This window comes from Lissotriton vulgaris, chromosome 5 (assembly GCF_964263255.1).
Source record: "Lissotriton vulgaris chromosome 5, aLisVul1.2, whole genome shotgun sequence".
Lineage (NCBI taxonomy): Eukaryota > Metazoa > Chordata > Amphibia > Caudata > Salamandridae > Lissotriton > Lissotriton vulgaris.
Window position 1 is genome coordinate 1,720,561,975 of NC_141693.1, and position 144,179 is coordinate 1,720,706,153.

Below are 144,179 nucleotides of genomic sequence, written 5' to 3' on the forward strand. Positions count from 1 at the left end.
GTGCCTCTTACCTGAGGACTTGGAGCCCGACGAGTTTTGTCGACTCGCCGAGCTGTGATGACTGTGGCCCACGACCGGTCCCTCGACCTACTCCTGGACCGGGACCGTGAACGGCGCGTGCCGACTGCCGGAGCTCGAGGCGCTTATGGGACCGCTCCCGCCTAGCCTTCGATGTCAAGGCCCGGCAGTCGGGGAACGACTTGTCATCGTGGTCGGCCCCAAGGCAATAGAGGCACCCACGGTAGGGGTCGGTAACCTACATCAGGCGGTTATAGTCGGCACAGTTTTTGAACCCGGGCATCCCTATCGGCACCGAGAGTCGTACCGACTCAAAAAAGGATCCAAAAGAGATCAAAAAAGTTAGTAAAAAAGTGACTAAGAAGTACTGCTTTTTCCAGATCTGCGCTTGCTGGCGCGGAAAAAAAGAACTGACGTCAGCGCGCGAGGGCGGCGTCGAAGTACTCTGACGACGTCATCCCGCCGCTAGCGACGCCGACGACGGACACGGAGCCGCAGACGACACCTACCGACGCGCAGGGGTACTGCTACGCAAAACTTTCTGGATCTAGTCTGACGCCTGGGGATATTCTAAGGTAAGGAATCTAACACTAACCTGTTTCTTTCAGATATATTAATCTGGACAAAGAGTTCGGCCCAACCCAGAGGCCCTCCAGAGGTTGTTGGAAACCAGAGAACTGTACAATGCAACCCTAGAGCGCCTCATATGCCACAACTATGAAGAGTACTTTAGCTGTGCTCACAAAGAGGAGGGGAGCCCGGGAAGGGACCTGGCCTGGCTCATTCGCCCTGGGGACAGAGAAACCCCTATCACCTTCTTGCTTTCCCCGAGGGGAGACACACTCTACTCCCCCAATTACAGCAATTCCACTTTCTAGTACTACTATTCCTCCCTCTACTAGCTACTTAAAGCTGAGCTTTCTGGGACTCATAGAGCCCTTTTGGACTGACTGGCCCTTCGAAGCCTATCTGAGGGAGGTGTGGAGGGTCTGGGGAGCACGATAAACGGCCCAGGGAATACGAAGTGCCATGAATGCCATGGTGAGTGGTAAGTCCCCGGGCCCAGGGCACAGGAGTACTGGCTCAGAGGCTAGAGGCACTGTACGAGCAGGCACTCACTGCCGGGCGACTCCCGGCCACGACCAGGGAGGCATTGGTTGTTCTGTTGCCCAAATCCAATTCCACAGTGGCTGCGGTCACAGACTTCTGACCACTTTCCATGTTCAATACAGACTTTAAGATTCTTAGAAAAGTGCTGTCCACCAGGTTGCTGCCGCATATACAGGATCTGATTTATACAGATCAGAATGAGCTCATCACTGCACGTAATCCCTCATCCCTTTCTCAATCACTGCTGGCTGTACAACATTATTAGGCTGTCTGGTTTTAGGTTTAAACCTATAATAACCTACAAAAACACAATCTAAATGTCATTCAAAAAAAGGAAAAGGAGAGTGAAAAACTAATTTTTATTTCTTCCTGAAGGGGTCAGTACAATATAATTTTGTTATATAAGGTAGCAGTAAGAAATACTGGGCTAACATTATTCTGCTTGAGTTTTGTTGTTTAGGGATGTCACTAAAATATTGTTTCTTGTTCCATTTTTCAGTTTTGTGGTCTCTGGTCTAAATATGCAGGGGTAAGAAGCATGTTTCAGGTGTTGTTTATTTTATAAACTTTAGAGAATCAGGAAATATCAAAATCATATTTGATTTTTTGGCTACGTTTGAGTCTTTCACTGAAAGGAAAAATTTAGGTTTCATAAGAATCTTTCCCAATATGTACCCTTACATTTACCCACAGAGAATGGGTAAAACCCCCTGATACATCAGACCCCTTTTCTAGTGAGTCAGTATTGATTGTAGGTGAATTGCCAAACACCCCAGGCTTTAAACATTCAATGCAAGGTGTAGTGACAGGTATACATGATAAGAGTGCAGTCACAAAGCATCTGGGGTACTGGGGGAAACATTACACAAGACTTTTAGAAAACATGGAACACAGTGTCACTTAGAAGGCTGCTGCGAAAAGTTCTAACCAAGTTCAACAAAGATTGGAGTTGTAGTGTAGTTCCTAATAGGCTCTGCGCATTGGAATAACATAAACAATAGTTTAGACGTAGGACTGAGGTCGACTAGGTCTCTATTGAATATGTTAGACTTAATTTAGGTTTGCCAGCTAGCTCAGAGGTCACTAGAAACTTTCTTGAATGAACAGGGAGGAGTGAACTTCCCTGATTTAGACAAGAAGGGATTCAGCTTCTGACAACCGCATAAACATGACAACTTTGCTCCCCCAGAATAAGGAGTATATCTCCAGAGTCGTGTGAAAACAATAGATAGCTTTTTCACTCAGTCAGTTGTGCATACTTAGTTTTACCAGAGTGCAGAGAAATAGAGAGACGGGCGTTTTCAATAAAAAGGTGTTATTTATTGAACAGTCTTCTTTCTCATGCAAGAGAAATGAATTGCTATGATTGCAATACTTGTTATAAAGTATAGTGCGTACAGTAAAAGGAGTATTACGAAATAATACTGTAAAAGCATTGATATGGTTTCTGAGCCATATGATACTTAAAAGGTATAAAATATATACAGTTACATACAATGATAAAAGTTTAACTAAACGTACTCAACTGGTGCTTCTAAGATACGCCTACCCGGTGTACCTAACCTAAGCCTAGTACGTGGGAAGGAGTAAATGAGTTGCAGTTTAAGTTAAGTTCGTTTTTGCCAAGAGTCTGACTCAAGAATTCTCTAGGGATCTAATCAGCTCTGTACCTTGGTTTTAGCACGGGGAGGTCTTCTATCTCGCTCTCAGGACTCGATCTCCCAGTATCCTGCGAGGGTGACTGGGAACACCGGAGCTGGATTTTCTCTGCAGGAGAAAAAGACAGCGTCTTTCTCACTGCGTCAAGTGGGAGGGATTGCTTCCTTCTGCACTTGCATCTGCTGGGCTTCGAATAAGTAGATAGCCGCTCTGCTCCACACCACCGTGTGTTGCTTAAGGCAAATGCTGGTATATTTATACCTGGAAGGTGCCGTGTTTGACGTAAGGTTGGACATAGGACGTCAATTAAAGATGTCACTAAGAACTGACCGTTCTTTCAGTGCTTGCAGGAGTTCTAAGACAAATCAAAACAAAAGCACGGGGAATTCCCAGGTTGCTGGAGGTTTGGTATGTTGTAAGAACTCGTTGTGCTTTCTAGGAGTCTAAGGAAGTAGCCTTGCCGCATTTGGTTTGCATTGGCTATTTACTAAATATGAAATATTTAATTAGGGTCCTAGATAAAACACAACAGAGTGATATTGTTTGTATTGCAATGATTTAGCTAGGTATATAAAAAAGTTGTGTGATGACCTGTCAAAATGGATTCTAGAGCTGAAGTGCTTCCCTGTAAGAGATCGTTACCGCTTGTTAGATGGTATGCTGAAAGCATCTTTACAATCTACAGAGTTAATGTAGAATGCTATTGACTTTTTAGTCCATTTTGGTACACTATTATGTTATGCGCAGAAACTAAAACACAAATATTTCTCATTTTATGCTTTGTGTGGCATCAAAGAAAGAGTCATCCCGACTGTGTCACTTAGCTGGTGGTTTTCAGTCCTAGAAGCCATGAATGCAATACAAAACGTTTGCTGAGTGATGCTGCCAAAGAATAGAAATGGAAGGATCTTTGGTCACATATTGATTGCGATTAGAAAAAAAGGACACTCTACTGCATTCTTAGATTTTTACAGGAAAGCATGACTGCTGTAGTAGACATAATAAAAAGACTAGAGTCTGAAAACACCCTTGTCTACCAAGTGTTCCGCATAATTGGTGTACATGTGAAACATCTCCTTAAGAGTACGCTGGGTGACACTTTTAGTGATTTTGGCACTGCAACATGTTCCATGTTAGAGTGCTTGGCACTTGGTAAGTAAAGAAATGTTGAGGAGCAATTCAGGAACTTTTATTTTACGACGTATGAGAAATAGCACCACAGCAAATATGGCATTTGAAGTCAATGAAGCCTCACTGTGGCACTCTGCACAAGTTATAGATCCCTTCCATAAAGGGAAGTTTTCTCTGGAGTTTCATAAGTGCTGCCTCATTTTTGACCGCTTCAATATTTCTGAGGGCATATGCGGCCAGTTCAACGCATATGTCGCAGAACCTGTCACAGAGAATCACAATCTTCAGGTGCACCAGTATTGGCATGGAAAGCTATGTCTGTGGCCAGAGTTAGCAAATTGTGTACTGGCTATTTTGGCATTGCCTATCTCAAGTGCCAATGTTGAGATGGCCTTTTCACAGATAAAAGTTTACATGGGAAGGAAAGTGCGAGTGTGCATGACCAAAGACTCATTGAAGAAGTATTGTATGGTGTACTATGATAAGTTTGATTTGTAAAAATGGATTTGGACCTCATATACACTGTCTATATACCATGCACTATCAGTGCAAAAAGCAAGCATTAATAAAAGCAAAAAGTTCCGTAAACACTGGAAAAGCACCTTTTTCTGTTGTTTTTAATGGCACAAAAATGTTTAACCACTGATAACCACTGTTTTGTTAAGGTACTGAAATCACTTGAAAACACTGAAAACCCCCCACCAGAATTTACCAAAAATAGAAACTGAAAACAGGAAATCCTAAACATCATTTACAGCTGGGAGGTGACAGCCAACGTACAAGTACTGGTTATGTCGCTCTATGCATGAAAGGAGGAGAACATGGCGGCAGACGGCTGAGCTGCCGTGGTGCTCCGTGAAGCGGACCCCCGCTGTGTCCTATCCAATGATTTGACTCGACCTGACCCGGCAAAAAATGAACGTAATTAAAGCCTTTATATCGGAGCCTGCTGTCCGCTCTCAAAGAAATTGATTTTTGCAGCGATTAGAGGATTTTGCATATCATTTCTGTGTCCAAGCATCTCCCCCGGTGGGGAGTCTTTCCACTCTTTCTATGCCAGGTTGTTGTGACCGCGTAACAGCGGCGTTTCTCGGCATTTCGGTCTCTGATCCTGGCTGTAGAGCGGAGGTGCTGCACAAATCACCGAGCCACAAGATTTACCCATTGGTTTTGCGGCAGTGGTCTTCAGCCGCCCTGGAGCTGAGGAGGGGCAGGAGAGCACGCAATCTGGTTCGCGTGTCGAGCGGTGTCTCAACAAGGAGTTGTGTGGCTATGGCTAATCTAAAAATATTTTCCTGGAATATAAATGGCCTGCGGACTAAACCCAGAGCTAGAAAATTGTTTCAGTATCTGCGAGATATAGATGCACAGGTCATCCTGCTCCAGAAAACTCACTTGACTCAGTCTGAGATAGATATAGTGGTAAAGAAAAATAGGTGGATTGACTTTGCGGTCTCCACCTCCCAATCCACGAATACTAGGGGAGTGTCCTTGATCTTTAAAAAACAACTAAATGCTAGATTGATAACCTCCATGGCGGACCCAGGTGGCAGATGGGTTATTGCCTTAGTAAATATTGTAGGGGCCCAATTAACGCTTGTGGGGTATTACGGCCCGAATCAAGATGACCCCTCAGTATTAGAGACTATCTTTTTTCATCTTCTATCTTTTCCCGAACCAGTAATATTTGCGGGAGATTTCAACATTGTACTCGATCCAATTCTAGACAAGTCGCAAAATAACCGTTCCCGTATCCCTTCAAAATCCAGGACTTTTTTGCCTAATTCGATGAAGCAGTTCGGGTACGTGGATATCTGGAGGGAGAAGTCTGGGACTCAGCAGGGAGTTTCGTTTAAAAACTACAAATAGGGGGGCGTGGCCAAGATGGCGGCGTGAGCAGACGTGCTTTGTCGGAGCTCCCGCCGCCGGCCGTTATCCACAGCGTCTCTTTTAGCGGAAAGCCCGGACCCGAGCACTTCCCCGGCGGGCTGAGGCCGGCATTGCTGCGGGGGACTGCTGGACAGCTGTGTGGGCGATTCCCGGCACAGAACCCCGGCTGGGCCCGGCCCGGTGGTCTGGCGGCACTGACGGCCTGAGGAGAGCGCGGAACGACAGCGAGGCCGCGAGGGGCGGAGCCTGCGGGCCGAGTCGCGGGCGTCTGTGCCCGGCAGCTGCTGCACTGGTGAGCCCGGCCCGCGCGTCCGAGCGCGAGGCCCCCGTGACCATCTGCCGGGGGCTTCTGCGGGCTCGCCACGCGGACCTGCTGCTACCCGGAGTGCCTGGCTGGTAGCGACTGACGGCGGACTCGGCCTGGGTCGAGTGGAAGACCCTGATCACGGAGGTGAGGAGAGGCGGTGAGGGAGGCCCCCACCCCCCAGCCCAGCAGACCCCCTTCCACGTGGGATCACCGGGAGTCGGCAGGGACCGGCAGACACCCCCACGGTCCCGTCCACTGGCAGCGGGACACGACAGCAGGCCGGGACAATAGTGAGCACACTCGGCTGACGCGGGGTCTGTTGGCAAGGCCCCCAGCCGTCGCCCATCCCTGCCTGCGGCACTGCCCGGTCCCTAGCTACATCTGCGCACCTGGGCATTCGTCGGGGGGGTGGTGGCCGGTCGGTGCGGGGGGTGCGGAGAGGAGCCATAGGAGCCGCGCACGTGGTGGGACAGCGCGAGGGCCCTCTTCCTGAGCGGACACTGAAGACGCCCACACGAGCAGCCGAGCCCCCCCCGACCACGACCCCCACGGAGGTGAGCGGACCCCCCTCACCGCGAGGAGGCCTCAACGACCACTCTGGGCTCTCGCCCCCAGGACAGTACACCGTGGTGTGCCGCGGGCGCCATCTTGGGCGACCTCCCGCCCGGCCCGTCCGGCGCTCCTCCTCGCCCTGCCCTCCACAGCCGGCGCTCCTGCACCCGTCACGCGGCCCCCCCTGAACCCGGCTACAGACTTGGGGAGCGTCACACGGCCCCCCCTGAACCCGGCTACAGACTTGTGGGGAGGCCACGTCGCACTGCTCCCCCGGAGTGGAGGAAGACTGAGAGGATCACGGGGGAGCCACTCACGCTGCGCTGGTTGTCCCGGGGCCGGAGCGGTGCCCACCAAGATTGAAGACCGGTCGGCGGCCGGCTGAAGGTGATACCGGCGGACGCGGCTGGGGTCTCAGAGACGGTATGTCCGGCGGAAGGCCCAGGAAGGATCGCACCATCAAGGATCTCTTCACCCCCCCCACCGTGGGGAAGCGGAATGGCCCCGGGGGGTCAAACCCCCGAGGAGACACGGACAAGCAGACGGTGGACCCATCACCCCCTGGGGGAGCGGATCCCGAGGCTCCAGTCACGCGGTCCTTCCTGGAGTCCCTGTTCACGGGGCTGAGGGAAGACATCCACGCCCTAAAGAAGGAGCTCCAGGACGAGATCAAGGAGGTCCGCCGCGACACCGACGCCATAGGGGAGAGAGTGGCAGACCTGGAAACGAAGAGCGACACCCGGGACGCCGAAATAGAGGCCCTAAGGCAGGAGTTGGCCCGCATCCATGACCAGCAGGTGGATCTCCAGACTCATGCCGAAGATTTGGAGAACCGCTCCCGGCGGCATAATATCAGGATCCGAGGAGTGAAAATGGCCCCGGACACGGAGGACCTCTTTCGGTTCACGCACGGCCTCTTCAACCACATCTTGGGCCGACAGGCGGATGCCCCCCTGCAACTGGACAGAGCCCACCGAACGGGCCCGCCGAGAGCCGATGCAACGCACCCCCCAGACATCTTGGTGTGCGTGCAGGACTTCAGGACGAAAGAGGAGATCCTAAACAAGGCACGCCGCATGGAGAGGATCATCTTCGGCGACCATGCACTGGCGCTCTACCAGGACCTGGCTGCACTTACCCTCGAGAAACGGCGCATCTTTCGGCCAGTGACGGCGGAACTGAGACTGCGCAACATTTCCTACAGCTGGGGGCACCCCTTCCGCTTGGTTTTTCGGCTCGGCAATGTCCTTCATCAGCCACGCACCCTCAGGGACGCTTGCCGCGTGCTGGGCCTGGAGGAGCCGGTGGTCGACGATGGGTCGCCGGGAGAAAAGTCTTCTACTGAGACTGGCCCGGGCCGCTGGCAGCAGCAACGACGCAGACGCAGGCCGAAACGCCCCGCGGCAACCGAGATAGAAGAGGGCCAGAGGGCTGCGGTGGAGACAGTGGCGCAGGGCCTGGCGCCGACGAACAATAACTGAGCGCTGGGAGAGCGACGCACTGGTTCCACAAGCCATGATGGGTTCGGGCTAAACTAGTCCGGCGGCGGGGGCGCGCACAGAGCGCTCCTAGGTCTTCCCTGATGGTGACTCTGTCTTTTCGTCTGTGGCGGAGTGCTTCGAGCAGGCCGACCTGCTTGCGACGCCGCCACGGCCCCCATTCTACGGACTTACCTTACCACGGGTCCAGTGGCCATGAGTCTGGACCTGGGACAATATTGGACCATATTTCTTTGCCAGTTGGGGAGGTGGATGGGGTAGGGGGGTGGGCACGGGGAGTTGGATGGGGAATGTTTGCACTAAGTGAGGGGGGGTTCCAGGTGGGGGGGTTGCTCCAATTGCTCCGGTTGAGCGGGGACCTGGGGGGACAGCTTGGGTTGGGGGGGTCTTGGGGAGTGAGGGGGGAGGGGTGGGAGGGTTCTCCTTGTCCAGAAGGTTCGGTCGCCGAGGGATGCCCTACCGCGGCCCCTAGCGCAGCGTCTTCCATGACCCGCGGGCCCAACACTCACGGCCACCGGGCAGGCTTGGCTTTCCTCGTACGACCCCAGATATGCCACGACACCTCATAGTGCTTACGCTTAACGTGCGGGGTCTCAACAGCCCGAACAAACGCAGGGCGATCTTATCCTATCTCGAGCGCTCTAAGGCGGACATCTGCCTCCTCCAGGAAACACACCTTGTGCGCAGCGACCAGCATAGACTCAAATCCCGCGCGTTCCCGTGGCAGTTCTTTTCCTCTTCCCCGAAGAAGTCTGCAGGGGTGGCGATCCTAGTGGCTAAGTCCTTTGAGGGGAAAGTCCTCCAAAAAGAAGCCGAAGTTAGAGGGCGGCTCCTACTCTATAGCTTCCAACTCGCGGGTCACACCTTGCTTGTGGGCTCAGTTTATGGTCCGAATGAGGGCCAAGAAAAGTTCCTGCACACAGCCCTGGAGACCGTCACAGCCACCACTCACACTCACTTGCTGCTAGGGGGGGACCTCAACATAGTCTTTCATAACACGGCGGATCGCTCGGGTCAGAGATCAGGACAAGTAGGGGCGCTCACAGCGGCGGGTCACGCACACCTGGCGGACCTGGGCCTCATCGACCTCTGGCGGCACACGCACCCCCAGACCACCGCCTACACGTACTACTCGGCTGCTCATAAGACATATGCGAGGCTAGACTATTTCCTGGGCTCTTCGCAGCTAGCGCTACATGTAGAGAGCGTGGAGATACTACCGGCCTCGCTCTCAGACCACTCCCCAGTGGCGGCGACGCTTCGGGTGGGTGCCATGCCAGCACCACAACGGCACTGGAGACTGCGGGACGGTCTCTTACAGCTGCCTGACACCCAGTCCCGGCTCACGTTGGCGATCGACCGCTTTCTGGAGCACAACGCCAATGACGACACCACCAAGGCGACCCAGTGGGCGGCCCTTAAAGCGGTCCTGCGCGGGGAAATTATTTCCATTGCCACGGCCAACAACAAGGAGAGGGAGCTGAAACGAGCCGAGCTCTCCCAACGCGTGGCGGAATTAGAACAGATGCACCAGCGCACGGGGGCGTCCAGAGCATGGCGTCAACTGTGCACCGAGCGGAAAATGCTAGCGGCCTTGGACCAAGATGTGGCGGAATACGCCGCGATGCGCCTCAAACACGTTTACTATACCGGTGGCGACCGTTGCGGGAGACTGCTGGCGAGTAGACTTCGGGCGCAGACTCAGAGGCAACAAGTGAGCTCTCTCCGGTTGCCCAGTGGCGACCTGGTCACAGAGGACGCAGCGATTGCGACGGCGTTTGGCGATTTCTATGCGGCGCTCTACGACGCGGATCACCTGGACCCTGACGCCGGTCCAGCCTATTTGCGAGGCGCGGACCTCCCCGCCCTTACCCAAGCCCAGGCGGACTTCCTGGAGCGGCCCATAGGCTTGGAAGAGGTCATTTCGGCCATTGCCCGCCTAAAAGTCGGGAAATCCCCGGGACCCGACGGCTATACTGCGGCGTTCTACAAGACCTTTTGCCAGCAACTTGCCCCCCTCCTGCGCGACCTATTCAATACATTTGACACACCTGGCGCCATACATCCGGATCTGCTGGAGGCGTCTATCTCTGTTATTCCCAAACCGGGTCGTGACCCGGCAGTCTGCGGCTCTTACAGACCCATATCGCTACTGAACGTAGACCTGAAGCTCTACACTGGCATACTCGCGAGCCGCATCGCCCCCTATCTGCAACAACTGATAGACCCCGACCAAGCGGGCTTTATCCCCCAACGGCAGACCAGCGACAACACTAAGCGGGTACTACACCTCATTGAGGCCGGATCACGCACTAAACCCGGCTGCATGCTGCTCACCATCGATGCGGAGAAGGCCTTCGACAGAGTACACTGGCCGTACCTTGATCAGGCCCTCCGCCGCTTCGGGTTTGGGGAGAAACTTCGCCACCGCATCTTCAACTGCTATCGCCGGCCCAACGCCGCGGTACGAGTGAACGGTCATACCTCCCCGAGGTTCGACATTGGCAGAGGCACGCGCCAGGGCTGCCCGCTGTCACCACTCCTATTCGCATTGTACATGGAGCCGATGGCTCAGAGGGTGCGGCAACATGCTCTCATTTCCGGTATTAAATTTGGGGCCGACACGCACAAGATCAGCCTGTACGCCGATGACGTCCTGCTGTCCCTCACTGACCCGATGCGATCCCTGCGCGCTCTCTTTGTGGAGCTACACACCTTCGCCCTGGCCTCGGGCTTCAAAATCAACGAAGCCAAATCTGAGGCCCTGAACATCTCACTAAGCCCGGAGGTGGTGGACGAGATTAAATCGGAATTCCAATTCCAATGGTCGGACGCTACCGTCCCATATCTGGGCGTTCGCCTAGCTCCTACTGTCCGTGGCACCGCGCGAGCCAATTATGAGGCCCTCACCCGCAAACTCCGGGAGCAACTCCGGCGTTGGAAGCCACTTACGCTGTCGTGGTTGGGCAGAATTGCCGCAGTCAAAATGACACTGCTACCGCAGATTCTGTACCTGTTCCAGACGCTTCCTCTGAACCCCCCGGCGGGTTGGCTCCAACAAACTCAGTCGGAACTGTCACGGTTCATCTGGAACGGCCGGCGACCCAGATTCAAGCATACTCTCGCCACCCTACCCCCCGCGAACGGGGGCGTCGGCGTGCCTGACCTTACTTTGTACTTCCAGGCGGCACAGCTACGCACCTTTGTGGAGTGGTTCCAGCTGGAGTCCGGTAAGCACTGGCTCTTCCTGGACCAGGCAGTGGCCGGCCGCACCCTCCAAGGCGTGCCCTTCATTCCGCGTCGACACCGTCCCCCTAACCTGTACGCCTCTGAAATCACCGGCACCGCCCTGCGAGTGTGGGATAGGGTAGCCGTGGCTAAGGGGCTGACCACCTTCCCCTCGCCCATGACTCCCATCTTCGAGAACCCAGACTTCACACCGGGCTTGGACACCGGCGCGTTCACGACGTGGCGGACGACACCCTGTCGCGCGGCAGGACACATGTTCGACACCAAGGGCATTCTGCCGTTCCGGCAGGTCAAGGCAGATTACGGTGTGGCCGAATCGGAACGCTTGCAGTACCTGCAGGTGCGCCACTGGGTGCTCCACCCCTCGATCCAACCCGGAGCCCAACGGCCCCTCACACCTTACGAACGGTGGCTGCTGACGCGCACCTCGGATAAGAAGTTGATATCGGACCTCTATCAGCAGCTGCTCCTCACGCAAGCACACACCTACAATGCGGGCCAAGTCCGGTGGGAGAGGGACCTGGGGAGGCAGCTCACTAGGAAGGAATGGGAGGGGGTGTACCATAGAGCCAGACACTCGGCGCACCACACCGGCCTTACCGAGACTTTAACTAAGGTAGCAACATACTGGTACCACACCCCTGAGAGACTACACCACTGGGATGCCCGGATCAGTGACAGATGCTGGAGGGGATGTGGGGAACTAGGGACGCTGGAACACCTGCTATGGAGCTGTAAGGCGCTGCGCCCCTACTGGGACCCTATCCTGGATCTTATAGATGCTCATCTAGACACACAACTGCCGCGCTTCCCAGCGTACATCCTACTAGGCCTCCCAAACGCACTCATGTATCCTCTGAAATCCTGGCGCGGGCGCCTGATTGCACTTGCGCTTGGGGCTGCGGTCCAAAACATTGTGGCACACTGGAGGGCGACCCAAGCTCCGCAACAACTGGGGTGGCTTCACAGACTGTGGGCGATCCTGGGAATGGAGAAACTATCGCTGGCAGCGTCAGGGAGGGGGGCGGACTTTGCGGAACTCTGGCGACCATTCCTCGCCTTGCTCACCGGGGAGTTTCGGGAGGTGAGCTGCCCGCGCTACCTGCGTCTGCTACGCTTAGCCGACACACCTCTCCCGGATCCCAAAACACATACCCGTAAGCGCACGGACCCCACGCGAGTGGCGTCCACTGACTGTTGAGAGTGGCTTGCGACCTAGAGCTGGATTCCGGACATGGACAAGGAGAAGGGAGGGCTGGGGTGGGGTGGGTGGTGGGGTTGTTTACAGTTCTTTGTTTCTCGTGTTTTCTCACAATGCACTAGCACTGACCAGCTTGCACCGTTGTAGCACCTCTTAAGACGCGGCCGGCCCATTGGGTTGTAGGCGGCTTGCTGTGTTAATAAGATGAAGTACCCGCTGGCCCTAAGATGGGTATCCGCGGGGTCGCTGACCCCGGCCTCCCTAGAACGGTGGCGGCCCTTACAGAAGTACCTGAGGTGCATTTTTTGCCTATGCTCAATAAAATATTTAATACATAAAAACTACAAATACCATCATCAATCTCGGATTGACTTTGTATTGATTAGTTATAGTTTAGTTGATGATGTTAAGAATATTCATTATCTTCCCATACATCTATCCGATCATGCGGCCGTAGTTTTGGAGCTCTTGGTAGCTTTCAATGCTTCAACTAGGAGCTGGACATTTGATCGTTCCCTGCTTTCCCACCCCGATGACGTTTTATTCCTTAAAACGGAGGTCCAGCATTTTCTTAATGAAAACGTTGAGTGAGCTGATAATGGTGTCGTCTGGGATTCCCTAAAGGCATTTTTACAAGGCCTTATCACCGCCAAGGTGTCTTATAGAAGGAAGGAATATAGGGAGGTGGTGGCCTCAGTCGAAACAAACATAGCTAAAGTCCAGCAAGACATTGATATCAACTTGGCTTCCTCTGCAACTCCCTTGTCGGGCCTCCATGATAAGCTACTCTCTCTAAAGGGCCAACTTACTTCAATCTTAAACCAGCATATTCAAGAAAGATGGGAAGCTAGTAAGATCGTCCATTTTGAATACGTGAGGGCGCAGGGAAGTTACTGGCCTGGAAATCCAAAACTGATCAAATTCGTAATAACATAGATTTGATCATGGTCAATGACCCTCCACGGTCCTCAGACCTGGATATAAGACAGGCTTTTAGAGAATTTTTCCAGGATATATATCATGAAGATAAAACTGCTGAACCTGATCAAATTAGGGAATGGTTGAATCAAATCGCCCTTCTGGCCCTATCAAGAGAACAGAGCGAGTCCTTGGATAGTATAATTTCAGAGGGAGAAGTTGGAAAAGCCATTCAAAATGCAAAAAATGGGAAGGCGGCAGGACCGGACGGCCTACCAGCCAAAATTTATAGAGTATTAGAGCAAGAACTAGCCCCCTTCTTGACAATTTTATTTAACCAAATCTTACAGGACGGCATTTGTCCTCCACCATCCTGGGATAGTGCTTCTATAACTCTAATTCTAAAGCCCGGAAAGCCACCTACATCATGTGGGTCGTATAGACCCATATCAATTTTAAATGTGGATTATAAAATCTTTACCACAATACTTGCTAAGAGATTTGCAACTGTGGCTCCTGAAATCCTTCATTCAGATCAGAAGGGATTCGTGAAGGGACAACAGTTATATGAGTTAGCTTATGATTTAATAGGGGCAATAGATATGGCCTCACTGGAGTCCCTTCCCTTAGCAGTCCTCACGTTGGACGCAACCAAGGCCTTCGAAGGGTGAACTGGGTTTACCTGTCGGAGGCCTTGGCCAAGTTCAACGTGGGTGGAAAAACGCGGCGGGCAATTGATCTTTTATATCAGAACCCCAATGCCCGTATTTTGGTAAATGGCATCCTGTCTGAGCCACTGAACATCTCGAGAGTAAGCATGAGCGAATTTTGCGGATCTCGCGTTCGCGAATTTTGCGGATTTGCGGATTCGCAATCCGCAAAATCCGCGAATTTGCGGATTTTTTTTTTTTGTGTTCGCCCGTGTTTCTGCCAGTTCGCGAGGGTTTTTACAATTTCGCAATTTGCGAACTTACCTGTCGGGTCGCAAGTTTTGCGAACTTGTTGTTTCTACGTGTCCAGCCTGTTTGGGACACTCTTCTTCATCACTGCCACTCTCTGTCACCACTGCCACTCTCTGACTACTCATGCCACCCTCTGGCCCACCCATGCCACCCTCTGTTTCATCACCACACCCTCTGGTTGTCCAGTGTACATTATTTTCGGCAAAGCAAAGCACACCTTCCCTGCCTCAAGTGACCTGAATTAATTTGGGGCTGATTAATGTGTCACAGAATATTTTTTTAGCTGACACCTGCTTCCTTAGTGCGCCCTGATTAGTGATCTTTTGCACTTGCTAAGTGCTTTCATTGTTGCAAAATTAGTTACAACACCTGCCCTGCCCCAACTGACAATAATGAATTAGGGGCTGATTAATGGATTTTAACTTCCAGCCTGGCTCCAGCTTGTCTCCCTTAGCTGTAATTCAGGACCTTTGTGGCATATGTGTAACTATTCTGAGGTTCAGAGCAGGGTCACATAATAGTTTCAACTGGCAACTGAACTCTGGAGGGGCCCCTCAGGAAGCACTACAGGAAATGGCTACTAATGATGAGCCTGAACTTTTGAACCTGGTAAGTAGTTACTTTCAGTTTTGCTAAGATCGTATTTCTGCAATTTTGCACTTATTCGCGGGGCGCGAACTCACGCGAACAGTGCGAGCAGTGCGAGCAAAATCCGCTGCTCGCGGATTTGCGGATTTTGCGGGAGATTCGCGAATCTCGCGGATTGCGAATTTCCCGAAAATCCGCAAAATCCGCGAGCGGAACGGATTTTCCGCCCATGCCTACTCGAGAGGTACAAGGCAGGGCTGCACTCTCTCCCCGCTCCTGTTCGACCTATACATTGAACCATTCGCCCAGTGCTTAAGAGAGAATGTTAACATCAGATCGTTCATGTATAAGGGGTGGGAGAGAAAGGTGGGCCTATACGCCGATGATATTCTGGTGTACACATCAGAGGTACACACTGCACTCCCTGCAGTTCTAAAGGTGGCCTCTGAGTTTGGTGAAATCTCCGGGTATGAGATCAATCCTGATAAGACGGAGATGATGATATGGAATGTTGATCAGGTCCCAGCAAATATTACAGTACGCCCTGGAAATAAGTTGAGATATCTGGGCATCAACATTGTTAAGGATATCAATCAGATCGCCAAAATAAACTTTGTAGCTGTAGCTAAGGAATGCCGAAAATTGTTACAGTCATGGGCACTACTTCCTTTATCATTTCTAGGAAGAGTCAATTTAATTAAAATGTCTATTTTACCTAAAATTTCTTTTCTTTTTAACACAATTCCGTTATACTTTGATCCCTCATTAATAAATAAATTACAGTCTGATATCAATTCTTTCATTTGGAATAAGCGCCTCTCGAGGATTTCCTGGAAAAAGTTGAGGAGGCGTAGAGAAAAGGGTGGAATCGCTACCCCAGACTTTCAGACATATGCATGGGCATTCCAACTGTCTCATGTCAGAGTGCTTTTAAAAAATCCATCTGAGCATGGGGCAGGCTCTTTGTATTTCACCCTTCTTACAGGAGAAGGTGTTAGCCAATCAGGGTTTCTGTTCAAATTTGGGGACCCCAAGTTTAAAAAAAAAAATAAGCTGAAGATTTTGCAAGGAATGGCTAAAATGTGGACACAGCTAACTAAAACTATTAAGGTAGGGTATTACAATAGTAGGACTCCGCTCTGGGATCTCCCCGGGAGTCCGGCTTGGTTGAGTGACAGCCTTGCAACCCCGATTAAGGAAGCCGGGCTGACTGTTTGGGGTGACTTATTCACGGAGGGGGAATTGCTCCTGTGGGAGTGCCTTAGAAACACCATTGGCCCCAACTTTGTTAGGTTCAAGCATATGCAAATATCTAGCTGGTCCCGCGCATATGTTTCTCGGACAACCCGTGGAAATAAATTTCCCCTAGGTGGTCACAGCCAGTTAATATCTCTCTTGGTTGATAAACCACTTGCCAAAAAGGAAATTTCATCCTGGTATTAATTGATTATGGAAGAAATGGATGGTGCTTTTTCACTACCGGAAGAGCTTTGGTCGTCTTCTATAATGGACTGTAATCTGCAAGAGCTCTGGAGCCTATCCTGTGGAATGTTGTGAGATGTAGTGAAACCATCTTGGCTCCGTAGAAATCACATCTTCACCATCCATAGAGCCTACTATTCTCCATTAAGGATTTCGAAGTTTACTCAGGGGAGCCTGGTGGCATGCCCTAAGTGCGGTATGGTAGCCGCTTCAGACTGCCACATGTTTTTTGAATGCCCCATTTTGTCAACATTTTGGGAGGCCATAAAAAGAACTTTGTCATTATCCTTGAATTTGAATATAGTCTTCGATCTTCCACTGGTCATCTTTGGTATTTTGGATGGCGTCCAAAGTTCAGAGAAGAAGCTAGTTTTCTATTCTATCTTGCTTGCCAGAAGGGAGATATGCAGAAAATGGAAAGACCGTTTGCCCCCTACAATCGAAGATTGGTACACCTCCACATTAATGGTCTCCAGATTAGACCTGGGTAGGTCTGGTAATTCAAACAAAAGGGCGTTCTGGCAACTATTAAATTGGGCGCACTGAGTGTCCGGGTTTTTTTTTTTTTTTCCCCGGGTCCAATGATTAAGCCACTTAGACCAAACCCAGGCGTGACATTATTGTGGAAAAACTATCCACTCTTTTCTTGATTGGTTTTTTGTCTGGTGATTACAGTTGTATGAGACGGAGGAGCTGAGGGTCAAGTATAGAGGGATAAGTTGGGCCCTACCAGTTATTCACTAGCTGAGACAGCTTCCCGCTCGTATACCACTGGACTTCACCATTGAAACAAAACCAATGTGGCAAATAGAGGACACAAAAAACAAAAACAAAAAAAAAGTACTGGTTATGTCAGTGGATCTGGAGAAGGCCTTTGACCCTGTGAGGTAGGACTTCTTGGAAGCGGCCATGTTCCATAAGAGGCTTGGAGAATGATGGGTGGGGTGGATACGGCTGCTGTATGTGAACCCCATAGTGAGGGTCAAGACTGGGCGCACAGTTTCAGACTCATATCACATATTTTGGGGTGCAAGACCGTGTGCCATCGCAATTGAGCCGTTAGCTGAGTGGTTCCACACGGAATGAATGGGCAAGAGACTTAATGTGGAGGGGAGGGAACATGTTATATCCCTCTATGCAGAGATCCGCTAATTTACCTCCAGAAGAGTGAAGAGTACATGCCCTATGGACTACGGCTCCTTGAGGAGCTTGGCTCCTAGTCGGGTCTATAAGTAAACCATACACTTGAGCCATAACCTGATGCAGCCAACATGTAATTACATTTTGGAATCCCCCTCACCCACTGTGCAAATGTCTAGGGAATCATGTTTAATTCCCTAAAGAAGACGTACGGATTTGAATTAGAAGAAGACTGGAGTAAATCCCAGTATATCATTTTTCTTGTTGTTTCTCCTCTGCTTTATCTGTGAATAACATTTTTTTCACCTACCAGAAAAAAATATTTACTAATTAATAAAGAAACTGAAATAAACTAAAGTAGGAGTTTGAAACAACCAAAGGACCAATTACAATGTGCACAGAATGCAAAATATGAAAGACATTGATATGTCCGCATATGTCTAATTAAAAAAGGCAAGAACAGTGTTTTGCTATTAGAACAAAGTAAGGAGTCTAGTTAACCCCAATAAGGAGTTATGAAATAACAGAAATAACAACGTAACTTACATTTTATCAAACTCATACCACCCCATCACTCAGTTTGCCAACTCAAATTGAGAACTTTCATTGTAAAATTCATGCAAACCTAGACACAAATACACATCCAAAGACAGTTCCTACTGATCAGGCACAACTGAACCCAGAAATCCTACAAACTTATGCCTTTAGACTATTGCTTCTCAACAATACTCAGTTTTGATTTTAAGACAAGACAATAAGGTAGCATACTATGCAGACACTCATGTATTACTATCTTTCACCAGAATCAAAATAAACAACATAAGACATCACATTGTAATCTACAGCTCCTTGACAACAACCTCTTTATTGCTGCCATTCATTAGGAGCACATAGAGAAGATTACTTCGCCTTATTTTGCCTGATACCTTTTTGGTCCGATCTATATATTCCCTGTTGTTTTTTTATCACATCTTTTCCCAATTGAATTTATCATTACCTTGCTCTACCTTGTAATAGTGCTTCTTTGCCCCCTTTGTTGTTTTCCACTCATATAAAAAAACGTTTTTTTCTACCTTGTGGTATTGTATCCCATTCCCTATTTTCTTGTGCCAATTTCTTGGATACCATTGTTTTTTTTTAGAAACTGTTAGCCCATGTTCCTATTTGGAGAGCATAGCAAATACTTCACAATGCTATTTTAACTTTAATAACAGCCAAAAAACATAATCTATACACATCAAGAAAGAATGCTTTGACCATCTTTGATACAACATAAAGGTAAATTATACAAATGACATCAACAGTAGGGAGCTGGGGCTTGCTAGCCAAAAAAGGAGATGCTACATATAGGGTCATCATGTCTCCATACAATGCAGAGATAAGCAGGGATCTTTTACGGGGTCTGGAATATATCAACATGAAAATGTTTTTTGTATCTAAGATCATAGTTATGGAATTATTGATCATGCCAATGGCTCACATATTTTTGATCATGACAATAATTCATGGATTTTAGACTATGACAATGAGTCTTTGATCTTTGACAGTGACAATCGTTCTGTGATCTTTAACCAGGACTATTGTTCTGAAATCTTTATAATGACAATAGTTCTGGAATCTTATATTATGACAATAATTCTTGGATCATTCACAATGAATATACTTGTAAGATCTTTGCTCATGAAAGATTTTTGCATCTTTGATCTTTACAATCATTTTAGGCTCGTTGGGGCCGATTCTCAGAACTAACTTAAGACAAAATCCTAAACTTACTACTTTTGGTATTCACAGAAGTTAGGATTTTGTCTTAAGTCTGTCTTAAGACAAACTTAAGACAGACTTAAGACAAAATCCTAACTTACGTTTGTCTTAAGTCTGTCTTAAGACAAACTTAAGACAAAATCCTAACTTCTGTGAATACCAAAAGTAGTAAGTTTAGGATTTTGTCTTAAGTTAGTTCTGTGAATCCCGTAGAATGCAGCACACTTAAAAAGAGGAAAAAACTGAGAGAAATAAAGATATTTCTCCTAGTTGTGCCTCTTCTGGGAAGGTGTAGCATTTTGACACATTCCCAGTTTTACTAGAATTAGTACATCTGTGAATGCACCAAAAACCATGGGTGGATGTTTGGCAATACCTACTCTCCACCAATGTAACGCTTTCCCGGTTCAGAGTAACACGAGGCAGCGACATATGCTGCCTTGTGTTACTCTAGGTTGACTAATCTATGCAGTTGGCTTTGCAAATCTCGCTGAAGCCCTTGAGCTTTGTGTGATGCAATGGCAATGAAAGGGCTTTGTAAATATGGCCCTCAATGTCAGATTCTGAAAGAGCTGGCTTACCTCTTCATCCTTTCAAGGTGTACAAAAATGAGCACTGAATGACTTGGGTTATTGACCAACTGTTTAATAATGATGATACGCTACTAAAAGATAAATAAAAAACTTTCATGTTTAGAACAGTCAAAAATATTGTTTTATTATTTAAGCTTTTTTTTTACAGCCAACTAGATAAATGACTCCTTTCTGAATATATATGTCATAGTGGGGGTATGAGTATGCCTGTGACAATCTTTTTAGTTGCAATCACAGAGAACATTTGAAGACGAAGGGCCCGATAGCGAGTGGGTTAATTAAAATCGACTGAGAAGCTGTAATTGTGTGGAGTCCACAAAGTAGCACATGCACAATTTGTACTCTTTATAATCCAGCGCACCACAGAATGGAGAATATCTTGTCAACAGCTCTTGTTATTTCCCCTTTCTAATATGCCAAAGCAGCTGGTGTGTGATAATTATTCTTGCTATTTGCACATGATTTCACCAACCACAAATGGCAGCAGCAATGAACGGTGATGCACGTACCAGGCATAATAACATTTCGAGTTCACGCAGGAGTTTGTCCTTAAAACAGGATTAGTGAGTTACTGCCAGATTCATCAAAGACCCGTTTTGCGAGTCTGTAATAGCGATTCATAAGGAATCGCTATTACAGACTCGCAAAACGGGATTCATGTAGGAATCGCAAAATAAATTGCGATTCCTACACAGTCCTTATTTGCGATTAGCAATTTGCTAATCGCAAATAAGGATGCGATTTCAAGGGTGCTAGGGGTGTCCAAAGGACACCCTGTAGCACCCCTGAAAGGTAATCTACATTAGTGTTGCGCACACTTATGTCTTAAGGACATGTGTGTGTGCAACATGCAACTTAGAAAAATGCTTTTAAAAGCATTTTTCTAAGTTTTCGCTATTTACCACGAGGTTTGACCTCGCAGTAAATAGCGGGCCGAAATTGCAATTTTGCAATTTAAAAATGGATGATGAATTGCATTTAAGGAATCTCAAATAGAGATTCCTTAAATGTAATTCCTCGCAAAATAGCGAAATCGCTATTACCGATTTTTGCATTTGGAATGATGAATCCCAAATGCAATAATTGCGCTCGCAAAGGGCCAGATTCTGAGAATCTGGTCCTTTGCGAGCGCAATTCAGCTTCATGAATCTGGCCGTTAATCATGATATGAGCCATTGTGACACTCTGCAAAAGTTTGTACAAAACGAACCCTGTCTTGCAGGACTTATTTTGAAAAAAACTATTTTAACATAGCTTGGTATTTTTGGAAATGAGTCATCAGAAAACCACCAACAAGGTGTATCCTTAATTTCTGAAAAGAATGTGAAATATTTCCAGGTATCCGTTTTAACTTTTTTTTTATGCTGGAATGCAGACATGCGAAAGCTTCATGAGCAGGCATATGCATAGCCAATAAGTCTCGCCTTTCAGGCCTGTTGGCTTTGACAATGGTTTTTAGTCATGCTGTAACAGCATTTTTGATGCACATATCTACAAGACGATGTGGCTGTTTTTTCTTTTTTTGCCATTGCGAGTTGGTGTGTTATGGTATGGCCTGTCATTGTAAAGCATGGTATGACTTGTCATGGTATGGTAAGACATGGTATCGGAGAGAGGAGTCAAAAGCCACAGGGACGGAGAGTCAAAGGGAGGGTGGCAAAGTTTCCAAGGAAGGAAAGTGTGGGTAAAGGCAACATGGACGGGGGAGAGAGGGCAACACAAAAGAATATTATGTCTGCAATACAACTAAAAAAACAAAAGTCAGAAAAATGTAAGTGATACATACAGTCTGAAAATAAACGTTCTCAACTATGGCGCACCATGTTTGAAGGGGGAACAAAGAGACAAATACAGAGAGAGTGGTCAAAAGCCACACAGACAGAGGGCGGGTGCACAGGCAACACAGAAAGCCGTCTGACATGCAACAAAAACAACGAAATTATAGAAACATATAATGAACATGTGCAACCTGAAATAAGCATTTTTCTGACACAGCAAAGTGTATTTGCAACAGGAGAGGCAGCGAAACTGCAATTCATAGCCTGCAAACAGATACATATTTGTGCAATGCTTCCTAACAGATGCAGTATTATGGAGTGCTTCCTCCAAAAGAAAATAATAGGGCAACTATCACAGTGCGAGAAGCGGAAGGACCCTCTGCAGGAACAAAAGCAGTGCTTTGGCCATGCACCATGGGAGGGACAAATCCACAAATAAAACCAGCATACAATAGCCAAATAAAAGCACGGGAATAAGAGTGATAATGAAGCCAACCAATAGTAAGCAACGGGCAGGCTAAATCTCTATTAAGCTACCAAAATGTCTGGCAAGTGACAGCGCATGCGCTGTCTCAGGCGAGGCCAAACAGGCCTTAGAATGTGGTGAAAATGGTTAGTCTTAAGGGGTTCATTAAATGCAGACCAATGACAAAAGATAGTATCAATTCACATTTGTTTATTTAACACACACCTGTACTGTCACTTCAATTGCCAGTATGTTGATCTCTTTTTCACAGTATGTCTTTAACACACGCATTTGTAGCAAAAATATACTTCCTCTTTTCTCATCAATTTCTATTGAGAAGACAGAAAAATACTGACAAGGTCATAGATCTTTAGATACCACCACCACCACCCACTGAGCTGTGTAACCTGGAGGAAGTCCAATGTAGGGTCAGGTGGGACAGAGCTGTGCCAGATTTTCAGGGAAACCATTGGCTACAAAAAGATGTTCAATTTAAATTAATAGTATTTAAATTGACCTTCAGCTCATATTTTGATAATCTACCATAATTCTGGCACACATAGACTTATGTGAGACCCCCTTGATGCAAGGTATGAGCCTTTAATTAACCTCTAAGTGAAAGACTTTCAACTTCCGGAAGCACAGTAAGGCTGCCCCCAAAAGCGAGGCGGGAGACAGCGAAGAAAGCAACAGTAGTAAATTACAACACTCTAGCTTCCAATTATGATCCTCATGTTATCCAGACTGAAGTCTCAGAAGGAGCCCTGGAGAGGCAAAGACAGAAGGTCATGGTGCAATTCTGTCAGAATATTTCTACCCCCAGCTTCTGCCCTTGCCAGGATCCTGGGTCGAATACGTTAGTATAGGGCTGCAAGAGCTGTATTGATGCTAATGAGGGTGAATATTTCCAATCCCCAAAGTTATATGTTTACTTCATGCTGTCTCTCTCAAGTGGAAGCTTTGCTTGAGGTTCTGTTGTGATAGTGTGATTAGAAGGATTCTCCTTGATTGGAAGAATAATGAGGTGGTCTGAAGTCTTCCAGAAGTACAATTCTCACCATATGAAGCCCTCCTTGGAGCTGTCAATGGATGTAGCCTTCTCTCTTGAGTAGCAGGTACTCTATCATGGAGGGTGGCAGCAACAGTCGAGCCAGGGCCTGGCCCCCTCCCAGGTGCTGTCGCAGGGCACAGCGGGCCAGGTGCTGCAGCCTGCGGGGCTGGTTGGTCAATTTCAGGACTGAGTCGTAGAAGAGCTGATGTTCCTGCAAGGGATTGGGGTGGGGCAGGAGAGAGGTGAAGGAGGGAGCCATGGGAAAAGGGAAGAGTGTGTGAGGGAGGGTAAGAGAGGCAAACAAATGAGATGTTGGCGAGTAGAAAGGAAAATGTTAAAGGCAAACGTGGGGAGAGAAGAGAGAAAGAATAGGAAGTGTAAAGTGCCAGAGAAAAATTAAAGAGGGGCAGGAGGAAAAAAGAATGAGTTAACGGGAAAAGAGAGTAAAAGAAAAAAGTGGGATAAGGAAAAATATCAAAGTAGTAGACATGAGAGGAGGAAAGAAGTAATTGGAAGAATTACATGTGGAGGAAGGAAGTTGTAGGATATAAAGGAAAGCATAGGAAATCAGAAAATAATTGAAATGGGGAAAAGGGAGATGAGGGAAAGTGAAGAAAAGAGAGAGCACCGGGGGAAAAGGTTTAAGGTGATAGCATGGAAATAAAAAAGATCAGATGGGCGAAAGCAAAAGAGGGAAATTAGAACAAGAGGAGGTTATGTGAAAGAAATGTAAGGGAGGGAAAGATATGAGAAGTAAAACAGCCCAAGTGGTCCGCATGCAGACAGAGGAGAGGTATCGGATTTGGTGGAAGACAGGATGAAATTTTGTATATGAGAGAAGGATAAAGGAGAAGAAGGGACAAGAAGCAGATTGAGAGGATTTGAAGAAAATAGGAAAGGGGAAGGTGGAAGGGAGAGATTTAAGAAAGATAAGAAGCATAGAAGAGTAAGGGAGAAAAAAGGATGAAGACTTCACTTTATCAGCCACTTGAATTTTCAGACGCAGATGACACCTAGCTGTTCCTCCAGAAGGAGAGGACGGGCGGTGTGCAAAGACTACCCAAGAGCCCAGATGATACCCAATAATAGATGCCTGCAAATGTCTCTTTGCAACGAAAATTAAACCCGAGCCCTAATACCCAACTACTTCCATTTAAGTCAGCTACAAATCCTTTATTAATTTGGTTCATCTGTAGTTCTGAAACAGCAATAAAAAAATTACAGAGTAAAAGTCCTTAAAATAAATCTGAAACAGACAGTAATCTTATTTAACATCTCGCTGACTGAAGTTTAAATACAATCACATTAGAAATGCACCAAAAGCAAATAACATAAAAATCCTAAAGCCTGGCATCATTGCTTAAAATTACTTTCAGTTAACAAATAATTAAAACAGTTTCTGCAAGCTTGCGAGAAAATCTACATATTAATGAAACATGTTCACTAGATCCCATGTTAAATATGCAAATTCTGCAGCCCCATTATCTACTGGAATCAATGCTCGAATAAATGAAAGAACTCAAGTTTGTAAAAAAAGAAAGTAAAATAACTTTCTTGCAGCAACTTTGCTATGGTCCAAGCATCACATATGAGGGACTGCCTGTGGGAGACTCAATCTGGTAGAAATAACATTAGCAAAGACTGATTTTAGTAACTTTTTTCAAGATTTATTCGAAAAATTAAACTAAGAGGTTTTCAGGATAAAATCAAAATAATTAGCATAAACCATCAGGTGTCATCTATTCTAATTTGTGAATGTAGTCATTTCTGTTTAAATCATGTGAGATATAGGCGAAGTAGTGGCAGGGTGCATATCATGCCAAAATATGGTATGTTGAATATCCACGATCTTAAGATCAGATCCGGTGTGTTTGATTATCTTGCACCAATTAAAAATCTAAGTACCTTCTTTTAAAAAGGCAAGATATGGAGAATCCAAAAGCTAGGCTACTACGCTATATTCAGGGAAGCATTTGACCTTGAAAATCGCAAATTACTGAATTTCTCATATTTAGATTTGAAAGTTGCTGTGCCGTCATTGTAGTTATAGCTTAAAACTGCAAAAAAACAAATTAGGTTTTCATGTACGACCATCATCGAATGTCAAACACTCCGAGAAGTGACCATACAGACGGTCCCCTGACTCTCTTCTAAAATGTATGATGTTTGATTTCAAATCATTTATTTCAAGGTTGATCATATTTGTACATTTACATGCTGAAGGACTAATTGGTGTATTGCATAACAAGACAGGATCCTCTCATATATCATGGGCTATAGGCTGAAATCGATCATACTCTTTGGGAAAAGAATGTACCTGAAATAGAGCACTAGGTATGTCCCTACCAATGGGTGAAACTTCCAGGGTGCAAGAATACACCAATGGTACAACCCACCCACAACGCTTTGAACTCCCTGCATGACAACCAGCTTTGAACTCCCTGCATGATTTCGTCTGCAGACCTCCGCCCAAATTCCCTTACAAGGCAGATCATAGCAAACAGTTCAAGAATCATTCAGGATTAATACCCAAAAGAAAATAGCTCGAACTACAAGAAAGTAAAGTTACCAAATAAGCTGAAAGTGGTACCCTCCAGAAAGTTGCCATGGCCCTATTGCCTAACAGCTGAAAGGTACCAGAGTATTGGCCAAAATGCTTAGGAAGATAAAAGTAGGGAGGTGCAGGATTGCACATACAGGCATAAAATCAAGCTCCATGCCATGGGAATGGTGGGAAACATGTCACTTTGGCCAGGGCACAAATATGCTCTTGCACTGGCCCCACAGTTAGTTCAAAATGCAGTTGCTTGGCTATTAACTGATGAGAGAGACTTGTATCATGATTGAACTAGAGCAACTCAACCTACTCCATGCACTATACACCACAGTGGCACAACCCATGTGGTAAGAGTTTTATAAACATCAAATTAACAAAGATAACAGCTCACTGTTTACCCACAGCAACAGCAGGTTAGGATGTCTTTCGGTTTCTTTCTTTTTAATGATAACATTCTACTCCCAGTGGGTGGAATGCTCTAACAGCCCTTCTACCTAGGGCAATACCAGTTGTTAAAGGACCTCTCCTTCATTATAGGCCCAGACGCACTCAGGTTCTGGGACTTTAGTAACTGGTATAGCACACGGCAGCAGGCTCTAAGGCTACATTAGAAATTAAGATGTCCTGTGAAATGCTGAGAATGGAAGCTGTGGGAAGGAAGTGTGGGATGGTATACAGTTTAGAGTTACAGTTGGAGAACGTACATTTTGAGATTGGTCTTGGACAAATGCAGCAAGGTGGTGGCTTTCCGGCCAGCTGTTACCTTCCGGGGGTTGTAAGATTAGAATTTGGCCACTCCAGAAAGTTTGCTGACAAGAATTTTGACTGCAGAGCATGGACTGCATGCATTGGGCATAATGGAGAAAGGTCTGCATTAGGTATGGGTTAGTAACAGGTATGTAGAGGGAGTGGGTACCATAGACAGCCTTGAAGAACAGGGTAATAAGTATCTCAATGGGCAGCCAATCAATCTGGTGTTGTGGGATAGGTGCGTGGTTGAAGACGGTACTAATGATAAATGTAATAACTTTTGAAGCTGGGAAAAAGAGTAGAGTGATAGGCTAATTAAGGGCATGTTGCAGTAGATGATTTTACTTATAACCAGACTACAACTTTAGCTTGGTAGAATCAGAGGTGATGGTAAATTGTACAAATATTTAGAATCTAATCCACTATTGCTTTGGCGGATATGAATAACCCTCGAGTTCAAACGTACTTTGAGATTTCTGTTGGAGAGGGGCAGGGTCAATGTGTCCAGAGAGAAGATGATTGGGTTAAGAAGAGTCATGGAAGCAATGAAAGCTGGAAAAAGGTGATTTCAGTTTTCAAGGAATTAAGAAATGCGAGAGCAGAATGCCATTCAAAGATGCATAAGAGAGAGAAGACCTGCAAGACTGGAGGCAAGGAATAGAAGGTGCAAATAAGAAAAAGATCTTATTATACTTTGGATAGAGGTGGTAAGAAAAGTCAAATAATGAAATTATGTTTCCAAAGAAAACAGTTAAGAGGGAGAAATGAAGTGAACATGGAACATACCCTTGGGGCATACCACCTGGCAGGAGTGTTGGAAAAGGCTGATATTAGCCCAAAATTTTACAAACAGGAATGATATTTTTATGTCAGTTTATAAAACAAAAATTGGAAAAGTAAAAAAATAGCAGTTTTGCTTTCATTATTAATTTTCATTAATTATATTCAACATTCAGAAAACAAAATACAAAAATAAAGGATTCCTAATGTTTTCAGAGAGGTTACTCTATTCATTAATTATATTTAAATCAAAGAGAGGCACAATTTCCCTGTTAAAAATGAATATAGAGGATTCTACGTGCTCTCGTATTCAAGTACCACCACCTGATCATCCTACGATCTCAAAAACTCAAAGAAAGGCTGCTGTTTGCTGTTGGGAATGGGATAACACTAGTGGGAGGCTCAAGAAATACAGACTCAGCAGTCAATGAAGCAGCAAGAGCTGTTAACAAGGCGTGCTGATCAATTGTCTATGCATTGGTAAAATGTGTGTAACAGTGTGTGCAGTTGTTTGCACAGCACACAAAATACCAATTTAGATATCTGGTCAAAATTTCAGCAAAACAAATATCAAGTTATGTATATGTGGAGCCAAATCTAGAGTACCCGGAGTAAAGCATATAACATTCAAACTATGGCATAGATGCATCAAGGTAAAATCCGCTCGCAAAGGGGCAGATTCTCAGAATCTGCACCTTTGTGACCGATATTTTTGCATTTGGGATGCATCATCCCAAATGCAAAAATCGCAAATTAAGAAATCACAAAATTGCGATTACTTGCATTTAAGGAATCTCAAATTGAGATTCCTTAAATGCAATGCATTAAAGTTTAAAAAATAGCGATTTCGCTAATAGGGCTTGCAAATTACCATGAAGTTGAACTTCATGGTAATTTGCAAAAACATTTTTAAATGCACTAAAGTGCATTTTTCAAAGTTTCATGTTGCGCACACACATGTGCACAGATCAATTTCAGGGGTGCAACAGGGTGTCCTTTGGACACCCCTGCACCCTTGAAATCGCATTCTCAATTTGCGATTCGCTAATTGCGATTCGCAAATTGAGAATGTCTTCCCATTCCTCCAGGCCCATAGGAATGAATGGGGAGGTATTCCTTAATTACGACTCGCAATTTGCGAGTCGCAATTAAGGAATTTTAAGAAATCGCTACTTTTTTTGTGATTTCTTCATGCATTGTATTTTGCTATTCCTTAATAGCGAATCGTTATTTTTCGCTATTAAGGAATAGCAAAATGGATTCTTGATGCATCTTGGGATATGTAAAATGTATTCTTTAGTCAAATTTTCATTATTTTTAAAATACTTTAAATATATAATGTCCATGTCTTTATGACAAATGCATAAGTAAAGGCATTATTTCCATTAAAAACAGGCTACCTGTGACTTGTATCTCTCTTCTAGACCGTTATACGATTCCTTTTATACATACTGCCTACTTTTTATACATACTCCCCACTCTCTTCTGTATCTTTACATCTACCCTCTCAAACTTGCTTCTTCTGCCTGCACCTTGTCTCTTCCACTAGCACCTTCCTGCTGACCAATTACCTACGGTTTACTATCCACTAGGCACTACTGCTAAACCAACTGGTGTTGTGTGAGCATTTTGTGAAGACTCATTCTATTCACAAAGTTCTTTACAAGCAAAATAAAATAACCTGCTTGTAGACACATAAACATTTTGCCTCTGTTTGGAAATATTAAGGCAGTAGATTTGGTATTCAGAAAATGTGCCACCCTTAACACCCAAAAGCTGGGTGTTATGGTCATTGTGGATGCGGACGTACCTGCCAAAGCTCCAGAGGGACCACCTCCTCCCAAGTGTCAAAGGGTGGGATCCGGTCATAGCAGTTGAGGAGCACTTCCAGGGTCTCAGGAGACGAAGCGCAGTACCTCCACATCTGACCCGAGAAACATCAACCAGAAGAGGGCCGGTGAAGGACACCCAAGGGCAAAACAGAAAACAGGAAAAAAAATGATGAAGAGAAGACTATATGATGGCTAAAGGGGCTGTGTGTAAGGGTATCACATGGTAGGCAGAGGGAGCTAAACCTGGTGCATCAGCCCATTGCTATGGGAAAAGGTGCCTCACACCTTCAAGGGGCTCTATCACAACATGGGAAGAAGAGGCAAACTAGTTTTTAGGCAAATCTCTAGTTATGCTTTTCAAAAGGACTCGAGGCCAAGACGTTTCCTCCACAGCAGTCGGTCGCTCGGTGGCAGTGTTGGGTTGAAGGCACTACAGAAGTTTACGCATGTTTGGTTTCATGGAAAAGGAAAGGAAAATGGATTGGGGATGACTTTCAATTATTTCAAAACTCCTCAAAATGCCCTGGGATATGTCCAGTGTTCAGTAATAAATGCCTACCAGTTTGAAATTTGGATCTTAAATCCAACGTAGGTAGTGGTTACAGGTGCATCAGTGGTAACATTAAACTGTCTTGGCAAAATAGGGCCGACTGTCAATATACAGCAGATATACAGTAGGCATTGTTGTGAGGTTTCCAGGTATCCTTCAGTGTTTAGCCCAACCTAATGACATACATGACCTGTACAGTCCAATTGTCTAAATCAGTGACAAGCAGAATTGTTACCCCACTTCTGCAAGTTGTCATGTTATACCTCATTTTTATTCACACTGTCATTCATTACCTGCCTCACTGAACAGGCCAGCTCAGGGCACACCATTGATCTACCACTAAGAAGGGGCCCCCTGAAGACGAATGATAGGCAGGTTGGACAGGGGAGACCAACCAAATTAGTACTAAAGAGATCAATCTGCTTACATATAGAATACGTGATCACTATATAAAAAACAAAACGGGGCTAACAGAAATATATTTCCCACAATAAAAAATCCAAAGAATACATTTTTACAAATTATATATTTATTTCCGTTATTAGCATTAATATGATTTATCAAAATTAGCAAAAACAAATATAAAGGCATATATATTCTGGAATTTTGAATGAGTGCTGGTTATGAGTGTGTATGTGTGGGACCTGATTTATATTTATATGTCTGGTGTGTACTATATATATGTCTTTATCTTTGTTTTTGCTAATTTTGATCAATCATATTAATGCTAATAAAAAAATAAATATATAAAAATGTTGTAAAAATGTATTCTTTGGATTTTTTATTGTGGGAAATATTTATAGGATAGCCCAGCTTTGTTGATTATTTAGTGACCTGTAACGGGCACAGTGTATTCTATATACAGGCAGGTTGATCTCTTTAGCACAAAATTGATATGAACATTGAAGAACACCAGCAGGTGCAGGAATGTGTGTGGAAAGGCAGACAAACTGATGGAAAATGACACACAGAAGTAGAAGGGCAAAATGCAGAAATGGATATAAATACAAAGATATTGATGAATGAATACCTGGGAGACAGACAGAAACTGAACGTCAGTCCAATACATACAAACAGGATAATGGATTGATGGACAGGCCAAGAGTCAACTGTATAAACACTACTAAATCTAGGGCACTAAATAGGTAGTCAGTACATCTCAACAAAGTGTTTTAATAGAGTGACATCATCAGTCACTAGATCAAAGGGGCACAGTGTATTGCAGGTTATAGGTAAGTATTATTATTACATATTAAATACATGTTTATTAAATAATATAGTTTCACATTATTAGCATTATTTTATACATATATATATATATATATATATATATATATATATAACTACAATAAAGAGTCTCCAAAGTTTTCCCCCTATGCGGCCTCTGACTTTCTTTTGAAGGTGTTTGGGACATTTGGTGCATCGCGAGCCAGCGGCGTGCCACAGGGGCCCCTGCAAACAAGTTGGCTTGGTCTTCACTGGCACAGTTGTGCTTTCGCAAAACTTTCTCTGAATCCGAGTTATCGGAAAGGACCAAGCTCACCACCACAAGCGGGAGGAACAGAAGCGGGTCAGAGTCATGGTACTCTGCCTTGGGCGAGGCGAATTGCCCCCATTGAAGAGACATACCGGAGTGTGGCGGTGGTGCAGCTGGGGGACACAAGGAGTCTCGCTATTGTGGAAGGCATTGCGGGACACTGTGGGAGCGAGCCGCCAGATGGTCCTGCATTCTCCACACTTTGGCGGCGGTCCTGGCAACCTATGGCATGCTGGGATTGGTAGATCGCCTTTCCAACGGAGGACTCGAGCAGGTGACCCTGATCTCCGCTTGAGGGAGTAGCTAACAAGAACTTAACCTGTATCAGGTGGGGCAGAACTGTTTGGCGGCGCGATCATTTTCTGTTACATGCTGGGCGCTGAAGAGGCCACACGGCCGAAAGGCATACGCCCGCGCCCCTTTGCTTTAACTGCAATAAAGAGTCTCCAAAGTATTCCCCCTATGCGGCCTCTGGCTTTCTTTTGAAGGTGTTAGGGACATTTGGTGCATCCCGAGCCAGCGGCATGATACAGGGGCCCCTGCATGCAAGTTGGCTTGGTCTTCACTGGCGCAGTTGTGCTTTGGCAAAACTTTCTTTGAATCCGAGTTATCGGAAAGGACCAAGCTCACCACCACAAGCGGGAGGAACAGAAGCAGGTCAGAGTCATGGTACTCTGCCTTGGGCGAGGCGCATTGCTGCACTTGCCCCTGTTGAAGAGACATACCGGAGTGTGGCGGTGGTGCAGCTGGGGGACACAAGGAGTCTCGCTATTGTGGAAGGCATTGCAGGACACTGTGGGAGCAAGCCTCCAGATGGTCCTGCATTCTCCACACTTTGGCAGCGGTCCTGGCAACCTACGGCATGCTGGGATTGGTAGTTCGCCTTTCCAATGGAGGACTCGAGCAGGTGACACTGATCTCTGCTTGAGGGAGGAGCTAACAAGAACTTAACCTGTATCAGGTGGGGCAGAACTGTTTGGCGGCGCGATCATTTTCTGTTACATGCTGGGCGCTGAAGAGGCCACACGGCCGAAATGCATACGCCTGCGCCCCTTTGCCTTAACTGCAATAAGGAGTCTCCAAAATATTCCCCCTATGCGGCCTCTGACTTTCTTTTGAAGGTGTTTGGGACATTTGGTGCATCGCGAGCCAGCGGCGTGCTACAGGGGCCCCTGCACGCAAGTTGGCTTGGTCTTCACTGGCGCAGTTGTGCTTTGGCAAAACTTTCTTTGAATCCGAGTTATCGGAAAGGACCAAGCTCACCACCACAAGCGGGAGGAAGAGAAGCGGGTCAGAGTCATGGTACTCTGCATTGGGCGAGGCGCATTGCCGCACTTGCCCCCGTTGAAGAGACATATCGGAGTGTGGTGGTGGTGCAGCTGGGGGACACAAGGAGTCTCGCTATTGTGGAAGGCATTGCGGGACACTGTGGGAGCCGCTATGATACGAGGGATGTTCCACCAGTTCCCGCAGGCCGGCATTATATAGTTTGGTGATAAGCCCTTTCGCTCTTCCCCCTCCAGCATTGCCTGTAACGCCAGCAGAGTTGTGGGTTCATCCGATAGTTTGGGTTGATGGCTCTTACAGCTTGCCAGACTCTGACATATGTGAATCTCAACATGAATCCACAATTCTTACCCCCTGCGCATCCTGCAATGACCAGAACTGACCCTGTTTATGCAGGTCCTTCATACGGGTGATCCCGACAGCCGCCAGCTCCCGCAGCACAGGCTTCTCCCTTGCCGCAGAGAAGTCTGGATGCGAGGCCAATGGCACCCGTGGGGCATATAAGTAAGGAATCAGGGACCTTTTAGCTAGCATCTTCCAAGCCCATGAAGTTAATTACAAAGGGTTAATTTCAGTCCTAGGACCTCCCGACTCCCAGGAAAGAGTTGCTGCCTACAGTGGCATTGGAAGAAAAGCATCCGATTCAATAGCGATCTGAGGTTGAAATCTCTGCGGAAAGTGCCAATAGAGCGCAAAATGCGCCTGTGCACACAGATAATAAAGTCGGAGATCTGGAGCCTTAAACCCGCCAAGATCAAATGGCTGCACCAGGACATCCTAGCTACATCTGAGCTTCTTACCACCCCATACAAATGTGAGTATTGCCGACTGGAGCATCTTAACCCCTTCCATGCTCATGACGAGCTCAGCTCGTCATGAGGTAGCCTGGAGCTGTGCTCATGACGAGCTGAGCTCGTCATGACACCAGCAAAATGGCAATTCCCAGCACAGGAGGGGAATTGCCTTAGCAGCCATAGTGTTAAACAGCACAATATTCAACTTAATAGGGATATTAACAAATAAATAAAGAAGCTTAGGTAGGAAAGTCATTTTTATAACCGCTATTCGATCTGCGAGGGAGAGGAGAAAGCGTGCCCACCTTTCCGCCTGCTCAGTGATCTGCGTAATAGGTCGGCCATAATTCTCAGATTTCACCTTATCCGGATCTCTGTGCAACCATATCCCCAAATACCTCACAGGGTCGAGTCCACGTTAGTCAGCTCCACCTCCCTCGTACGAGCCGTCAGTGGGAACACCACCCAGTAAATCACTAGGCCCGAGTACAACTCAAATTTAACATACTCCAGGAGCAATTCTGGCAAAAAAGTGGCAGGATCTCGAACGTATAATAGCATGTCGTCTGCATACAGGGAGACCACAAGTGGTCTCTGCCGAAAGTGTAGTGCGGCTGCTGCGTGCCTCTGTCGAAGTTTACAAGCAGAGGCTCCAGTGTCAATGAGAAAGCATTGTCGACAGGGGGCACCCCTGCCAAGTGCCTCTCTCTAGAGGAAACGCCGAAGACACCCACCCGTTAACCCGTACACGAGCAACAGGTTCCGGGTATAGCACTTTGATCCATTGGAAAAAAAACAGGGGAAGGCCCATTCTGGTGAAGAGCGTGAACATATTATAGTCCAATTGGAGGGAATCAAAAGCTTTTTGCTGCATCAAGCAGCACCGCAACTGCCTGAAAATCTGGATCAAAATAATGCAATGTGAAGAAGACCGTGCGCAGGTTATGCGTCGTTGATCGGGCAGACACAAATCCCGACTGGTCCGGTAGGACCAGTGGTTGAAGCCTAGTAGCTATCATCTTTGCCAGGATCTTGGCGTCTATATTAATGATTGAGGAAGGCCTATACGAGTCGCACCAATTGGTGGCCTTGTCTGGTTTTAGCAGGGTCACCAGCAGGGCCTCTTTGAGGGTAGTTGGAAGTCTCCCCTCCTCATATGACTCAAGAAGACTAGTGGCAAGGTCATCCACATAAGTCTTATAAAACTCGCTGGGGAGCCCGTCCAGCCCCGTGGCTATGCATGTAGGTAGCAACATTATAGCTAATTGACCGTTCTAAATATCAAATGGCTGCATAAGATACTCCCGTTGTGCATTGGAAAGCCACCCCAGTGCCACGTCTTCAAGATAGTAGTATATCTCCTCAATCAGCGTTACTCCGCTAGCCGTTTAAAGTTTAGTGTAAAATTGTAGGACTATATTGCAAATCTCAGGAGTTGAGTAGTGTGCAACCCCATAGTCATAAACTGGGGTGGCATGATGAGCTAAAGAATTATGGATTTAACCCAGATCTCTTGACTGCGTGTGAATGTTTTGATTTGTTCTGCTTCCCTTTCTGAAACTCTACCTGCTGACCGCGTGTAAACCCTGCTGAACGCTTACCTTGCTCCAGAGACCCTGCGGTCCTCCCGCCTGCCTCCCGCCGCCCAGCCGCTCTGTCAAGATCTTGAGCGGGGCCGCCGTGTGGAGTGTGGCGAGGGGCTGCCTACAACTCCCGGCAGCCCTTGAGGTCCCCAGCGTCACTACCCAGCGCCAGGAGGCACATAAAAGCGTCACTAGTTACGGGGAGCGGGGCTTCCCTTTCTGAAACTCTACCTGCTGACCGCGTGTAAACCCTGCTGAACGCTTACCTTGCTCCAGAGACCCTCCGGTCCTCCCGCCTGCCTCCCGCCGCCCAGCCGCTCTGTCAAGATCTTGAGCGGGGCCGCCGTGTGGAGTGTGGCGAGGGGCTGCCTACAACTCCTGGCAGCCCTTGAGGTCCCCAGCGTCACTACCCAGTGCCAGGAGGCTCATAAAAGTGTCACTAGCTCCGTCTCGCAGGACGCCGGGCGAAGCCCGGGCCAAGGGCGGGCCCGTTTTAGCCCGTTCTAGTCTGAGCTAGACTGGGCTGGGCCACCCCCCTTGGCTTTATCAACTGGTCTGTATACCCCTTATTCTTTGGTATAACTGCACACTCCCACTTTTTCCAGACAGTTTCTCCAGCATTTGTGCAAAGTCCTAGGTTTTTCCATCATGACAAGGGGGAGCAGAAGCAAGACAGCCATGAGTACGGCCCTGATTACCGGTCCTACAGACCAATTTATTTCAAGAGCAAATGAGGCTATAGACCAGAGCATTTCCTTGCTGGAGCGTAGGGTCTCGCAAGATCTTGCCAACGCCAGAAGGTCATCATTGGGCCCCCTAGCCTCTGCACTATCCCGCTACAATCAGTTACAACTATCCCTGCGCTATTGCAACCAAATGTTCTAGTGGAGATCCACTCCATCCCGAATACTGTTGATCTGTCTGCCACCAATCTTTCTTCTGACCCTGATTCTACGGGCAATCTTGAAAATACCCCAGATCTACAGTTACTTCAAACCCAAGACCCAGGCCCTGATAAGCAGCTTATGGGGGCGAGGGAGGGCGCCGTTCCCAAGCGGGGCAAAGATAAGAAAAAGGGTAACTCAAAAAAGCCCCATGTTCCTCCTGTTTCCTCAGCTATCAAGAAGGGGGCTACTGTTCATCTGTCGCAGGGCGACCTAAATGATCCTAATACTTCATTTATCAATCTAATAGAACCTACCGTTAATCCAACTATTAAGGGCGCAGAGGGGGGGACCTGTAGATCATGTACTGCAAACACCCAGCTTCTACTTAGTATCAGGGAGCTCCTAAAATATCATCTTCAACCCCTAGAACGGAGCATAATGACCATAGAAAAACAACTAGCGAAACTTTCCCTAAAGCCATCTAATCAGCAAAGCCTGGTCCAAACCAACTCAGGGGGGGGGGCAAAACAAATCCTCCTAGTTCAGGAGTTCAAGGGGCTCAGCCGGACTGCCGAGCTAAGCCGTCCCAAGCTGCAAAAACCCAAAATATCCAAGCAAAGCCCAATATGTTACAACCCTCCACTCACTCCACTCTTGGAGGCGGGCCTATGACTAAGGCCCCGGTCACTATTCCTTCTCAGTCTACTCTTGATAAGGGTCCCGCCCAGCTATCAAACCAGAGACCCATACCATCTTTGGTGCCTCAGCAACCACCATCTAATTTGCTGGGTGAGGGTAAAAAGGGGATTAGGCCCAAGCGCCCCATTCATCTACCTCCAGAAGCGTCTCCTTTTATTGTCATTCTCACTGGGGTCCTGGAGCTACCAGTAACTACAGAGGAACCGTCCTGGTCCCTTCGAAATAAGGTCTTACAGTGGCTCAGCTTAAATAGGCCCCTACAACCCCCACACACTAGCAGAATTTCTACCGGGCGTAGAGTGCCGTGGATTGGGGTTGAACCAAAAAGCATACAAGGAGACTGCATTATAGTCAACTGTGACGATCCAGCCACTGTTGACTATATTTGTTCATGGCCAGCCTTGGCCAAAAAGGGGGGAATTGACGCACATCGCCTCTCTTTCTTTTTTCCACCAGTGCACAGCTATCATTATCCCCCAGCTCTAAACTAGGATCATCCCCAGGAGTGTACATGGAACCATGTGGGTCTTTGGCACACTCAGAGGAGCAGGAGTAGGGAGTGGGAATCTCGGCCTTGGTACCCTAACAGGGAACAGCCTTCACTGGTCGGATGGCAAGGTATCCCAATCAGAAACAGATATGACTGCTTAGAAATGGTCGATTGACCGTTAGCCACCTCAAATAGCAGTAACCTGATTCAGGGGGTCCCAGGGTCTGCTCAGATGGTAGAGGGAGCTTTAGAGTTGCATAACAACACTCACTCTGAACTTTGCGAAGTATTGTCTGCGCCAACTATTATCCGCACCCAAACTTTTCTAGATCTCTCTCTTTCCCATGACTCCACGGGTTGTACCCCGGGGGAACTTGCAAGTTTAGCTGCCCCGTTGTCTCCTCAGATCGAGGGCCCTAAGTCCCCCTCTCCAACTGCGGTTTCGACGAGCTGTACCTCGTTGTACCCAACCGACAGTGCTTGCACAGATAACCTCTATGGCCATAAACGTAATTCTTCTTTAAATAAACAAACAACCTTATCCGTTCTATTTTGGAACGTTGCTGGCCTACGCTCTAAGACCAAATTACAACCATGGGTAGGCACGGTAAACGAGCATCACATAGTTGTCTCCAGGAGACATGGTCAACTGTCCCCGTTCACCTACTGGGTTTCAAAACTTTTCACACACCAGCAAGTCAGGGTTTGTTTGGTAGACCTAAGGGTGGTCTAGCAGTATACGCAGTAAACAACCACTCCTCTATAACAACAACTAGATTAAAAGAAGAAGAGTGCTACCAAATTTTGCAAATACGCCTGAACAAGAGTTTTACTTACCTTTTGATAAATTTATATAACAATCTCCAACCACCTGAGTGTGTGAAGATGTTAAATGAAATTACCACTTTTTTAGTACTGCAACAGAATAAGCCATCGTCTGTCCCCGTATATGTTATTTGGGGTGGCGATTTTAATATCCCACTATGCACCAACTATAGAAATGGTAACTGTGGACTGTCAGATGAGAATGGTAGCACTCTGGCCCATTTCGCACACACCACAAATGGGAATTGCCTGAATGAGAGTTTCTTCTCACTGGAGATGGATTTTGCCAATGAACTGGTAGACCCGCAAGTTGATTTTTCTCCGACATTCCATGGTAGGGGGTTGTCAAGCACCATTGACTTTATTCTGTGTTCTCAGACTATGAAGGGACAACTGGCAAAATTCCACACAGGATCTGAAATTAGTAGCGACCACTTTCCTAATAGTGTTTTAGTCCGACCAAAAACTGTCTCACTACATACCAACGCTACAAGCTTGTTATCACAAAAAACGTTATCCATGAATAAAGTGAACGGCTTCTCTGTAAAGTGGGAAAAAATAGATCCAGAAGTAGTTACTGGGATAGTTCTTAAAAAAGCCAGTCCATGGGTATATGACTGCTTAAGCCCTGATTCCCCACCCCAAACAGTCTTGGACAGTTTTGGTAAGATCCTGGGTATAATAAAGGAGGAATTATCTCGCACCCATACACGCAGAAAAACACCAGCTGAGGGTTGGTTCAACTCCCGGTGTCTTAAGGCCCTCTCCAACCTTAAGGAGGCCCTCCGGAACACAGTGAGGAACATCCCCGAGATTACTAAACTTAGGAAGCTCTATAACGCTGTGAGGACAGAACGCAGGAAAGAAATAAAGACGAACCTGTGATTACAACTACACGACAGCTGCCGAAGCAAAGATAGCAGCCTTTTCTGGCGAGTTGTTAAATTCCCCTTCCTGACAGATACATTGACTGTTCAACATCTTGATGTCGCAGTGTCCGCTGAAGAGTGGGTTGCCCACTACTCAAAAATCTTTGGCGGATGTCGTATAGAGCCCGCAGAGCAGGGACTTACCCTAGGTAGTGCGTCTGATACAAAGAGCTTCCCAATTAACATCCGATTTGAGCACGGAGAGGTAGTCAAAGCCCTGCAAGCATCGAAAACCGGCAAGGCGCCTGGTCCAGATGGGGTCCCGGTGGATATTTTCACTCACAACATCGAACTTTGGTCCCCACTTCTCACTCAGGTCCTGGCTGCAGCAACAACTACAGGCCTGATTGACTCATGGTCCACTTCTATACTCCTCCCTATTTTCAAGAAGGGCGACCGAAACGATCCGGCCTGCTATAGGCCCATCTCGCTCCTGGACTTCCTGGGGAAGGTTGCGGGTCGGCTGCTACTGCAACGGCTCCAGGAGTGGGCATCAAGTAACAACATTATGACCGACCTTCAGTATGGTTTCCAGGCCGGTCTTGGGACCGTGGAGCAGGCCTTGAACCTCGCCCTCCTGATCGGGAAGTACGTGGGAGCAAAAAAGGGTCATCTGTTCCTTGTGTATGTCGACCTTAGCGCAGCTTTTGACTGTGTCCTGGACTCCAAACTATGGGCCATGCTTGGGGAAATAGGGGTTGATCCTGCTCTCATTGTATTTTTGCGTGAACTCTACTCAGATGCAACGGCGCAAGTCAGGTTCGGGATAAATGGAGAACTTTCCCCCTCTTTTTCAATCACAAAAGGGGTTAGGCAGGGTTGTGTACTGGCTCCCTTCTTGTTCAATTTATACACCAACGGACTTGACTGTGCTAGAAGGGAGCCAGGACCTTCCCCAAATTAAACATCGTCCAATTCCAACGCTGCTTTATGCGGACGACTCTGTAATCTTTGCTAGAACGCTGAGGCAACTACAAGCACAACTCAACAAATATTGTTCCTACATGGGATCCCTAGGCCTCAAGGTTAACATAAAAAAGACTTTTGTTATGCACCTTGGCCCTAAAATCAAGAATCCTAAAACAATCAACGTTGACAAAACCAGGCTTGAAAGAACAGCCATCTACCCCTATTTGGGAATCCTGGTGGACGACTCATTGAGCTGGCGGCAGGCTGTGGCTAGCAAAAAACTACTTTTTCAGAGAGCAACGGCAGCCCTGGTCTCTTTTTCTAGGAAACTGGGGAAACCAGCTCCTCCTGAATTACTTGCAATCTACTACTCAAAATGTCACAGTGTTGCTACCTACGGTGCTGGGGTCTGGGGTTATGGCCCAATAAAACCACTCCAAACCATTGAGAATGGGTTTGCTAAGTACCTGCTGGCGGTACCACAAAGTGCGCCAACCTATGCCTCGCTTGCCGAACTGGGTATGAACTATATCACGGACACCATTCGTTGCCAACCTATACTTCTGTGGCACCGCATTTGGACTAATGAGGAGTGTCACCTGACGCGTCTATTAATCTTGGATTGCATGGACCCAGCTAATTGGGAAAAAATACCTTGGCTTGTATATGTAAGGAACTTCTGCCGTGATTTGGGCCGCTGTAGTTTCTTTCAGGATCCGCTCAGCATGGGCGATATCTCAAGGAAAGATCTAAAAAAGTTGTGCCTGTGCCACCTAAGAGACCTCCGATGTTTGATGGAGTTGGTCAAACCTACAAATACCCAAATTATAGCTGTCCAGAATTATCTGGGTATTCAATCTTACTTGACATTCCACCTGAGTAACTATGAAAAATACCTTTTGACAAGGTTCCGGTTTAATTCTTTGTTCCGCCTTGTGACTTTTCCTAACCCCCAGGATTGGTCCATCACTATTATGCCAAGTCCCTGTAATGGTCTTTCCCCTCAGTCAACATTACATATTATCTTCTTCTGCAAATATTATACTTTTCCATGAAAAAATTGGATTTTGCCACTATTGCGAGCAATGGGTATAAGATTCTGTCGCCCGGCATTTATGGCTCTGCAATCCCTTGAGACCAGTCACATAGTGAAGTGCGTAGCTAACTTTTTAAAATCCTGTATCAAATATCGCCGTAATTTTGAGTAATTATAATTACTTATTATTTTAGAAGTTGCTGTTTTTCTTTTTAAATGTTTTTACTTTTATGATTGATTTGTGTGTAAAAAGTTATATTTTTATCTCTTTTGTACTTTTTATGGTTGCAATAATGAGTGGTAACCGAATAAAAGTTTATGAAACGAAACGATTTGTTCTGCATTCCGTCCATCAATTGTATATCTTTTGCTTTCTCGCCCATCGTCATCCAGCAGTTCCGTAATACACTAGTGACTACGCGGCGCTGCTAGCTTCTGCGCCAAAGAACGACTCGGACGGCCCCCTTCCCCATAATAGCGGGCAGTACTGCATCTAGATCACTGTAATAACTCCTGGTCAGCTGTTTCATTGTGTTCAGTGACAAAATCTCTTATTGCAGCTAACGTCTTTAGAGAGGGAGTTTTCTCGTAGTCTTGTAGTCGCGCTCGCGTGTGGAGATGTCAGACGCCAATTTGTGTATTCTGCGTCAGAGGTCCCGCAACACTCCCAACTACACGCATATGCAAGCTCCCCTGATAGTCACCTTGACCGCCTCCCACAGCACTCGGACACTTTCCACTGATCCCTCATTTTCGCGAAAAAAGTTACGAATTGCCTCGCTGTGAGAAACTGGCTCTATATATACTGCACCAAAGTGAGGTACAGTGTGTATAGAGTCCCAGGGTCTCCAGGGGTTTGGCAGAGGTTAAAGTTAGATAGAACCTTAAAGTTAGATAGAACCTTAAAGTTAGATAGAACCTTACTCTCTAAAGTGGTAGCTTGGTCGAGCAGTAAGGCAGTATCGGAGAACAATGTTAAGCATTTGATGTACACACTTAGTCAGAAAATGAACTCACACACTCAAGAACTGAACTCTAGTTCTAATATACTGTTTTTTTTTTTTCTAGAACCAAGCAAGCCTGGCACAGGTAAGCATAAAAATACTTTGCAGTAGTAAATTGCAGTATAACTTGCACTGGTTTAGGTTACAGTTTAAGTAAGCAGTTTGCAACACATTGCAGGTATAGTACATTCGAATGAATGGGATTTTTAAGTAAAATGTAGTTAATTACTTTTCTGATTACTTTGCTAACACAGTTGTGGATCCTAGATTCAGCACTGGGACATTTCCTGAAAACAGGTCAGTAAATGCGTTTTAGTTAGAGGTACGATTTTTAAAGAATATTATTGCATTTCAAAAGTTGACAGAAACTTTTTCACATAGATTCACCAATGTTATCCTATGGGAGAAAATTCACTTTGCAGGTAAGTTATGTTAACAATACTTTTTCTTACTCAGTGCTGGATACCTAGATTCAGCATTGGGACATTTCCTGACAACTGATTTTTAAGGAATATTTTTAGTTTTCAAAATTCGACACTTTTTGGGAGAAAAAGTGTCAATGTTATTCTATGAGGAAAAAGAGGTTATCGGTTCCAGGTAGGTAATCGGTCTTTGGAGTTAGGGTCCTGGGGTTAGACCCATGGGTCTCACAGGGTCAGTAATGCACCGTTGTTGCACCCTCAGCGGCACTCGGGCAGCCGGGTACAGAGTGTTGAGGCCCAATGTTATCCTATGGAGGATAGGGGGACTCGGGTTGGTGGCTGCTGGCAAGCAGGCCACGGGGTTATGGGAGCAAAGCTCCTAGGGTTAAGCTCAGGGCAAGTTGCGGACCAAGTTAGCACAAAAAGGGCACCCTCAGCGGCACTAGGGCGGCCGGGTGCAGGGTGCTGTTTTTAGGTCGGGTGCACTATTGATTTCAATGGAGATTCTCCGGGACAAAGACACACTGCAGGCTCAGGGACGAGGATCTTCCAGGAGCAACCACCACTTCGAGGGGTAAGTAAGCATGTAGCGGATTGGTTAGGCACCGCTGGATTGGGCACACAAGGCCGTGGGGCGTCGGGTGCAGGGGTGCCTTGGGACGTAGGATTTTCTTACCCGCTCTGGTCGCGGGAGGGGGGCCCTTTGGATTGAGGCTGCTGGTGTCGTCTGGAGGCTTGAGGCAGGTAAGGGGTCACCGGATCTCCGGTCAGGATCGCGTGGCGGACCTCATCGTGGTGTTTTTCCACTCAAACTCAGGCCGGTCTCGGCGGGTGCAGAGTGGCCTGGATTTGCAGTTTCTGGCTGGCACCAGAAGCTGCAATTCAAACATGTCCCGTGTTCACAGGAGAAACAGCTTGGAAAGTGGATGAAGGCATGTCCTCTGGGTTTTTGAGGTTGCTGGCCGCTGGACACGCCGCGTTTTTGCAGGAGCACATTCGAGGGGAGACAGGCCTGTAGGGCTGGAGCCAAGTCAGTGGGCGTCATCCTCTTGTTAGCTCTGCCCGGTTTCTCATCCTTCTTCCTCGCTTCTTTTCTTGTGGTTGCTGGATCTGAGGAAGGAAGGTTCAGGGTGCCCCTTCATACAAACTTTTTGGGGCTTTACAGGTAGGTAAAGGGCAGGGACCAATGGGTCCCTTCCCTGGGGTCAGTAAACCCCCTATTCTGCCACTCTCCAGTGGGAGGGGGCCAGGAGCCTGTCCCTGGTTGGCTGGGTCCCCCCATCCTCAAGATGGCAGGGACTCGAGCTTGTGCTTCACCTTGCCTCCCCCATCTTAGGGGTGGAGTTGGCAGAGGTGGGCACACCTCACTTCCTCACTTTGTTTTTCCCGCTGGGTATCTTGCCCAAAGTGGGAGGTAGAACCAGTGGGGACCAGTGGCTGAAAGCAGCAAATGGTCTGGAGAGGCTCACAAAGGTGGCATGCCTTTGAAGCTTCTCCTTCGTGAACCCTGTCCATCCTGGGGAGGAGACTTGGCACCTCGTCCCAGGATGTGCATTGTTTCAGGCCCCTGAGGGCAGCAAGCTCTCGACCCAGGGGTCCAGAAACATGTCTGATGTGGCAACCTAGGCAGCCACTCAGTCGGGTCACTGGGAGTAGGTCGAGTTTCAGGTGGCATCTCTAAGATGCCCTCTGTTGTGCATTTTACATTAAATCCCACACTGGCATCGGTGTGGGTTTAATTTGCTGAGAAGTTTCATACCAAACTCCTCAGTCTGCAGTGCAGCCATTTTGGTGCTGTGGAGTTTATAATGACAACCTCCCAACACTATATACTCTTAATGGCAGCACTGCACTTACAGGGACCAGGAATGGACCTGGGTACTGTAGGGGTACAGGGCTCATGCACCTGGGCCCTCACCACTGGCATAGGGCACCCAGCTAGAGGGGTGACTGATGTATGCCAGGGCAATATTTTGTGGGCATGGCACATAGGAATGTGTGCCATGTCGACTCTTCACTTTGTTCTGCACCAAGACACGCAGCCTGCAAAGGCAGTGTGTGAGTGTGAGGGTACAGGGCCTCTAAGGGTGGCACAATAAGTGCTGTAGCCCTTAGGGGCCTTCTCGGGTCACAGTGCCCTGGGTACCTCTGGTACCATTTTCCAGGGACCGACCTGTGGCCAGAGATGCCAATTGGTTTTGGGCTTCAATGCAGTTTTAGGGAAGGTACACATGCCCTGAGTACCTGATTGGCAGGAGCCCAGGGCACACTCAGTCAAAGCACATCAGCAATTCAGCAAAAAGTGGGGGCATACCATGCAAGAAAGAGGGCTCTTTCTCACATTCGCCAATAGTTTGTTTAAAAACCGGGTCAGTTAACGCAGTCTGCTGCAGTCACCATGCAAAGGGTGGCCTCTCAAATGTGGGTACCTGTAACTCAAGAACCACCAGCGAATGATCAGAGAGTGTTCGAGCCATATGCCTGACCTTCACAGCCCAAGTGCACACGACCTCGGAGGCAAGTGGAGAAGAGTGGCTCAATGATTAGAGCGGCAGACCCTGATGCAGAGGTCTAGCCCGGGACCAGGGTTCAATTCCCCGCCTCGGCGGGTCTTGGGCTCAAAAGTCCACGGACCTGATAATTCTCGCCTTGGTGCCTATTCCAATCATGGAGTCCCACTCTGCAACTCTAGACAATAGCTTGCTTAATCTCCACAACGGCCCCCACAACGCTAAGGATGCCTGGCCTCCACCTTGGGGGTGCCCAGGAGTGGACGCCTCACAGGGAAAGCCAGGATGGGTTCCACAGCGGTATTCGTACAAGCGCCTTGAGACCCTTGCGGGTGAGTAGTGCGCTATACAAGTATCAATTTACATTACATTTACATTACATTACATTACAAGCGAAAAATCTATGCGGGACCATGACCCATGCACCGAGGATACAAATGTACTCTCTCGACCCTCAGGGTGTTGAAGGCGCCACGCATCATGAAGGTTGCCAGCATCCAATATCCCCTATAGCGCCTCCACTGCCTGCTTTAGCCTCACTGTTCCACTACTAATCCTATCTAAGGAGAAGTCTAAACAAACATTGAAGTCGCCTCCCCAGATTATCCCAGCCGAAGGGAACCCAGAATTACGGTGCCATACATCTGCAAAAAATGACAGATCGTCAGTGTTTGGCCCATACACATTGACAAACAACACACTCATGCCACCCAGTTGACCATGTACTATTGCAACTCGCCGTTGCTCCTCCGTGTCAGACCGAACCATAGTAAAGGGGACCCCTTTTTAACAAGGGTCATCACACCCCTAGAGTAAGTGGAATAATAGGACGCAACTCTCATACCTGCCAAGCGTGCACCCACTCTTTGTGCCGATTTGTTAGTGAGATGCGTCACTTGAAGTAGAGCTACTAGCATCTCCATGGTATCCAAGTACGCCAGAATAGATCATATTTTTAGGGGTGTTGAGTCCACACACAGTCCAGGTGAGGAACTTAACCCTGCCACTCATACCTTCAACACAACATCAAGCTGATACCAACACTACATAGCACACCATGTATGTTCAAAATAACATAACATGACTGTACATCAGATTCACAATATAAATGCAATGCCGGCTTGCTCCCCCTCCCAGTCACACTCCACCCACCCACTTCAGCTTCCCCAACTAGCCAAAAGAACTCCTATTCAAAGCCATCCCAGTTTAATAAAACCCATCCCTAAAAGAACCAAATAAGGGAAATTTGCATTTGGGTTACACCCATTAGGGGGGCGCAGCGTGCTACTAGCCACCCAACCAGTAGGAGGTGGCTGTGCAGGTCTAGTAACTGAGCCAAAGTTTCCAACCCCAACCACCACAGCGCACATTATAACTTGCACACACTATCTCCAGGAAGTGCAGATTGTTTCACCTGTAAATATACACGTATATGACTTGCAAAATTGTGTGCATAATACAACCCTGAGTGAAAGAGTGAAGATACAAGACAGCTAATAATCAACACATCCCTCTATTGGTCCCCATCCTCTCGGGCCATGCTGGATTCACGCCCCCTGCGTTTCAACTATTTAGCATGCTCAAAGGCAGCCTTGGGATTGGAGAAAATTTTAGAGTCCCATCTGGACCTATGCGTAAACGAGTGGGACATAACATTGCATATGGAACCCCTTCAGATTGCAAAAATATTTCACTCCACCTCATTTCTTTCTAGCAGATAGTACAGCCATAGTAAAATCCGGGAATTAGGCCAAAGTGTTACCCAGGTGCTCAATGTTCCCCTTGTATCTGGCCATCTGCAAAATAGTATCACGGTCTCTGTAGTTCAATAGTCTTGCTATTATTGGGCGAGGAGGCGCGCCCGGGCCAGGTATCGCTGCAAGAGAGCGGTGGGCCCGCTCAATGATAAACATGCTGGAGAGTTGCTCAGTTCCAATAATATCCTTGATGAGGTTTTCCATGAAAGTCTAAATTTTTCCCACATTTGTGGACTCCGGCAGCCCCGTAAGCCTGATGTTATTGCGCCGGGACTGCACTTCCAAATCCTCATTCTTGGCCTGAATGAGGGACAGCACCTTCTCCATATTGAGCGCCTTTCCAGCAAGTTCACTTAACCCATCTTCCGTTGCGGAAACTCGTTGTTCAACTTCCCCCATACAGGCACTCTGCTTCTCCAGCTGTGCCGACATGTGATCTAGATGGGTTTTCACAGCAGCCATCGTTTCCTCAATGAATTGAAGGCTGCTCTGCATTGCCAACAGTGTGGTTTCGAGATCGGGGAGGGTGTCACCTGGGGTATCAGCCTCCGAGTCTGAGGCTGCCTTTTGTGATGATTTACCAGGTTTGCGGGCTTCAAACATGAGGTGCGGTTGAGTTTTATCAGTTCTCCTCATTGCACTTAAAGGCACCTCCTTCTCCTGTTTACACTAGTACACCTCAGACAATTGAGCACACTGCAAGTGCAACTCCGACGGAGAGTTGGAAGGGTAAGGGGTTCCAACAGAGAGCAACGCAGCACACTAAATCCTGAGTGGCCAATCTGACAAGGACCCGCAAGAAGCTTCAGCTCACACCAGGTACAGATAAAGGTCCCCCATTAAGCAGAGCCAGATCCTTATGATCCAGCTAACGCACTAAAGAGCGACACACAGAGCGGGTAGGTTCCAAGGCAGCATGCCACACAATAGAACAACTTGGAGGGTAAGTCTCGCTGGCGATCAGTTCAAACAGATGCAGGAGGCCTAGCGTGATATTTCCTCCTCGATGATTGTATATAGGCAGGTGCTAGAGCAGTATAGTAACAGCCAGTCAATGCAGGCCTCAAGTGCGCCCAATCCCCAATAGAGCGTATGCCGAAGGGGCCTGAAACTGTTGCACACAGCGCGCCTCCTCACTTCCACCGGCAACGCAGCAATTCGGGCCTGCCCAATACCCAGCACCGCCTCCTAGTCCAGTGCGTGCACCCACAAGTAGGCGTCAGAGCTCGCTGAGCGTGACACCCGTCCAGGGCCCCTACCCGTTGCCGCAGCCTAGGGCTCAGGCAGCGCCGCACCCCACTTACCACCGCCGGCACTGGGAGCAGGTCGATCAGCAGCACACTTCCGCTAGTATTGCCCAGGCCGCAGGGAGTCAGGTGAGGCAGCCGCACTTCTTCGCCCACAGCTCTGCACTCCCAGGCTTTATGGCCGGCACCGGGGCACACATACACACCTCCGCTGCCGGTCACGCTCCAGAGGCATCCAAGCGAGACAGGATACCACAATGATGCGCAACCAGAGAGCAGCACACCCGCACTCCAGCTGCACCAGCAGGGGCTCCAGGAGATGCGTTCCGATACAGAGTCATGCAGCGGCGCCATTTTGCGATCGCTCGCCTGTACAACAAGGCCTGTTTTCCGGCGCTGTGGTGGCCAATACTTCTCCTCGACACCCCCAACACCTGCCAGAAGGCCGTACAACTAAGACCAGCCAATAAAGGGGTGCAGATGCAGTGCTTTGGGGCAGATAATAGATTGTGGCTCAGCCGGGTAGAGCTGCACTAGGGTGCTGCCATCTTGCTGTGCTCTATCTAACACCCCAAAACTTTCCATACTCAAACTAGGCAAAAAGAGCATATTTTTGTAAAGTTTTGTAAAGATTCGACAAACACTGCTAAAGTTATAAGCAAAACAAAAAAGACGCTGAACCAACTGTAACTACCCAGTGTCGATATATATATATATATATATAGATATAGATATATATATATATATATATATATATATATATATATATTCGCTCCAAATTCTCCAAATAATACCCAGCCGGGTTTAGAAGAAATACAGCACTCTCGGGGTTCCAGTTGTCAGAAAAAGGTTTATTACCAAAACAAACGCGTTTCGGGAGAAACTCCCTTCGTCAGTGTTACAAATGGACGTGCTACGCGGTGCCATTATGTACGTTCATTGTAGGTGGTAGAAACAAACATAGGACTGCCTCAAACATTCATGTTTGCGCGCCATCTTTGAGTGTACATGTTGTTATTTCAAACAACTGTATCAATTCTTCAGTCATGTAACTCACCCAACCATAATCACGCCGTGTATCTGCAAAATACAGTTAATCATCAAATTGTGACATACACAGTGTCTCGTGTGTGTGGGTCGACGGGACATATAATTCCTGGAAAAACGATGTCAAAAAGTCCTCAAAACATCGCTTCACGCACACATTACAAGCGTCCAAATACAACAATATCCATATTGTAGTTACTATCTTGCCGTGTATCGTCAATTGCAGCCTTTTAGGCTGCCAAAAAACCAGGTTAATGAAATATGTTCAGATGGACCCATAATGTTAAATATTCTCAACACGCTATTGACACTGTATGTGAATTATAACTAATACCCTTAAAAACAATTTCAAACTTCATACCAAATACATCAATCTTCAAATAATCCCTTCAGCAGTTCATTGTTCAAAAATAGATCACTGTTGCAAAAGGATTATCCCACATATATCATCATATTTCAGAATTCACGTTTCAATAGCTGATGTTCCAAATTTATCCCAAGTGAGATGACATTTCTTCACCCATATTCAGACCTCCCGGTGCCTTGGTCTCTAAATCGATTATATATCGAGACTCTAGTCTCCTGAGTGTCTGTAACTTATTGCCACCACGCGGCCTTTCAGGGACACAGTCCAAACAGAAAAATCTCAGGAGATCCCTATTGCTGTTATGCTTTATTGCAAAATGTCGGGCGACAGGATAAGAGAAATCTTTATTTGCAATCGACCGCATGTATTCAAGCACCCTCAGTTTTACTGGGTTGATGGTGCTGCCAATATATTTTAAATGGCAGGGACACATCAAACAGTAAACTGCATGGTCTGTATGGCAGGACCTGAATTTGTTTATTCTTTTTCCACCCTTACATCCCCTCACATCAAATGTTAACGTTCGTTTACTCGATGCACAGGCTTTACACTTTCCACAAGGGAAGGAGCCCTTAGCATCTTTCAATGTTCCCTTGATCTTTCGTGTGGAATTTAAGTGTCTTTGAACCACATAGTCTCGTAAAGATCTCGCCTTTTTAAAGGTGATCAAGGGGGCAGCGGTATATCAGGACCAACAATGTGGTCAGTTTTTAAGATATGCCAGTGTTTTGTCATGATTGATCTTAATCTGAAGGAGTTGGCTGAGTAGGGGGTTATCATGCGGAATTTGCCATCAGTATTTGGACGTGACTTTTTCTCAAAGAGAGAACATCGGTCTAATTTCCTCACTCTATTCAATGCATCATAGAGAAGATTCCGTTTATATCCTCTGTCAGAGAATCTATCCAAACTTTCACTGGCTGCTTTTTCAAAGTCTTCCACTAGAGTACAATTCGTCTTAACCTAAGAAATTCCCCATACGGGATGCTGTTTATGAGTCTCCGGAGGTGGCTGCTAGACGCGTGTAACATGCTATTCCCTGCCGTGGGCTTACGATATAGTAGGGTACGGACCTTACCATCCCTAACGTTCTTTTAAAGGTCTAGATAATTGACCTTTTCTTGGCTCACTTCCCCCGTAAATCTTAGGTTGCAATCATTGTTGTTTAACAGTCGTATGTACTCAATGGCCTCTGCCACAGACCCATCCCATACTAGGAACAGGTCGTCAATGTACCTGCACCAAGCCACCACCTTGTTGTTCCATGTGGCATTTTCAGGGGCCCAGGCTACCTGCTCCTCCCACCAGCCAACCAACAAGTTTGCGTAGCTGGGGGCGAAGCAGGAGCCCATTGCTGTACCAGATAGCTGTCTGTATATGTCATCCTGGAAAAGAAAGATGTTATGATGTAAACAGAAGTTAAGGGGGCAGCATGTAAAGGTTAGGAGGGCCGCATGCGGCCTCCAGGCCGTACTTTGAGTATCGCTAGTCTAGTTGACGTAGGCTAATAAAATTATAAACGTTGCTTATGTTGATGCTACAATGATTATCACTAACGTCACTCTTATTGGATTCTTCATCTTTACCCCACATTAGATGCACTTTCAACAGTTTTTAGTTTTCATATAAATAAGAACAGGCCCATTCTACCCCGGGGATAACTGAATTCTGCAGTGGGATACGATACAATGTAAAGTCTTTGTTAAAACAAAGGAGTTTCAATACACGGCCATTCTTTTTAAAGTGAAAGTTACATGTTCTGCAAAAACACATGATCAGTGAACATAAACAAAATACTCCTCAGCGTTACATTGTTGCATGCAAAGACTTTCTGGGAACAATAAAGTTTACAATTTTGTAATTTTGTAAATCAAGCATGACTACCACTTATGCAAAGTAAATACTTGAATCGTAAGATCCGGATATAGTCCAAGTTTAAAGAAAAATCATCAGTGAATTGGATCATCGCAGTACAGGGCCTATACCATTATACGTCTCTATGCCAATAGATTGGACATTTGCCCACTGGGACAACACTGATGATTTTTCTTTAAACCTGGACTATTGAAACTCCACCCGTGAGCAAGAGGTCGGCTGACCTCGAAACGCGTAGGGTGTTTTTTCTTATGTGCCAATAAACCCTAGCACTGTACAACATTGGGGCCTCGATGCTGGTTTCTTTTGAATGAAGGCTGGACCAGGAGTTCCGAATATATATATATATATATATATATATATACATACATACAACATAAAAAGAAAGCAAATAACATAATAGTGTTGACATTAAAATGTATTAAAGTAATGTATGGTGATTAGAGCTCCTGGTTTAAAAGTATTTATTTATTTTTATCTGCTTTTATCTATAATTATTTTGTGTTTTCTGAAAAAATAAACTTGATACCAGAATATTTCCGCAGTTATTTACCCTTACAGGTACACTTACAATTGGATGTTTCATGGGTTTTAGTCCTAAAAAAAAGTCAAATATTATGTATCGGGCCGCGGAAGTGTACTGAATAGGTTACCAGTGGGGAGTCGCCTCTTTCAAAGCAAAGCACGGCGTGAAGGTTTCCCCTGCCGTGTGATCCCATGAAGTAAAGTCTTCTGAATTGAATAGTTCTGGGCCCTTGAAATCAGAGAGAGCCCACACGGGTAAAACCGTGAGTTTTTATCCCATTCACACACATCTCCACTGATAGGGTACGCCTTAGCGTGCGTATACCACCGAGGGATTTATTTTGGTCCTGACGAATGCTGAGCTAAATTGGCATTAAACAGCAGAAACATGTTGACCGTTACGCTTTTTTAGGATACAGTGGTTCAAGTTTACAAACCACCAAGTGTCTGTTCACTAATTTTTAATGATTGCTGGCTGTACCTTTATTAAATTCAGTACAGGGAACAGCTCGCCATCTTTTAAACCACTTCTCACTTTATTTTGGGCACCACCTCACAAGTCCAACACAAAAAACCAGCTCCGCTGTAATTCAGGCGTTGTAGCACACTGGGGGGACATTCGGTCTACCCAGTGGGAACCCAATGATGAAGCATGTCACCAACTAGGTTGGTGAGTGAGGGTTCTTTTTAAAAACGAAGGTTTTTTCACCTAATCACACCTTTCTGGGGCTTATGTTAGATTGTCTTAGTTTGAAGTTGGTTGCAAATTCTACTATTTTATTTACTTTTTTGCACCATTAGTCACTCTTTTGTTGTTGTATAGTTCATTCCAGGGGTAGAGGAGTGACTTGGTTACCCTTACTCTCACGTTGTTTAAATATCGTTCATATACAATACACATCTTAGCATGTTAGTACACGTGCAACTATTTCAAATTTTATTAGGGAAATGTGGATCTTTTTTAGACCCACCTGCGTGTCAGTCTGCTCTGCTATTGGCCTAGCAGTCATGACTGAAGGCACTAAAAATCACTCAAAATAAGACATATGTTCTACAATTTTCTACATTTAACAATACATATGGACAGAGAAAAAAATAGTTTTCCGTCTGCATTTTTCTGTAATAATAAGTAAAAACAGAAAACTGAGAGCTTTTGTTGTGATTAGAAAATGGAATCATAATTTTAATTTATGGAAATAAAAATCAAACTGGTTTGGAAAACGAAGTAATAATTTAGAAAAATAAAAATATATAAATACACTTATTAACAGAAATAAAGGAAAGGAAAAACACACTGATAGATGTGTGTGTGTTTAAAAATACTTTTTTAACTTACCTGGAATGTAATGGCACCCCTGGTGTAGCGACTACCGATGTAGCGATTCCTGATGCAGTGGTGTCCGACCAATAGATAACAGACAAGTAAATCTATTGCTTTTGTAGACATGCATGTATCTACTGATTTCCTCAAGCTTACCATGGCAATGACAGGTGAACTCCTGTGGTTGCAAATTGGGACGCTCGTTTCTGTTGTTTTCGTTAGTTTACCTTGGCATTGGGAGGTGACGTCAGGTTGCACTTGGCATGCTTGTGTCTACTGCCTTCCTCAAGCTTACCTAGGCACTAGCAGGTGCAGTCTCGTGCTTCCACTTAGTACCCTTCATTCTACTGCTCTCCTCAAGCTTACCTTGGCAGTGCATGGGGCAATCTCGTGCTTGCACCTGGGAGGCGTGTGGCTACTTCAATCCACAATTGAGGTTAAAACTTCAATTGGTGATGCTAACATTGTACAAGAGGGTTTGGCACTTACTGGCTTCCTGTTTATATGACAAAAGTTGATAGTGGCCCTGTAGCTGTGCTTAAAAACAATCTCATCTCTAGTAGGCCACAGTTTTTCCTTGGGACTGGTGGGTACATGGCACCTGGTCATGGTGAGGAAGTGGCTTCTCAGTGTAGTCCTATATTTCAGCTTTGGGCAGAAGTGTGCCCTCGTGCTAGTGGCTGGGGCCCCTGCAGCCCTTTGATTTGTTCTCAGGGCCTTAATATGTGCCAGGGAAGATGTAATCTCAAGTCCACAGTTTACCTTGGAATTGCTGGTTGGATTAGATGGTTGTGCAGAGGAGGCTTCCAAGCTCCACATACAGGTTTGGAATAGTGTGTTTGGCTACGGGGTTAAGATTGAGAGGATGATATTATAGTTTTTGGGATTAGTGCGTGTGTGACCTTTGTTTTATGAGGGAGACTTGCACCTGCTGCACCTTCCTATGAAATATGGAGATGCAACCACCTGTGCTTGTGCCAAGGAGGCACTCGACCAGAGTGGTTCCAAGTTTACATTGATACTAACCAGAGGAGACCCTAGATGTATTTGCTTGTGCCCTACTTTTTACTTTTGGTCTGGATGGTGAAGTGTTGTGGTTCAGCTAAGGAGGCACATGTCTGCTGCAGGCCTCAGATTTACCTTCGGACTAGCCGGTGTCGCCCCATGATCGAGCAGCATTAGGACAACCCTCTCTGGCTGACAGTCCGTGTAATCTTCAACCACCTGCAGGATGCAGTCCAGGGGTGTGTACCCAGCACAGTTGGTAACATTGACCGCGGCCCCGTGCTGAAGCAGCAGCTCCACAACACGGTGGTGGCAGTTGCTGCAGGCGTTGTGCAGGGGTGTGTGATTCTTCCGCCCGGCCACCTTGGCGTCCACCCCACATTCCAAGAGCTTCTTCACAACACGGTAATACCGGCCAGATTTCTCCGGGTTATCGGCACCAGCGCAGGCGGCGTTGAGGGCGGTCTCACCCTCGCGGTTCCTCAGCGTGATGTCAGCCCCGTTACAGAGGTAAAGCTTCAGGTGCTCTTCCAGGCCATGCTTGGCGGCAAAGTGCAGTGGTGTCATCGCACTGTCTCTGGTCTTCATGTTAACCCTGGCACCATACTCCACTAGTAGCTGTGCACATCTGTCAATACAAAATGGAAGCAAATATCACAGGTCTGAGACTAGACTACAGTGTCACCAAAAGTAGCAACGCGGCCGGGCTCACAACATGCCCCTTTCACAACTGCTTTCTCTTGAAAATGTATTTATTAATCTTTTACAGCGTCAAATATATAGTCCTGCGATATACAGACAAACATACTGGCTTGGTCGAAAAATGTGGGTGAGGAAGTAACCATTTCATCTTGTGGCCATTTCGGCAGGACAACAAAACTATGAAGGTTTAACTGTGAAGGATCTGGTTGTCCAAGAATCTATTGGGTTATGTAAATGGTTCCCCAGGAAGATATTTCTGAGGATTTGAAGAGATACAGCTCATCAATTGTTTATCGAGGCTACCTAAGTCCAGCCGAAAGGAAACATTCTATAGTGAGGATCTAGACTAGGTGAAGATGTATTAAACTAACTCTTCAGGTGTGAGGTACAAGCCACCTACATGGACGCAGGCGACCGGCAAATAAACAGAATGTAACCCCACAGACTTTCAAAAAACAGACTTCACATCAGTACATTCCAAGGATTCTAGAACCAATGTAAACTTTATTGAAACAAAATATGCAGAACATGCTTTACTGTAGACATAGGGATTACATAGGTGATGCAATTCTACGAAAATAAAGATTACAGTGCTGAAACAGATTACTCTATTTCTCTACCACTTACAATGATGTTGACATTAACATCAGTAAACCTTGATCAATAGTTCATTGGAGCATTTTCTGAACATTTACACCGTTCTGTACTGAGGGCAGTACAGAGCCTGGGGTCTGATAGATCAAGAGCAATGGGAATATGTATGAACTGGTTGGAACTTTAAAGTTGAATCGACGTTTGATTGGCTGGAGTATGAGTCGAGGGCTAAATGTTAATTGGATGTAAGCTGTTAGGTGAATCATTGTATGGTTGGTTAATTTAGGCAGCTAGTTTCCATGAGTTTCCTTGCTTTTGTCCTTTAATTTCGGATCCTGGTTTGACAGGCTTTTCTAGAACAGAGGTTTCTGAATAGCAGGTAACAAGAGACCACCTTTTGTTTTTTCCTTAGCCTCTCTTCCAGAAGGCCTTCTGTGTGATGCAGAATACTTTAAATAAATTCCTGTGTTTCAATTGAACCAATCGGGGAGAGGAGGCGTCTTAATGGCTAGAGCAGTCTAACTCAAATCTGGTGAAACAGGTTCGAGTCTCAACAATGACGCTCAACATCCTGTGATTCTGGGCAAATCACTTAATCTCCCAGTGCCTTACAAAAATGAATGTGTACTTGTGTAACACAACTGGTGCTAATGTAAAGCGCTCTGATACCTTCGGGTCAAGTTTGCGCTATATAAAAAAAAATGTAGGGGTCACCCAATATAGCATATAAGCGGTACCTCTCTCTTTTGTTTTAAATCTTGTATTGAGATAATATACCATCCTTAAACCAGTTCATGATATTGTTAATCAGCCAGGTGTATTTTCATAAATATCATAAGTAAGCAACGGGCCACCACATTATATAATAATGTCGGCTCAGCAGAATATTTCATTAAGAGTTGTTTTCATGCCTCTGCCAATCCTATGATAGGGAGATGATTTAAAGATAAATCTTGGTCTGTGGTGAGACAGTACATCTGTTCCTTACTGCGAACCCAGTAACCATTCTGGGCCCCCAGTATGAAAACCTCAGAATGCTTGCAAACCATCCGAGGAAGCTTCTAAAACAGGAGAGATGTAAGCTTTCTGTTCCATTCCTGACCCCTGCAAAAATAGGGGTGAAGGGAGCTAGCTTGACACTGAGACATGTGTTTGATTATTAGTTAATATCAATTCTACTGAGGGCAACGAGACCAATCTTGATTTTATTTTAGAGATTTACATCTCTCTCTAGCTGTTGACTGTAATGAAACACCTCTCCTCCGCCTAGCCGTCAGGAGACAGTAGCTCTGTGCAGTAGTTTGGTGTTATCCTTGAACAGATTTCCTACAGGACAACGCGCAGGAAAGCTAAAAACACCAACTTCTATGCCAGAGTCAGCTCTTCAGTATCTCCTTAACTGCCAAAGATGTCCAACTCTGGTATTATCGGTCACTCTGGTCAGGTTCTTCCTGCTGTCTTCGCCATCTGCTAGGCTCTCCTCTGTGTATAATGAACCACTTCGCTCTTTTTGCAGTCAATGTCTCTGTATATGCATATAAATCTTACTAGAAGACCTTCTTCGATGTAAGTAGTTTTATTCAACTTGGTAAAACACAACTAGTGAGCAGCAGGCCCAGCAGCACCGAACAAGAATTTAAGTCCAATTTTCCACCTCCTAGCACCAAGAGTCCCACTATGACCTCACAGTCACACCCCCACAGCACAAGACACCCAAACATAACAGACCCTATTTACCCTTTTTCTTGTACCTTGTCCATATTCCCTATCCTGCCAATGTCTTTATCTCTACCCTATTTACCCTTTTTCTTGTACCTTGTCCATATTCCCTATCCTGCCAATGTCTTTATCTCTACCTCTGCAAACTATAGCTTCGTTTCTGACTACATTATACCCCGCCATCCTGCCTCCATCTTACCTCACAGTGTTTCCTCATCTCAGCTTGTCCATTACTCCCTCTCTACCTGTCTCCGCGTTCTCTTCTTTATCTCCATGCCCCTCTCTCTCCATGATGTACATGTTTATTACTATTGAGGTCGCGTTTCTTTCCCGCTGTATTCCTGGGCATTACATGTCCCTGGTTATGTTAAAGCTCAGTTTGGTTTGAGCTAATTAATGTTCCTGGTTCTGCTTTTCCCAGTGCCGCCAGCGCAAAGATAGCCAATCAGCAACAATTGTGTGGGTCTTCAGCGCCCCCTGGTAGTATGAATGTGGTGGCGGTTCCAACTGCAAAGAACCCGAGCATCTAAAGTTACTGTACTGCTGTCGAAGGCTATTTCTGTTTACAGCAGCGCGAGTGTTATTAATTACTACCGAGTTCGCAGTAGAAGTTGGGCAGTAACACGTTATAATTTAAGCCACATGAGACATTTCGAGGTGTGGTGTGCAGAAATCGGCAATATTGACTGCATTAGCATTAACGTGGCCACTGACCACAGGTCCAGATCCATAAACCCATACATGAAAGCATCTTTCATTAGTTGTTTTATATGGTGCTACCTGGCGGCTATTTCAAAATGCTCTGGAGTCCATTAGAAATTGGTGTATAAGAATAATTGTTTTTATTTAGCAATGAATTAAGGCACAATTTATACAAAAGGTGAGTGAGCAAACCGTGACGAGGTAAAAGGAAATCACCTTACCGCAGGCAGGTGACTTAAAAAGTGACTTATACGTTCGTGGAAATGTAAATGAAAAAGTCAAAATCAGTTAGCATATCATACTCAACAATATGATACAGATAATAGTAGAGTTAGAGATGTATGTCGACGACGTTTCGATCCCTGAGAGATAGTGGGATCTCATCAGGACAAGGCGATGGAACGAGTGCCTGGGAAGTTTATAAGGATCCAGTTAGAGGAAAGGTTATCGATGATGTGAGGACGGCCGGCTGACCCTAGAAGCACAGATTGATGCGGTCGAAAACCGTCAAGGTTAGGGAGAAGTTGATATCCCGTCCAGGATATCTGCCAGCTACCGCAATACGGCAGGGGAATGCCTGCATTTGTGGTGGAGGGAGCAACGAGACGGGGCTGGTCAGTATTGAGCCTCGATATGCTAAGCATGGAACAATCTTCACGTTGGATAGCAAGCGGTGCCTCAATGAGCGCAGAAGTGGCGCAGGACCGTAGATCCGGTTCTTGCTTCAAAGGGGCTGAGCCGGGCAATGCGGGTCACTTGCAAGGTTTGAAACCAATGGTGCGGTTAAGCTGGTGGTCACCAGCTTAACCGTACCATTGGTTTAATTGGGTTCTTGCCACTGACCCGCATTGCCCGACTCTGCCCCTTTGAAGTGAGATCCGGATCTACGGTCCTGCGCCATTTTTAGGTCCAGCAATTTATTGCTCTGAACCTATTACATGTGACCAAACTCTCTTGAACAATCCCGGATTCCATGCAGTTCATGAGAAATGCGCGTGCACAGAAATCCGCTCCCCCACCAAGCAAGACAAGCCAAGAACATCAAAGCGACCGGACGCTTTGAGTCCATTTGCCAGCAGCCACTTCATGCGCTCCGCAGATCATAAACAGGACCATCTGCTCGTGAATGCTGGCATGCTTGCCCAGCCCCCCTCCCAGCGCTCGCCCCTCGTTTCCTCCCACTCGCTCGCTCCCCTGCCCCCCACCCGACTTGAAAGGAAGCCTCTTGTTACACTGCTTGTTTAACCTTCGCTTTCTCCCTCATTTCTTCTCCGCCCTCCACTCTCAATGCGTTTGTCTTCATCTGCCTCTGATGAGTCCTGTTAATCCTTCTCTCCCACTGACTTGAAAGGAAGCCTCTTGTTTTGTATTGTCGCTTTTATATAGCGCTTCCTAACGGAGGAGTATTAATTTCGGTGTTTGATAACAGCTCCTCTCCCCTAAGCGCTTTGAGAGGTTTTTTTTTATGATGTAGTCGGGTACATTTATCGTCTTTCCCGTCATACAAACACCTCATTCCAAATGTTGGGGTCTACTGTCATAGATGACATTCTTGAATATGTGCTGTGCTTCACGAGCTGAGCCGGCGCGCTCAGCTCGCGCATCTAATAATAATACCATCCTGTTACTTAACTGGTATTTTATTGTTCGTGTTTCGTTCATACAATGTAAAGTGGGGGCTTCCATATTCCGTCACTGTGTTCTTAGCTACGTGCCCGAGGCGAAAGATGGTAGTAATATTTATGCTTCTCTTGCCGCGTATGCCACCCCACCACCGCCCCCTCGTATCCTGCTTTCCTCCTGTGACTTCCATTCTTGCCGCCTCCTCTCTCTCCACCCGAGGGCACTTCTGCGAACGGAAATGGAAAGAGGAACTTGGCATTGTTTGCAACGCTGTCGGCTGGGAGGAACAGGAAACACAGGTTGCTCTTAAACTGGACGATTGTGTTATTAGCCACTGCATTGACAGAAGGCTGGGGGTGACGATTAAGGCGAGGAACCCCAGTCACATACTAATCCTGTCGCCATCGTCGACAACGCATTGCCCGCTAGCTTTTGTCGTGTGCTTTGGCACAGCACGAGAGATGTGTGACAGACTTAGCATTTAATGAGGATCTGCACTGGCAAAGGTATTTGGGGACTGCATGTGCTCTGTGACCATGCCTTCAATTTCCAGCTGACATTATCTTCAGCAATATTTTTAGCATTCTAACTTAGAATTTTCTATGGGAAAAGTAACTTTTGGTGCTTAATAACACTTCCACCAATGTTCCCACAATTTTCCAAGAACAAACTTAGGTGTACATGTTAGATTGTTGGAAAGTTTCAGACAGATTTGTTATATTGAGCCAACGTCACACGCTGTTCACTAACGTTTTTTCTAACCCTACTTGTGGAGCCTCTAACTGTTTCTGATATCATTGTGTTTGTTCTTTCCTCCTTTTGTGTTACATTTGTCCCTGCTCTCACTTACAGATTATTCTGTTTGGAATGTATTCTTGTCTTTGTGTATGTGGAACTGGCATAAACACTAGTTAGACCAGAATCCCGAGCAGCATAGTCCTTGCTCCTTGTAGGAGTCTGCAGTTTAAATAGGCATGCACATGATCCTACAGAAGAACCATCATTCTGGGTGCAGTAAAAAACAAGGGGAGGTGAACCATCATTCTGGGTGCAGTAAAAAACAAGGGGAGGTGTGATGAATGCTGAGAGTATTGTGGAGGTTTACTAGGTTCTCTAGGGCGGTTAGAAATTTGCATTTAGGCTTGCTGCTAGCACTGTTGTAATCACCAATAAAAAATGCTATTTTGGCACTCCATGCAACATACACTCAAAATACCACTCAGTGCCACATAATTACACGTCAGATAATTACACTGCACTCCATGCAACATACACTCCAAATACCACTCAGTACCACATAGTTACACGCCACATAATTACACTGCACTCAATGCAACATACACTCCAAAAACAACTCAGTGCCACATAATTACACGCCACATAATTACACTCTTCTGAATGCAACACACACTCCACACAATACTACTCAGTGCCACATAATTATATGCTACATAATTACACTGCACTCAATGCAACATACACTCCAAATATCACTCAGTGCCACATAAGTATATGCTACATATTTACACTGCGCTCAACGCAACATACACTCCAAATACCACTCAGTGCCACATAGTTACACGCCACGTAATTACACTCTATCTATCGCATCACCACAGCATCACTCAGCACCACCACAGCATCACTCAGGGGCACCACAACATCACTATGCGCTACCACAGCATCACTGAACGCCACAGCATCACTCGTCGCCACCACAACATCACTCAGCAGCACCAAAGCATCAATCTGTGCAACCATTCAACAACAACTGCTTCAAAAATGTTCTCTCAATGTTTCAAGCTTTATTACAAATGTCACAAAAAGATGTTTATATTTCACTTCTGTTCTTGTTTTCGTTAGTTGCATTCACACTAGGAAGTCGATTTTAGGTGAAGGTTTATATGGCAATTGCTGACGTCGACAATAAGCTGCACAATGAATAACTTAATCACCATCTTTTAATTGTATTTTAACAAAATTGCCTTCTACTAAGGGACTTCAAACTAGTCATGTACCCTGTACTAGAACACTTGAAAATGTGCCTCTATCTGAGTCCAGTCACCTCCCAATTAGTTCTAATTTACGGACATTTGCTGGGATGGTTGGGGTAAACATGGGACTGTCCTGGATACCGGCTCACCCTGCACGTTTCCTTCACACAAATCATCGTACTAAATACATTTTCAAAAGATTTGATATAAAACTATTTTTCCCAAAAAGTGTGTCACAAATCGCAACGTGCCATGATTGAAATTGTACACTAGTGGGGTTCTGTTGTTTATAATAACTCAATGGCCCATTCAACAGACTAGTATGTGTTACAATGACAAGTCTCATCTCTCTTTCTTTCTTTTTCTTTCTCACACTTCTTTTTTATCTTCTTTCTCTAATTACACTTTCTTATTTCTACATTCCTTCCAACCCATTCCTCACTCGCTACTCCCATTCCTTCATTCATTTATTTCTATACAGTCACTCCTTCCTTTGCCCCTCACTTTGGCATTCCCCTCTTTTCCTCCTTGCTACCACATTTCATCCCCTCCATCTTCATCTCCTTCCCCAACTATTGCTTCATTCTTTGCATTCTGTTAACCTGTCCTCCCTCTCTTTTTTCACGTCTTTCCTATATTCCTCTGTATTCTTTTTCTTTACTTCATCCCCCCTCCTTCTGCCTCATTCCTGCAGCCTTTCACTGTCCCTTCTCTTCTATTTACCCCAATGTCCTTCACAGTGCTTAATTTGAGCCAGTGGTTTCCGGTGCTCAGCACCGGCACTTAATCATCAACACGGGTGCTTGTAGCGTGAACTCAATCCAATTAGAGCGCTTTTCATCAGCGCCAGTTAAGGACACACTCATTTTTGTAGGCACTGGAGATTAAGTGATTTGCCCAGAACCACAGTATGTTGAGCCGCATTTGGCAGCTCGGCCATTACGCCACATCCTCTCCCATTCATGGTTAGTAGTAGGTTCTGTTTTAAGTGGAGCTAACAGGAGAAATGGGCTGGTGCAAGCTGCCTCTTGTCAAGAGCACTCAGAGACACCACCACATCACTCAGGAACACCACCACATCACTCAGGAACACCACCACATCACTCAGGGGCACCACCACATCACTCAGTGGCACCACCACATCACTCAGGGACACTACCACATCACTCAGGAACACCATCACATCACTCAGGAACACCACCACATCACTCTGGGACACCACCACATCACCCAGGGGCACCACCACATCACTCGGGGACACCACCACATCACTCAGAAACACCACCACATCACTCATGGACACCACCACATCACTCAGGGACACCACCACATCACTCAGGGGCACCACCACATCACTCAGGGACACCACCACATCACTCAGGGACACCACCACATCACCCGGGGACACCACCACATCACTCAGGGACACCACCACATCACTCTGGGACACCACCACATCACTCAGGGACACCACCACATCACCCAGGGGCACCACAACATCACTTAGGGGCACCACCACATCACTCAGGGACACCACCACATCACTCTGGGACACCACCACACCACTCAGGGACACCACCACATCACTCTGGGACACCACCACACCACTCAGGGGCACCACCACATCACTCAGAGACACCACCACATCACTCAGGGACACCACCACATCACTCAGGGACACCGCCACATCACTCAGGAACACCACCACATCACTCGGGGACACCACCACATCACTTAGGGACACCACCACATCACCCAGGGGCACCACCACATCACTCAGGGGCACCACCACATCACTCAGGGACATCACCACATCACTCAGGGACACCACCACATCACTCTGGGACACCACCACATCACTCAGAGACACCACCACATCACTCAGGAACACCACCAAATCACTCAGGAACACCACCACATCACTCAGGGGCACCACCACATCACTCAGGGACACCACCACATCACCCAGGACCACCACCACATCACTCTGGGGCACCACCACATCACTCTGGGGCACCACCACATCACTCTGGGGCACCACCACATCAAATCAAATCAAAATATCTTTATTCGGGTTCCATATATGAAAACCATAAAAGTACATAAAAACACAATAAATATTAAAAATCATTATTCATTCATTGTAGAAAAATTATTAAAACTATTACACATCATTACAGGTTCGTACGGTGCCTAATGCATAATTTTAGATATTGTGCCACAGATTTTGTCATCAAAGAATTTTCCAGGAGTTGCAGGGCTAAATAGGCAGGGCGACATCTACGGATGTTCATAACTTTTAGTAGTGGTAATATCCACCTCCTGCGTAGTTCCATATAAAATTTACAAAAAAAATGTGACCACCACCACCACATCACTCTGGGGCACCATCACATCACTCATGGACACCACCACATCACTCAGGAACATCACCACATCACTCGGAAACACCAACACATCACTCGGGGACACCACCACATCACTCGGGGACACCACCACATCACTCGGGGACACCACCACATCACTCGGGGACACCACCACATCACTCTGGGACACCACCACATCACACTGGGACACCACATCATCACTCAGCCCAACAACATCATCACTCAGCACCACAACAGCACTGTCCTTGCTTGCTACCAACAAGCATTGCCATAGCCAATAGGACTCGCATTAGGAAAGTGTAAGCTATTGGCTTTGTGAACAACAATGCTATTAATTTAGATATTTTCAAAGCCAACACATATTAAAAAAATGTGTCATTTACAATACCAATAGCTCACACTTTCCTAATGCGAGACCTATTGCATTGCAAATGCTTGTTATTCCTGGGAGTGGTTGTGTAGGCAGGGTCAGTGCACTGCTTTGGCCGGGGGCTGTTAAGATGGCCCTGAGCGCATCCGCAAGAGGTAACACCTCCTATACTCCCAGCACTGAGCATCATTTGAAGTGCACCTGCTCTATCTGTGCCTAAATGAAAACTTTTACTCTAAACTTTCTACCATAGATAGAGGCCCCTCACAATAAGGGACAGTGGAGAGCACTTGTGCAGCTTAGTATATGATCCGAGGTGCTGGCCATTCTTTTTTTTTTTTTTGTCCTCATAACCACCATGTAGAGAAAGTGCCAAAAGGAAATAACAGAGATTAGCTGTCTCAGTTTTATCTGAAAAACTGGAAGGGACACAAGTAGAGTGGGGGCCATCCATCCCTCAGCTCTCAAATGCGTTCCAAAGAGGCACAAAATCTATGATTTACCTATCTACTGCAAACCTTGGGGTAAGTGACAGCCAATTGGAGCCGGGCTTGGACCGGGTAGCAGCTGTTCCACTGGTGCAAACTTTAGGAGCACCATAGGAGATCAATCATTAGACCCGGGGAAAAAAAAAACCCCGGTTAAATCAATGAAGCCATGATAATAAATACCAAAAAGCCCTTTTGCTCTGATTACCAGATCTGGCCAGATCGGTACGTGAGGTCTGCAGGACTGAAGTTTGCCATTCTCTGAAGGTAGGGGTTGAAGAGTCCTTCCACTTCCTGCAGATCTCCCTTCTTGCAAGCAGCATTGCATAAAATACTAGGCTTTTGGCTGGACTCTGTACACCCTCTAGGACACCAAATATCACAAGGGACAAATCTATAGTGACTGGTCTTCCCAATGACGCAGTGAGGGAGTTGCTGATCTCCTCCCAGAATGTGACTAGATGAGGGCATTCAAAAAACATATGTGCATCTGATGCAGCAACCAGCCCACATTTAGCACAAGACACTGAGTCACCTCCTGAAAATTTAGAGAGCCTAAGAGGGGAATAGTATGCCCTATGCAGGGTAAAGATGTGATTCCTGCGTAACCAGGAGGGCTTGACAATGTTCCACAGGAGTTCAAAAGAGGCCAACCAAAGATCTTGTAGGTTGTGGTCCATCAATACAGAGCCCCATAGCAATTCCGGCAAAACGAATTCGCCATCCGACTCATCCAGTATGAAATTATACCACTTGGACACTTCTTTTTTACCTGGACCAAGGTTTACTAAGTTAGATACCAATGGACTGTGTCCTCCAAGTCTGAACTTACTCCTGTTGGCGGAAGAAGTTTTATAAGCTTGAGTCCAGCTAACAATCTGTAAATATTTAAATTGTGAGAGATTGGGGCCAACCTTAACCTGCAGATACTCCCACGACAGTAGATCTCCCTCATAAAAGAGGTCTCCCCAAACTTCCAGGCCTGCCTCTCTCAAAGGAATAGCTAGACTATCTTGAAGCCAAGCGGGATTTTCAGGCAGCCCCCACAGCGGTGTTTTTTCACAGAGATAATTTTGTTTTATAGATTTCATAACTTCAGACCATGTTCTTGCAAGACCTTGTAGAGTCTTCAATTTGATTTTTTTTTAAAAACTTAGGATTGCCAAATTTAAAAAGAAAGCCAAAACGATTAACTCTTTCCCCATCCAACATAGCTGCAAACATTAGGCCCACCCCAGTGGCTGAAGGCGCTTTCAACAACATTCGGGAATGGGATAATTGGAAGGCCCATGCATAGATCTTTAGGTCTGGAGCCGCCAGGCCACCTTTATCCCTTCGCCGTCTTAGTTTTTTCCATGCAATTCGTGGAAGATGGTTATTCCAGATAAAAGATGAAATATTAGACTGAAACTTAGCTAAAATAGTTTGATCAAAGTATAAAGGAATGGTATTAAATAAAAAAGAAATTTTGGGCAGGATCGACATTTTAATGAGATTAGCTCTACCTAATAATGAGAGGGGCAAGTGCGACCATGATTGGAGAAGCTTACGACATTCTTTAACGACTACTGATAGATTGACTTGGACAAGTTTATTAATATCCTTCACAATTGTCAATCCTAAATATAGCATTGAGGTGCCTGCTTGAAATTCTGTTACAGAATCCTCATCATTCCATATCAGCATTTCAATTTTGGCTGCATTGATCTCATATCCCGACACTTGTCCGAATATATGAGCCAATTTCAAGATAGCCGGGAGTGCAGTGGTAACCTCTGATGTCAAAATAAGCACATCATCGGCATATAATGCTACCTTTCTCGTCCAACCTTGATACGAAAAAGGCTTGATGTCACCTCCTCCCTTAGATTTTGCGCAAAGGGCTCAATGTAAAAATCAAAAAGCAGGGGAGAAAGCGGGCATCCCTGCCGGGTCCCCCTAGAGATGGAATAGGGGTTCTACAGGTCACCATTAACAAGGAGGCACGCAGATGGATTATTATTCAACAGGCTTATTGCTCTACGGAACCCCTCACCCACGCCGAATTTGGCCAAGGCCTCCAACAGGTACACCCAGTTGACTCTGTCGAAGGCCTTGGTTGCATCCAGCGTGAGGGCGGCCAACGGAAGATTATTGGTTATTGCCATATCCATTGCACCAATTAAATCATAAGTGAGTTCATAAAGTTGTCTCCCTTTCAGGAAACCCTTCTGATCAGAATGAAGAACCAAGGCCGCAATTGAGGCCAATCTAGTTGATAAAACTGTGGTGAAGATTTTATAATCCACATTTAGTATTGAGATCGGCCTATACGATCCACAGGCCTCCTTAGGTTTACCAGGTTTTAAAATGAGGGTAATAGAGGCATTATCCCACGATACCGGAGGTGGCAGTCCTTCAAGAAGGATTTGATTGAAAAGGATAGTGAGGAAGGGGACAATTTCTGACAATTTCTAACTCAGCTGGCAGCCCATCGGGTCCGGGCGCCTTCCCCCTCTTACCCTTCCTGATGGCTGATCTCACCTAATGCTGTCTAGATATTGAGACTGCTCAAAGGAAAAAGAGGGCAGACCAATATTACTCAACCAGCCTGCAATAGACTTGGGTGTAATAACCTTATCTTCTTGGTATATATTTTGAAAGAATTCCCTAAAAGCCCTCCTAATTTCCTCTTCCGATGAAAATTTGTTATTTCCTACTTTTATAGCCGCTAAATTATTACGGACCTGATCTATTTTGGTCTTCCATGCTAGTAATTTCCCAGCACCCTCACTATATTCGAAGTGCGCCAACTTGCTGGTCTCCCATCTTTGTTGGACTCTCAGATTTAGAACCGAAGCCAGGGTACCTTTTAAGATCAGCAATTGATCCTGAAGAGGATCTAAAACGGACACTGAAGCTGTACAATTAGCGTCAATGTCCTGTTGAATACAAGCCATATCTGCTTCAACTGAAGAGATCTTCCCCTTGTATTGCTTCATACGATAGGCAATTTTACCTGTAATGAGGCCCCTCAAGGTGGCTTTAAATGAGTCCCAAATAGTTCTATTTGTGGCGGTGCCGTTGTTAGATATAAAAAAGTTATGGGTCTCCGACTTTAAATATAGAATATCCTTAACATTGGAAAGGAGAGAGCGATCAAAGGACCACGTACTAGGGGGTTTCTTAATACAGAGGCCCAATTCCATCTCAACTGCAGAATGGTCTGAAAGGTGAGATGGGAGGTAGTCTATGGATTTAACTAAATCTACCAGTCTTTGACTGATTAAAATAAAGTCAATCCTGGACTTGTGGTGATATTTGAAATTACGAAAAGAGACCCCTTGTTGCTGCCACGACCTCTGTCACCACACATCCACATACCCATATTGCCTCATGGCATCCAGTAGGAAGGATCTAGTTTTATACAAAGCAAGGGAATGACTATTAGGAGATTTGTCCAAGACCGGGTCCAGCACAATATTAAAATCGCCGGACAGTATTGTGGGGCCTGAGAAGGAAAGTAGCTGCGAGAAAACGGATTCCAGACAGGAAGGGTCATCCTGGTTCGGGCCGTAATAGCCCACAACTGTAACTTGGGACCCTGCTATAATGACTGACGCAATGGCCCATCTACCAGAAGGATCCACAGCTTGTGAGACCAACCTGGCTTTAGCACTTTTTTTAAAGATAATCGATACACCCCTGGTATGCGATGTTTGAGTGGTAGAAACCGCAAAGTCAATCCACCGATTCTTCCTGATGAGGGCGAGCATTTCACTATGAGTCAAATGGGTCTCCTGCAACACCAGAGGTGCTGTCCATTCTTAAGTCTGCGAACTGCACAGTGACGTGGCAGAAGACTTAATATAAGTTATGCATTTACGGACCTATTTTAAAACAATCCGTTCAAAATTCATGCAAAAGGCTGAACGATTCATTGTTCTATAACTGTACACATAAAAAATCCTTTGTTCTTTCATTGTAGCAAAACGGTCTGTAGAAGGCCTTTATTTGTGGTCCTTAAAACTAAGGCCTACAATTAAAAGTCTCGTGGAAGGAATACTCTGCCACAAAGATGGCAGAGGTTCAGTCTGTAGTTTGACAAGTGCATTATAGCCAGTGCTTACTTTGAGCCATTGGTTCCCGGTGCTCGGCACTTAATTGTCACCACTGATCTTAAAACAGTTTGCCACAAGGTGACGCTGTTTGTCTAATTTGAAGATGAGCACAATAGTAATTCAATATCGCTTGGGGGCCTGGAATAACCTGAACTGTCCCACTTGTAGGGTGTGATGATTATTTGTTTTGTTCGTTCTGTCATTGGCAGTGCTGGCATGGGCAATGGGTAGTGCCAGCTGTAATGTCCTTCTGACATGGACCTGGCACTTACTATTTTACAAATGAAGCACAGATTATAGCCTAATATACTTGTAAGACGACAGATGGGATATTCACCATGTTTGAGTATTCTGTCACCCACACTCTAAACAAGCATTTACAATGCAATGGTTTTGCCTTTGTTAAAGTTAGAGCCATTGGCATTGCTCTTGACATTATTTTTATTTATGTTTTTTTTAACATAAATAAATGGCATTGTCATTTACAATGCCACTAGCTTTATCTCTCGCAAATGACACACACAAACACACACAGAGCCCCCCCACACACACACCCACACAGAGCCCCCCACACACACAGCCACACAGAGCCCCCCACACACACAGCCACACAAAGCCCCCCACACACACAGCCACACAAAGCTTCCTACACACACAGCCACACAGAGCCCTCCACACACACCCACACAGCACAAGCAGGCAACAGGGGCACACGGAGACACAAGCAGGCAACAGGGGCACACGGAGGCACTAGCAGGCAACAGGGGCACACTGAGGCACAAGCAGGCAACAGGGGCACACGGAGGCACAAGCAGGCAACAGGAGCACACTGAGGCACAAGCAGGCAACAGGGGCACACGGAGGCACAAGCAGGCAACGGGGCACACTGAGGCACAAGCAGGCAACAGGGGCACACGGAGGCACAAGCAGGCAACAGGGGCACAAGGAGGCACAAGCAGGCAACAGGGGCACACGGAGGCACAAGCAGGCAACAGGGGCACATGGAGGCACAAGCAGGCAACAGGGGCACCAAAACGGAGACACAAGCAGGCAACAGGGGCACACGAGGCACAAGCAGGCAACAGGGTCACACGGAGGCACAAGCAGGCAACAGGGGCACACGGAGGCACAAGCAGGCAACAGGGGCACACGGAGGCACAAGCAGGCAACAGGGGCACACAGAGGCACAAGCAGGCAACAGGGGCACACGGAGGCACAAGCAGGCAACAGGGGCACACGGAGGCACAAGCAGGCAACAGGGGCACACGGAGGCACACACTCTGGAGCAGTCACATACACACACTCTGGAGCAGTCACATACACACACTCTGGAGCAGTCACATACACACACATTGGGGGAGTCACACACACACTCAAGAGCAGTCACACACACACACACACACACACACACTTGAGCAGTCACACCCACACACACTCTGGAGCAGTCACGTACACACACACACTCTGGAGCAGTCACATACACACACACACTCTGGAGCAGTCACATACACACACACACACTGGAGCAGTCACATACACACTCTGGAGCAGTCACATACACATACACACACACACACACACACACAACTTGGAGCAGTCACACACACACACACACACACTGGAGCAGTTGTGTGGCCCCCAGAGCTAATATCTTAATAACCTGCAATTTGCGGCAGGAACCCGCGGCACCTGAAGGATAACTGGATTTGTGTTAAGCGCCACACTTCTGACTGTGAAGAACAGCCATGCTGAGCTTCGAGTCCTCGACGTTTATAATCCTTTAAGCTGAAAAATATTTTTTTTTTTGGACACTGTCTGACAAATGACGCCCGTTTTTTCGATACAGATACCTACTGTGCCTGCACAACATGACGCCAAAGTAATATGCAAAGCAAAATATGTAAACAAAATTATTTTTTGTGTGCGAAGTATGAGTAGTGTTACTACAAAGGATACCACAACCTCTTGAAACTAGCAAAAGGCAGACCTAAGGTCAGTAGCTTGATATCTTTAATTACTTGTGTTGCTAAAATCGTCTGCAAGTTTTGCCAGTGGCCCAAATTGATATGTCCTCTTTTAGGCCAGTGCTACCTTCTAAGAAGGTTGCAGTTTGTCAGTATTAAGTATGGGCCTAAAAATGCCAACGTGCAAAGGGCTGTTGGTCAAGTTTGTCTTACGATATCATCAGTTTCCTAGTTTCATATCTATGTGCGTTCCAACTCACGTTTATTTCCTTTGCATTCTGGAATTTCTAGTTCCCCGGATCCCGTTATGAAAGTAGGACTACAAATCTCAGAATTCCAAGAAAAATTCTGGACTTGATTAAAACACACACACTTGCTTGCGTGCACCTAGGAAACTTGAGAGCTCTGATACCGCAACAGGCGACCTCTTTGCAACTACTCAGTATATGCAGCAATGACTACCCGTGCTACCCTTAAAGTGGCAGAGCTGCCTGGCCATTCTTTTGTATACTTCTGCACATCCTAATCGCTGACCCGATTTCTTAGTGGCCAAGTGGCCCCATACTGTGCCGGTCTGGCCCCTCGGTTAGTCTGGCTGATCCAAAAGGCCGCCTGGAAAGGGTCAGCGTGTTGGTATACCGGGACTTAAAACCCAGCCCACAAGATAGGGTGGGAATGTAGTCGACACGGCTCGGTGCAGGGAACTCCCCGGACAGGGCTCCACCTCTCAGGCCCGGCGGCATGCTTGCGTGCACCTAGGAAACTTGAGAGCTCTGATACCGCAACAGGCGACCTCTTTGCAACTACTCAGTATATGCAGCAATGACTACCCGTGCTACCCTTAAAGTGGCAGAGCTGCCTGGCCATTCTTTTGTATACTTCTGCACATCCTAATCGCTGACCCGATTTCTTAGTGGCCAAGTGGCCCCATACTGTGCCGGTCTGGCCCCTCGGTTAGTCTGGCTGATCCAAAAGGCCGCCTGGAAAGGGTCAGCGTGTTGGTATACCGGGACTTAAAACCCAGCCCACAAGATAGGGTGGGAATGTAGTCGACACGGCTCGGTGCAGGGAACTCCCCGGACAGGGCTCCACCTCTCAGGCCTCCAGAGCAGCAGCCGGGAGCCCGGCCGGAGACGAGGAAGGCGGGGAGGACATGACGAGTGAAGGTAGGAGACAGGGGAGAGAGGTTGGGGCAGGAAGGCAGGGGAAGAGAGGTCAGCGTGTTGGTATACCGGGACTTAAAACCCAGCCCACAAGATAGGGTGGGAATGTAGTCGACACGGCTCGGTGCAGGGAACTCCCCGGACAGGGCTCCACCTCTCAGGCCTCCAGAGCAGCAGCCGGGAGCCCGGCCGGAGACGAGGAAGGCGGGGAGGACATGACGAGTGAAGGTAGGAGACAGGGGGAGAGAGGTTGGGGCAGGAAGGCAGGGGAAGAGAGGAGGGGAAAAAAAAAAAAAAAACAAATCGACTCACCTGCACCTTGCGACGGCGGCACTTCTCCGGTCTCCCTCTTCGGCATGGGAGACCGGCAACGTCGACGGCGGCGGTTCCCTCCAGGCCACGGGAGCCCCGTGGGCGCCGCCATACTGCTTGCCGTCTTCCTTCTTCCCCCGGGCTGCGGGGGGCGGGCACTTCCGGCCGGCCGCGCTAGGATTGGCCGGCCGGCCAGTCACGGGGCGGGAAACGGGGGAGAAGAGACGCAGTAGTGCCGGCAATGCCGGACCAGACACGGGGGCGTTCCCGGCGTCCCGTGACGTCGGCAAAAGCCAAAGAATGTCGGGAACGCCCCCGTGTCTGGTCCGGCATTGACGGACAGGCCCCTCGTCCAATGGCAAGGCTCCGTTTACGGAGCCAGCCAATCAATGACGAGGGCCGAGCTAAAGCACACTACTGTTCTCATCAGGTTTTCGCCTGCGCGAAAAAGCTGCGCAGAAAGCGCAGCTTTCGCCAGGCAAAACCTAAAAAGGCCCTCAGTATTTATAGAAAGGAGGGTGTATTGGCTAAATTGGCATCTGTAAGCCCCATACGGTTATTTAAAAGTGCAAAGACTTTCAAACTTAATTTTGTCAGCTAATCACAGCCAGTGTAGGCCTCTACTGGCTACAGATTCATAAGCAATCTTTCTAGCTTCAATAGCCAGTCTCACACTCCCTTCTGTATTTGTATAGATAGTTAGTATAATACAGACTGCAGTGACCAGGGTTCTGACTTCAGCAGCACTTTAAGGAGCACGTTTAAGACGGATGGACTTTCTTAAACGAGCTGACAACCCATGCCTATCCTAGGGCCCTTGACGTGCTGTGTTGGAATAATGGTACATTACAAAAATAGAGCAGAAGAGGTATTTAGGCAATACTATTTAGAGAGTACGGGGTGCCATTCAAGACTCGCACAATGTTAGTAGTCAGTGGATCTGTCAAGATTCAATACTATTTGTGTGTCATATAGTTAAAAAGAGCTCAACCTACTGAAGATACTAAAGCCAAGCGTAAAGGAACCCTCTCGATGGATGTATTCCAGTAAGGACTGAAAGAAGGGCTGCAACAGGATCCAATTGAAGGATCTGTCTTTAATGCCTGCTACCGATACATGTACCTCGGAGGGTTGTGAGGTTCATTTAACGAAACGTGATCCAATGAAATCAATTAGCACAGCAGAGTTGTATTTGTCCCAATTCAGCTATGATCATTAGTGGGAACCAAGAGATTGGAGTCCATACCATGCTCAATAGGTGAGATTGCACTAAACAAGTACCATATATTAAGTCATACATACATGCCGTTCATCTGCTTTTCCAATTGCAGTGACCACTTCCTGCAAGAACTCCAGCAGGTACCTTCCTGAATCTCAGCCTAGGAGATATGCTGCGAATGCTAGGCTGTAGTTAGAGACCACAGGCTGCCTGTCCAATTAAACACTAACATTACTAGTTAGTCCTAATGTTAAAGTTTTTTCAAAGGTGCAATTTCGAGAAACAAATAATAATTTGTTCATCCTAATGATGTTTAGAATTATGGCTTTAACCAAGGAGTTAATGATGTCGCACAAAAAAAAGTATAATGTTGAAAAGTGTGATTATTAACGTAGGTTAGTTATGCCACATTGTCATGAAGACAACATTATATTAAGATGGGTGCAGTTTCTAGTGTTTTGCTCATCCTGCTCCCGATCATTCTCCGCTCCCAATCAATGTTCCCCTGTCAGTCTTTTCTTCCCACAGTTTTGATGGAGTTTAGCGCAACGTGACCCAATCAGTTAATTTCCTTCCAGAGCATGTATTGTGAACGACACTTACCATATTGTTCCTGATTTAGTTTTCTGAAAGATATTTCCCCTGGAAGTTCTGATGCAGGCTGCTAGCACACAAGTGTATTCGTTTTTGTTTGAGAATGTTTCATACAGTACTTTACATCTCTGGACTGCTGTTGTTGGGGAAGATTCCTGATCATCTTAGAAATAGGTGAACATTAAAAATGTTCAAATTACAGTCTTGCTTCTGATTTGTCCAATATGTACCATCACTAATTATGCTATGAGGACTCTGCAGTTCTGTTCATTGTTTATGCATAAAATGTGTACACCGCCGTAACGAAAATTGAGGAGGCCTCCCTGCAAGGTACGTGGAGGGCCCCCCTCCGGGCTCAATCAGGAGCTCTCCAGCCAGAGTGCTGTGCTGAGGGGGCCTCTTGGAGCTCGCCCCCCCCCCCTGTACGCAGGGGCTGTGGGGGCCTGTGTTATACCCCTCAATGTGTATTAAAAAAAAACGGTTTGGGGGTGAGCAGAAGACAGTTTCCATTTCCTCTTGGAGCTAATTACTGAGAGATTTCTCTTTTCCCTAATAGAGATGCTGTTGGCTTCTTGATGACACCGGCAGTTCAATTAGAGGGCCTTTCCCTTTCCCCTTAGGGAGGGATGGTGACTGTTCTATGTATGATTTTTTGCTGTTTATTGGGATTTTATTTAATTTCTGATTTCTGACTTTGTACTCTGTATCTGAACCTTGCTAACATTTTCTGTAATATTCTGCTTTGCCCATTTTGAGATTTTTGTAATAAAACTCTTTAACTTTTTATTGATCTTGAAATCAGTGTTGTGAAGAAGTTCTAAGGTATTGTCCGCAAACAACAGTAATGGTACCTTAGTGCCTGCTAGTGACGGAGCGTCTGTTGGATATAATAAAAAATATGTAAAAGCCCTATTAATAAAAAGCGAAAAAAGGGTAGGTGACAAAACACACCCTTTTCTTACCCCTTTGCATACAGGGAATCTTTCAGTGACCATCCCCTGGGATCCCCAGCGGACCGGAGCATAATTAGACTCATGCAATTCAATGATCACAGAGGGAAGTTATAGAGGCATCCCTGCTTCCTTTAGGGAATCCCATTGTTTATTTCGAGGGACTAGATCAAATGCAGATTTTAGGTCTATAAAAGCTGCATATATAAATCAGCATACATCTAAAAACGTGATCTATAGTACTAACATGGGGACAAAAGCCAGCCTGTAGTGTTGCCAATAATCTCACATTCATCTATCCAAACATTTATACGGCTCAACACGAGCCGGGCCATAATCTTTTGCATCGTGTCTCTTAGACTTATTGGCCGATAGTTTTTTGGGCTGGTACGATCCCCTTTTTTATAGATCGGTATAACCTCAGCACCACGCCAAGAGTCCGGGATGGGTGCCCCTCTTGCTATAGCATTTGCTAGTAGATGTATGTATTTGGCCCAGTTTGCTTTAGCGAATTTAAATAGGTCAGCAGGAATGCAATCCGGACCAGGTGCCCTTCCAGCTTGGATTGCATCCAGGGCTATTTCAACCTCCCTAATCTCAAAAATCAGTGTTGTCTCTGAGACTAAAATGAGGTTTGAGTGTAAGATGTTTGGCGGGGTAAACAATTGTGCCTCAAAATAAGAAACCCACTGTTCTGGTGCAACATTGTTGATCGGGGTTTGCAAAATGTCACCACTCCCCCATTTTACAATATGCCAAAATTTCTGCATATCTTTCCCAGAGCTAGCTTGCGTCAATTCTTTCCATCTTAATGTTGGGCTTTTTTGTAAGCAGTCCGAGCAACTCTAACCTCTATTACCTTCCCCCTTACTGCATGAGACAGATTCCAATACGCTACTCTGCAGTCCTTGTTGTACCACTTGGCTGATTTTTTAAGGGCTCGATTTCAGTTTTTTTTAGTCTTAATTAAAAAACATTAAAGTTTAGCGAAGAGATCTTCATGAGCTTTTATAATAACATGATTGCTATCTGCATGGAGCTGAAATAATTTATATTGTGTTTTCCAATGCAGTCTTCATCAGCTCTAAATTATGGACATTTCCCAATAACATCGGCCATTTTACCCTTCTCATGTCATTGGTCATAATTACATCAGATGTTGCTATCTCCATATGCTCTGATTGGTGACCCAATCATATTAGCTGTAGAGTTAACAATAGGGGGTTATGGTCACTCTCTGTTCTCAGTTGTATTGCCATATCTATAAGTCGGGCCAAAGCTCCACACTAATAAGAAAATAGTCAATGCAACTACTTCTCGTCCTATTATTAAATGTGTGCTGACCTTCACTGTCTGATAGGCTCCTTCCATTTACAGCCCTGACACCACATTCCAGACACAGGCTTTTCAACTGGAGTACTGCCTCAGTCCATTTTTTAGTTGGTGATAATGTTAGCAGTGGGATACCCCAGAGTGAGTCCTCTTCACTACTAAGACCACTATCTTCGTAGCCTAGGGGCTCAAATGTACAATTAAAATCACCTGCAATAACTAAATAGTTATTCCCCCTGAAATTCTTAGTAAAATTATCTAATGTGACAACTGTGTCTGAAAATTTTCCATCCGCCAACCCTCTTGCATAAACATTAATCACTATTATGTTTAAATCTTGTTTTGATCTCAGTATGATAGCTAAAATATCTGGGCTGTCCGTTTGTATTTCTTCAATCCTATAACCTAAGTGTTGTCTTACCCATGTAGTTAATCCCCTTGAAGGTCTCCCGTTTTGATTAGGGATGGCTGGTTTTGCAAAGTTTAAGACTCCCTGGCGGAAAATGGGTTTCTGTGACCAGGTTTCTTGGAATGCCCAAATATCAAACCCCTCTACAAAAGAAGACCAATCAGAGGATGCAGTCTTCACTTGTAAGCCGGCTATATTCCACGATGCAATGCCTAATGGTCTTTGGCTTACAGAGTCTCCATTTTGGAGGTTAATGCCATCATGGTTTATATTTCCCAGGATACCCGGGGTTTTGTTAGATAATGTTTGATTTACTCTTACAGCCCCTGATGATAGTTGAGAGGGGAATGACTCTAGACAGTCATTATTTTGCTGTGTATTTAACCTTTTTCCATTACATCGTCTTGGGTCATTTACCAGAGTCATCCTAGAGTCTACGTTGTATACCGTGTTGTGAGGCTCCAGCAAACTAATAGGTGACGGTTAGATGTCCAGAGCGGCAGACGCCGAAGACGAAAGTTCCCGCTATTCTCTGTTTGGATTGATGTTCGATCCTGTATATTAAACCATTAAACAAGATTGATGGAAACTGGCTTAAAGTACTCTCATTGTAAAGCGATAGTGGGGCCTGTAGTCAATCGCAAGCTTCTAAGTCAGAGAGAGGAGTAAATCTATTTTCACAAATTAGGTTATATTAATTTGTTGAACCTCCTAAGGCAGCCCTAAAAATGTCTCCTCCGCACAAAACTGTGTTGATGAATCTGTGGTGTTAATATGTTGGGTGGTCTGTAAAAAAAGCCCAAAGGGAGCACCCTGATATTATTCGGATTCATATCTAAATCGGTGCACATCATATCCAGTATTTTTTTTTTGCAATAGAACGATTATTAAAATGCAAGGCTACACAATCCCACTCCTTTTCTTTCCTTGACCGCCCTATCCAAGTTACTCTCCTAGCCATAATCAATTGGCTTTGTATGTTCATGTCTACCTACCTCGAGCCCATTAGGCTCGACCACCACGCACTGTTGCTGTGGGTGGTTCCCACTCGAACTCTGTTTGATTGAGTTCAACAAACTTACACTTTCAACAGGTCAAATTCTGATCGATCCATAGTTAACGAACAGTTGACCAGAAAGACGTATAGTCTTGGACCTATCCAGATAGAATTTTAAAACCCTTTTCAGGTTCAAAGAGTGCAAAGCCCTCTCAGCTGGAGAAGAGGAATTGGGAAAGAAAGTGGGCAGAGAAATGGTCTGATTGACATGGAAGTCTGACACCACTTTAGGAAGAAAAGACGGATGTGTCCTTAGTACTACTCTATTCAAATGAAACACCGTATAGGGTTCCTTGGAACAGAGAGCTTGGATTTCGCTCACCCTACGAGCTGACGTGATTGCTACCAAAAAAGCCGCCTTCCAGGAAAGGTGTTGAAAGGTAGCTTTATGAATGGGTTCAAAAGGCGGACCCATTAACTTCGATAGCACCAGGTTTAGCTCCAAGTGAGGAGAAGGCTGACGCACTGGAGGGAACACTGTTTTCAACCGTTGCGGGAAGTCCTTTACATCTGGTAACTGGAAAAAAGAAGGTTGTGACGGTGTCCGCCTATACGCTGTTATAGCGGCTAGATGCACCTTAATAGAATTAAACTTTAAACCTGCTTTTGCCAGATATAACAAATAAGGAAGAACAACTTCTTCCTGACCCTTAATAGGATGATAACCATTTTGCATGCACCACAGATAGAAGCGCTTCCATTTACAGGCATAAGAATGTCTTGTGGAAGGTTGTCTGGCTTCCTTCAGGATGGACATGCAGTCCTGTGGCAATCCTAGATGGCCGTATTGTATGACCTCAGGAGCCATGCTGTCAAGTTCAGTGACGGAAGGTTGGGATGATGAATCCTCCCGTTCATTTTGGATAACAGGTCCGGCCTGCATGGCAGTCTCTTGTGAGGAGCCACTGATAGATGAAGCAGGTCCCTGCACCACCATTGTCTCGGCCAGTCGCGGGCAATGAGGATCATTGTTGTGTACGAGTGTGTCAGCTTGCTCACCACCTTTGGGATCAGCGGAAGTGGTGGAAAGGCGTACACAAATTACCCTGACCAGTCTATCAAAAGGGCATTCCCTCTTGTTCCTGGAGGGTAAAACCGCGAGGCGAAGTCTTGGCATTTGGTGTTTTCGTCGTCCGCGAACAGATCTAAGGAGGGACGACCCCAAGACTGGAAGATTCCTTCGAGCACCTCGTCGTTTAGAACCCAGTCCGCTCGGTCTTCAAAATGCCGACTCAGCGTGTTCGCCCTCACATTCTGTTCTCCTGGGAGGTGGATCGCTGTGACCGACAATTTGCGAGCCAGAAGCCAATGCCAGATGCGCTGGGCCTCCATTGACAGAGTCCGTGAGCGCGTTCCCCCCTGCTTGTTTAAATAGTACATTGTGGTGGTGTTGTCCGTTTGTACTAGTATTGATGTTTCCTGAAGTGAGGGGAGGAACGCTTTGAGAGCCAGGTGGACTGCTCTCAACTCCAGCATGTTGATGTGATACGTACTTTCTTTGGGAGACCACAAACCTTGCACTTGGAGGTGACCCATGTGTGCCCCCCAGCCTTGAAGAGAAGCATCGGTGATCAAGGTCTGAGCAAGAGGAGGTTGATGAAACAGAATTCCCACCTGCATGTTCTGTTTCTTTGTCCACCATGGAATAGAAGCTCAAACTGTTTCTGACAGAGTCATCCGATCGTCCCAGCGAGCTGACTGTTGGTCCCACTTGTCCTCCAGATCCTGCTGAAGAGGACGCATCCGCAGCCTGGCATTCGGGACTAGAAAGATGAATGAAGCCATCGAACCTAGCAGGGAGGCAATCTTTTGCACTTTCTGAACCTTGTGGCGAAGTACCAGCGGACACTTTTGGGTTATAGAGCAATGTCTCTTCTCCGAAGGTAACATTTTTCTTACCTCGGAGTCTAGAAGAGCTCCTAGGAAGTGAATCTTATGGGTGGGTTGTGAGACTGATTTGATGAAATTGACATGTAAACACAACAGGTGACAGAGCTGGATGCAGATTTGGAATTCATTCCTTACAGCGTCTGGGGAAGGGCCTTTCAGTAGCCAGTCATCCAGATACAGGTACACAAAGACTCCCCTTCGGGGTAGAGCGGCTGCTACTACTGCAACACACTTCGTGAATACCCGGGGAGCTGACTTCAACCCGAAAGGCAGGACCTTGAATTGGTAGTGAGAGGTCCCCACCTGGAACCGCAGGAATCTTCGGTGTTTGAGGTGCACCGGGGCATGGAAGTAGGCATCTTGGAGGTCCATCGAACACATCCAATCTCCCTTCCTGAGATTCGGATATATTTGGTGAAGTGCCAACATGCGGAACTTTTCTTTTTTGATGTGCAGGTTGAGCGTTCCCAAGTCCAGAATGGGCCTGAATTCTGCCTTTTGTCCCTTTTTTCTGACCAAGAAATATCAGGAGTACACTCCCTTCCCCCTCTGAGCAATTGGAACCCTCTCGATTGCTGATTTTGCAAGAAGTATCGCTACTTCTTTTTTCAAAAGAATGAGCTGATGACCTAAGGTTGGCCTTGGGGAGACGGGTGGAGGCAGGCGTTTGAAACGAAGACAGTACCCATTCTGAAGTGTAGTCAACACCCATCTGTCCTGAGCAATGCTTTCCCACTCTGACAAATGATGCGCAATGCTTCCCCCCACTGAAGTGGTCAACGGCGCTGGGAGAAGGAAGAACTCATTGCTTCTGCTGGGACTTGTTGGAATTATTGCCCTGGCGTTGATTTCCACCTCCTCTGGAATTTCGCTTGCTTCTGAACTGGGACTTCTGTTGCCCCTGTTGGTCCTGATCCTTCTGCCATTGAGGGGTTTGAACCCTCTGCTTGGAAGGGCCCTTGTTGTAGGAGCGGTACTTCCTCCGAAATTCCTTCTTCTTTTCAAGCCCCACGGCCTTAAGAGTGTCCACCTCTGACTTCATGCGTTGCATTTCCTCATCCGTGCTTGCCCCAAACAATGATGTACCAGAAAAAATGCAAGTTCACGATCCTAGCCTGAGCCTCAGATTTCAAGGCTGTCAGGCGCAACCATGATGACCTTCTCGCCGTCACTCCATGCGCATAGCCATGCGCTGCAAGGGTAGCTCCATCCGCCGCGGCGCTTATGATCTGATTGGAGCCTGGCTGCCCTTCAAAAGAATCTCCTCAAAATCTTTACGGTCCTCTTGAGGGAGCTTCTCAATGAACCTTTGAAGAGAATCCCACAGGGATCTGTCATACCTCCCCAGAAGGGCTTCCGCATTAGAGACCTTGAGAAAAGAGGCTGAGGTGTTGCAGACTCTTCTCCCCCACGAATCTTGTATTTTACTTTCCTTATCCGGAGGCACTGTGGATGAGGAAGCTACAGCACTGGATTTCTTCGCCGCCGCAATGATCACAGAGTCTGGTGGTGGGTCGGACCTGAGGAAGAGTGGATCCTCCTCTGGCGAGCGATACTTTTTAAGAATCCTTGCTGGGGCGGCCTTTATAGTCACTGGAGTAAGGAAAATCTGATTCACTGGATCTATGATTCCAGGTACCAACAGCAGCAGTGGCTTGGGCACCGTTCTGTGATGCAGGGTTTCGAAAAGTACAGAAGTCTTGACCTGCGGAGTAGTCATGGGCACTCCCAATTTCAAAGCACCCCTGCCCACAATGTCTTGAAACGTGAAAATATCATCTATAGGGGATACTCTTGATGGAGGACTGTCCACCAGAGTCGGAGAATAATCCCTGTGAGAACGGGTCATAGATGAAGAAGTAGTCGGAGATCTGCAAGCCCGTCTCCAAGACCTCGATCTCCGCCTACTGGAGCGCACTCGGGAGCACGATTTCTCCCTGGGTCGGGAGACTTGTTGATCGCGAGCTTGCAACCTGGCTGCTGTCTCCTTGTCTGGAGCCTAGTGATGTAGAAGCCTACACCATCTTGGTGACAGCCTGATGGAAGGAGACTTCTGGGTGCGCTCTCTCACTTGTGAACATGCCGGAGGAGTCAAATCCACTTGCCCATGCTGCGAACGAGGAGGAGAATGTCTGGACCTCTCACTATCCGAGGAGTAGAGGATCACATCTGAAGATCGTCCACGGTGAGACCAGGAGCCCGAAGAGGAAGATGACAAACTCACCGGAGATCCCCCTCTACGTCTGGAGTTAGACCTTGTGCGACTTCTGGAAGCACGTCCGTCGATACTCTTTTCCTCTTGGCCGGAGGACTCCTATGCACTGAGGAATGTTCCACCTCCGCAGCTGAAGCCAATCTCGGGGACCTCTGCTGTGGTGTGAAGGCATGAGCCTGATCCGAGGGCTGACTCGCTGTTTCCTGAGCAGTCTGCCCCGAAGGTGACCTCCCCTGAGATCTTGGAGGAGAGACTTGGCGCGAAGATTTATCTTTTGACGTCGACCTATGCTGCTGCGACAACGACGGGGAACCTCTCGACGTCGAACGCCGTTGACCAGGCGTCGACGGAGGCTGCTTTAACGTCGATGCTGTGACGTCAACGTCGACCGTTGATGGTGTGACGGAGGATGCCTCGACGTCGAGCATCGCTGGCCAGATGCCGACGGAGGGTGCCTCGACGTCGAACGCCGATGACCGGACGGCGACGGAGGATGCCTCGACGTCGAACGCCGATGACTAGGCGTCGACGGAGGGTGCCTCGACGTCGAACGCCGATGACCTGGCGTCGACGGAGGAAGCCGCGACGTCGAAGATTGGTGATGATGCTTTGACGCTGGTTGTCTCGATGTCGAGCTCTTATGCTCCAACGGAGACCTTTCTCTCGACCCTGCATGCCCTGTAGACTGCAGCGGAGGTACCTTACTTCTCGACGCTGAAGTCTTCATCGTCTTTGACGCCGTTACCGACGCAGAAGGAGAACAAGTCGGGACTTCTCTCGACGTCGATCGCGTCCTGCGCTTCTTCTGCCTCTTAGGAGACCTACCTCTCTCAGAGAGACCATAAATACAAATTCTATCCCTATCCTTGAGAGTTCTCTTTGATAAATTCTTGCAGTGTTCACAAGAACTCGCAGAATGAGAATCAGGGAGGCAGAGGATACGAACAGGATGTGTGTCAGTCTTGGCCTTCTTCTTCCCACAGGAAGGGCAGTTGTCAAAGAGAGAAGGTATTTTTGACAGAAAAATTCCTTTTTTCAGATACAAAAAAGGTAGCACTAACACTCTATGCCCAAAAGACGTCGAGTGAAAGCAAAAATTGTTCTCTAGTAGTTTTTGACAGAAAGTCAAAAAGAAAGGGAGCTGTTGAACCAGGGTCCTGATTAAAAGAAAACCGAAAGAACAACTGGCCTAACTGTCACCCCTGAGGCATGATGAGAAGCCAGGGGTCATGGCTGCCTTAAAGGCACGGTGCCAGTTTTTGTTGAAAATGGTTTCATTTTCTATGCTTTTGCTGTTCAATGCAGCCAGTGGCTAACAATGTATATTTATTAGCAAATTTAAGGATTTATGAGTGTTTTGCTTATTAAAACACAAAGTTCAAGGGCTATTTGACCTAATGTGTTTTTTGTTATTTCCTTGCTAATTACAGTGTATGTATGAGTATTTACATTGTTTAGCCTCTGTTTTGGGGCTGCATTGGTGTGATAAAAAATGATATATGTGCATACATATATGTGGAGCTATTTATATGTGATTTACATATATAATTTTATATTATTTCCGGGGTCCCCGCACTTGGGCGGGAATATTCAGTGTTTATGATTATTGATGAGGATCCCCTGGAAGAGAACAAAGTGATTATATTACTCCACTGGAACCGTTGTTTCCTATATAAAGTCTACACCCTGGTTCCACAGTGAGTAGGGTTCCCTTGTTCTTTCATTTCGACCATAGATGTTAGGGCTTGTCCAGTGTCTTCACGGTCGTTAGTGGCCATTGATGGAATATTTATTGCAGTTATGCTGTCCGGTATTTTAGCAGCCGATGGGGTCGTGATTGTTTGTGCAAATTCACCAAGGGAGTCAGTTGATTTGTCTCTATATTCTTTGGTGGTACTGTCGTTACGGGCTTTGGCCTTATAGGTAGAGGTAAGGTGGGTAGTTTAACTGGGTGTGTCCGTTTGCTAGTTTTCCAATGAGTAGCTTCTGTAGTCAGGGCATTTTTGTTGGGCCTGTGAGAAGACCTTTATCTAGGTTAGTAACGCCTCTGTTGAGCAAAAGTTTGACTTAGCCAATGATTCAAGACCATTTAATTTATCTTCTATCTGGACCAATCTCAATTTAAGGTGGTTTAAAATAGTAAAAACCAAAGTTTCCAATCTTTGCCACGAAACTTCATCCATAGTCAAGTATGATGCTTGGGAAGTAGCTGTGATCGGTGTTTTTACAAGGCTTTGAGTTTTTGTACCTTGGTCATTTGGGTGGTCAGATGACTCATCCCCCCAAAGTTTTGCTGGTTTGGGTCTCTGTGGTCCCCCGCCCCTCTTCCTCTTCACCACTGGAGCTGCGGTTGGGCCCAAACCTTGTCTTTCTGAATGCCCTAGTGGTGGCTCTATGGTTGGTGCAATAAGTCTCTACTTCTAGAGTGGACTCAAGGTGAAGGTTCAGTGGGAGGCTCGGGGACTGTCTGTGGGGCTACAGCCAATACGATCTCACTCAGTTTGTCAATTTTAGTTCTGCAGTCCGGAGTAACAAAGGAAGCTAAGCCCCCCAGTGAGGATCTTTTGTTTGCAAGCGGCTCCAGGGATATGCGGCATTCTGTCCTCACTATTTCATTTTCCAATACTGAGGTGGCCCTGATCAAAACTTGGTCACGGGTCCTTGCAGTGCTTCCGCTCAGCAGCACGCCCTTCCCCTCCCCCTCATGCATGTTCTTTTTAATATGTAATAAGTCTAACCAACAGCAATTAGAATCAACAGGGGGTAGATGCTATTGAATGAGTTGGCTTAAAATAGTTCGTAGTAGAGGAGCTGTCCACTAGACCTTAATTGTAGCAAATCTCGGAGAAGGGGGCCTAGCCCGGCCTCCTCCGGTCACAGACGGGCCCGCCCTTGGCCTGGGCTTTGCCCAGGCACGCCTGCACGCGTCCCACGCTGCGGGAACGCGCGTCTGTTTATGAAGCGCCTTCCTGCACACGTGGTGGCCGAGCGCACCAGAAGGAATGCTGGTCAGTGAAGTCCTCCCCAATCCCGGCGTTGGTAGCAGCAGTACAGCGGGAGCAGCAGGAGAAGGTGGCGTCGTGGTCCCCTTTGGACCGGTAAAAGGAAGGCGGGAAGAAAAGGTTTCAAGCGGGACCCGAAGAGCTGGTCAGTGAAGTCCTCCCCAATCCCGGCATTGGTAGCAGCAGTACAGCGGGAGCAGCGGGAGAGGTGGCGTTGCATCCCCTTTGGACCGATATTAGGTAGGCGGGAAGAAAAGGTTTCAAGAGGTCACTCCTATCGGGTAGAGATGTAGTGCAGGTGGGTCTTCATCTCCTCGCTGAATTGCACAGCATGTGATATGGTGTCCACCTTGATGGCCAGTCAATTATTGGCCTCCATTTAAAAACAGACACTCAAAAAGGCAGGTAGATGTTAACTTATGCTTATATGGAAACTATGCCTAAGGAGAATACACATTTTGCCCAGAATCATATTATATGGTTCCAAGGGGAACAACATAATTGTGTCATCTCTCTAGCTCGACTCTCCCATTCTAAAAACACAGACGTGCACCAAAAAGTAAAAACACCAGTGAAGGTGACACCTACTTGAAGGAGCCTGGCGTGGAGCAGAGGTGAAGAGGTGCACTGCCATCCTCAGACATCAGGTTGGGGCTGGCCCCGTAGTTGAGTAGGAGCTGGACACATTCAGTGCGATGGCCAACACAGGCTTCATGTAGTGCGGAGGTGCCGCCCAAGGTGCTGTTGATGTCTGCTCCTTGCTGCAGGAGGTGCTTAACACAATCCACATAGCCTCTGGATGACACGATCCGTAAAGGGGACATTTCCTTTGTCTTTGGGGTCAGCGACCAGAGTCCTGTAACAAGGGATGAAAAACATAACACTGTTAAAGTACATTCATCCACGAATGCCGCTGAGGGTGTAACAACGAGGGGCAGATTTACAAGCCCCCTGCGCCACCAGTACTGGTGGCGCATTGTCTTCTCCATACTTACAAGGACAAGAAAAGCCACCCAGCGGGACTTTTCTTCAACTTGTAAATTGTAAATCTGGAGATGTGTCTGAATGCTACGCCACCCTAGAGGTGGCGTAGAGAGGCGCAATGAGGAGAAATGTTTTTATTTCTCCTCGTTTTTTCCTCTTTCAATGCGTTCTGCGTTCTACAGCACGCATTGAAAGAGGAAAAAGCCTTTAGTGATTGTTTTTGTACAGGAAGGTGCCCCTTCCTGCACAAAAACAATCTCCCCATGATGCAGGCATCCTTATACCATGGTGAAAGGGTGCCGGCGCTTGGCAGCTGTTTGTGTGGCAGCGCAGGGGGGAGCACAGAAATGCAACATATTCTTGTAAATATGTCGCCTTCCTGTGCTCTGAAAGTGCAGCAGCGTGGCGCAGCCAAAGAGCTTGGGGGGGCCACGCTGCAGCACTTTTTTGCAGATCTGCCCCAGAGTTACCAGGTCAACTGGCCCTAGACTTCAAGTCTCTTTTTGTGAAAATCTTTTTATTTTATTAGGTATATAAATGCATAGCAATACAACACAAATACAGGTTAGTGTGATTCCCCCCTCCCCCACCACCTCATTTCCATTTTGTGCAATATCTGGCCCGTCTGAGGGTTACACATTCCTCAAATATGACCGGCTATCACTCCCAGCACCCATCTATATCCGTCCCACCCTGTTCCGCCCCCCTTCCCCGTAGTCTTCTTTTCACCTTATGCAGACAGCCCACTGTATTTCGCCCAGCTCCCTCAGACTTTATCACATTTCAGTCTTCTAGTCTTGGGAACATGTCAGAGTGAGTTACCTGAAAAGTAGACAGATCATTTTCGATTTGCTAGCTGTTGGTGAGTGTAACACCTCTGACAAAGTAAATTCTAATTGTAGTAAAGTATTGAGTCAGTAGAGATGGATAGAAATGGGAGTCTGTGTATCCTCTGGGACCTATGGAGTGTGTTAGGCAAGCTAAAGGCCTAGGAATGTGCTGTATAACCTGGATTATGATGGGTGAATTTGACCATGGATGTTGATTCACTAAAATGCCAGGGAGTTTAGAATTAATCCTTTTCCTGTGATCACACTTCCTTTATTCTCGCTACTTCATATCCTAATCTCACCCCTCCATTCTTTCCCTCCTTAATATCTTGTCTCCACAGTTGACCTCATCCTTCCAACCTTATTTTCTCCACCTCTATTCAATCTCATCCATCTGCTTTTTTCATTTCTGCTGCCTTTTCACCTCATCCATCAGCTTCCACCCTGTCTCCTTGTCCTCTTTTCTACCATATGACAAGCTCCTGCACACCCCACTGGATGAATGTTTGGCTTCTGGTCCACTGTATACTCTGTTTTGAGTTTTACCAGTGCCTGCGTGGGACCGGTTTCATGCTGTGTTTGCTACCCCGAGTGATAGCCAGTGGTTAGACAGGGATGTGTTCCAAAAAATTACGTCTCCTCTAGGCAGGTATAACAGTGGAGGAAATTGTAAAATTCTTCATATTTTTCAAACTTTGTATGTGTGTTGTACTGTGCTGCACACATACAGTGGGACACGTCATAAAGGATATTTTTGCCACTAAAAGGATCCACTTCCCGTACAAAACCTTTGCTTGACGGAACCCTCACACCCTCGAGCTAAGGTTAGGGCCACTGGAGTTATGCAAGGTTGTGACTTTTTCCACATAACTATGGATTGGCCACATGCACCACATAATCCATCCTCTACTATATAATCTGCAGATTTTAAAAAATTGTTTCTAGCTTAACTGGATATAAAGGTACTAAAACCATGACTACCTTTATTGCTGCAAAGTGGAAGACCCTTTGCAAAGTTTAACTGGGCACTTTTCTGTAGCTAATTGTTGTATTTGGGTGTTAAATTGGCACTAATGAAGTGTAACATTTGCCCAGACAGTCCTAGCATGTGTGAAAATGCCAAAATAATATAGTAATACTATCACAAAATATGCCACATTAAACCACATAATTTGCATTTTCTTGCCGCGTAATTCAACCCAGACGTAAAATTTGGTCCTCTCCTGATGCATAATTCCTTGGGCTCTGACTACGATGCAAGGTACAGGTGGGCGGGCCAACAAATTAACAGGGACAGCTGAGCCAAGGGTCAGCTGTAGCTCTTAAGAGCCCATGCACAAGCAGAGCCTCGAAAATATGTGGGATGTCAATCATGCTGCACAGATTATGTAAGAATATGCTAAGGTGTTTTCAAAAATTAAAATGTGAAATCGTTTCACCTCAGTCAGGGCCCCTAGAATTATTTGATTCTGCGGCAGTGGCTTTTCCCCATAATTATTGATTTGCAGTACTTGCCACATAATCCATCATCTGCTGCATAATCTTCAGATTTTGACCAAAAAAAACTTGTTTTTAGGACAAACGGATCAAAGGTTACTAAAAATGTGGCCACATGTGTTTGCACGCAGTGGAAAGCCCTTAGCAAATGGTAACTGGTCATCTTTCATTTGATTATTTCTACATTTGGTTGTTCAACTAGTAATGAGGTGAAATCTGTGCATAGACAGTGATATCATGTTTAAAATGACAACACAATGAAGTAATACAATCATCAAATGTACTACATGATGCCGTATGATTTGGCTTTCTTACCGCATAATTTAGTCAACCTTGCCGCAAAATGTGGTGCTCCTTTGCAGCATAATTGATTGGCCCTTATCGTAGTACATCAGATTGGGTGCTGAAGGACTTATTAAAAGTGAGTTTTTTAAACTGAACTGAGAAACATCCTGAAAGGCTTTTTTTCGTTGCATTTTAATGTAGCAAACATTACCAAAAAGTATTATAGCGCTTTACCTGAGCATCAGACTGGAACATGCTTTCCAAAGTCAGCAGCTCTGGCAGTAATTCTACATACTCCCCCTCTCTCTGCCATGTGAAGCACTATCACACATGTTTATTTCACACTGCCTGCTGGGCCTCCTGGTGCACCTGCCACGAAAAGAGATAAGGGAAGTTTTCATACCTCCCTTTTTTTTTATTTCACAAGACTTTATTAAATGTTATGCATGAACATCTGAGCGCGTTCCGTAAGAGAGTCTGAGCACTCAAAGTAGAAAGGCTGCACCTGCGCGAACGTGCGCCACCAACAGGAAACAAACTGTAAGACCACCGAGCTCCAACAAGACCCCACATAGGCCTCCGACACCGCTTCCACCTTACCACAACTGAAACCTTCGTAGAGTCCGGGAGCCAGGGTACTTCTAGCCCCACACTGAACATCTTGCACTGCACCCTTCCTGTGGGCAGTTAGGATCAGTGAGGCTCAATGGTTAGAGCGGCAGACCCTGATGCAGAGGTCTGGCCCGGGACCAGGGTTCAATTCCTGCCTCGGCGGGTCTTGGGCTCAATTTCCTCGAACCTGATCATTCTCGCCTCGGTGCCTATTCTAATCATGGGTCCCACTCTGCAACTCTGGGCAATAGCTTGCTTAATCTCCACAATGGCCCCAACAGCTTTGTGATGCCTGGCTTCACCTTGGGGGTGCCCAGGAGTGGACATTTCACAGGGAAAAGCCAGAAAGGGTTCCACAGCGGTATGCGTTACAGCGCCAGGACACCCCAGTTGGGGTATTAGTGCACTTTACAAGTACAAATTACATAACATCAGTGAGTTGGAGCAGTTGCAGACGGCATCTGGCTGCAGCAGTTCTTTCTTTTTCATGGTTCCTGTCGATAAGTCGGTGAAGAAGTGGCGTTCCTTCTGGTGGCTTCTGAACTTTGCCACAAGCCAGTGGCGTAGCTAGACCTCTGGCCGCCCGTGCCGGCCCCTGCGTTTGCCGTACCCCGCCTGTAAGAGGGTGGGGGTTGCTGGCGATTCCTACGCATCTGCAATGACAGCCGCAAGTACGAGCGGAAGGGTGTTGGGGGTTGCCTGCCGCCCCTGAAACTCATGTCACCCGGGGCAGACCCCGCCCCTCCCCCATGCTACACCACTGTCACAAGCCTCTCATTACAGAGAATCCTCTGACACAACAACAACCTCCATTGTCTTAGTGGCTCCTCCTAGCATACAGAATCAAAAATACAGGTTGCAGTCCCAATCAGATCAGATACCCCAGGCAATGGCCCCAACAATTTCAGTGCCCCCCCCTCCTGTCACACAAGGTCACGGATACATTCATTGGACTACAGTTTCAGTTACATGGGCGACAGCCCAACAATGCCAGTGGGGGTTCTCCTGGCACACAGGGGTCACAGTCATAGGCAACGGCCCCAAAGTGATAAGTGTTACCTGGAGACAGCTTGCAACTTCATGCCAGCCCCGACAGGGGTTGCAGACTTCCGGAAGAGAGCAAATGGCTCTTTTGCAATACCAGTCCCAACTGGACTGGGCGCTTCACTCTCTGCTCACCAGGATACACTCGCCAGGATCCTTGCCACACTCCCTCTAGGTATTCTCCTCCTCCTCATAGACCACACTGATCTTGGCAGGCAGGTAAAAAGTTGTTCCTTCCAGGACAGGGTAAGTGTTCTTGGCTCCTGAGTGATGGCCACTTACCCAGACAGGAAACTGACAGTTCTTGATCCCCAGGCCTGTTATCAGCAGCACAAAATCTTGGCAATCTTCCCTTTCCTGTTGAGATGGTGCTATTCAACAAAGTATGTGGCTCATGTTCACTTCTTTACAGCCCAAACCCAGTCACATATGTGATTTAGAGTCTTGTCTTTGAAATTTGTCTTGATGGTGTCAGCTCCTTTAGAGTCCTCTATCCTCTTCACTACCCTCTGCCACCGCAGAAGTGGCTCCAATTCTGAATGACCCACAGCACAGGCCAAGGGAGGAGCTGGGGATCACACATGGCTATCAGCCTCCACTGAAACATTCCTCATAAATGTTCAGAGTGCTAAGCCTTCCCCTTTATCAGATTCTCTGGTAGTGCCAACCTTATCAGCCCCACCATTCTTCCTGACATGGGGCCCAAACCGCAGTAACCAGTAACTCTTCCTCGAACCAAACGTGCACATTTAATGTGTGCTGTGGATGATCTGCTCCTGTTTCTTCAGTCTGTGTACCATACCAACCCTCAGGAATAGCAGCAATACTCACCTCATGCCTGATGTGTGCACTCCTCACCTCTCCAGACCCTTGGCTTTCAAAATGGAACATACAGGCCTCCATGTTACATATCCACAGGCACACACACATGCAATCGGGCACACGCATGCAAGTATCATGCTCTTACCCAGCACAACATGCAGGCCAAGGGTGAGTGCTCAGCTATGGAACTTTACTCGAGGAGGCCAGTAGGCCCCACTCCAGTGACACAGTTAACAAGCATTTGCAATGCAATAGGTCTCGCATTAGGAAAGTTTGAGCTATTGGTATTGTAAATGCCAAATTTTTTATTTAGGTTTTGTTTTTGAAAATAACGAAATTAATAGCTTTGTCATTTACAATGCCAATAGTTATAACTTTCGCAAATGTGACACCTATAGCATTTGTAATGCAATATGTGTTGTATTTACGTGTCTTACATGTATTGATATTACAAATAACAATGGCTTTTAATTTTTAAAAATAATTAATACTTAAATAAAAGTTATTGTAATTTCTAATGGCAATAGCTTAAACTTTTGTAAATCATTTTGTGAAGATTATGTTCAATGTATTTTATTGTGACGAAAATCCAAGAACAGAAGTGAAATATTAACATCTTTTTGTTACATTTGTAATAAAGCTTGAAACATTGAGAGAACATATTTGAATCAGTTGTTGTTGAATGGTTGCACAGATTGATGCTGTGGTGGAGCTGAGTGATGTTGTGATGGCGAACTAGTGATGCTGTGGCGTTCAGTGATGCTGTGGTAGCGCATAGTGATGTTCTGGTGCCCCTGAGTGATGCTGTGGTGGTGCTGAGTGATGCTGTAAGCTATGCTATGTTTTGTTTTGCTATCCTATGTTTTGTTTTGTTATGCTATGCTATGTTTTGCTATCCTATGTTTTGATTTGTTATGCTATACTATGCTGTGTTTTGTTATGCTATGCTATGTTTTGTTATGCTATGCTATGTTTTGCTATGCTATGCTTTGTTATGCTATGCTATGTTTTGTTATGATATGCTATGTTTTGTTGTGTTTTATTATGCTATGCTTTGTTTTGCTATGCTATGTTTTGTTATGCTATGCTATGCTATGTTTTGTTGTGTTTGGTATGCTATGCTATATTTTGCAATGCTACTATATGTTTTGTTTTGCTATGCTATGTTTTGTTGTGTTTTGTTAAGCTGTGCTATGTTTCGTTGTGTTTTGCTATGTTTTGTTATGCTATGTGTTGTTGTGTTTTGTTATGCTATGTTTTGTTATGTTATGCTATGTTTTGTTATGCTATGCTATGTTTTGTTTTGTTTTGCTATCCTATGCTTTGTTTTGTTATGCTATGCTATGTTTAGTTTTGCTATCCTATGCCTTGTTTTGTTATGCTATGCTATGTTTTGTTGTGTTTTGTTATGCTATGTTTTGTTGTGTTTTATTATGCTATGTTTTGCTATGCTATGTTTTGTTATGCTTTGCTATGCTTTTTATGCTATGTTTTGGTATGCTAAGCTTTGTTTTGTTATGCTATGCTATGTTGTGTTTTGTTATGCTATGCTATGTTTTGTTGTGTTTTGTTATGCTATGCTATGTTTTGCTATGCTATGTTTTGTTATGTATGCTATCTTTTGTTGTGTTTTGTTATGCTATGCTATGTTTTGTTGTGTTTTGCTGTTTTGTTATACTATGTTTTGTTATGCTATGCTTTGGTTTGTTATGTTATGCTATGCTTTGTTTTGTTATGTTATGCTATGTTTTGTTATGTTATGCTATGTTTTGTTCTGCTATGTTTTGTTCTGCTATGTTTTGTTGCGTTTTGTTATACTATGTTTTGTTATACTATGCTATGTTTTGTTTTACAATGCTTTGTTATGTTATGCTACGCTTGCGCTTTATATCTAAGCGCCTGAACTCTATTTCCTCTAACTCTCTTCCCCTCCCGGAGGTGGAGAACTTACTCATCAGCGTGCAAACTGACACGGGCCCTTTTACTTTCCTCCTCCTATACCGGCCTCCCCATTCTATGCCTTCCTTCTCCTCCACTATGAGTGAACAACTGTCCACCCTGTTAACCATGCACTCCTGCTTCGCCATCTTTGGCGATCTAAACTACTGGTTTAACGACACCAACGCAGGCCCCCATGCCACTGAGCCCTTCGAGACTCTCAAAAATCTGAATCTCACTCAACATGTCTCTCAACCCACTCACATCAAGGGACATATTTTGGACCAGATCTGGACCTGCAATCTTGCCCTGTCCCTACCAGACATACTTCCCTGTGTCTGGTCAAACCACTACCTGGTGGACACCACCATCACAGTCGCTGGTCAGATCTCTGCCCCTCTGATGGCCGATGGTCTCTCACGGAAATGGAGCACATACGATGCTCAGGGCTTCCTTACTGCCCTGGCCGACTACCGCCCAGGCTCTTACCTCTCCAATGACATCGACGAATTAGAACAAGACATCGGTTCCTGGTTAGAGTCGGCCAGTGACCTGTTTGCTCCCCTAGTCAAATTCCCTAGCACCAGGCATCGGAATTCCCACAGGTGGTTCTCGGACGATCTCAAGGGTCACAAATTAAAAACGCGCCAGTTAGAACGTACCTGGAGACGTGACTACTCTGACTCAGCCAGACAGTCCTATCTGGCCGCATGTAAAGGCTATAAAGCAGCCATCAGTTCAGCTAAATTGGAACACTTCTCTAAAAGGATCTCATCGGCAGTTGACAAATCCAAGGAGGTGTTCAGAGTCTTGAATGAGCTAACTACAGATGACAGAACCCTCCCAGCTCAGACCCCCACCCAGGAGGCCTGTGACACCCTGAACTCCTTTTTTCTGGAAAAGATCACAAAAATCAAAAAGTCTATCCCCCCCTTCCTCAGTTATCTCCACCGGATATCTCCTCTAATAACCCCTTGACTTTCACCACCTTCCCCGCCCTAGATCCTACCTCCTTAGCGGAACTGGCCACCCGCGTGAAATCTGGCTCCCCGAACGACTGCTGTCCACCATCTGTCTTGCGGAGCATATGTCTCAACCTGCCAGATTGTATCCTACACTTGCTCAACAGATCTCTTAGCAGTGGCATCTTTCCTACTTCTTTCAAGGAGGCTATCTTAGTACCCCTCCTCAAAAAACCCAGCGCCGACCCTGCGGATCCGTCGAATTATCGCCCCATTTCCCTCCTCCCTTACTTCTCCAAACTCATGGAGGCCCATGTGACCCGGTGCCTGTCAAACTTTATTGAATCCTCCTGCCATCTTGAGCCTAATCAGGCCGGCTTCAGACCCGCCCACTCTACTGAGGCCGTCATCCTGGCAGTCCTTGACACACTCAGGAGCAATGCGGACGCGGGGCTTCCCCAAGCCCTCGTCCTCCTGGATTTGTCGGCCGCGTTCGACACGGTGGATCACAACATTCTTCTCCACCGTGTCGAGCAGGCAGGCATCCGGGGCACCGCTCTTGAGTGGGTCAAGTCCTTCCTCACTGGAAGAACACAGGCGGTCCGCCTGGGTCCTTACACTGCTAAAAAATCCCCCACTTCCTGCGGAGTCCCTCAGGGCTCCTCCCTCTCCCCGCTTCTATTTAACTTATACCTCCGGCCACTGATTCAATCTCTTCTGAAATGGGACATCATAGTCTATAATTACGCGGACGACTTGCAACTCATCCTCTCACTCAATTCACCACATGCCATCAATACATTCCACGCAGCTATGATTCACGTCCAACTCTGGATGAACCAGAATCAATTGAAACTGAACCCCGGTAAAACCGAGCTCCTCCTCCCTGGGCTCAGTCACGCCCACTGGGGCCCGCAGTTCTGGCCTTCGGAGCTTGGTTCTCCCCCTATCCCTGCCCAAACAGTGAAGAGTTTGGGTGTAATCATTGACGCCGAACTCTCCCTCAAAGCCCAAGTTGGTGCGGTAGTTTCATCTTGCATGTACCAACTTCGGAGGATCCGCAAAGTCCGTCATCTTCTCCCCCCGCGGCACTTATTCAAACTGTTATCTCACTGTTGCTCTCCCGCTTGGACTTCTCTAACTCCATATATCACAGTCTCCCACAATCTCTGCTACACCGCCTCCAAGTCGTCCAGAATCAAGCAGCCCGCTTGATCCATGGAACTCCCACATGGCAATCAGCCAAGCCTCTCCTCCATAGCCTCCACTGGCTTCCAATAGACCAAAGGGCTGCCTTCAAGGTGGCATGCCTCACCTTTAAAGCCCTTCATTGCCCTGGCCCTGCGTTCCTCAAATCCCTCATCCATCCTCACTGTCCTACACGCAACCTCCGATCAGCTCACCGTGACTTGCTAGTCACTCCCAAAAACAAAACTAAGAAATTCGGCGGTCGCCGTTTCTCCTACCTAGCTCCTGTGCTCTGGAATCTTCTTCCTCTTTCAATCAAATCCTCTTCTTCCCTTCTTAACTTCAGAAAATTGTTTAAAAAAACCCTTTCCCCCCCCCCCTTAGCTAGATTTCGCTTCCTGCGCTCCCTCCTCACTCACTTTGTCTATCAGCGCCAGGAATCTTCAGCGTCAGTGCGCTTTACAAATTGCACTTAAGCTAAGATAAGATAAGATAAGATATGCTATGCTTTGTTCTGCTATGTTTTGTTGTGTTTTGTTATGCTATGCTATGCTTTGTTGTGTTTTGCTATGCTATATTTTGTTTTGTTATGCTATGCTTTGTTTTGTTCTCCTATGCTTTGTTTTTTGTGCTATGCTATGTTTTGCTATCCTATGCTTTTTTTGTTATGCTATGCTGTGTTGTGTTATGCTATACTATGTTGTGTTATGCTATGCTGGTGAGGGTGAGTGAGGGTGAGTGAGGGTGTGTGAGGGTGAGTGAGGGTGTGTGAGGGTGAGTGAGGGTGTGTGAGGGTGAGTGAGGGTGAGTGAGGGTGAGTGAGGGTGTGTGAGGGTGAGTGAGGGTGTGTGAGGGTGTGTGGGGGTGAGGGTGTGTGAGGGTTAGAGGGTTGTGAGGGTGAGGGTCAGTGGGGGTGTGTGAGGGTGTGTGAGGGTGAGGGGGTGTGAGGGGGTGAGGGTGAGGAGGTGTGAGGGTGAGGGGGTGTGAGAGTGAGGGTGAGGGTGTGAGGGTGAGGGTGACGGGGCGAGGGTGTGTGAGGGGGAGGGTGTGAGGGTGAGGGGGTGTGAGGGTGAGGGTGTGTGAGGGTGTGGGTGTGAGAGGGTGTGTGAGGGTGAGAGGGTGTGTGAGGGGGTGAGGGGTGAGGGTGAGGGGGTGTGAGGGTGAGGGGGGTGAGAGGGGGTGTAAGGGTGAGAGGGTGTGTGAGGGTGAGTGAGGCTGAGGGTATGTGAGGGTGAGGGTGTGTGAGAGTGAAGGGGTGTGAGGGTGAGGGGGTGGGTGAGGGGGTGAGGGTAAGTGGGTGTGGGGGTGTGAGGGGGTGAGGGGGTATGAGGGTGAGGGGGTGTGTGAGGGTGTGAGGGGGTGTGAGGGTGAGGGGGTGTGAGGGTGAGGGGCAAGGGAGGTTGAGAGGGTGTGTGAGGGTGAGGGTGTGTGAGGGTGAGGGGGTGTGAGGGTGAGGGGGGTGAGAGGGGGTGTAAGGGTGAGAGGGTGTGTGAGGGTGAGTGAGGCTGAGGGTTTGTGAGGGTGAGGGTGTGTGACAGTGAAGGGGTGTGAGGGTGAGGGGGTGGGTGAGGGGGTGAGGGTAAGTGGGTGTGGGGGTGTGAGGGGGTGAGGGGGTATAAGGGTGAGGGGGTGTGTGAGGGTGAGGGGGTGAGGGGGTGTGAGGGTGAGGGGCAAGGGTGGGTGAGAGGGTGTGTGAGGGTGAGGGTATGTGAGGGTGAGGGGGTGTGAAGGTGGGGGTGTGTGAGGGTGAGTGAGGGTGTGTGAGGGTGAGGGTGTGTGAGGGGGTGAGGGGAGGGGGTGTGATGGTGAGAGTGTGAGGGTGAGTGAGGGGGTGTGAGGGTGAGGGTGTGTGAGGGTGAGCGTGGGTGAGGGTGAAGGGGTGAGGGTGTGAGGGAGGGTAAGGGGATGTGAGGGTGGGTGTGTGAGGGTGAGGGTGTGAGGGTGAGTGAGGGTGAGAGGCTTGTGAGGGTAAGGGGGTGAGGGTGACTGAGGGTGGGTGAGGGGGGTGAGGGCGAGGGTGTGTGAGGGTGAGGGTGTGAGGGGGTGTGAGGGTGTGAGGGTGGGTGAGGGTGTGAGGGTGTGTGAGGGTGAGAGGATGTGAGGGTGTGTGAGGGTGAGGAGGTGTGAGGGTGAGGGTGTGTGAGGGTCCGAAGTAAATGGTGGCAGGGCAGACATCATAAGACAGAGAGAAACACAAATGTTAAGATAACAGTGCTCGAAGGGGTTGTGAGAAGGTGAAATGGGATTAAAGGAGAAAGGATGAAAAGTTAAGTAGGAAAGAGTCCAGAAATGAGACACAAAGGAGACAAAGGACACAAAGAAGTGGAGTGTATGGCGGAAACAGGGAAAAGCAGAAAAAAATGAAGATGGATCCGAGAGGGTGCAAGTAGGGTCACATGCGGGAGAAGGAAGACTCGTTAGGAGAGTGTGATGAAGCTATCTGCATTGCTGTGGCGGGGCGGAGGAGCGCATTCCTTTGAAGTCTGATGCGGGGTAGCGGATCCCTTTGAAGTCTGATGCCGAGGCTTGTGGTGTGCTTTGTGCACGCGCCTGGCTCACATGAACTGTACCCAATCAGCAGGAGTTTGGGTAGACTTTTGAAAGCCTCACTATAATCTCTACACAAACAAGCATTGCTAAAGCAATGCTGTAGGTGGAGACCTAAAAAGGACATTTCACATCACTGAGTCTATAGAACAAAAAACAGGTATCCTGCCATCATCGTCCTCATGTCACGTAACTCCAGGTAAGAGGTAAGCACAGTAGCCCTCTACTTTCATGAGGGTAGGGCTTGATGTGCTCCTACCGGTCTAAGAGAATTGCATCCCACTAAGACACGCTTAGGTCATGGTGCAAATGCATGATCTGTGTTTGACCATGACCAAATATCAGTACCAGGGATCCAGATATCATTGCAGTTTGAGCACTCGGAGCAGGGGTGCACGTCCCTCACCAAAAGGGGACTTTTACATCGCAACATGCTATTAGCGAAGACGCTACTGGCATGAAACCAACAAACCCGCCATATGCAGACGTTTTATGGTATTGGCAAAGTAGGCAATTGCCCAAAGACCCCACCTTCCAAAGGAACCCCTTAGTACAGTGAGTGGGACAGTCGAAAAACTTGCCATAATAACATTGCTCATTAAAAACTGCTTCCTTTTCTAATTGACAAATGAACATGCTTACCAGAAACTTAGGGCAACAATAACTAAGGGTTTACACCCGTGCAAAAGGATGCAAAGCAGTGCAAACCCTTACATTCCAGTGGAAAAGTCAGTCGCGGCCGATATGACTCGCTGGTTGGGTGCAGGGGGGGGGGGGGCGCAGAGGGGGTGGCGAGGGGAGGTTTAATTAAAAAAAAAAATACAACTTACGTTAACTTACCTCTGCGTTTGCCAGTCCGTCCCGCGTTGTCCATCTGAACAGGAAGCAGCCACAGGCAGCCTCCATCCCCTCCCCTACCCCAATCACAACGCTCAATGGCAGCATTGTGATTGGCTGGGACACCGACCCCACAGGCATCTATGGTGAGGCCACTTTCTCCATGTAGGCTGCATGCAGCCTACATGGAGAAAATGCAGTGTGTGTATGACTGGTTTGGTCGGCCCTGGACGCAAAGTCCAACCTACTAAGACAGCCAGACTGGGCTTTGCATAAAAAAATAACATCTCCTTGAAGTAGGAGCTAGCATGAAGACATTTTCTAATTTCTTCAAACATTCCACACATTACAAGTGAGCTGAACTGTACAGCATATGAACAATGTGTGGAATGTTTAAGAATGTTTAAGAATTTGTCTAGGTATATGAATTGGTACTGGAAGGGTAAGCTTCCAATACACACACCACTGCACCATGGTGAAAGGTTGTGCATGGTGCTAGGCAGCCTATTTGTACACCAGCGCTGAGGGAGTGAGTGGCATTAGGACATTTTTATGTCTCGGCCTGCGTAGGCTGGGCTTGCGCAGTCTCGCCGGCGAGATCTTATGTTTTTCAGAGTGGGGCTTGAACCCGACCCTCTTCTCCATTGGCTGGCTTCCTAAACGGAGGCCTGCCATTGGAGGAGAGGGGCGTTTGTCCATTTAAGCCCTGTCTTTTTGGGACTCGGGGGGTGTTTTTTAGTTTCTTTCTCTCCTCTTCCCATTGAATGGAATTTTACATTCCAGCCAATGGGAAGAGGAGAGAAAGAAAAACACGACCCCGAATTCAAAAATGATGGTGCGTTTCTCCGAGGCATTTCGGCATGACCTCGGAGAAACATGGTGGTGCCGAGCGCTCCTCTCTTGCCTTCCGGAGATGGCGAGCGCTTATTTAGCTTTGAAATTCTCTTACAGGGTCACTTTTGTTTGTGGCGCAGGCATATTGAATGTCCCAGCCTTGCCCGGACAGGGGCATTGACACCAGGGGACGCAACATATTTGATTGACGTAGTGAACATTCTTAATTTAAGCAGTAGCCACGACGAAGTAATCCTAATCAATGGCACAGTTCTTTTCCTGGTCCTTTTTGCACATGCGTACTGCACTTCTTAAAAGTTTGTTTGGGAACGCTTTTTTTTAATGGTTCTGTTCCCCAGCGGCTCACCCGTGTTCACGCGACAACGACAAAGTCTTCGAGAGAGGAGGTCGGGAGCCCACCCCGCCTCCTCGAGTGCCGCTAGTAAAAGTCCTGGGTCCCAGGAGGGGGCCCAGGTGAAGGCAGGGAAGCTGCATGATTGTTCCGGGGGCTCCCATGCGCTTTAGGGAGCCCCGGAAGAAGAGAGAGCCCCGCCGCTTACTGCTGCGGAGGGGGCGCGAGGCACACTGTCGGTGCCTGCCCCTGCCGCTTCAGAAGAGGGAGCTGACCAGCGAGGAAGGCAGACCGGCCGCGCAACAGAGAGAGAGTCCCCCCCTGAGCCGGTAAGTTTTCTTGCCTCTGTTCCCTGGTTGTGCTTGCTTTTCTGCCCCCTGTCCCTCGTGTGCTTGCTTTTCTGTTCCCTCATTGTGCTTGCTTTTCTGTTCCCTCGTTGTGCTTGCTTTTCTGCCCACTGTTCCCTTGTTGTGCTTGCTTTTCTGCCCCCTGTTCTCTCGTTGTGCATGCTTCCTGCCCCCTGTTCCTTCGTTGTGCTTGCCTTTCTGTCCCCTGTTCCCTCGCTGTGCTTGCTTTTCTGCCCCCTGTTCCCTCTTTGTGCTGCTTTCCTGCCCCCTGTTCCCTCGTTGTGCTTGCTTTCCTGCCCCCTGGCCGCGCAACAGTGAGAGACTCCCCCCCCTGAGCCGGTAAGTTTTCTTGCCTCTGTTTCCTCGTTGTGCTTGTGTTTTCTTCATTTTCCTGCCCCCTGTTCCCTCGTTGTGCTTGCTTTTCTGCCCCCTGTTCCCTCGTGTGCTTGCTTTTATGTTCCCTTATTGTGCTTGCTTTTCTGTTCCCTCGTTGTGCTTGCTTTTCTGCCCCCTGTTCCCTTGTTGTGCTTGCTTTTCTGTCCCCTGTTCCCTTGTTGTGCTTGCTTTCCTGCCCCCTGTTCCCTCGTTGTGCTTGCTTTTCTGTCCCCTGTTCCCTCGTTGTGCTTGCTTTCCTGCCCCCTGTTCCCTCGTTGTGCTTGCTTTTCTGCCCCCTGTTCCCTCGTTGTGCTTGCTTTTCTGTTCCCTCATTGTGCTTGCTTTTCTTCCCCCTGTTCCCTCGTTGTGCTTGCTTTCCTACCCCCTGTTCTTTTTTGCCCCCTGTTCCCTCGTTGTGCTTGCTTTCCTGCCCCCTGTTCCCTTGTTGTGCTTGCTTTCCTGCCACCTGTTCCCTCGTTGTGCTTGCTTTCCTGCCCCCTGTTCCCTCGTTGTGCTTGCTTTTCTGCCCCCTGTTCCCTCGTTGTGCTTGCTTTTCTTTTCCCTCGTTGTGCTTGCTTTTCTGCCCCCTGTTCCCGCGTTGTGCTTGCTTTTCTGCCCCCTGTTCCTTCGTTGTGCTTGCTTTGTTGTGCTTGCTTTTCTGCCCCCTGTTCCCTCGTTGTGCTTGCTTTGCTGCCCCCTGTTCCCTCGTTGTGCTTGCTTTCCTGCCCCCTGTTCCCTCATTGTGCTTGCTTTTCTGCCCCCTGTTCCCTCATTGTGCTTTCTTTCCCGACCCCTGTTCCCTCGTTGTGCTTGCTTTTCTGCCCCCTGTTCCCTCCTTGTGCTTGCTTTTCTGCCCCCGTTCCCTCGTTGTGCTTGCTTTTCTGTTCCCTCGCTGTGCTTGTTTTTCTGCCCCCTGTTCCCTCGTTGTGCTTGCTTTCCTGCCCCCTTGTTGTGCTTGCTTTTCTGCCCCCTGTTCCCTCGTTGTGCTTGCTTTTCTGGCCTCTGTTCCCTCGTTGTGATAATTTTTTCTGGCCTCTGTTCCCTCGTTGTGATCATTTTTTCTGGTCTCTGTTCCTTGTGCGTGGCTCTCTGTGTGTTTGTTTGTTTGTGTGTGTGTGTGTGTGTGTGGCTCTGTGTGTGTGTGTGTGACTCTGTGTGTGTGTGTGTGGCTCTCTGTGGGTGTGTGGCTCTGTGTGTGTTTGTGGCTGTGTGTGTGTGTGTGTGTGGCTGTGTGTGTGTGTGTTTGTGGCTCTGTGTGTGTGGGGGGGGTTCTGTGTGTGTGTGCATGGCTCTCTGTGTGTGTGGGGGGGCTCTGTGTGTGTGTGTGTGTGGGGGGGCTGTCTGTGTGTGGGGGGTCTCTGTGTGTGTGTGTGTGGCTCTGTGTGTGTGTGTGGCTCTGTGTGTGTGTGTGGCTCTGTGTGTGTGTGGGGGGGCTCTGTGTGTGTGTGGGGGGGACTCTGTGTGTGTGTGTGTGTGGGGCTGTGTGTGTGTGGGGCTGTGTGTGGGGGGGGGCTATGTGTGTGTGTGGGGCTCTGTGTGTGTGGGGGGCTCTGTGTGTGTGTGTGTGGGGCTGTGTGTGTGGGGGGCTCTGTGTGTGTGTGGGGGGGCTCTGTCTGTGTGTGGGGCTCTGTGTGTGTGGGGGGCTCTGTGTGTGGGGGGTTGTGTGTGTGTGTGGGGCTCTGTGTGTGTGGCTCTGTGTCTGTGTGTGGCTCTCTGTGTCTGTGTGTGGGGGGGGCTCTGTGTGTGTGTGTGTGGCTCTGTGTGTGTGTGGCTCTGTGTGTGTGTGGGGCTCTGTGTCTGCTAATACTCTGTACTACTCTCTAATGCTCACCTATTGCCATTGTAAATGACAATACCATTTATTTATGTTAAAAAAAAGAAAATGCCATTTGCAATGCCAATAGCTCTAACTTTAACAAAGACATGACCATTGCATTGTAAATGCTTGTTAATAAATATGGCTGAGTACTGCTTTCTTCCCATTGCGCAACTATGCATTGTGCTATAAAAATATGTCTGCTCCGTAGTGTGCATGCCTGGCCAGCGGCGTAGCTGGGGGGTGGAAGGGGTGCGATCCGCCCCTTGCCCCACTGTTTTGAGGGCGGCGGCCGTGCTGCTCTGGCCCGTTGCAGCGGCCTTTATAAATTATTTGGGGACACTTACTGACACTACTGTCAGTCAGTGTGCCCAAATTATAAAGTGGCCCGTTGCGGCGGCCTTTATAAATTATTTGGGGACACTTACTGACACTACTGTCAGTCAGTGTGCCCAAATTATAAAGGCCGCCGCAATGGGCCAGTGCCGTGTGGCCGCCGTTTGAAGTGCAATTGCTGCCTGTGCAGTGCGCACCTGCTTACCAAAACTAAAACCAAAAAATGCTGCCTGCAGCGCACTGCGCACGACCATGGTGCGCGACGTACCTCAGCATTTGTGATTCTTTCAGAACCACAGGACAGTCATGAAACGGGGTCTGAGCTCAACTTCTCAAGGGGCTGTGCAGTGCTGTCTGTCATGTGTCAGACGCAAAATAGTCCCTACCAAAATGACGTCCACGGGGGGGGGGGGGGTATTAAAACTCAAAGTTGCTGGGCGCGAAGTTTGTTTATACTCTCCCGTTACACTTGCAGGCACAGAGACCTTGACACACGTTTTTTACTCGTTCGCTCCAGTCATCCTCCATGTGTTATAGAGGTAGCCTTTGATAGCTATAAAGGGCGCTGTTAGGTGTGCTAATATGGTAATTTGGCCTACATCTAGTAATGGCGCAGCATTGCTTCAGAACGGTGCCCGCACTCTGGGTGGCGCTGTTCTGGCTGGCAGCCTTCAGGCTTGTCCTCCTGCACGCCCAGTTCCCCTGGGCATGCATGACAGTGGAATCGCTGGTGTCCAAGCAGTGCTGCCCGTCGCTGGGGCAGGAGCCTTCAAACGTATGCGGTTCTCTGCAGAGCCGGGGCAGGTGAGCGTCGGTGCGCGTGGACGAGTGGCCGTGAAGGGGCCCCTACAACCTGCGGAAAGTGGGTGATCGGGAGAGGTGGCCGGTCAAGTTCTTCAACCAGACCTGCCAGTATACAAGTAAGATGCGCGCAAATTGCAGCGAGCCGACGACTTCAAGCCTGAGGTAAAGCATGCGCTACTTAATTCTGTATTTGTACAGCGCTTTCAAGCTTCCCAGGTCCATGGGAGGAGCTCAGCGTCCTTGCTTTCTTGGTCTGATCCCGCCCTTATTAAATCAGGACTACAAGTCCCAGAATGCAGTTAATTGGATTTTGACAGGTTTATTACTGGGTGGTTATGGCTGTAACTTCAGTAATCGTGGCCAAGTCTCTTGCCCCGTTTCTCTTAGCTGCCAAAAGCTAAATCCCTTTTAAAACAGTGGGCGGCTATTCAGCACAAAAAGGATTGAGATCTCGGATATAACGCAAATCACCCTGACATGGCAGGCGCACCCCTCTTCATGTTAAATCCCCTGGGAGCGCGTGCATGAATGTTTTTGCTCAAGTTCATTTTCTCTATGGGCACACGTCTTTCCCCTGTGCCCTAGCTACGCTGCTGGGTTGACTACATTATGCGGCTAGAATTCAAATTATGCAGCATACTATTGCACAGTTTTTGATAGTATTACTTCATTTTTTTGTCACTTGTGGATGTTACAACTGTGTGAACAAAGGTTTCAACTCGTTAGCACTGGTGTAATACCCAAATACAGCAATGAGCTGCTGAAAAGTGACGGGTCAACCTTTGAGAAGGGCTTTCCACTACGCAGCAACACATTGCTGCATTTTTAGTAACCTTTGATCCATTTTAGAAGAAGAAAAATTGTTTTTGTTGTTGAAACCTGCAGCTTGTGCAGTAGATGATGGGTTATGTGACAAATGTTCCTAACCCTTCAAAAACTCAGCAGCCGTAGAATTGCTTAATTCCAGTGGACTGCTGTTAAATTGCCCACCAGGGCAGAGGTTGTGCCAAATTAAGTCAACTGTGCAGATCTGTTGATTAAAATGATTTCCCCAGTTTTGTTAATGTGCTTAATTCATATTTTTCACTTGTGTACACATTATAACCTGTCGCCTTTGGACACATCTCTACTATATCCAAAATTATGCACACATTCCTCTAATGCCTTCATCATTCGTCTTTGTTTCCTACCTATCAATAATCCACTCCTTCTTGTGTTTTCACTAATGTACACAATCCAATTATTCTTGCCACTAAAGCACACTAAATTATGCACTACTGTAAGTATTTCCCATTATCCACATGCCCCTCATGTTTGTCACCACTGATTACAAACATTTGGCAACTGGTAAGTCTGGGCACCGGGCAATCCCCCGGTAGGCTGGAGGGGGTGGGGGCCGGTTTTGTGCCAGGGGGCCGGTTTTGTGCCAGGGGGCCGGTTTGGACCCTGGCATGTGACCAACCCGAGTCAGTTGAGTAGGGGCTATATCTGCTGAATAATTAATGCTATGCTGGCAGTATTCGATGTATAACTTAATAAATAAATGCACCTGCTGCTGCTCAGGCAGATCCATGCAGCGCGCAGATGACTCCACCGCCCGGGCCGGCCACCGCGTCGGCGCGCGGCCGGCAGGCCAAGGTGTAGTTCACCCCTTAGAGTGGGGTCTGGAATCTCTGGATGTTGAGCATGTGCATTGCTAGGGGCCGATTATATAAACAAACAGTGGTCCTAAACCTATAGATTATAATGATTGACTTAATCAATTATTAATCAATACTTTATGCGGAGCAACCCTACCCAGTCTGCTCTATAATACTCAATTACTAAGTATAATGAGGTACACCTACACCACGGTTAAAAAAAATATTTTCTGTTTTATTTTCTCATTTTGTTAGTAGTTCATAATTTTTACAATATATCTTTTCAAAAGTAGATAAAAAACAAGGTGGTTGCCCCAAAAGGAGCGTGCAAAGAAAAGATGTGATCAGAAAGGTGAAACAAGTGAGCAGAAAGGAAATACACAGTAGTGGACAAAGAATTATTCACATTATTTAACAACCAATAACAGACATATGATTTGCCGTATTGAGTACCTGGCCAAACTTTTTTTAGAAAAATTTTATTGCAATCAGAACATTGTAATACATAAGCATACGTATCCTAGATGTTTTGCAATATATACAATGATGTCAAATAATTGGTCCAAGGTTATATAATAATAGTGTCGACGTTTCGATTCGTCTTATACCCAACCGGTGATTTGAACCTGGGGATTGCAAGTCTTCATCAGGACTGGAAAAATAAACGAGGGCAACCAAGGGATTTATTACTAACCCTACAAAAGAGAATAGAGTAGGAAGTTACTAACCGTGGTGAAGAAATTAAAAAACCTAAGACCCACAAAGGGGTAAGGTAGTTTTTTCTTACCCTTCAAGATAGAGCAAGTAATGGGAGGTAGTCCAAAAGTTACAACTTCCCATCGGGTATCCTGTAAGAACAATCAATATCTAGAATATATCTAGGTCTGGTATTTGGCAAATCACTTATCAGTACCAGTATTGAAGAGGAATTTTTTACCTTAAAAACATCTCCTCATCCATGTAGGGAAGGCAATACTTCATACATGTATCATGGCGAATGGATACCTACAAATAATTTATGATAGTATCAATATACCATAACCATGGAAGGTACAAGGGTTGGGAATTATTCACAATTGGGTTTACCTTGATATGATTATCTTGGTCAAAATCAGGTATGCGGTGCTCCTGTCGGTAAATTCCGGTAGCTGGATAAGGAGACACAACAAGGTCTCACTGAGAATGAACCTTATAGCTTATTGCCAAAATTCACTTTTAACATTGGTCATAATTACCTTGTCAAAGGTGAATACAATGCACCTAGATAGATATGTCTTTATTTTTCGGACTCCTACTCCTGAGTTCGCATAACTATTAAAAGGGGGACATAAATAAATGAAAAATCACTTATTATATGCCACTCATTCTAACATTTAGGGAGTTAAAATTATTTAAGTTATAATTATTTAGTCAAGGCTTACCTTATTCCAATAAACTGCTTCAAGGATAAGCCACAAGTTAATAGGGACTCCTAGTCGTAATTTTAGAAAAGCTGTGGTGAGGGAGACACAAAAATAGAGTCTCACTCGATGTCTTAGAAGATATCTAGCTCCTAAACGCAATTACATTCATATATTAACTGTGTGAATCACAATCGACCACACAGAAAAGAATAATCATAACCTACCCTAATGCCGATAATTTTTGCCGTGTACACAGCCCAGCCTCACTGTGCTTGGGACGCCGCCATGTCCGCTAAGGCATTTCCGCGTTGTAAATGTAAGCAACCTCCCTCGCGCAACCGGCATAGAGAGAGGACTGGTGATAGGAATAGCGTGAAGTAATGTAACCATACGTGTCCGTTTTTCAAATAACTCACGTTATGTTGATTATTTTTGATCATACTGCAACATGCCCTATTCTATAACTTTGACGATTGCGGGCGACTTCTCCAAATCGGCGATCTTTTTGAAAACGGCGATATTTTTTAAAAAACGGCAAGGGAAAAAGGCAATTATAAGGGCTAATGAGGAACCATTCCATTTTGTACTGAATAGCAAGGCAACAATATCCACACATTATGCTGGAAATAGACAAAGGACAATAGTCCCGGTATCAGTGTGTCTGTTCTCATACAATCAACATAGACCATCACCTGGTAATTGCAAAGGTGCTTGCTGTAGGGTTCAAAGAGGAGCACAGATTAGATTTATATTTATACATATGATTGGGAATCGTATTTTACTCTAAAACATTCATTTTTTCATATGCACATTATGAACATCTGGACAAATAAGAACATATTCAAGGACGTACAATTTCACAGTTATGAGACATGACAATTAGCTTAATGACGCTTATATACAATTGGTAAAGTCATGCATATAGACCGAAAACAATAAAGGAGTACTGTCATAGCTCATTATGAACATGTGGACAAATAAGAACATTTTTAAGGACGTACAATTTCACAGTTATGAGAGACATGACACTTGGCTTAATGACGCTTATATACAAATGTTAAAGTCATGCATATAGACCATCTAGGAATACTGTCATAGCTTGATGGTTGACTTCCTTAACATTTGTTGTAATCACGAAATTATACAGTTCTTATAAGACATTTGGCCACACAGTATTAATATTTTCAGAGCAGAATATTCATATTCCCAATAGTGCCACCTGTTTATTAATTTCCTCAAGTTCATTGAGCCCCTTATTGACCGTATTCAGAGTGTATATCCATTTACATTCCCTTCTATACAGAATGTTATGTAGGTCACCTCCTCGTGGGTTTGCTGTTATTTTTTCAATAACCCACCACCTCAAGCTGTTCTCAGGGTGTTCAAATCTACTGAAATGATCTAAGGGAGCACCTTGGACTTTACATCTTATACGGCTCATATGTTGCAGAATCCGGCATTTTAGGGGCCGGTTTGGACCCTGGCATGTGACCAACCCGAGTCAGTTGAGTAGGGGCTATATCTGCTGAATAATTAATGCTATGCTGGCAGTATTCGATGTATAACTTAATAAATAAATGCACCTGCTGCTGCTCAGGCAGATCCATGCAGCGCGCAGATGTCTCCACCGCCCGGGCCGGCCGCCGCGTCGGCGCGCGGCCGGCAGGCCAAGGTGTAGTTCACCCCTTAGAGTGGGGTCTGGAATCTCTGGATGTTGAGCATGCGCATTGCTAGGGGCCGGGCTCGCGCAAAATGCACGTGTGAGGTCAAGGAGTCAGGCATCTCGGGATCTCAGAGGCAGAGAGAGACGAGTCGATGACAGAGAAAAGGAGCGAGGCACCGCACACCATTTAATTATTTATCGGCCCCCTGTCTCAGGTGAGTCTAGTCAGGACCGTCCAGGCGTTTAAATTGCAATGCATGCTGTGTAATCGCTGATTCGTGGGGCAGGGCACTGTCTGAGCGCGTCGCCGTCGCAACTGGGCCGGATACGAAATTAAAAGCAAAAGGCCTGGTTACGGGTCGGGACGGCCAGGGCAGAGCTGCTTCTTAATAACAACATGTGGTATCATATGGCTGGGGATATCAAGGCAATGCCGGTACACGGCAAATTTATTGAATCATAAACCGCACCAAATGTGCAAGTACAGCCGTCCACGGCTAATAGACTCTCAAAGTTCAGTTCAAAACATCTAAACTTTGAGACTGAAATTCTATTTCACCAATTTGAATAGTTTTCTTTCCTCAATTAATCTGAGCCCAATTTTAACCGCACTTCTCATGTCCACATCCAGCCTAGTTCTTCACAAATACCATATCGTGAAAGGCCAGCGGTACAGTCACTTTGAAGTAAATGACTCTTTAGATGACTTCATCGTGTCTTTTCTTACCGCAAAACTGCAACATTTTAGAAATTCTCTTTAATATACTGTTTTTCTACTTGTGTTAATCGACCTTTCTGGCGAATTTTAAACAAACCTTTAAGCCTCTCACTGTGCTCGCCTCTTCCTTCTTGGGCATTCAGATATTATAATAGGAGGATTTTATGCAGGAAAAAAACATCAAAATTGATTGAGTATCACCATCTTGAGAAGTGCTGTCGCAGCTACCAGAACCCATGGCATCCAGTTGAAAACCTTTTTTGAGGTTCGAACTAGAGGGTATCCTCGAGATGAAGTTGAAAATTCCATGATAGCACAGAGAGGGGAAAAAACTGGTATCGGCAAATGCGTAATCCTCTCTCATAATTTTGGGAGGAAATATATTAATTTTAAATTTTTGCTGTTCAAATAGATCAAACGTGGCTTCAAGGTCATTGGAGCACTTTACATGAGTTTTAGACACTACTAATTATTTTCTTTAGGCACATGAAGTTGAGGTGCCCAGAATCTCGATGTTAGGTCGAGGCCAGGATTTGAAAATTGCTCCCCATAGTATGCAGCTCTGTCACTAGCCCACATCTACTACATTTATTCCAGGTTGTTTCCATGCTGTATATATGGCAGAAGCATTTTTACTCACTTTATTTAACCTAGGTGTTCCAAACCATGCATTTAAGTTTCAAGTTCCCCCATCACAAATTAGCTCATACCTGCAGGTATATTACAGACCGTGTTCACAGCAGGCACACACTCTTCTTTGACATCAGCGCAGTTCACAAATCATTTTAAACAGTCTAACTCATCTTCAAAAGAAACCTTGGGATTAAACAGATTTTCCAGTGGGCTGTGGTGTTCCTTACGTAGTGTTATCTGGGTACATCCCAAGACTGGCTCTATAGTTTTCCATTGGCATTGGTTGTGCCATGCCTCTCCTGGATTGGGTCCTTGCATCCTTTGTGACCTTTTCAGAAGGGTGTGCCATACAAGCATGTTGCAAGGGGTTCTGGGACATAGTTCAGACGTATTCATGTACTTTGTCTATCCACGCATTAGAATCTAATGGTTGAGCTCTCCCTGTCACTTGTCTTCACTTCATGCTCACACATTTGTGCAGTGAAAATAAGTCACATCTGTTGTCCTCATGCAGTGTCATACTCTACCCATATAAGCTTCATGACCGAAACTCACTCTTCCATCCATTACACTCCAATGAAGTAGTGTGCTGCTCTGCCGCAGATGTTTTTCCGGGCCTCATGGCTGTATATGACTATATAGTAGTATAATTTAATACAGTAGTATACTATGGAGCAAATTAAACTGGGCATTTCTCTCAACCTGGCATCAAATTGCACTTTGAGCTAATTTCCTGGGTGCTGTGATATGTCTATTTATTCTTTTTCTATTTTTGCACTTCTACTAAAGTGGTGCCTTTTTAAAGACGCCATCTACCTTGGACTGTGGAAAGCATCCAAACAATATTGATATAGCCTTTCCAAAGGGGCTCAAGGCAGCTTTTGTGGACATGATTCTTCACCAAAACCCAGGGTCCTTGTTGCACGGAGTTTCCTTTGTTGGTGCTGTTACCAAATTCACCTGATGAGAAAGAGATTTCTTCTCTAATTACATATTCCACTATACTAATTCACTACTAATGCTTTATGGGTTCCAGTGTAGGGTGCTCTTAGCCAACAAATCGTTTCAACACCCCATCAGGGTTTTAAGCGCTTTATAAATGCAAACCTTTTTCCCTTTTCTACCCTTCCCCAATCCTTCTAACTCCAAATAACTGACTAATATCCACCACTCAAATTACTTTCATATTTCACCATACTAATTCACCACAAATCCTTTATGGGTTTCCGCAGTAGCATGCTACTTGCCAAAAAAAACGCATTAACACCCCATCAGGGGTAAGAAGCGCTATATAAATACAAACCTTTTCTCCTCTTCTGTCCTTCTGCTATCCTTCCGAATCCAAATAACTGAGTAACATATCCACCACTTAAAATTTACTTGCATGTTTCACTATACTAATTCAACACTAATCCTCTACGGGTCCCGGAGTAGTGTGCTACTCGCCGAAAAAGCGCGTTGACGCCTCGTCAGGGGTAATAAGCGCTATACAAATGTAATTACAATACAATACACTCTGCCAGCAGACCAAACAACTCCACCACAAGCACCCTCTGCTCACTGAGAAGCACGAGTGAAGCCTGAGTGCAAAGCTCTGAAGCTACACCAGTGGCATGGGAGGTGGCTCTCTCTTGTGCTTGTAACTCAGAAACAAAAGCATATCTCTGCAGCCTTTCTAACAAAGCACATTACTTGTACACCCCTTGTGCTTTCCTTTGATTTAATGAGAGGGCATATGCACACCTCAAGCTCTGCTTGCAGGCTCACACGAGATTCAGTGTTGACTTGAAACCCACTCAAGGCTCTGTGTGATGATGTGAACATCTTCAGAAAATAAGAAGGGAAAGAAAGGTCCTTTGTATTTTGGCATATAACAATTACAACAAATTAGATTAGGCCGACGCCTGTTTTTCACACGTTGTCCTTGCGTGTAATAGCTCATCCGTAGGAGCTGCATTAATTCATGGGTGAGAGAGCCATTTTTAATTTCTATTTCCTTGCACTTATTTAATGTGATCTGTGGGATAGTGAGGTGGCAGATTCCCAAGAGCTGCCTGTTTGTCTCGGTATACCAGGTGTATTAATATTATGATTTGTTTGATAGAGTGTGATAGGTAATCACTGCCTTAGAAGGTATTCATAACAAGGAATCTGATTACTTTGAGACGGCAAAAGCAACACCTTCCATTTTAATTTACTTTTAAGATTCCCACACCTATTCACCACAAAATAAAAAACAAAGTTTAAGAAACAATTTCAAAGAAGACAAAAAGACCCAAAAGATGTCTGATAGATATGCCTCGAGAAGCCTACAACCTTGAGAATAAATAACGGAATAGGCCCCAAAATACACATCCATTTAATGGGCGCACACTAGTCTACTGGTAATTGATATTATATTATTATCTTAATTGTCAGCCTTTTTTACAAGTTTTTTTCCACATATTAACACCCCAAAATATAATTATGAGATTCTCCTAAAAACAGAGATTCCCTTCATAGCAGGAGCATATCAATTGAAATGCCAAGCGTGGCAGATAGCACTTTCGCTTCAATCAGTCATTCCTTTTGGAACACATATGTATGAGAAAAGTATGAACTAAAGGTGTGTATCCATGTTACATTTTTAAAGCATTACATGAAAGGGCAGAGATTAAGTGTGTTCCCCAAAAATTAAAACACACCTAAAATATGCCCTTTTATGTAATTCTTTAAAAAAATGGATAAACACCATAAATTCATGCTTTTCACACACATTTGTGTTTTGAAAGGAATGACTCATTTTTACTGGATGTCCAAAATGTAATCCAAATTAAAAAAAAATTATATATATATTGCTAGGAAAGGAAGGTGAATTGTGATTTTTCAACAATTATTTTATTCATGTTATCCTAAGGAACATGATGATGGAAGACATACAGGTCGGTTAGAAACAAAATCTACCTGTTATGGAAACATGGCTGCAGCTCTTTGAGGTGGAAGTATGGCTTAGCTTGGAAAGGTTAGTAAGAAATCCTTGCTGAATTGATCAAAATTCAGAAAAATCAAGTGAAAATCAATAAATGACATCCTGGATAACGGGGTCAAGCTAAGACTTTGTAACCCAAGCCACAAATGCACAAAAAGAAAGTAAAAGACCATGAAATAGTGGACCGTTTGAAGATCCACAAAACCCTGTCATTTCAATGTAAATGATGATAGAATTCTGAGAAGTACAGATGTTGTCTCGATATACTTTATAATAATTTTCCTTTACCAAATTATAAACAGAGGAGGTTGTAGAATTATCTTTTTAAATGTCCCTGTAATTGCATTTCTATCCTTTCGTGTGTGGGACAGGCTCTTGTTTAATTCTGAATGAGCATTAGCAATCAAGCCCATTCATCAAACCTGTGTTCGCTGCACTATAACTTAAAATTAACTATTCATATTATACTTAAGCAATTAACTATATTGTTTATTTCTGTTTTATGAATGTATGAGGAAAGGCTATACTAGCAGCACACATTGTTAACTTAGATTAATTTTTCTTTGCTTATGAAGTATTTGGTATTTGTGTTTTTTTGTTCCAAAGACTGCCATCCCTAGTAAGTCGCTTTTTCCCTTAGTTTTAGGAGTTTTGCCTGTTTCTTAAAGAATTTTGTTTTTAAGTGGATACTTAAAAACATGGTTTAACTGCTTTTCCATGTCCAGTTCTGCAATAAATTGTACGGTTCAACCTTAGGCCCATCATTATGGGCAAGTGATCTTGGTACTTCGTACAATGCTTTGAAAGTTGATACAATTGAATATGTAATGAAACATGTGCTGTAAAATTCAACCTTTTGGTCTGTTGTTTTCCAAAATTTTCTTGGGGGGAAACCCCCCCAAACCCCCGTTTGCTGCGCTTGCTCGCTACGCCCGGGACGGGGGCTGGTCTGGGAAAATTTGCCAGGGCTGCTTTCAGTTCCCAGTCCGGCCCTGAACTAAAGTTACATATTTCAAGCACTACTTGCATAGATCTTGTTTTAATATTATGCACTAGTCAATTGAACATCAAACCAGAAACCCTTAACATTTTGAGGAGTAAAAAGCTGGTTAGACACGAAAGTTCTCATAACATGTTGATGTTGCAGGTAAAAAAAATTCAAACTCAAAAGGAAATGGCTCTATAAATGTGCTTGTTCACGCTTCTTTTTGGTACTACTGGGTTGGTGGACACTAGTCCATTTGAGCTTTTGGCAGTTTTTACTTGCCCCCTTTTCTGAAAGTTTAACTTATAATTAAATATTGTTTGCCATTATAAGGGCTATAAACAGCTGAAAAGGAGTAATAAATTCAAAGTAGCTCGAAAACAAGGGGGCCCAAGACACATTTGACTCAGGGCCCCAGAAATTCTTAAGCTGTCAGTAGCCATCCGGTGGTGCACCAAGCTGCGTCCCCTGCAACCAGGCAACTCCGGGACTGAGAGACAGAAGATTGAAAGACTGCATCTTGAGCTGTAAAGATAGGCCTACTGTTGGGGAGATAACATTGTTATTGTAAACTCTTTTTGCTCCAATTTACATGAACTGAACCATTAGTTCCATCACAGGTGGATGCTTAGTGAGCTCACACTGGTGCCTGTTGTTGCCTGTCGTGAACACAGTGCCAGTACCTGTTCAAACTTTATAAAAACCCAGGTATCGTAACATAAGTTAGAGGAGAGGGACTTTGTGCTGGAACTATTGAGGCAGAGGTCAGGTCAGTTTTAGCAGGAACTTTAGACAAGGGCTGCAGCGGGGAGAAGTGGCCTTCAGCCTTTCGCTGTTTATGTTCCAGCCTCCAACAAGCTGCAACAGGAAATTACTAGCTTGCCATTTCTTAACAAAACACTGACCAAGTAAGAAATCTAGGGATCATCTTAGATGACAAACTCAATATGACGGCTCAAGTCAATGAAGTGTGTATCTCCTGCTTTCACACCCTACACATGCTGCAAAGAATCTTCAAATGTTTGCCTCAGAACACCAGACTGACCATCACGCAAGTACTCATCACCAGCAGGGTGTATTACGGCAACACCCTTTCCCCTGGAATCTCCTAACAACTCCTACACAGACTCCAGACAACCCAAAATGCAGTCGCAAGACTCATACTCGACCTCCCACACCACAACCACATCACACCACACCTTACAAAGCTTCACTGGCTCCCCATTCACAAGCGCAGCAATTAAAAACTTCTCACACACACATAAAAAGCCCCACATAACAAAGGACCAGAATATTTGAACGGCCCCAGACACTTTCACCAACCCACCAAACACCTATGCTCCGCTTCATTCTCACTCGCACACACTCCCTGCATCCACAAAAGCACAAATGGAGGTTGCTTATTCTCCTAACCTAGACATGGAACGACCTCTCAACACACCAGAGCCTCCACCGCACTTCTTCAGTTCCGCAAGTAGCTGGAGACCTGGCTCTTCATAAAGCACCTGGGACCACACACCTACAAACCATGCTCAAACGCCAGGATACTCTCATGGGTGATTCATGCAATATACAAATCAACATAAAATAACACAGGTATAATATGCAAACCATCTCTGAAACTCGAAAATAAGCTTGCTATTTACTGTTTTAGATTAAAAAAAATTTGCTTAGATTTTGGAAACAGTTTGAGGGTGTTATGACAATATCAACTCAATACCTATGTTGGAGGTTTTCTTGTGTGTTTTGCTGTGTTACTTTTCATATTCTCTGTGGTTACATGTTGTATCTTGAGTCTCCCTGCTGCTCAGCTAGAATGCATGTGATGTGGAATGTTGGATGAATGGAATGTTAGTGGCAGACTGTAGTGTGCGTGTACCAGTATGGGAAGTGACAGGATGTGTCTTCTTTTGTCTGTTTGATGATCGTGTCATTGGTTGTGATGCCAAGTATGAGGGTATCTATTGTTTATTGATTATTGCGAAGTATGAGGGTATCTATTGTTTAGTGATTATATTGCACACTTTATTTTTGTTGTGTTGTGTTTACATTTTATTGAATCTACTGACCGATTGTACTAGACATGTTGTTAATGTTTTATTTGATTCGTTTAAATTCCCCAACGAAGGGAGATATGTTGTATCTTGAGTCTCCCTGCTGCTCAGCTAGAATGCATGTGATGTGGAATGTTGGATGAATGGAATGTCAATGGTTTGTGGATGTCAGTTGGGTGAGGGCTGAGCAGCAGGACAGCTGCTCCTGATGGGGTTATCTTGATATCCTAACATCTTATCTTAATAAAGTAACTTATATAATCTATCTTGAAGAATCCATCTTCTTATTGATTACATCATTACACTTCATATTTTATGCACTAGGTTAGGATTTTAAAATAGACATTTTAAAATACATGCCCTATTTCTTAGTGCCACCCTTAAGTGTGTTAATCATTAAAGAAAGATAATTTAGAATTCTACTATGTCCCTGAACTCACCTTGAGGGACCGAACATTACCAGGAAACCCTTGCTACACAATATTGCTCAGTGGGTTGTGTATGGGTTGCAGGCCAACTGGTTACAGATCACACAACTATGAACGCTTTATTGGTAATGCAGGTTTTTACCTTTGGGATGTGGTTCTCAATGCGTTTGTTTTTTACTTGGACCTCCTTCCACAGTGAACAAGTTAAGTTTTCATTCTACTTATACCAAGTTGAATTAACTAAATTGTTCTGGTCTTCCCCAGACGGTATAAACACAATGACACGACTCTGCTGTCACGTGACATTAAATAAATAATATGATTAAACAAGTGCTCAACAAGAATGCTACACGGCCTAGAATTATATGCAAATAAGAACCTGCGCTGATGATCCATCAATAGATACCTACGAAATCTAAGGGCATTTTTACACTATATTTATCTTGACACTAGCAGCCTGTCCCGACGTTGTCCGGGTATGAATTGCTGCCGGCCAGTAGTATATTGTTTTGTAGGATTTCGTTTTGATAGCATTTCTTATCTGTGACAGGCCTGTGAAACGCTCCGATTCACAGTGCACTGCTGATGCACTTAAGAGTGCGCGTTCAGTAGTGTGTGAACTCGAGTTTCCCTACTTTATTTTTCCTTGCAATATTATATAGCGCAAACTCGACAACATGGCATGAGCACAATTTACATTACAGAAGAACACATTCATTTGTGGTAGACACGGGGAGACAAAGCGATTTGCCTGGAATCACAGGATGTTGAGCTGATGCCGAGATTCGAACGTAGCTCCCCAGCTCTAAAGTTCGCAATTCTAGAACTTGTGGCGGGAGGTGTCTAAAAGTGTATGTCGGGGCTGGCCATCAATGAGAGAGACCTGTGCATTTTTCAAATTGGTGGTGAAAAAATATGAGTATGTTGCTGGAGATGTGGGCCTCCGTGCCACCAATGTACTTAACGGGGGAGGGTATACACCCATTATTCCGCAACTTTCTTTCCGCATACCATCACTCTGCATACTTTCATTACGAAAGTACCATGACTCCGCAATGCCATTATAACGCATGGTATTACATTTTATATGCTTTTACCACGCATACATTTACAACGAAATCCGTTGTAAATGCTTGAATGGTAAAAGCATGTTTTTTTTTAAATGTTTGGATAAGGTAAGTATGGGTATAGGGGTATATGTTTTGGGGTACTGAGGTATATGTTTTGGGGTGTTTGGGTATTTTAAGGGTTCAGATATAGTTTTGGGTTATGGGGTACAGGGGTAGTTTTAGGGTTTAGGGATAGGTATGGGTTTTGGCGTACAGGGGTATTTTTAGGGTTCCGGGCTAGGTTTAGGTTTTGGGGTATAGGGGTATTTTTAGGGTTCAGGGGTAGGTTTGGGTTTTGGGGTACAGGGGTATTTTAAGGGTTCAGGGCTAGGTTTGGGTTTTGGGGGTACAGGGGTATTTTTAGGGTTCAGGGCTCGGTTTGGGTTTTGGGGTACAGGGGTATTTTAGGGTTCAGGGGCAGGTTTGGGTTTTGGGGTAGAGGGTTATTTTTATGGTTCAGGGCTAGGTTTGGGATTTGGGGTACAGGGGTATGTTTAGGGTTATGGGGTAGGTTTGGGTTTTGGGGTACAGGGGTATTTTAAGGGTTCAGGGCTAGGTTTGGGGTACAGGGGTATTTTAGGGTTCAGGGGTAGGTTTGGGTTTTAGGGTACATAGGTATTTTTAGGGTTCAGGGCTAGGTTTGGGTTTTGAGGTACAGGGGTATTTTTAGGGTTCAGGGGTAGGTTTGGGTTTTGAGGTACAGGGGTATTTATAGGGTTCAGGGCTAGGTTTGGGTTTTGAGGTACAGGGGTATTTATAGGGTTCAGGGCTAGGTTTGGGTTTTGGGGTACAGGGGTATTTTTAGGGTTTAGGGATAGGTTTGGGTTTTGGGGTACGGGCTATATTAATAGGGTTAAGATGGGTTAGTGTTTAAGGGTGTTGGGGTATTTTAAGGAGTAAGGGTGGGTTATGATTATGGGGTGCAGGGGTATTTAAAGGGAGCAGGGTGGACACCCAGAGCTGGAATGTACAGAACCTGGGAAGAAAAAACAATGAAATATTGGGCACAACGCTCGCTTTTTTTTCCCGTAATCCCGCGCCCCGCACACGCCCACGCCCCCAGCACACGCCCACAGCACACGATATGAGACATGGCATGAAGGGTGGAACGTACCACACGCCCCCAGCCTTTGTCACGCCCACAGCACAACGCAGACACGCCCACAAGGGACTACTTTGCTGGCACGGTTCTTTTACCTTTTAAATGTATATGGTGGGCGTCTACATAGCCTATGTCCTTCTGCTGCAACTGCCCTTTCCAACGCTGTATTGGGTGTTGTGATTGGTGCTGTGGTTCCTGAGAATACCCGCCTCAAAGGTTTGGGCTCTCTCTTTATTATATTAGTATAGATAAAAACCAATAACAAAATTTGGATTACCTGAAAGAAAGAAATCGGGATGGCTAACATAACACCGCAAATATGCTTTAAGAGTTAAAATTCACACCTTTTGTGGATCAGGAATGTTTCTGGTTAACTCTTGCTTTATTCATAAATTCCTTCATGTGATGCATTAAAAACGTCATTAAATTACAAGATCGTGTTCTAATTTGGCAAATATGTGTTTAAGTATCACGCACGAGTCTGATTATGGTACTTTTCTAGGAGAGCGGAAGACGGACAGACCCTTAGTAATGTACTAATGATTACAGAGCCTCTCCCTCCCCATCACAACCTCCTGTCAATCATCCGGCATCTAGTGTAGCCTCCGAACCACACAACCGGTGCAGAACTATTCACTCTGGCTCACATCCGCTACCCCCAGCATACCAGGGCCCCTTCTCACCCATACCCGCTATCCATCACAATCCTGCCAACCACTTCCCGTCGAGCACCATTGCTGCCCTTCACGGCCCATAACTCCTTGCCCACCAGGGCCACCCAGCATTGATCCCGCCCATCCCTCCTGCCCAGCACTGCCTATTGGAGGGCACTACTCACCACAACTGATCTTATACGGTGTGTGGTGGCACGGTTAGGGCTGACTGCCCATCACACGCACCCTGCTCACTGTTCAGCACTGACCCACCCACCTGTCAAGCACTGGCACAACCATTCTAGCATTACCCTGCTCCTCACAACAAGTCCGCCTTTGGCCTTCATAAGTCTGGTGGCCATCACACGTTTCCAGCATGGACCCTCTATGTGCAAGATGGCTGCCCCTGAACCTCTTTCCCGCCCTGCCCATCACACCGTGTCCACCACACGAGCCCAGCAAAGCCCCCACATTCTGTGCCTCTATCTTGCAACATAATCCTAACAATGGCGGTGTATTGCCACAAATGGGAGGCTCCCTGACAAAACGATGCTGGGTCCTGAATCGCCTAGTGAGAATGTGCAGTTCTTCCATCCCGTATTTATTTGCCTCTCCCACACACCCACGTTCTCAGCAAAACCATGGGCGCAGCCTCTTTATTCATGAAATCAGTACTCATCTCAGCCTGCTACTATTCCTTAGGCATATAGCACAGGGGGTGAGAGTCTGATGCAGAAAGCAGAAAGAAGCCTCGGGTCACACAAGTTGTACAAGTGGGAAACTCTGAAGCGACCCCAGTGCTGTTTGGGACGCGATATAAATGTAGTCTGAACAGGGATGTATCGCACAACTCTGCAGTCCTTGCGCTACAGCACTGTTTCCAAACTTTGGTGGGTCGCGAAACTTGAAGGTTTTCAAAACACATAAACAAGAGTCATTGTAATTTACAATACCAATAGCTCAAACTCTAGAAAATGCCAGACATATTGCATTACAAATGCTTGTTGAGCTCTGAGACAAAGGTGGCAGCAGCCATAGGAAGGCAGGAACCGTGATGCCAGGCTCTGCGATTCAAAAGCAGGTCCGTCTTTGAATGCACAGCAAATGTGGCAAAATAAGAGCAAGATTTACAGCCCTGTTTACAACAGAGCTCTGTAAACCAGGAGCGCTGGTTTTGACTGCTCACAAGCTCAGAGTACAGGAGCATCCTTGAGAATGGGCTGACCTTTTAAAGCCCATATCCTGAAAAAAGCATGTGTCGCAGAGACAGTGCAAGTGCTGCCTAGGTGAGACTTTAAAAATCGCCTGGCTCATGTCCATTAATGGTAGGTGGGTTGTAAAAGTTTGTTACTTTAAAGATTGGGTCTTGGTTCTAAAAGGTTGGGGTACCAATACCCCACAGCTACAGTTAGCAATCAACGTCTGCATCCCCGAGGAGTGGGGTGGTGGGAAACATACATTAAACCGCAGTTATTAAAAGAAAAAAAACAGAAAGCCTCTGGCTTATCAGAATAATATTAATATTTTTTCGGCCCCAAGCAAAACATATTTTAGGGGCCCATTAACGAAACAAATTAGAGTTGTATTACCCATTGCACGATAATTCAAGAACTTGCAATGACAAGCAATACTGAATGTATCACTATGCCCATTCCTTAAAACATCTCTGTTTATCAGCAAGCCAGAGCTGCGCCATCACACCAGCAACCTCTCCCCACCCCCTCACTCCCCATCAATGGGCCTGTGATCAATTGAGGCCTACCTAACTCTGCCGACCACAGCAGCTCCTCGCTGCTCAGCTCCACCACCATGTTGGCCGTCTCCTCGTCTCTGAAGATGCCCCGGACCCTCTGGCTGTCCCCAGTGTACAGAGCATTGTGTACAGTGGGGTCCCGGCAGTACAGGGGCTTCCGGGCCTGGCTCGCGCGGGCAGGGGGGGCTCGCGGCGCTGGCAGCGGCCTCCTGGTCAAGCAGTGCCGCGCGACGGCCCGCCGGCGGTCCTCCGAGTCCAGACTCTCCTTCTGCAGGCGCAGGGCCCGCAGGGTGGACGAGGAGAAGGGGAAGGTCTCCTTAGCCATGGGGCTTGGCTGGTGGGTCCGGCGCGCTCGGCCCCCTCAGTGTACCCGGTACGGCCCGGACCTTGCTCTCTGTCCCTTGCTGGTCGCAGTGTGACAGATCGGCGCTCCACGCACACGTCGTGAGGGCGAAGGCGCTATTTTTAGGTTTGAAATCAGGAGAACATGTTAGTGCCTGTCACTTTCTATTCGAAGTACGTAAATAAGAGGTGTCCTCCCTCCCTGCTGCCCTCGGGAGCGCTTGAGGCACTTGACGCCATTTGAAAGCAGCCCGTTGCTTCCCCTGCGCCCACCCAGGGGAGCAGCGGGCGCAGGTGTACCCAGGCCTCGCGCTGCCGTGGCGTGAAGAGAACTCTGCTCCCCGCAGCGTCTGCGCTCACTTCGGCACGTGCGGCCACCACAGGGGTGGAATTTAACAGCATCATACTGCACATGCATAGAAGGGATTACCCGGTGAAGGCTGCTAATAAAAGCAAGACATCGCAGTGGACCTACCCTCACATTTTATAGAGAGGGGGTGGAGGTGGATGGTTCAGCTGGTGCAAATGCTCTGAAGTTAGACAGGAGCCACCATTGTCCCGCAGTACAGATTAACATTCGAGGATGGACTGTCTGAGCGCTAGTGCTTGAAGCAGATAAATGTAGGTGCAGGTACTCCAGAACAGAGTACCTGCTTGTTTCTGACAAGTGCCGGTACTCGCCAATTAAAATTATTACTTCTCTCTTGAAAAGTGCAGGTACTCTCTCTCAAAATACTCAATACAGGACAGTACCGGCCCATTTAAAGCACTGCTGAGTTCAATTACCCGGGCCAAGGAGCGGCAGTAGCGTCTCTTGTCATGGAGAGTGGTGAACTTGCACAGTCCCCACCTCATCCCGTACCCCTAGGGGGCCTGGCTGTATCCCCCTTATTCAGCGCCAGAGAGATCACGAGCCATCTGCCTTCACTCCAGCACGTGGGCTGTGCCCGCTGGCTGGAGGAGGGAGTGCCTGTACCATCAGTTTGAACCATCTTCTTTATTCCTAGCCCTTACGTTTGCAGAGTTCTGGCCAGTTGGAGTTGCAGTTGGTCCCTGCCATAATAGATCAGGCGCAGATTGGACCAGTGGGTCACGTGGGAGTCTCAACCAAGCCCTGTAGGATGAGGCTGGTTTAGGGACAGTGTTAAAAGAAATCTCCCCCCTTCGTGCTTAGGGAGTTTGATGTTGTTCGGGGTATAGCTCAGCCCCAGAGAAGCCCCTTTAGTTTTTTTTTTGTCGATTTTTATACTGAACTATTTCGCTTACTTTTTGAGTAAAGTCCTTGTTATTAGGTTTCGCATACTGAATTCGTCTCTCTGACTGTTCCTCCTCTTTCAATAGGCCTTTTCTAATTACCCTCGCTACCATGGGAGAGTCAAGTGCCTTAGTTATCCAATTAGAGTCTATTTCTACCGTGTCCCATGCCACAGCCGTTTCCACATCTGACACTGCCCAGTAACCACTGACTGCTTCGAGGCTCCGAACCACTTCACACTCATCTGTAGTCAGTGATTTAAATGGAAATATTGAAGTGCAGGTACTCTCCAATGACATGTAATGCAGCAGCTCTGAGAAGTGCAGGTACTATCTCTCAAATGAAAAAAGTGCAGGCACTCAGTTCCGTGCAGTCCCTGCTCATTTCAAGCACTGCCTGTTGTGAAGCAGCTCTAAGCCCAGAGGGGACCGGGCCTAAAGCTGTGATGCCGCTCACTGACTAGGGACGCGCCCACCAAGGTTGTGAGGGAGTCTTCCTGTGGCGAGTCATTTTGCAGCATTTAAACTTTCTTCCATTATTTTCTTATCAGTCGTTTCCCAATCTTCTTCCTGATGTAGAAATAACTGAAAAAGTGCAAACTGGTGGCAAATCGTTCATTCTGTCAGGTCCCACTCAACCCCTAACTCCGACTTCATCGACTTGAAACCAGCAAGTTTTAGACAAATTAACTTCTCTTTCTTTCCTAACAAATAAACTAAAATGGGTAGAAAAAATGTAGTCAGCTCATACTTTATTAAAAGATAGCTGCAAACTTGAAAACTACATATTTGCAGTGGGTTATGCTCATTATCTGTTATTAACATTATGTCTAGTGAGTGTTCAACAAATACCAGTAAAGTAGAGCTTTGTCAACAATGCTCCACCGTCACCCACTTAAGCCACCTACAGGTCATCTTTATCACTGGATACTCAAGGAACAAGCATTGGTATAGCCAATAGGTCTCGCTTTTGGGACCTTATAAGTATTTAGTTATGCAGCACAATATCCTTGGTGCATCAACATCAACTGTTGCATGGCTAAACACTTATAAAGGCGAGACCTATTGGCTATGCCAATGCTTGTTTTTCCTGGTGGCCAACCAAAGCCTAAGGAGGGGGAAACTAGACAGATGTAAGAATCAACCCGAACCTACATTGGAACTTTATAGTACTGGCTCAGCCTCAAAAGGAGAGAAGGGGGAGGGGTGAAGAATCTGCAGAAGATAGATTATACACCATAAAAAGAGTTATCGGACACAGGGGATACTTCTTCCCCAGACACCTAATCTTAAGAAATTGTCTCAAAGCAGTACCCAACAGGCGGCACTACGGGGCTATGATATGGCCGCACATGCTCTCTTGCTCGAATAGGCATGCCCCGCAGGAGTGGGGAGATTCTATGTGGGCCATTGAGAGTACACAGACTTCGTGCCATACGAGATTTGAACGCATTGATTGACTCCGTTTTTTCCAATTACGAAGCATAAACTTGTGTCTTGACAAAACAGAAATTCAGATCGAGTGTGTGCTTCATTGACTCTAATCTTTTCGAGATTGGGGAATAACAACATAAATAGAGCTTTTTCCACTTAAGCAGCATTCTCTTATGTGGTGTCACACTTTGAATCGTTTATACGTATAGATGTTGCCATGTACAATCTTGAGAGTGAGCTATCTCCTGGTCTAAACCTGCGCTGTTTTGACCGTTGGAGTATACTGGTAGCCTGAATATATTAATGTATGCATTTTTCTACGTTAGAGCGGTGCTTCTCCTCTTTCCTGAGCCGTGGCCAGGTGGGGTGAGGTCCATACCTCTTACAGAAATGGTAAGATGGGGTTATTTTTGTTCATTGTCAGCTAACATATCAGGCCCAATGATTATATGCGCTTCATTACTTAGAGGCATCCAGCAAACTATGTTGTTACTCATTACTAAACATAACTATGTATGTAATGCCAAACTGTTTCTCTAACAGAACACCCTTATGTACAGTCTTCAAACCTTCTCTGTTCTCTCTTTTCTTTATAAATCATGTTAAGAGGGAGCAGAACACCTAGTGATATTAGGTGATCTCTGTATCTTATTTTTGATTTTGAGCACTTACTGTATTCACTATCACTTATCTTGCAGTAGCTATTATGAATATGGTCCTGAAGAAAGCAATGACAAACACGTCTATTATTTGCTGAAACATGTCGACCACGCTTTACATCTAGACCGTCTTTATATTTTTTCTGACTGTCACTTAACTACTACTTTTTAACATTGGAAGGTAGGGTAACACCAGAATAAAGTTATAAGTACCCCCCTATCCTATTTTACATTCACTAGTTTTTTTCATTTTTTCACACCTTTTGAGCACTGCAGCATCAGTCCCCAGGGTTTGATATTTTCATCCTCATAATTTGAGAAGCAAGACCCTAGTTAGACCCTACTGCCCGGCGGTGGAGCTCCTCCCAACATTAGGACCCCCGACCGTGATAGTTGATGGGCTATTCCAGCAATGGCCTTGGTGGAATCCCAAATGATGAAGGGCGGTTCCGTGTGGTGACTGATGGGCATCCCTCCTTGATCATTGTAGGGATGACTCTTTTGTCTCTGATACAATTGGTTTGAAGCTGTTTTTGTGTACACTGTGAGAACACATTGTGTGCTAGACCCTCCAATATATTTGTAGTGATATGTGTATAGGGAACATGTTGGAGCACGGTCTTTAAAATTCCCCTTGGTCCTAATCAACTGTGTTTTGTTTGGCACTAGGAAGTGCCAATCAGACAAGAAAATCATGCAAAACTGGCCATGAAAATGAGTTACTGCTCCTCTCCTGTGAAGCCAGACAGTTGTCCTTGGCAAACTCTTGCCCCGTAGTTCCCAAGTCAGCCTTGACATGTTTAGCTGTTTGAATCGTTTTGTTTTTATCCAGCGAACAGACCATCAAGACCGGTCAAGGGGCATTGCAGGGAGAGCTTTGAGACTGTCTGTGGCAAGTGTGTAAGGAATAAGGGTCGGTGTCCCGGGTGTTTAGCTCCATTTGGGGAGAAGTTGTCTACACGATTTACAGCAGGCTGCGAGAAACGGATGAGAAAAGCATATGGAATCTGTATTGCACCCACACAGCTCTGAAGCTAAATGGAGCTAAAAATTTCACACATCGATTAAAAAGCACGTGTTGAAAATACATGCTTTGATCAGAAACATTAACATTTAATTTCCATTAGAAGAAAAGACTTTTCAATATTAGAAATGATAATGTTTTCTAGGGATATACATTTAAATAAAACTTTTTACTGCCCTTAAAGGAAAAAATATTTCTAATCTGACTTTCTGGATGTAAATGTTACGATATTCTTAACACCTTAAATAAAGATAACATATTTTTCTTGCCTTGTTCAAATAGTACTTATAGGGAAGAAAAGGCAAGCGTTTCGGGGTAGGCTGAGGAAACAAATAAACGGAGAAAGACGAGTGTGTGTGCTTTAGACAGACAATGCCACTGAGAGCAAAAAAGAGACACAGGGAGAGGATACAGAGAAGGAGAGAGAAAGTGTGAGATAAAGAAAGGATGAGAACATGAGAAAGAGGAGAGGACTAGTGTGAGGGAGAGAGGTAGTGAAGGAACTGGAGAGAGAGAGACAAAGAGATAGAGAGAGAGAGGAAAACGAGAGAGACGGAATGCATGCAGGAGAGCACAATCCCAGGGTGATGAAGAGTTAAACTTCCGGAGTTTACAATTCCTCACCACACAGAGTAGATATACATCTCCTTGCTGCACTGTTTCAAGTCCATGATTGTACCCAGTGGTCGAAGTGGGGGGGAAAAAAGTAGGGGAATTGTGGGCGGAGACTCCGAGGGCGGGGATAACTCAAGGATTCGATCAGTGGGCAGAGTCAGAGGTGTGTCCAGAATGTGCCTAACATCCCAATTTTTAGTATTTGTTTGGCATTTCACCGACCAGTTACAGCTTATTGTGTAATTTAATTCAACCAATGGATACACTTGATTATTTAAGGTTTAATAGGAGTTATCGGCATTTGAATACATTCACAAAGTGGAATATATTTCCAATCACATAATGTCCCAAATACGCTTAAAAGTGGAATCACAAGCCATTTGTCTCCAAGCCATGCAGTCTCTCTCATTAGCACTTCTCCTCCCTTCTTCCACAAGAACAGTTCAAACATGAATGGCAAAATATCCTAGTTTGACGGCCCTTTGCAAAGGTTGACTGATCACCTTTCTCACTGCTGCATTTGTATGTTATACTGATACTAATGAGGCAGATTCTTTGCAGAGACTTAACATGTGTAAAAATGTCTAAATAATAAAGAAAAAGAAAATATTTTGCATTACGCTGCAACCTTTTTTTTGTTGCATAATTTAGTCAACACTGCAGCATCATTTTGTCCCCATTGCTGCATGATTCCAGTGGCTCAAGAGTAGGTAGCACATGTTAAAAGTGCTTGTGCATGAAGCAGAGAGTGTGAAGTTTGCAAACTTAGTTTGGTGTGTGTGCAAATCCTGCATTGCCAACCTTGGTGAGTTGCAGCTACTACTGCTGAAACAAGGCCAATGGAGGTACCAATGGATGAGGCAGACTGGCCTCGATCGCAGGGCCGGCTTTAGTGCTGGTGGCGCCCTGTGCAATGTTTGTTGGTACCCCCAAAGATCACCTACGACTCGGACACTACACAGAGACAATCATTTATAGGTGTGTAAATCACTGTATAGGAAATGTTACATAAGACAACAGACTACAAGGTGTAGAAGCCACATGACAACCATACTAGTAGGCAGTATAGTTTAATAGCTCACTGTTCTATGTTAGGATTTCAACCTATAAACTGCAAGTAACAAAAGGATCTCTCTGACACAAGCAGTAACCTACTAACATAGTTAACATTATGTGCACTTTGTGATCTGCATGGTACATGTTCTTTGCAGCAGGCACATTAACCCTCTGTGCCACCTTTCCAGGAGTCAACCCTTCCACTAGACAAATCTCTGATCTCTCTCTAGGAAGAACATTAATCACTGAAGTTATCATGACATTTTTATTGTTGCTGAAAGTTGCTGGAGGCCAGGAAGGAGGCAGCACGTTTTTAAAAAAACATAATATACTTGCAAACACTACTCAACCACCTGAAATAGATACCCAGAGTGGTCACACTGCTCGCACCGCCCTAACCTGCTCAAGGTTCATGCGACCTAAGTGACAGAGTCACAGTGACTGGATCACTGTTGCTCTATGGTGTGCTGCTTCCTAGGCCTGTCCTCAATACTGGAGGTGAACTTCAGTTGGATTGTGTTGGGCAGGCCTTCAAGGTTAACCCACACTTGCAACTGCAAAGGTCCACCTGCTGGTGCTAAGACCCCTGGGCTTCTAAGTTCTAGTGGGGTTTTCCAAGGTCTAGCATGAGAATGTGCTCCCTCAGGAGAGTGTTCTGGGGGACTGGTCATGAAGGCTGAACCCGGCTCTCCGGTTCTAAATTCAACAGCTCTGGCCATAGTGCCACGTCCTCTCCCCCCTGAACACTATACTGCCCCACTGAGAAAAACTCACACTGCCTTCAGCTACAACCCAATTGTGCCCCGCTATAAACACCAGGATGCAACTTAATTCAAAATATGCATTTGATAAGAGTAATATGCTGCCTGAAAAAAAAGGAAAAGCAAACACTCATAGGGAGTGCAAGATTAAGTAAAGCATGCAAAATGTAAGCAGAACCAACATGGTTACCTTAACGATCTCTCGCTCACTATTCTGAAATCAGGGAGTGGTTTTATCTGAAAAGTTAAGGACATGACTACAGGACCTTGAAAGGAACCGTTTCAATGTCCATTGCTTATATCCTTAATAAACGTAAACAGTATGGTTTAAAAAGACCACATCCATAAACACAGAGGTACACAATTCAAATATTTATTAAGATTTGGAACTCAGATGAGGTCCACATAAAATACATACAAATTAATACAAGAAAATGTAAATATAGCAACACTCATTCCACAAACAGTAAACAGAATAAAATGGCAGGATGTATCCTGAAGAGAACAAAAGTGTACGGGGGGCAATAAATATCAACAATTTAAAATACAAGATAAAAAAGTAGTATTCATCCTCAGCAGCATGTTTGATTTTAGCAGCGAACAGAATTTATAAAGCATATCCTATCCTAACCAGAAAGCAATACAGTAGCAGCAATACTTGTGTAAACGCAGTCCAGTATCTCACTTTATCTGAGACTTTAAGCTAGCAGCGGAACGGAAGGTGGAAAAAGAACACAGCATCTCCCTCTTGTGCAAACAGCCGCAGAAAACAGGATTAAAATATACACATGAACTCCTTAAAATAATGAAAAAGTTTTAAACACACTGCTTCATTTTTTGGACAAAATAAAAAATCGTGTGCTGAAGTTACATTTTTTACGCCATTTTGTAAGAACATTGGTTGTAGCCAACGGCAGCGGCTCGAGGTCAATGCGGGACATGCAAACAATACATGATCCAAGGTCTGAACACTCAAATTGCAAAGGTTACAGATTTTCCCATTACTCCGATTTGGGGACCAGTGTGCAGTTAGATTGTTTAAAGCTTGAAGATTCATGCAACATAGTGTGAGAAGTCTTCGGGTTCCATGCTGTAAATTCATACATATTTTTGGGAAGTTTTTGGTGTGTTTGTCCTTGCAATTAACTCTAGTCTCTTTTTGGAATTACAGAATTCATTGTCTCTATTAAAACTAATCTTACCACTAAAGGTTTTTAAGAAATATTTAGATTCTGAAGGAAGAAGAGTACTCACTAAATCTTCTTGTATAGAGAAGGTTTTTTCTGCAAATACAAAATCATGATAAAAGGAATAATTAGTTGCCCGAACACCAAAAACTTCTTGACACATGATCCCTCTTAATGAGTCTCGCTCTGAATTTTTCAACTGGTATCCCCAACGTAAAACCCTAGCTAAACCTTGAATGTAGGAGCTTACTAAGCTTAAACAGAGGTACACATTCTGTTTTCCAATCCACCCATAAACCAGGTATTGCAATACATCCAGTAATGGTGCACTCCCCCACCTAGGGACAACAATGCTGTTCAAAGAAAGACGAGAAAAGAAAAGTAGCGCTTTACTGCAAAGTCTGTAAAGTGAGGCTGATGTGTTTGGATGTGAATAAAACCAATCTGGCCACTTTGCAACCACTCGGTCTTGCTTTATTTATTTTTGTATTTATTTTTCATATTTAAAACCTTTTATTTCTCTCCATCCAGAGGCTGCACTTTGGAATAGAAAAATTACCGGAAAAGGGCATTTCATGCAAGAGTGTTTTTTTGATCCATTTCATAGGGAAGCAACTAAATGAAAGGAGGAAAGAGAGGTTGTGAACCGTTTCTTCAAGTCACGGTTTTCAGTAAGTGAGGAGCAAGACAGAAAGAGAAGGAATAATAGGAAGAGTGGCGTGGGGTCAGCTGCCAGCACAGAAAAGAAGAGGACATTGTCTGAATCTTCTCTGGGCAGTAAGGAAGAGACAGAGACCTTTTCCTTCTCTGCCCATCCCCGATCGTCCACAAAAGCAACCACGCTCACACATGTTGCCCCCTATCCCCCTCAGAAGTATTCTTGAGCTTCATTGTGTTACAGCCTTAGGAAAAGAGGAAGGAGAGGCATAGCGAGCATTGGAGAAGCAGAGCGAGGCGCGGGCACTTGTGCGCGTAACAGCAAGCTCTAGGCCGCCACAAGCAAAAGCATGTGGTAGCATTTTCTGGAGCCACACACTAAATGTCTAGCAGAGCAGCGCATGTGCTGGCTCAGCGAGACCTAAAAATGGCCAGTTGCAGGCACAAAGTAGATTCTTTTTCTACACCTCGTAGCAACAGCATGGTTATCAAAATGCCAAGGGCAGTGGAAGTGACATTAGCTAACCACCCATTGACCTAAAAACATCATAGGAAGTAGCATCATATGATCTTTGACTCTGAAACCTTCCAGGAAGTGACGCCACATGATCTTAATCCTAACGGCCCACAGTACCTAACACTGCTGAATTTCAGAAGCTTTAAAGCACACAATTATTTAATAACACAACAGTTACTAATACATACATAAATGATCATTTTAGACACCACCTACATTTCAAACAGTGTGCTAACATGATAGGAACATTATATATTTCTCTATTTTATTAAGTGCCAAATTATGTGTTTGCTGGAAGAGGAAAATACAGTAGCACAAAATAGGACAGAGAAGGCACATTATTCACAAAACTGTCATGCCTAAATGGTTTTCCTGCATTACATGTTCTGGTAAATTAGAGAAAGACAAAAGAAAATATAAAAAAAAACAATAGTGTTTTTTCCACCTGTAGGTCACAAACTGGTTGTTAATTATATGACCCACTTAAGTTATTCCTTAGGGTTTAATCACTCATTCAAAGCACAAAGATTATTTTTTTATTCAAACACACCATATTCCATGAGTTTACAACAAGAAAAAAAAGTGTGAGCTATTGGTATTGTAAATGACAAATTTTTTTAAATATGTGTTGGCTATTAAAATATATCAATTAATAGCATCGTTATTCACAAAGCCAATAGTTTACACGTTCCTAATGCGAGTCCTATTGGCTATGGCAATGCTTGTTGGTAGCAAGCAAGGACAGTGCTGTTGTGGTGCTGACTGATGATGTGGTTGGGCTGAGTGATGTGGTGGTGTATTAGAGTGATGTGGTGGTATCCCAGAGTGATGTGGTGGTGTTCCCATGGTGGTGTCCCCGAGTGATGTGGTGGTGTCCCCGAGTGATGTGGTGGTGTGCCCGAGTAATTTGGTGGTGTCCCCGAGTGACGTGGTGGTGTCACCAGAGTGATGTGGTGGTGTCCCCGAGTGATGTGGTGGTGTCCCCGAGTGATGTGGTGGTGTGCCCGAGTGATTTGGTGGTGTCCCCGAGTGATGTGGCGGTGTCCCCGAGTGATGTGGTGGTGTTCCTGAGTGTTGGAGGGTGGAGTTGGAGTTGGAGAGTGGAGTTGGAGTTGGAGGGTGGAGCTGCAAGGGGTGGAGTAGAGTTTTATGTCTGCTGACTTATTAACATTTAGAGCCACACCTCTTCCCCCTGAGAACTCTACTTTCCAATGCAAGTGTACATAAGGACAACAGCTGATGACGGTTGTAGCCCTCTACATCTAAACATGGAGAGAATGAGTAACCCACATGCTCACAGATGTGTGTAACCAGCAGGTCACAGATTTATCAGCACCCTCTCATCTGTTATCTAAGGATCAAATGATGGTTTAAGTTCTGGTAGGTATTTTTATAGATGATATGGTTCTATGACTTCCTCATACCCAGCACACTGCTTTTCCCTGAACCAATGTCATGAGGTTAAAGTTCAGCCAGGTCGGTTTTCAGAGCCAACTGCACGAAGTATGCTGGGAATGGCAACATCACACTTAGATTAAGAAGGTTAACGGGGTGTAGTCAGAAAATCATGACTGAAAGTGTCCCTTTGAGACACAGGACAAGATGTCAGCTGTGCAAGCTGCTTGACCGCAAGTCAAATATGCTTGTCATTGACACAATAGTGCTGTTGTGAAATGATTTGCTAGTAATCAGCGTCAAATATGTCCCATGCAAAAAAACTCATGTCAATTTTCTGTTTATATACTGCTTGTTGCCAGCCTTACATTATTTTTACCGAACCTAACGATATTGAATTTGTTACCCTCATACGGACAAAGGTTGGGGAAGAGCGGGGTATGAAAAGGACACATAGATGCTGACAAAGGAGCCTGTATGATCGTAGACAGCAATCAACTGACATCAAACCAAGTTGCTGTGAATTGCTTTTGAAGGACAGGCAGCGTTGGGAGGAGGGCTGATTCCGCGGAGCGCATGAAGTGGCAGAGGGGGGCGGGGTAGAGCATTCCTTTGAAGTCTGAAGCTCTCGGCATTGCTGTGGCGGGTCTGATGCGATGATGCGAGGCGGCTGGGTTGGGGGGAGCAAATGGCAAGCGCTTGCACGGGAACATGCACTGTGAGTAATCCGCCTGCCAAAGCCCTTGGTCAAGAGTTTGTTTCAACTGCTACAAACTCGCCTATTAATCCCTGCGGGATTTAATAGGCGAGCCCTAAAAAACAGCAACACTTGCTTAAAAAATGTATTTTTTATTTATTTTATTTAGGAGCGTCTATACTTCACTGCTATACTCAAATTACTTTGTATTTATACTATACTAATTTTCATCACTAATCCTTTATGGGTTCCGGAGTGGCGTGCTACTCGGCAGAAAAGCGCTTTAACAACCATCAGGGGTAATAAGTGCTATATGAATGCTAATCTTTCTTCCCCTTTTATCCCTCCGCTATCCTTCTCACTCCAAGTAACAGACTAATATCCACCACTGAAATTACCTCATATTTCACCATATTAATTTACCACTAATCCTTTATAGGCTTCCTGAATAGCGTGCGCCAACAAGCGATACATAAATACAAACCTTTGTCCTCCTCTATCCTTCTCCTATCATTCCATATCCAAATAACTGACTAACCTATCCACCACTTAAAATGTAGTACTTGCATGTTGCACTATACTAATTCAACACTAATACTCTATGGGTCCCGGAGTAGCGTGCTACCCGCTGAAAAAGAGCTTTGACGCCTCGTCAGGGGTAGTAGGCGCTATATAAATTGAATTACAATACAATACAATACATTACAGCACTGTTTGCCTTCTGTCTTGGCATTGCCGTTGCTAAACGTAGGCCAGGGGTCTCAAAGGCAGTACCAGGGGTGTCAGGGGGCAAGTCAGCAACAGTTACAGTGGCAACCCTTAAATGACGCCCATGAGCAACAGATTGAATTTGAAGTGGGGTAGAGATCTCACTTGCTCTCTTCCCCATTTGACATAAAAGCGAGCATTGTTAAGGGTCTTTCCTGTGCCCCCCTTCCCTAATAGAAATATTTGCGGCTGAATTAGGTGGTGGGTCAGCTCTGGGCTCTTCCTACTCATGGTGTAGTGAGGAGCAACTAAAGCCCCCTCTACCTCCTTGTCTCCGCTCTCTCATGGTAAGGTGGAAAGTGTGTAATTTGGCCTTGGGGCAGTTCTGTTCTTTATGGGAAATGAAGGGTGGCGTCATTTTATCTGGGTTATGTTATGTTATGTTATGTTATTATAGGTCTTCTATAGCGCACGGCTACTCCAAAGGAGTGTCCCGGCGCTTTGTGCTCCAGACCTAGGAGGAAGAACAGACAAAACATAACAGTGAAAAGGTAAAAAGACACAAACCTAAGATGGGGCAGAAAATCTCTAACGGGTAAAAAGCCAGGTCTTTAAACTCTTCCTGAAAGCGAGTAAGTTGGACGTGGAACGCAAAGACAAAGGTAAAGAGTTCCATAGTTGAGGGGCCAACAGCCTAAATGACCGACCTCCGATGCGGGCTTTCTTTATTTGGGGGACTACTGCCAGTGCAAGAGACTCCGATCTTAAAGATCGTGCCGGAAGGTAAAAATCCAGCCTCTTTTGCAAGTATTGGGCTCCCGTAGCATGCAGAGCTTTGTGGGCCAGTGTCATAGCCTTGAATATTATCCGCTTCCGGATGGGGAGCCAATGTAGAGTTTGCAGTAAACTCGAGGCGCTAGCTCGCTGATGCAGGCCAAAGATGGCTCGAGCGGCAGCATTCTGAGCCACCTGAAGGCGTTGTAGGAGGTATTCCGGAAGACCAAGGTAAAGGATGTTGGCATAATCCAGTCTGGATCCAATGAGGGCCTGAACAATTGTTCTCCTATGTTCTTCAGAAAGTAACGGAAAGAACTTCCGGAGCATCCTGAGGATGCCGAAACATGTTCCTGTGAGAGTCAGCACCTGGGATTTGAGCGTGAGCCCGTTGTCTATTTTAATTCCCATGTTCTTGGCTGACTCAGATGAATGAGCTGGGGGGAACATGTCGGCAGGCCACCACCCTTGCCAATCCGGATCCGATGGACATCCGAAAAAAAGTATCTCGGATTTGTCTGAGTTGCACTTGAGGCTGTTGAGTTGGAACCAGTTAAAAACAGCCCCAAGGCACTCACGGATACTTTCGCCATCAAATTCTTCACCCTTCCGGCAGGTAAAGAGAAGCTGGGTGTCATCGGCATAGGAAACGATCTGGGCCCCGTAGGACTCCACCAATGTCGCCAGAGGGGTCATAAAGATGTTAAATAGAGTTGGGCTCAATACTGAGCCCTGAGGAACTCCGACTCCCAAAGGCGACATTTCGGCAGAACCAGGGGAGGCCCAGACCGTTTGTCGGCAGTTGGCTAGAAAGGAGCTAAACCAACTGAGCACCGTCCCCCTCAGACCGATGTCATGCAGTCTTACGAGGAGATCCTCGTGGGGGACGGTGTCGAAAGCCGCCGACAGGTCTAACATGACTAGCATCACCCTGCCTCCGACATCCAGCGTCTCCTTAACGACCTCTGAAACCTCCAAAAGCGCTGTTTCTGTGCTTAAATTGGGTCGGAAGCCAGATTGAGACGCGTGCAGTAGCTCATTGGACTCCAAAAAATTGGAGAGCAAGCCATGAACATGCTTCTCCAGGATTTTAGTGAGTGCCGGAAGGAGCGAGATGGGCCTATAATTGGCGGGGACTTCTGGGGGTTAAGGTTTGATGTCACTATTTTGACACAAAACAGAGAAGGTACTGGATCCCTCCTGTTTCTTCTATTCGTGTTAACACAGAGGAGAGGCTCTAGCTGGGTGTGGGCCCCTCCTGTGTGTTCCCCTCTCCCAGCACAGCATTGAGGCATACTTGAAGCTAGGCAGACCCTGTTTTGTCAGCGCCTCTGTGCTTAGAGATTGAGTTGTCACCTGATGGTGCATTACTCTCTGTTCATTGTCCACTTTGGGACATCATTATCTCACCAGTGGAATGTATGAAATGACCATCTGTTGGGATTGACCGAGCCCCCCCTGCAAGTTAGTGTGCAGCTGTGATCGGTCTGTAAATTAAGTTTTCAAATGCAAAGTATATTTCTGCAGAAAGTTTTCTGTGTTCAATTTCCATGACTCAATTTATTTTCCTGATCCAGTTTAATGGAAACTCTCGGATTTTGGGGTGTCCCAGAACTCGGTGGTGGTGTCGTCATAGAGCTCTCTACCTTTGTTGGCAAAGTGTATAAAGTGTCATTGGGTGTAAGGTGCCTTCGATATATACCCCTCGCTCTCTTGGTACAATGTGGAGAGCTGTGCTCTACAGCTGACGCTGTGGTCATGTCTGTGCCTCCGATACGTATGCACGGAGCTATAAACTAGTAGTATACACAAGGCAACAAACACCCTGGGTCCACTTGGTACGGTCATCAGAGGTGTGAATAGCGGACCAGCACCTGGTACACCGTACGTCACGCAGAACTGGGCTTACACTGAACCCGTCCCACAGGCAAGCAATGGGAGGAAACACAGGTACTGCTCGTGGACTAAGGGGCCCATTATGATGTCGGGCGGATTGCCCCCGCCATGCTGGCGGTAGCCACCACCCGCCTGGCGGGGGCAATCCGCCCGACATCCTCACCAGAATTCCATTACGCCATGTTAAGATGGCGGGGGGACCGCGGCGGACGTAAAGACCGTCCGTCGCTTTTCCGCCCCGGTCGCCTTGCGGCCGGGGCGGAAAAGGAATAATATGGTGGCGGTGTTTAATAGACACTGTCAGACATATTAGGATGGGCCAAAGGAGATGCCTTTCCGTGGCGGTGATGCCGCCACGGAAAGGCATTCGGTCTTCACTCTGGGGGCCCCCTGCGGGCCCCCAGAGTGAAGGTGAGTAGGGGGGTGCACATGGGGGGTACTTGTGGTACCCCCCAGCATTTGCATACAAGAAGCAGCAGGCACCGTGCAGTGCCTGCCGCTTCTTGTATGTAAATGCATACATTCATTTTTGACATTGAGGCGGGCGGTGCAGAGAGCACCGCCCGCCACAATGTTAAAACTGAGGGATGCGCCCGCCACTGTGGCGGGCGCATACTAATTCCACCATCGGGACTCCTGCCCTTATGGCGGGCGGTCCCTAATACCACAAGGATGGCGGGCGGGCAAAGTCCGCCCGCCATCCTAATGACCCCCTAAGTGCCTCATTTTCAGTTTTCTGCGTTAAAGGGGCGTGCAATGGGTGTTGCTGTGGGCGTTCCAAGCAACACCCATGTCTTTTTAACAGTGCTCCAGATGTACGAGGAATCGTAACCCTGAAGCAGCGCCAAAAACGTATGCCTCTCCAGGGAGGCATAAGGGATGCGCGACAAGGAGAAATAGCTTTATTTCTCCTCATTTTTAGGTCGAGCGTCAGCGAGCATGCGTTGTCTGCAAGACCTGTGGTATTCAATAAAGCCACTTCATTCCCGCTGGTTACTTATCATTGGCTCCCTCCGCTGTTGCTCTTCTTTCCTGACTCCTAAGTCGTTCACACAGCCATACATCACTTCTGGTCAAAGCTAAGGAGCACCAGTCAAGCACAGTTACCTTACACTTAGTTTCTTCATGTCTTTGTTTACAGACCTTTTTTCTATGTTGCTTACAGTGTTTGCATTGTAAACGGCACCCTGCTGGACACTACAACAATTTGTATAATACAAAGGACTTGAGTAAGAGTCGGGTGGGGTTCAGTTTTTACATTTAGACCAAGCATGAGCTCAGGTTTCCAATGCGCAACGTGATCTGCTGAGCGCATATTGGTTTCCGTTGTGGTATGATTAGAGCAGAGACGCATTATCAGCTGCCTGGTGCTAGCACCTCATGACTTCTGTTTTTAGACCAATATTTGTCTGTTGCTGCTTTCATATTTTTTTTTTCACAACACTTTTTATTAGTCTGCACAAATATAAATGCAAAGCCCCGGCCACCGGGTTCTGTTGCATACATCACTGAAGCAGGCACAGCAGTGTCAGACATTTTTATATAATACAAACACCCACCCACCCCTACTACCCTCCCCCACCCCCTGGTTGCGCTGCTACCATGTACCAGGTTACTAAGACCAATAAGAGAACCAAGAATTACATGCCAAAACCGTCAGAGCACTACCATCGTGCTCCAGCACTCCCTAGTGATTAAAATGTCAGAGTGGAGTCATTTTCTGGGGGGGGGGTCAAGGTCCAGCCCCCTGTAGTCCACCCACCTTTTCCAGATCCGAAAGTGCTTACGGGGGGCCCTCTGGCTAGGAAGATAGGCTGCTCCAATCCCATACAGAAGTCCATGCCGTTCCTCCAGGCGGCCAAAGACGGGGCCAGGGGCGCCTTCCAAGCTCTTGCTATGTCCCATTTGGCCAAGGTCAATCCCAGCAACAATAGGTGACGTTTATATCGATTGCCTCCAGCCCCCTCCATAACATGCAACAACGCCAATTTTGGTTCCCTAGACAGTTCCCATGCCAATACTTCTGATAAACACCGAAAGACCCCGGTCCAGAACCTATTCAGCCCCGGGCAATCCCATGTTGTTTGTAAGAGTGTGCCTACCTCAAAGCCACATCGCAGGCACTCAGGGGACCCTATCATACCCACCTTCCACAGACGCTCCCTGGTGAAATATGTGCGGTGAAGGTATTTGAATTGTACAAGTCTCAGATGTGTGGAAATAGCCGCCCCCCCTGGGGCTCGCCAGTGCCTTCATCCAATCTTCCTCCTCTAAGTCCCCAACATCCCCCACCCACGCCTCCCACAACCTCTGTAGGTCCGAGGAACAATGCCGCACCAGGGACTGGTATATACGGGATAATTTTTTGTCAGGTAAGTCCCCCATGAACAGCTGGGCTTCAAGTGTGCTAAAGTCTGGAAGGGTGTCCATGTCTGTCCGGTATGGTGTCAGTGCATGGCGGAGCTGGAGAAAGCGAAAGAATTGAGATTGAGGCATCCCGAAGTCGCTCTGCAGATCTTGGAACGACTTCAAGGTATCGCCTGACATCACATCCCCCAAGGTGGAGATCCCTATGGTATCCCACCCGCCGAAACCCCTGAGGGTCAGCAATTGGGGCAAGCGACCATTGTGCCAAAGGGGGGTCTCCCGAGTGAGGATGTTCCACCATCCCATCCGGTGCAACGCCTGCCGCCAAACAGAGTAGACCACTTGCGTGGTGGATGGAAGATTCCGCCGAAGCGGTGCCGAGACTAGAAGGACATGGGTGGACGACAAACCCATCAGGTGGCGCTCAACAGCATATGCTGCATCCCCCCTGTACCCGTACCACCAATCATTGAGGACCAGAAGATGCGCGGCTTGATAATATGAGAGTATATCAGATGTGGAAAGGCCCCCCACGTACGTGGACCGAAAGCATGTCTGCAGCGCAACTCTGACTGTCTCACCCTCCCACAGGAAGCCGCCCAGTGCCGAATTAACCTGCTGAAACCAGCGGGATGGGGTAGGGGTGATTCTTTAGTTGATACACAAGTCTTGGGAGCGCCACTATTTTGAAGATGGCCGACCTCCCAAATATGGACAGTGGCATGCGGCCCCATGCCTTCATATCCTCCCGCGTGCGATCCCACAGCGGGGCAAGGTTACGAGCGCGGAAGATGCCTGCATCCTCGGACAAAAAGACTCCCAAGTACTTCATTCCTCCTAGGGCCAACTGTAAACCCGCTGCCCAGTTAACAGCCGGCCGCCCGCCGCCAAGAATTCACAGGGTCGATTTCCCCGCATTCACATAAAGGCCTGAGGACTCCCCGAAGATCTGCAAGATACGCAGCAGCCGTGGCCCTGATCGATCGAGGTCCATTAGGAAGAACAATACATCGTCAGCGTATAATGCAATTTTGTCCGTAAGACCCGGGGACCAGCGAAAGCCCTTGAGCTGGGCGTCGATGCACACCCACACGGCCAAGGGCTCCATGGCCAACGCGAACAGGTATGGAGAGAGGGGACACCCCTGTCGCGTACCTCTCTGAACCGGAAATGGCCGGGACACCGCCCCCCCAACTTGCATAGAGGCCGTGAGACCGGTGTACAACAGCTGCACGTAGGCCAGGAAGCGAGGACCTATGTTAAGGCGGCGCAGTAGGGCAAACAGGTAAGTCCAACTTAGGGAATTAAAGGCACTGTCCATATCTGCCATGAACAAGGCAGCCCGCTCGTCCAGGTGTCTCCAGGCCTAGACCGCCACCTGGGCGCGCCTAATATTATGTCGGGTGGCCCTCCGGGGCATGAAGCCCGCCTGGTCAGGGTGGACCAGGTCTGTAATATGGGGCTTAAGCCTATTGGCTAGGGCCTTGGCCATGACCTTGGCCTCCGTATTGATCAGTGATATCGGGCGGTATGACGCATGATTCTCCAGAGGCCGTCCCGGCTTCAGGAAGACCACCACCTCGGTGTTTCTCCAGTCCGGCGGGAGCACCCCACTATCTCGTGCCTCCTCAATCACCGGGCGCAGGCGCGGGCCCAGCTGCACATGAAACCGTTTAAAGAATTCGTATGGAAACCCGTTGGGGCCCGGCGCCTTGCCCGGGCCGAGCTCGCCCAAGGCAGAGGAGCCCAGTTCCTCGTCTGTGAAGGACCTGTCCAACAGGTCTCGCACCTCATCCGAGACCGAGCGCAGGGGAGAGGTCGTCAATGAATTGCTGAACAGTCTCGGCCGATAGGCATTCCAGGAGCGCATACAGTCCTTCAAAGTATGTCGCGAAGCTCTCTGCGATATCTGACGGCTCTGAGATCGGTGAACCCGCCGGGTCCAACAACTGGGGCATTGGCTGGGCATGGAGAGTGCCCTGACATAGGCGGTGTAGCATCTTGCAGGACTTGTCCCCCCTTTGGTACACCCGACTACGAGTGGTAAGCCAGGCCTGCCTCGCCTCCTCGAGTAAGACCGCCGTGTATTGCTGCTGGGCTAGGACTAGCCGCCGCCCTACCAATCCACCGCTCTCCTCCCTACATCTGCGCTCCAGTGTTTCCAGCTCTGCATCACGCCTCACCAGATCCCGCCGCCTCTCCGCCCGTGCCGCCACACACCAGGCTATATCTACCCCGTGTAGGGTGGGTTTGAGGGCCTCCCAGAGGGTCGTCTGAGAATCCACTGAGTTTTGATTGGTGGTCAGGTAGTTGTCAATTTCCCGAGACATATGATCTCTATAGGGGGCCTGTAATAGCTGCCATCCAGACATGCGCCAACGAAACGGAAGCCCAGACGGGCCTACTCTAAACGTAAGGGCCACCGGTGAGTGATCCGACAGGGCTCTCTGCAGGATATAAGAGGCCACGATCCTTTGCGCCAGACCCCTAGGGACGAACAATTAATCTAATCTGGAGAACGAACCATGCACTGAGGAGAAATATGTGTAGTCTTGGCTTGCACCGTGCCTAAACCTCCAGACATCAGCCCAGTTCAAGCCCGTGGGAAGGGCCCGGAGCTTGGTGGGGGGTCCCTCCACATACACATCTACATCCGCGTCAGTCGTCCCCCTCCGCCATCGGTCCAGGCGCACGTCCATTACATCATTCCAGTCGCCCCCCAACCACTGCCAGGGTGTCGAGCATACCACTCCAAAGGGACATAACCTTCTCCACCAGAGGCCACTGAAGTGGCGGCGGGGCGTAGACACTGCCAAAGGTCACCCTATCTCCGCCGACCCTCCCCTGGACGAAGATGTACCTACCCTGTGGGTCAGACCAACTCTGCTCATGTGTAAAGGAGATCCTGCGATGTATGAGGACTGCAACCCCGCGGGAGCCCCTTGTAAAGCCTGCATGGAAAATGTGTGAAAACCCAAAGCGTTGGAGGCAGAGCGCCTTCGTCCCCAATAAGTGGGTCTCCTGTAGCATTAAGACAGCCCCGGCTCTTTTAACATAGCGGAGCACCGCCCCCCGCTTCACCTTATCTAAAACCCCCCGTACATTTCAACTCACAATGCGCACGGTACCTGGAGCTACCCGCCCTCCCTCTGAACAGGTGACATTCAACAATAGCACTATATGAGCCACTAAGGCCCCAACGGTCTAGCATGCAGACAACCCAAGATACAGACAGCAGCAGATTAAGCGCAACCCCCTCCCCCCATCCCAACTCAACCCCCAACTCCCACCCCACCACCCCCCCAGGTCGGATCGCGGCCTGGTACCCAACGGGGAACCGAGAACCACCCCCTCCAATGGATCCCCAGAACACACCCCATAACTAGGACATAACCCTTCCGGCCCTCATACAACTTCCCCCCCCCAACCGCCCCCCCAGCAATCAAGTTCACCATAAGTCAACAGTCTCAATGCATCAGTTCAGCTTGTACCAGGACTTCGGCCCCATATGTCTCCATCTTATCCCACATCTCAGCCAATTAAGTGTACCTTACAGCAGTCATGCAACAGGTCCAGAATCAAGGGTCTGACTGAGGTAGGTCAGGAGCGTCCTTCTTGTTGTTTGCTGCCGCACCCCCAGACTTGGAGCACTTCCGCGACCTGGACCTCCAATTGCTCCGGCTATGGGATCGACGGGGGGTCCGCCCCTGTGGCCCACTCGACGACGAGACCGAGTCCAGGCCTGGCGGTGTGTGCACCCTAATTTTCACTGTTTCATCAGTCCAGTGGAACACCTCCTCCGGGGTATCATAGAACAGAGTACGGGACTGGTAGACCACTTACAGGCGGGCTGGGTACAGTAAGGCATACAGAAGTTTAAGATCCCGCAGTCGTGCCTTCGCCGCCGTAATTGACTGCCTCTGCTGCTGGACGAGCCTAGTATAGTCCGGAAAAATAAGGATTTTGTGGTTGTCATAAATGAGTGGTTCTTTCTCTCGTGCCTGACGTAGGATAGTGTCCCTATCATGATAGTTCAACAATTTGGCGATCACCGCCCGAGGACGGGACCCCACCGGCAGCTTCTGTGTAAGGACCCTGTGCGCCCGCTCCTCCACGAAACATCTGGAAAGGGAGTCGGGCGGGAGCCAGTTCTCTAGCCACTGGGTCAGAAACTTCTCCATGCCACCCTTCTCGCAGCCCTCCGGGAACCCCACGAACCTTAGATTGTTCCGCCGGGCCCGTCCTTCCGCGTCCTCCACCCGAAGCGCCAAGCCCTTCTGGAGTCCCTCCATGCTGGCCACCTTTTTCTTTAGGATCGCCACGTCATCTTCAACTCCAGTTATCCTCGTTTCGGCCTCTGTAATGCGGGCCACAGCGTTCCGTAGATCTTGGCGCATCAGCGTGACATCTGCCCCCACGGCCCCGATTTTCGCATCCAACATATCTCGCGACTGGGTGATCGCTGCCATAAGGGCCGCATTGTCCGGCCCTGATGCTTGCTGGCTCCTGGCGGCCCCGGCGCCGCCATGCGGTCCCGTGAATTTATCTATTGGACCCTGCTTCGAGGCACCACCACAACTTCCGCCTCTGGTCATGACGGACCACGTCGGGAATATCCATCAAAGGTCTGTTAGGATCAGGCACCTAATTCGCCGGGAAGCTTCGTCGACGTCCACTCCCCCTCCAGCACTCCGCAGTCCCGGGAGTGGCCCCACTTAATCCCGCTCACTGGATCTCAACCCAGCCAAGACCGAGCCCTTTATTCTTCAGCAATGGGCCAATCGCACTGTGGAGAAGGCAGCACGTTCGCCTCCAGCCAGCTGCCCACAGCGTGGGGAGTCCAAGCAAAGTCGCGCCCCCTCAGACTCTCGGTCAGGTCCCCGGTTGGCGCCAATGGACCCGCTCTGTGTTAGGGCCCACCGCGGCCCGATGCGACCGCCGAGTCCAATGTGACCCCCGCAGATGTCCAGGTTCCACCAAAGGCCCCTCAATAGGTGGGGCTCCAGTGTCTCCGAAAGCGTCAGCCCCCTCTGCACCAACAGGACGAGGTCCAATGGGTCACCCTGCTCAATTGTGCCAGCGTGCGGTGCCTTCAATCCCTTTTACACCCCTCTCGTAGAGCGCCACGGTGTATAATGCCCACAGCTCACTGTATCTGCGCTCGCTGTGGGGGTGGGGGAAGGGCCGTCCTTCAAGCCCGTTCGCGGGCGTCCGCCAAAATCGAGGTCCCGGCGTCCTTCACTGCAGTAGGCCTCTACCCGGGTCTGCCTTTGGGATCTCTGGGGCGAGCCTGGAGCCTCTATCCACTATGCCAGTGGGACCTGCTCCGCCCCGTTCGGATGTCCGTGCGGGCTCAAGCGCCCGCGAACCAGCACCGCTGCACCTCTTTCAATTGTTGGGGGCGTGAAACTCCAGGTCCCGGTCTACGGCACTTAGGCAGGCCTCACTTCTCGGAGCCTCGCTACTCTACCTCCGATGCCCGGTCACCGACCCGCTCGTGTAGCTCAGCGTAGCCCTCCGTTGCAGGAAACTCTCAGTTGGGGTGGTCAGGAGCGGGAGGAAAGGCAGGATAAACGAAGGATTATTGAACGGCGGGACGGAGCTTCTCTAAGCTGCGTCCGCCATGGTGTCGCGCTAAGCCACGCCCCTCTGCTGCTTTCATATTTGGTTTGGACGTGAGACTATATCAGGCTGCCGGTGATAATAGTCCTGCAGTGGAAGATGAGGAATGTGGTAAGCTAAACGGGGACGATGGGCAAAGTGTGATATGGCAAGCCTGGGAAAAAATAAACATTATGGCCAGTGCGGTAGCAGTGGAACTAAGACAACGATTATTGTCATAGTTACACTGTTACTAAATTCCCTCGAAGCCAATCGAGCAGCTTTTTACTTTCAACTTTAACTACCGGCACATTGCCTGATTATTTACAACTTTCACTTGTTCAGCTATCTAAAACTGCATTCTATGCAAGCCTATTCTTGTATTTAAAAGCTATTAAGGGTCAAATATACGACCCGAAATTAGCGAGTTGCAAATTGCATTGCATTTGTAACACGTAATTTGCGACTCGATAATTGGAATGCACAACAGTGTCTCAGACACTGTTTGCGATTCATTATGAGCTCGCAAATTGCATGCCTCATTAATATTAATGAGGTAGGTACAATTTAAGGCCCCTTTAGGAATGGCTGGCATTCCCAAGGATGGTGGCCTGCTGGGGTCAGCAGACCACCATGTCAGTGACTGCTTGTTTAATAAAGCAGTTTTTTTTAATGCAGCCTGTTTTCCTTAATATCTCTGGTTAGGGTCGCTGCCTCATTCTTCCAGACCGATAACCAGAAGAGGGCTGGGCGAGCACGTATACAGTCAGTTATGTAGTTTAAATTCAATTCTTTATGGCAGATATATTGCGGTGTAGAGATTGGGATACCCAGCAGTTTCCTACAGAATCTATTTTCTTCCTGCTAGATGCAGGAACTATCTACAGTACCCCAAATCTCAGCTCCATAGGTGGCCACTGGGACACATTGTGATGTAAAACATTTTAGGATAGCTAAAATAGCACCTGTATTCTTTGGACGGGGAGGCTAAAAATTGAGTTGATGGTCTTTGAGAACTTGCTCCTGGAATGGGTAAGACGCTCAGTCCAG

General features: G+C 46.7%; 1 protein-coding gene across 1 annotated transcript; it reads right to left on the minus strand.

Moving 5' to 3' along the window:
- Positions 1-22,488: 22,488 nt before the first annotated feature.
- On the minus strand, positions 22,489-120,591 carry ASB16 (ankyrin repeat and SOCS box containing 16). Its single transcript, XM_086923924.1, has 5 exons — positions 120,195-120,591; positions 85,255-85,522; positions 54,016-54,508; positions 29,253-29,366; positions 22,489-23,566 (listed from the first exon to the last, which is right to left on the minus strand). Exons 1-5 carry the CDS (start codon positions 120,508-120,510, stop codon positions 23,387-23,389), a joined length of 1,371 nt encoding a protein of 456 aa, XP_086780050.1. The 5' UTR covers positions 120,511-120,591; the 3' UTR covers positions 22,489-23,386.
- Between the last annotated feature and the right edge of the window lie 23,588 nt (positions 120,592-144,179).

Excerpts from the sequence above, each read along its gene's own strand:
- ASB16 (XM_086923924.1), bottom strand. The coding sequence starts at position 120,510 with ATGGCTAAGGAGACCTTCCCCTTCTCCTCGTCCACCCTGCGGGCCCTG. Across the intron at positions 54,509-85,254 it reads TCCACGCCAGGCTCCTTCAA|ATGTGCACAGCTACTAGTGG; the intron begins GTAGGTGTCACC and ends TTGTATTGACAG. Across the intron at positions 29,367-54,015 it reads CGACACCGGCTAGTCCGAAG|ATGTGGAGGTACTGCGCTTC; the intron begins GTAAATCTGAGG and ends TTCTCGGGTCAG.